This window comes from Anabrus simplex, chromosome 1 (assembly GCF_040414725.1).
Source record: "Anabrus simplex isolate iqAnaSimp1 chromosome 1, ASM4041472v1, whole genome shotgun sequence".
In the NCBI taxonomy this organism is placed as follows: Eukaryota; Metazoa; Arthropoda; class Insecta; order Orthoptera; family Tettigoniidae; genus Anabrus; species Anabrus simplex.
The window spans coordinates 737,030,843-737,175,021 of NC_090265.1; positions in this window are offsets into that span (position 1 = coordinate 737,030,843).

Genomic DNA, 144,179 nt, shown 5'->3' on the forward strand with positions numbered 1-144,179 from the left:
TCACCACTTAAATATTGCCTTTTTGCTAACGATTTGATAATCTTCTGCCCAGGGAAATCATGACGATGACGACTCAACTCCTATTACAAGAATCAATTGTAAATATTCAAAAATGGACTAAAACCACAGGTTTCACATTTCCCAAAAAACAAAATTAAACATGTCATCCCTAACCTTGAATTATATATGGAAGACCGTAAAGTTGAAACAGTTAAAACTATTAAATTTCTAGGATTTTTCTTCGATAACAAGCTCACCTGGATCCCATACCTTAAAAATGTTAAAGACGAGTGTCAAATAAGAATGAATATCATAAAAATTATCTCAGGAAAAACTAGAGAGCAGAATACAAAAGTCTTAATGAACACATACAAAGACACAATCCGAGCCACACTGGATTATGGCAGTATAGTATATTTCTCTGCCAGACCATCTACTCTGAACATCCTTGATTCCATCCAATCCTCAGCTCTTCGAACTGCCCTAGGAGTCCATCGCACCAGCCCCATAGGTAGCATAGAGATGGAAGCCAAGGAACCGCCACTTGAAATCAGACGAAAAAAGCTGAGTTTGACATACAAGTAACCACTACTTAAAGTCTCTCATATATTCAAAGAGACATAATGGAAAACTAACCGGATCACAGACCCAACCCTTTTAACATCAGAATATACAGTCTTCTCAAAGAACTAAAACTCAACCGTCCACCTAATTTACTTCCACACAACTCCCTAGATACCCCTCCATGGAAAGCTAATTTGCCTCCAACCAACTGGGAACTGAACAACAATCTTAAAGCTCAAGCTGACACAGCGAAATCCCAACAGTCATTTCATGAAATTTGTAATAGATACTCATCATATAGTGCAATTTAAACTGATGGATCAAAATTCAATGAGAGAAATGGTTGTGCGGTGAAATATACAGTAAGCTATACAGATTGCCAGATATGTTCACAGTTTTACAGGTGAACTGAATGTTCTTAATCAGGCCATGATTCATATTTCAAAAGCAACAAAAACCATCAACAACACACCTCCTTGTTAAATAAATTCAAATGCTGTACCACAAGATCAAGATTGCAGGAAAAATGATATTTTTATGTGGATACCATCTCACAGAGGAATATCAGGCAACGAATCAGCTGATCAAGCAGAAAAAGAGTCTGCTAGTTTTCCAATCAACGACCGTCAAATTGCCACGCCACATTCTGATATCATCCCTTATATCAAAATCAAACTATACGAATAATGGCTTAAACTTCCACTAGCAACCTCCAAACAATTAAAATGATATCTACGAGGATATATCCTCTCCAAAAACTGACCAGACATGAACAAGTCTTAATCTCCCGACTAAGGATAGGACACTCGAAGATCACCTACAATTATCTCCTAGAAAAGGAACAATCTCCCACCTGCAGTAAATGTAACTGCTCTCTCACTGTCAAGCATATCATCTCAGAATGTCTACTACCTCCACCCTGCTACCATAACACAACACAATACATGACATGTACACGCAGATACCTACCTTACTTATCTATCTTCATAAATTGCCCTGGAGGGACTGCAACGAATTAAAAGAGTTCGGAGCTGGACCCGTGCGTAGACAAAAGGGGAGCGAAAGGACAGAAAGGCAAGAACCCGTAACCCCACGAATAAAATAATGGATGAAAAGAAAATGGGGTTTATTACCACACACGTAATATTAAAGTGAAAGCAAAAATCGGAAGCTGCATTAAGAATTACTTACATAACGGCAGGAAAATTTGTACATCAAGTAGTACCCTGTTCAACGACATAGTAAGTTTTGTGTTACACGGCGACAGTGCATAAGATCGCAATATTCACTTCCGTACGACCACATAAAAGTAAAAACTCGTTTCAGAAAAATAGTGTGACGTGGAACACGACATCGAAGGAATCAGAAAATGGAACAACCAAATGGATAATGTAATAGTACAAACGCGGACCGCGCACATATCAACAATTAGCATACCCGTGCTCCAAACGAGCGTCCACTCGATGCTACCGCATCACAACAACAATGCAAAAGCACAGCCTCCCAAAGGAGCAGAAGCAAGTAAATAGAAGATGTTGCCACAGTTACAAAACAAAAACTAAGCGCCGACAATGGAGCAGATAACGGTCTAGAAATATAAAAAGGCAAACCACACATGGCCCAAACCGGCCGACTAAAACGAAAACAGAAAAGATAAAAAAAGAACAATCACAATTAAGGTCACGAGATACGGAGAGGACTATAAACCGTACACAGGCAGACAGCACAGGCACGCACACACACACGTATGAACAAGGACAGACCCAATATAAAATCGACCGAGACCAGACCGGCGTGTCAAGGCTCCCGACGTATACCTTCGCACAGGATGGCGACGGATACCATGGACTCACGAGCTTGGTTCGAACACCACAGATACAATGATGAACCGCCGCAAAAATATGCAAGGCTGATCCAAATATAATCGTAGTGATCATAACTTTTGTCGACCCACTCCCGGGGACATCCAAATTGCCTCACGTGGACAAACACGGATTAAAACCCGCAGCGTCAAATCATACAATATACCAATGCTCAGCCATGATTCAAAACGATGTGGAAACAGAAGCGAATGGTCTCAAAACCCACAAACACACAGGGCCAAACAAACAGATAGGTAAATACCACTCTTCGCTCTCACGCGTATGCACACAAACAAAGAAAGAACCATTTAAAACACACACAAAATTAATAAACTAAGAGCCTGCAAAGACAAGTGATAAAAGACTACGGGACTTTAACCTATCGTTTTCCACAAAAGCCTGGTAGAATGGGTACTTGTTACCCCTGCTAAACTTCAGTCTTTTTATGTTAAAGAAAGTTTTCGGTCGGGCATAAGAACCGTTCTTGTAACTATGGCACGTGAAATGAAATAACTGGGAGCAGCACATCTGGAATCTCGAAATATTTACGTCAATCAAAGTAATGACTCCCAGCAGAGAGCAGAGAGCAGACAGCAGAGAGCAAGAAGGACATTCCAGGAATAATTAATGAACAAGGGGAGTGTGTATGTGAGGATCTTCAAAAGGCAGAAGTATTCAATCAGCAGTATGTAAAGATTGTTGGTTACAAGGATAATGTCGAGATAGAGGAAGAGACTAAGGCCAAAGAAGTAATAAAATTTACATATGATAACAATGACATTTACAATAAGATACAAAAGTTGAAAACTAGAAAAGCGGCTGGAATTGATCAGATTTCTGGGGATATACTAAAGACAATGGGTTGGGATATAGTACCATATCTGAAGTACTTATTTGATTATTGTTTGGCCGAAGGAGCTATACCAGATGAATGGAGAGTTGCTATAGTAGCCCCTGTGTATAAAGGAAAGGGTGATAGACATAAAGCTGAAAACTACAGGCCAGTAAGTTTGACATGCATTGTATGTAAGCTTTGGGAAGGCATTCTTTCTGATTATATTAGACATGTTTGTGAAATTAATAACTGGTTCGATAGAAGGCAATTCGGTTTTAGGAAAGGTTATTCCACTGAAGCTCAACTTGTAGGATTCCAGCAAGATATAGCAGATATCTTGGATTCTGGAGGTCAAATGGACTGTATCGCGATTGACATGTCTAAAGCATTTGATAGGGTGGATCATGGGAGACTACTGGCAAAAATGAGTGCAATTGGACTAGACAAAAGAGTGACTGAATGGGTTGCTATATTTCTAGAAAATAGATCTCAGAGAGTCAGGGTAGGTGAAGCTTTGTCTGACCCTGTAATAGTTGAGAGGGGAGTTCCTCAGGGCAGTGTTATCGGACCTTTATGTTTTCTTATATATATAAATGATATGAGTAAAGGAGTGAAATCGGAGGTAAGGCTTTTTGTGGATGATGTTATTCACTATAGAGTGATAAATAAGTTACAAGATTGTGAGCAACTGCAACGTGACCTCGAAAATATTGTGAGATGGACAGCAGGCAATGGTATGTTGATAAACGGGGCTAAAAGTCAGGTTGTGAGTTTCACAAATAGGAAAAGTCCTCTCAGTTTTAATTACTGCGTTGATGGGGTGAAAGTTCCTTTTGGGGATCATTGTAAGTATCTAGGTGTTAATATAAGGAAAGATCTTCACTGGGGTAATCACATAAATGGGATTGTAAATAAAGGGTACCGATCTCTGCACATGGTTATGAGGGTGTTTAGGGGTTGTAGTAAGGATGTAAAGGAGAGTGCATATAAGTCTCTGGTAAGACCCCAACTAGAGTATGGTTCCAGTGTATGGGACCCTCACCAGGATTACCTGATTCAAGAACTGGAAAAAATCCAAAGAAAAGCAGCTCGATTTGTTCTGGGTGATTTCCGACAAAAGAGTAGCGTTACTAAAATGTTGCAATGTTTGGGTTGGGAAGAATTGAGAGAAAGAAGTAGAGCTGCTCGACTAAGTGGTATGTTCCGAGCTGTCAGCGGAGAGATGGCGTGGATTGACATTAGTAGACGAATAGGTTTGAATGGCGTCTATAAAAGTAGGAAAGATCACAATATGAAGATAAAGTTGGAATTCAAGAGGACAAACTGGGGCAAATATTCATTTATAGGAAGGGGAGTTAGGGATTGGAATAACTTACCAAGGGAGATGTTCAATAAATTTCCAATTTCTTTGAAATCATTTCGGAAAAGGCTAGGAAAGCAACAGATAGGGAATCTGCCACCTGGGCGACTGCCCTAAATGCAGATCAGTATTGATTGATTGATTGATTGATTGATTGATTGATTGATTGATTGATCGATTGATTGATTGATTGATTGATTGATTGATTGATTGATTGATTGATTGATTGATTGATTGATTGATTGATTGATTGATTGATTGATTGATTGATTGATTGATTGATTGATTGATTGATTGATTGATTGATTGATTGATTGATTGATTGATTGATTGATTGATTGATTGATTGATTGATTGAGCTGAGCGTTGAAGCAAGTGAATCCACGATAATAGCAATTCGTATATCAAGAAGCACATTTTAGATCCCAGTTTGTTCATCATTTTCGATCCCTCCATTGTTGGTATCACGAGCAGACAAACTTAACACTCGGAGAGCGAGAGACAGATTGTGTGTCAACACAGATGGCCAGAGCACCATCTTCAATTCGAAACTATAAGTTTCTCGTCACATCCAGGTAATGTTATCGCTAATGGCGACAACGACAGTCAGGGAGAAGTAGGAATAAAGGAAGTGCATCACCAAGACAGGCTTGGTTCGGCACAAATGTCAACTGCAACACCATTGGCGCCAACAACATAACATACTTAAGGAAAGTTTGCCGAAATTCGGAAAAATGTATATTTTTACGATAATTTTCTACCTTGCTTAACATGTCAACATTTAAATATAATAGCTCTAGTCGACTCTTACTAGAACAAATAATGATTTAGAAAAAAGAATGGTTCAGATCGGTTAAGGTCTTCCGCTCGCGCAACAGTCGTCAAAAATCTAACAAATCTCGCGCTCGTCGTAACTCGCTCGGGACAAAGACTCTGACGCTCAGCCCACCTACCACTCTCGCCACCACGCCGTGCCATTGTTGTGTCAGTCTGCACTTATCCCTCATGTTTGATGTGTGTTTCATTCGTCTTCCAGTTACTATTGTGGCATTTGCATCTACTGTACTTCGATGTTTGTTTTGTGTTATGACTTTTTTGTGTAACTTTGTGACTTATCGGTGGTATACTATGGCTGTACCTCAGAAACTCATCACGAGACAGATATTTGATTGCCCTCTATTTGCTGCACCTAAAGACTTTTCATCAAACAAGCTAAAGTTGTTATCCTTCTAGTAAAGGTAGCGTAAGCGACCAAGATATTGGTCTTCATCATCAGTTTCAACAATATTTACATTTGAATACGAGCACGAGGGTTTCAATGAAATTCAGATTCATCATCCAGAGTTAAATGGCTGTCACGCGATCTCCTTTCCAATGATTTAATACGTTTCTTTGTTTCAGACACGTCCAACCCTCCAATTTTTCCTATTCCGTGTGCTCGTAATAAGTAGGGGGCGGATTTCTATGACCTAAAAATGTATGAAATATGTATGCGTTTATGACCTAAAAACATAAAAATATGACCTATGAAATTCAAAATATAACTTAATGAATAGCATCTACGTTACATAGAAACACTTTTGTTGCGATTCCTACAGGCTACAATTAATTTAGAGTTTAACCCAAAATCAAGTTAAATGATGAATATTTCATGAACTCGTTAAGGTTACACTGCATACTCCTAGGCAAGGACGGACTCTGTGGAAGACATAAACACTACAGTTACTTTCACTGTTCAATATTCAATCAGTTTTAATTTATACACAAAGCATATGTTATTTGAATGAAACTTTCATATCTGATCTAGTCGCCATTATCAGAATTGTTGCAGTTTATGACCACATGCATCTTAAGATTGTTGAATGAGAATCCCTTCCTGTTGTCGCTGAGTATCGTCTTGTAGAGAGAAAACTTCTTCCGTCATCACATGATGTAACGGGAGCGTACTTGAATAGAGTTAAATCACTTGGAGAAAATACCTGGAAATCTGCAGATGAAGGGTTTCCACAAAGAATGTCCCTTATTCCACGCAGGTACGCAAGTCCGCTATTTTTTTTCCATTATATTTTCTAACTAGCGAATGTACCCGTGCTTCGCTACGGTATTCTACATTGTATTCGAATATCGAAGTAAATAGTGTACATGCAGTAAATAAGATTGTTTTAAAATTGCATGTCTCTTAGCGTTATCCGAGAAAGAGCATGGGGAGGTCCCCGTACGTTGTTTCCAATGTAAAGTGTTTGTTACGGATTTGAGATATAACGGCAGGCTCACTTGCCTACTGCCATTCACAGTCGAGTTGGGAAGTTTACATTATAATTGCAGGCCCCATTGCCTACTACGCGGACAGAATCGATTTGGGGAGTTTTCGTTAAAATGGCAGCCCCCCTTTCCTACTTCCAGACAGATTACAGTTGAGGAGTTTCTATTATAATGGTAGGCAATTACCCTACTATCACTCGAAATTGAGTTGTGCAGTTATCATTATAATGCCAGGCCCATTTTCCTACTGCCAGCCAGCTTACTGCCAGTCACACCAAGTTGGTGAGTTTCCATCAAAATAGCAGGCCACTATGCCTAATGCCAGTAACATTTTAGATGAGGACATTTCTTTATAATGGCGGGCACCCTTGCCTACTGGCAAACACAATCGTGTAGAGGAGTTTTAAACAAAACTGCATGCTCAGTTGCCTTCTGCAAGTGAAATCGAGAAGGGAACTATTCATTCCAATTGTAGGCCTTCCTTACTAATGACAGTTACACAGGAGTTGGAGAAGGAACCCTTTCCTACTGCCAGTCAAGTGTCAAGTCGGTGTGGGGAGTACTGATTACAATAGCAGACCCACCCTTTCTTGATCGCTAAAAATCGACATCAGTGAATATATATAGATCGACATACGAAAGTATATGCGTGTTTACAATATTGAAGACCTTCATTTACAGATTAACTACTACTAAACGTACGTCGTATCGACAAAGGATTATACCATAAGACACGCCGGATTTAGTGGCCTAAATGGCTGGTCCTATGATATGTCATCTATTCTTGGGTCAGACTGAGTTAGAAACGTGGAACAGGGTAAAGGTTTTGTAAGATTATCTCACATTACATTACTTCTCGGATAATTATGTGACAGCTACACACGTAGCATTTGGCTCACATATGGCTACTGGGTGGGCCAATTTTCGTGAAGAGATTGATGATTCTGTATTTCATATAAGTAACTGAAAGTATGAATTATGCATGTGAAAATTCCAAATTGACTTAACATCGATTAATAGAGAAAAATCAAACGCAAAAGGGATACAGATACGGCAAAAAGTCATAAGACCAAGGTTGTAGATCATTCCAAATTGAGCGGAGATTGTGCAATCCGTTATGTGATAGGAATTTCCGAAGGTCTGCACCATCATTAAAATTGCCTGCATATTTCGATATTCTTCGGGGATAAAAAGTGAAAAATTTAATGATCTAGGATGTTTTCCATTCGTTACAGGCTAAAACGTATAATTTGTCAAATTTCAATTATCTTCTTTTTCTTGTGGCAGATTATGCCGCAATGTGGATTTTGGGCGAGGCGGGTAAAAATTAGGACTTTCAGGAAACTAAACCAAAAATTATGGAGATGGTCATTATTACCCCTTAAACGGAAAGCTGTACGAAAATTTCGCCAAATTAGTCAGTGTAGAGGCACACAGTCGTTAGGATTTGATTTATATAGATAAGGAATCTGCTCCATGTAAAACACCTTTTGGGCTATGTCCGCTGGACTTAACTTGCAAAAGTGACCATTCATGATATCTCCCTTATTAATCCTCCTGACGAAAAAATGCACATGAACAAAAAAAAAGGTTTAGATGTGGAATTCCATCACGTTTGGTCGATTTCCAGTCAGGTTGGTCTTGTTCTGTATATATTGTGGAAGAATAAAATCACCATATGTATTCCATATAAACCGCCAGTCCATTCCGGAACATGAAATGTTATTTACGTTTAAAACCTACCTTTGGACAGATGGATGCTAAATATAAATTTTGGTTCGAATATCTTCAGTAGTTTTCAAGTTGTAAGGAATACGCTTTACACGCACCCGCTCGTGAGTTACGTCCGATGGGACTTGTACAGAAAAACGGTCCGTTAATGATATCTCCCTTATTAATCCTCGTATCGAAATGATGCACATGAGAAAAAAGGTTTAGAAATTAATTTCTACCAAGGTAGGTAGATTTCCATTAAGTTTGGTTGTGTATATTTTGTGGAAGTGCAAAATCACTGTTTCGGTTTCGTATAAACCCCTAGTCAGTTCAGGGATTTAGAAACAATATTTGCCCTAAAACCTATCAAGGACAGGTGTATTCTAAATATGAGTCTTGGTGGAAATACATCCAGTAGTTTGTTGCACTCGCGTACATACGGCGTGATTAAGGAAGAAATAATACAGTTAAGAAAGTTGAAAGTAACAGAAAATGGATTATAACTGAGGACAGCCGGATAACGACAAATATGTAAATGCCAAGTAAATGTATTGGAAAATCAAATGCCCCTCAATAAATGATGCTAGTGTGAGTTATGGATATAATAAAGCGGTAACAGAGGAGAAATTTAGGTCCAGTGATTCTTAGGTAAACAAATAATAAGAAGATGACTAATGATGTTATTACTTAATCTATTCGAGGGCGGTTATAACGTCCAACGATATTCCGCCAATATCCCGCAGATAGGCCGATTGACGCCTCTCTTGCCTTCTACCCAAGGAACAACCACGAATTTAAAAGCATGATGAGGAAAATGGCAATACGTTACTTCCCTGCTGGCATGCAGTCAAGAGACGTTGCCATGGTAACCTGTAGGTTCGTTGTCGGTCTGTTGGTCACTCAATGCAGAGCATGATACCAGCGGAAAATTGTAAATTTCTCCGTCATGTGAAGAGTAAGGTAAATTATGAACATAACGAAAGTTGTTTATAATGAGACGTTTCACGTACGGTAAACGAAGTTTACAGAAAATCAATCGTATAAGAGAAAATGGAGGAAAACCATTCTGGTTTTCCTATAAATCCCCCGTCTATTCAAAGATTTTAAAATAATATGCATATCGAAACCTTCCCCGGGATGAGTATACTCTAAATGTGAAGTTTGGTTGAGATCTATCCAGCCGTTTCGACATGATAGTGGGAAAACCATTCTGGTTTTCCTATAAACCCCCCGTGTATTCGAAGATTTTAAAACGATATGCATATCGAAACCTTCCCCGGGATGAGGATACTCTAAATATGAAGTTTGGTTGAGATCTATCCAGCCGTTTCGACGTGATGGTGGAACAGACAAACAGACAAACAGACAGACAAACAAACAGACACGAAACGTAAAAACCACCGATTCGGTCTTGAGTTGACCTAAAACGGATAAATATCTGAAAAATTGGCAAAACAAAAGAAATTACAGACAGCGGACCCCCTACAATTTTATTTATATAGATTTCTACACACCCTAGATGCTATTGTTCCTTTCGCATGCTTTAATTCCTGTTCAATACACTTTACAACATCCAGTGCATCGCTTAGTTCTGCACCTGAAACTTCCAGTTGCGTGATTGCTCCAGATAAAGAAATAAAATTGGACTTTATGTAAGCCAGGTCCGCTTTTAATGTAGTGCTTGAAAATAAATCTTGAGTGGTTTTTATGGAGGACGATTCTGCAGGATCAAAAGACTTCACGATCTTCTCCATGACATCTAAGTTGTTGCAACAGTACACTGCGGCATCAAGCCAAGTCCCCCATCACACTATAACTGGCTTGGGAGGTAGGGGTAGTGAGGGTGCTTCTCCTTGAAATTTCTGAACGTGAAGTGGAGCTTTGAGAAACACTTTCTTACAGTTCGATATTAACTTATCAACTTCAGGGTAGCTACTTCTAACTTCTTCAGCTGCCCTATGCAAGGAATGTGCAAGACATGTCACATGTATCATTTTCGGGTATAGCATTTTAAGTCCCTTGGCTGCCTTCACCACATAGGGTGCAGCGTCAGTTACAAATAAAAAATGTGCTCTCTCTTTGCCCCGTTTGGCCACAACAGATTCATTGAATTGTCGAAGAGAACTGCAATGGTGGAATGGTTTGTCTTCTCTAGCACTTCACATGTCAGGAGGAACGTATCTCCAGGCCGGTATTCCTTCAGCGTGCCAACGATCACATTTGCTACATATCTTCCATCCACATCCGTGGTCTCGTCTATTGAAACCCATATCTTACTGTCTCCCACGCCATGCCTTATTATATCCAACATCTCTTCATAACAAGGGGTCAGATAGTCCTTCCTGAGAGTAGATTCGTTGGGAACAGGATGCCTTGTATAATTTTCAAGAAACTGTCTGAAGCTTCGGCTGTTAATTTCTTTAAAGGAATATTAGACGAAACCATCATCTTGAAGAGATCTTGTGAAAATTGTGAACACTGTGAACTTGATATCAGGTTTCGAATAGCAGACGTCGCCTATTTTCGAGTGCAGAATATCTAGTTAAACAATTCTTATGTTTTACAGTATTACAGTGTTGTTGCACAGAGAAGCATTTTTCGGCAGTAACTTTTACCTCACACAATTTACAGAATAATATCACTCCATCCGTACTGAATATGTTTTCACCGAACTCGCGAACAAAACTTCGCACAAATTGAGACTTTCGTTTTAGGCATATTGAAAGGAACTGAATGACTGAAACTATCATGATCCAGTGTGTTACGTACCTGCAGCGCGGTATCAGAAAATGTATGAACCAGAGGAATGGCATGCTAAAGAGGAAAGTTTTCTAACTCCCCAGCTATTTCCCGCCAATATTCAGTCAGGCTTTTATACTCGGTATGCAGCAGTAATCCCATCTATCGGAGCTGAGTGGCAACATTAGAGACAAAGAACATCATAACAATGGCCAAAGTAATGTTATTGTTGATCAGTGTTATGCGCTTTTGATATTGTAGGCTTTCACATTTAGTTTTCTCCCGACTCTGAAATACCAAGCTTTTCATAATCGGCAAGGTAAAACTGAATAAAACATAAATGATTGGAAATTGTATTCTCTATAACTTTTGTTATATAGTACTTTTCGAATTTCGATAGGACCAATAACATAGGTATTTAAAAATTATATTTTAGGCGCCTTCCCCTAAACTACAATTTCATTCAGGGTGAATAAAATTGTTTATAACTTAGACTGTAGTTTCTTATTCTCCGACTCTATATATCGGTTTACATTAAATTTTATCAGCCCATTTTCCTGTGGCTCGGCGTTGATATGGACTTAGCAACAAAAATACAAATTAATGAATATTGAATTTTCACGACCGCATTGTAATCGAAACCGACTTTCAACCTATTAGGTCGTGTTACGTACATTTAGTACGTGTTGAAGAGATGTTAAGTACAGAACAAAAATGGCCAACCAGACACCAGTGGGACCCGAACCCACAACCTCCCGATTTCGCGTCGGTTGCTCTATCAATTGAGCTATGGTGGCCTAGGCCATCTTTGTTCTGTTGGAAAGGATCTGAGCTACAGGTCTGGTACTACTACCATCACACTGTAGAGTGCATTTAAGTTGCACGTACTAAATGTACGCAACACGACCTAATAGGTTGAAAGTCGGTTTCGATTGAAAATACAAATTCATGAATATCTCTGTTAACATAGCCGGTACGGTAAAAAAGTATCAGGCATAAATGATTGGAAATTTAATTCTATTTAACTTTAGTGATATACTATTTGGTCCGCCTCTGTGGTGTAGTGGTTAGTGTGATTAGCTGCCACCCCCGGAGGCCCGGGTTCGATTCCCGGCTCTGCCACGAAATTTGAAAAGTGGTACGAGGGCTGGAACGGGGTCCACTCAGCCTCGGGAGGTCAACTGAGTAGAGGTGGGTTCGATTCCCACCTCAGCCATCCTGGAAGTGGTTTTCCGTGGTTTCCCACTTCTCCTCCAGGCGAATGCCGGGATGGTACCTAACTTAAGGCCACGGCCGCTTCCTTCCCTCTTCATTCCCTCTTCCTTGCCTATCCCTTCCAATCTTCCCATCCCTCCACAAGGCCCCTGTTCAGCATAGCAGGTGAGGCCGCCTGGGCGAGGTACTGGTCATTCTCCCCAGTTGTATCCCCCGACCAAGAGTCTGAAGCTCCAGGACACTGCCCTCGAGGCGGTAGAGGTGGGATCCCTCGCTGAGTCCGAGGGAAAAGCCGAACCTGGAGGGTAAACAGATGATGATGATGATGATGATGATATACTATTTGTCCGCCTCTGTGGTGTAGTGGTTAGTGTGATTAGCTGCCACCCCCGGAGGCCCGGGTTCGATTCCCGGCTCTGCCACGAAATTTGAAAAGTGGTACGAGGGCTGGAACGGGGTCCACTCAGCCTCGGGAGGTCAACTGAGTAGAGGTGGGTTAGATTCCCACCTCAGCCATCCTGGAAGTGGTTTTCCGTGGTTTCCCACTTCTCCTCCAGGCAAATGCCAGGATGGTACCTAACTTAAGGCCACGGCCGCTTCCTTCCCTCTTCCTTGTCTATCCCTTCCAATCTTCCCATCCCCCACCAAGGCCCCTGTTCAGTATAGCAGGTGAGGCCGCCTGGGCGAGGTACTGATCATTCTCCCCAGTTGTATCCCCCGATCCGATGTCTGAAGCTCCAGGACACTGCCCTTGAGGCTAAGCCAACCCTGGACAATAAACAGATTAAGAAAGAAAGATATACTATTTATCGATAGAACCACTAATAATATAAATATTTGTAAATTTTACTCAGCGTAAATAAAATAATTTATAGCCTAGATTGTAGCGGCTCACCCCCAACTTCACATACCAATTTTCATTAAATAATCTTCAGCCGTTTTCTCGTGATGCGTGTACATACATACATACAGACAGACAGAAATTACGGATAAGTAAAAAGTGCATGTCCTCGTTACTGTGGACATGACCGGTAGAGAAATACCATTCCTTTCAAATTCTGAGCAATGTACAGACAAAACTCTTATTTTACTTATATAGATGTTCCTTTGAGTGTTATCGTGTTGCTTGTTAATGCCTTACCCACTCTATCATTTAGTCTGTATATAATTGGTAGGTGATGTGACTCTCCCCATTCCTTAGCCTTCATGCTTCATGCCTTCATGCCACCATGCCACCATCCATTCAAAATATATAGGTCTACCGTACTACAAAGCTCTGACAACTTTTCTTTTCTCCATTCTTATTACAGCCCTTACCCTGACTCATTCTCTTTTGTAGATAAACTTCTTCTCCCTCTTTGTCGTACAACCGCTTCTGATCCACAGCCCTCGCATTGAACTCCCCCATTATTAGAATACCTACATCCATAAAAATATTTTGAATTCTATTCATTTCTAATGCCAACTCATCAAATAAATCCTTTTTCGCAAATAGAGAGGCGTCATGAGGGCTGTAGACAAAACCGATACATATATCTCGCTCACTCTCATCGTACATCCTTATTTTAACCCAAATCATCTTCTACATTTCTGATTCAATATGGTCTATTCTAGCTTGCAAATTGTCCCTAACCATAACCACTATCCCACCCGGGTATCTGCCCCTGTCAATTCGTCTTTCTTTTGCCTTATAGTAAACCGTAATCTCTTCTACTTCTACCTTACTTTTCGGTGGAATCCAAGTTTCCACACATGCGAGGATATGCAAGCTTCGTAACAACTCTAAGATTCATTCTGTAACTTACTTCTAAGGCCTTCAATATTGATGCACCCTACTGTTATCACTAGTTATTTCTTCCGTCCCTGCCCCCTCACTCTGGCTGCCCGTCTTGGACCTCGTAATCTTAGTGACACCCAGTTCGTCAGAGTTCCCATCCAGTGTATTCACACATTCCCTATCGAGACCACCTTCGTTTAAGTTACCTTTTCTGTTCCAGAAGTCCTTCAGACTCACACGTCTGCGTTTCGGTATTGCGTCTCTCGCGGAGTTAGCACTCAGCTGCCGCTGTAGGTCACCAGGACTGCACTCACTACTGGTCGTTTCTGCGTCAGCTTCTTCCTCTCTCTGTAGTTTTCGACTCACTTCATGGTCGCCGCTCACTGCTCCGCATTCTGCTGATCTCAGCTGCCCGGTGCGTTCACCTTTCTCATCGGCCATGGTACTCTCTGTGTTGTACATATTATTTAACTGCTCAACACCCCTTCCCCCCCATGTTCTAGTCCACTTGCCGTCACCTACCACTAATTCGTTGCCCCTTATGTAGGCAGTTAATTCTGTACGCCTAGCTTTCCCCGGATGGAACTGTAGCATTTTCTGGTTCCTACAGGCTTGTTTCTCCAGCTCCTGTTTGATCCATAATTTTTCACCTTTCAATCGGCTTGTATTGTACAAAGTCTTCTTCACTAATAGGGATGATACTAGCCTCACTTTCACTGGTCTCTTGCCTTTTGCCTTCCCCATTCTCTGAAAATCGTCTATGTCGGCTTCCCTGCAGCTGATCTTCAACCTCTCGTTTATTAGCTCCAGCACTTTAGGTACCAGACGCAGATGGACTAAGCCGCATGTTTTCTAGTGATGTTGAGACCAGTGAACAGGATGATAGTTATTCTCCTCCCATGTCCATAACTTTTTTTTTTTTTTTTTGCTATTTGCTTTACGTCGCACCGACACAGATATGTCTTATGGCGACGATGGGATAGGAAAAGCCTAGGAAGTGGAAGAAAGCGGCCGTGGCCTTAATTAAGGAACAGCCCCGGCATTTGCCTGGTGTGAAAATGGGGAACCACGGAAAACCATCTTCAGGGCTGCCGACAGTGGGGCTCGAACACACTATCTCCCATAACTTGTAATGTTAGTGCTATTTCGACTGATGCCCCTATGTTATTTCGTGATATCGAGAAATAACGACGAGAATATCCAGTACTGGCTCCCATAATGGAAACCCTTTCTTCAGGGGAACATGTTGTCCCTTGTGTGTTGAGGAACGGTTCTTTGTGCTGCCCTACTATCCACGATCAGAAGATGAAAGTACTTGTTCCAGCTGTTCTTGTGCCATTGATCTTCAAATACTATCATGAGACCCCATCAGGGGGGCATTTAGGCATCTTTAAAACCCGGGAGAAAATCAGAGAAATGTTTATTTGGAGGCGTATGAATTGCGAAATCAGAGAAATTGTTAGACCATGTAAATCTTGCTTGCTTAGTAAGCCCACCTTGTCTACTAAGCTAGGGCTATTGCCATCTCATCAAGCATCTCGCCCTATGGAGGGTTTGTATATAGAATACGTCTGACCTTCCCCTCAATCGAAGGGGAACGGGAATGAGTTCATCCTTGTATGTGTAGACGGCTTCACTAGATTTTTATGGTTATTTCCGACTAAGCTGGCTACCCCCCAGTCTACCATGTCTTGTCTTAATACTATGTTTGATTCCTTTGGTCCTTGTCAATATATAGTTTCTGATAATGCATCTAACTTATTCTGAAAATTCTGTTTTGATTTGTCCATATTCCGTGTAACTACTTACACTTATTACCCTCAACCATCTCTGGCTGAGCGGGTCAATTGTAATCTTCGAACTGCTTTGTTAGCTTTTCATCATGAAGATCATTCCTGCATTGGTTATCTTTTGCTCTGAATTCTGGCGTTCATGAGTCCCACAAGTTCATTCCTGCCTCTCTCATGTTTAGGTTTGTTCCCAACACATTACTGTCTAACCTTTGGTCTCTCAGTGAGATATTGCCAAAGACAATAGATCCCGATAATATTAGGGACCTGTGGAAGAAGGCTAAAAGTAACCTTAAGGCTTCTCACGAGAAGTTTATAGAGAGATATGATCGTAGACGGAGGCCAACCAATTTAAAGGTCGGAGATCAGGTTATGGTTAAAAATTTCCTACCTGCAGGCAAGTTTGCCCCCAGATTTCATGGGCCATGTATTATTTTGGATTTCTTAACACCGGTCACACTTTTGGTGAGCAACCCAGCCACTGAAAAGATATTTAGAGTTCACCTTTCTCACATTACACCTGCATGAAATCTTTGTTTTTCAGTATAAGCTGCTAAGTCGTGGCAATAAGAAAACCATTATATTTCTTTCTTTGACAGCTCAGTGACTTAAAATGCACTAGTTAAATTATTTTTAAGGGGTATGGGAAGCCCTCCTGCCCCGCCCATATCCATCTAGGGTATTACTTTGTTGCTGAATGTATTCCTGTACAAACCTTCCCCTCTCATACGGTTTATTTTCTCCCATTGCCTGGCTGCCATTACCTTCCCCCGCCTCCAAAACCAAGCCAAGCCAAGCCATTCACACACTCATCTTCGAATGTCTGAAGCTGCAGCCTAAAGATTAAACAAACTCTCGCTCTTCATAAAAACCATCTCTGTCGCCAAGTAAATTACTGTTTCAGTGCCTTCTCTATCTTCTGCGGCCGAGTTACAACATCTAGCGACTGATGCTGGCGTGGGGTAAGGGCCCACGCCGCTCTGGTCCAGTCTCCTTCATGACGGCGTACTTGAGCACCTTCCTTATCGGCAAGGTCTGAGATGCGGTAACACTGCCGCCTACTCCACCATGAAGCAGTGCCTCAATATCTGATCTGTGGCGACCATCACCATAGCTACCCCTCTCATGGTAGCAGGAGAGATATATCTGAGGGTACTGGGGGGATGCGGGGAACCCACCTGGGTATCGGCAGCAGCGGCCGCTCTTGCCGTCAAACTTGAACTGTACATCCCTATTATCTACGGATTCAGGAAGACTTCAAGACTTGTTTTCAACATAAGTACTTACAAATGAACTTTCATCAAGAAATTTTCTGTCGGTAAAATTTCAACTCCAAATTTTCTACAATAAATTTTCTAAACAATATCACCCGAGGAAGAAATTTTGGGGAGTCTGTACCGGAAGGTACACTCGGCCAGCTCATTTAAATGAAGCGCCTTGGAGAATGCCATCTAATATCTAAAACTCGCAACAACTAATGCAAGAAATTTAAACAATTCTCTACAGATGTCTCTACTGTAACCTATGTTATGCCCTCTGGTGTAAAGATTGGCGATGAAATTTGAAAAGTAATTTTGTATTCCAAGATTTCCTAAACTGAATTGATTATTGTTAGGTTTTGGTATGTTAAAATTTACAACACTTCGATCTCTTCCCGCCAACTTAAGATGTTGGCTAATAGAAAATTTTGTGTATTTATTTTTCATACAATCAAAGGTTTCTGGAATTTATTTAATTACCCAATAAGAGCTTTCTGGAACTTCCCTCTAGGGTATAAAAGCTGGCACATTTTCGGACCAGGTTGTCCTATTGATCGTTCCAGTCTACAGAGTGTGTGTTTATAAAGGAGACAGAGGCCCCTCGTCCATCTTCGGGAAGTCCGCCAGCTCAAGGTAAGTGATAGTCATTGAAAGCTTGCTTGAGAGGAATGTTTCCAATCTTTAACAAAGTAGCTTTAATTTTCTAAAATGTAACATCCAAAATTGAAATGTAAAATTCAAACAAGTAAAAAACAAAACTCCCGTGTTCCCTATCAACTTGATTTTGAGGTGACAACGATTTTGTAACATATTTCAGTTTGTAATCTTTATAACTTAAATATTCTCTCCGTCTTGTCACCTCAGTAGTATAGGCTTAGCCTCTGTAACGTCGGGCCATAAGCCCAAATACGGTTTTAAGCTTTTCGTTTCCATTTTCAAGGAGTGCAAGTGTCCACCTCCTTGCCATTTTGATTTTTGGGCCAGTAATTTAACTTCTTATTTTTCACAAAGGCCCGGTAGAATGGGTACCCGATACCCCTGTTAAACTCTATTTCATTCCTGTTATGTAAAGTTGTTAGACTGTCGAGCATATAAGACTGAATACTGCTTTAATTGGTAAAATGAAGGTTGTGCCTTTGGTAGGCCTGGACGTTTCTGGAAATAGTTTCTCAAGTGTAAATTTTACTAATGGAGTAAAGGAAATTGGAAAATCCGTCTCATTGATTATTGAGTGAATGGAGCAGTAGCGCTGAAGTAATATTTGTAAATTGGTAGCTTTAGGCTCAGATTGTTAATTGGTAATTTGTTAATTATTCTAACGAGCTAGTTCTGTACCTAAATTGTTACTTTCTGAGCAAAATGTAAAGTTTAATATCTAAAAAGGAAAAAAGATAGCAAAGAAAGAAATATCCTGTAATAGAAACAGACTTTAAACGTATTAGGTCGTGTTACGTACATGTAGTACGTGTTGAAGAGATGTTTTTATTATTTTTGCTACTTGATTTACGTCGCACCGACACAGATAGGTCTTATGGCAACGACGGGACAAGGAAGGGCTAGGAGTGGGAAGGAAGCGGCCCTGGCCTTACTTGAGGTACAGCCCCAGCATTTGCCTGGTGTGAAAATGGGAAACCACGGAAAACCATCTTCAGGGCTGCCGACAGTGGGGTTCGAACCTGCTCTAATTTTAAAGTTTTAAATTAATTTTCTGATTGTCTTATATCGACCCATTCATGCCCGCACCTTCTTTCACCTCACTGATCCACACAAACACGGTAAAATAAATATTAAGGAAAATGCATTACCTATCATGCAGTCATTTGGAGGCGTGATCTTAGAGCACAATGTTACCTTATGGGAGGCACGTCATCGCTTTCCGATATTTGATGCGAAGAATTAGCTGATACCCACTCCGAATGTGACTCGGAATCTGTTAGTTCATTCTCAATAACCTCAAAGTCAGATCAGTCACTTTTACCATCCAACAAATTTCGCCATACTTCATCACTAATTTTCCGTGATGAGGATGTCATATTTAGACATACACTGTACTAAAAATGTAAATAAACAATCAAATAACAACATGTATAAAGAAGTAAGTAGGCCTAACTTGCACCGAATGGAAAACTACGAAATAGAAGGAAATAAGATAGCAAAGTAAAACACGTGAAGGTTTGTTTACAAACAGCAATGGCGCACAATCTGCCATTAAGACCAAGTCCTCAGCATGGCCCAAACTGCTTACATTTTCACCTACCTGAATCCCTCCCTGCCACTTTATACCTTTCAGCAGATGATCCATGTAAACTATGAACAACAAAGGTGAACCCCCGTAAGTAGGCCTACTCTGAACCAAGAACTCATTCTACAGACAATTCTCACTGCAATCCAATTTTCAACATAAATGCCTTTGATTGTTTTTAATAATCTATACTTAATCATACAGTCCCCCAATAAGGCGAACATCTTTCCCTCGGTACCCTCTCATGTCCTTTCTCTAGATCAACGAAACATAAACGTAACTGCTTATTCCTCCCGTAGCATTTTCCAGTTGCCTGGCGCATACTGCACATCCGATCCTGACAGCACCTGTGTGGTCTGAAAGCACACTGGTTTGAAATATTGTTATAAATTATATTCGGAATAGAACGAGAAATCACACAATTTTCTTTGCTACTAACACAACACTACGACCTCAAATAAAGGAACTATTTAACACTGCACAAGACAAGAAGAGAGTCATGCACTATCTGTATAGGACACACTCCATTGTGAAGGCTCTGCACAAGGTTTAGAAACCGCTCTGTTTCATTTCGTGCTCCATTTTACACCGACTTGCTAATTAGCGCAGCAGCGCTCTGACAGCTGAATTAATGAAATTGCACTTCACGTCTAATTATTGTTACTTGATTCGATCACGGCGGATGATTTCGAGCAGAGACGTGAGGTTTCGAACAATCCTTTATCTTACCAGCTTTCCAGTATCGACAAATCAAAATCAAAAATCATTTTCACCGATTAAGTGGAATATCTCTACCAAGAGTATACTTAAATATATCAGATTATTTAAAAAAAAACCACCCTTCCCTTTACGAAAATCAAGTCACCATAAATATGTCTCCCGATCATGACCATTTTCAAATTTTAGATGGCAACCAGCCATAAGACAAAGCGTGCACGCTTGCTATGCTTACATTCTGTGGTCATCCATCCATACGTTAGGCCTACATCACAACCTGCACGTTTGCTAGGTAACATTGTCTGGCCATCCATACCTTACATCACAACCTGCACGGTTCCTAGGTAACATTGTCTGACCATCCATCCATACCTTACATCACAACCTACACGGTTGCTAGGTAACATTATCTGACTATCCATCCATACCTTACATCACAACCTGCACGGTTGTTAGGTAACATTGTCTGACTATCCATCCATACCTTACATCACAGCCTGCACAGTTGCTAGGTAACTTTGTCTGGCCATCCATCCTCACCGTACATCACAACCTGCATGGTTGCTAGGTAACATTATCTGACCATCCGTCCCTATCTTAAATCACAACCTGCACGGTTGCTAGGTAACATTGTGTGCCCAGCCATTCATACCTTACGTCACAGCCAGCACGGTTGCTAGGTAACATTGTATGGCCATCCATACCTTACATCACAACCTGCACGGTTGCTAGGTAACATTGTGTGGCCATCCATCCATACCTTACGTCACAGGCAGCACGGTTGCTAGGTAACATTGTGTGGCCATCCATCGATACCTTACATCACAGCCAGCACGGTTGCTAGGTAACATTGTGTGGCCATCCATACCTTACATCACAACCTGCACGGTTGTTAGGTAACATTGTGTGGCCATCCATGCCTTACATGACAGCCTGCACGGTTGCTAGGTAACATTGTGTGGCCATCCATACCTTACATCACAGCCTGCACGGTTGCTAGGTAACATTGTGTGGCCATCCATACCTTACATCACAGCCTGCACGGTTGCTAGGTAACATTGTGTGGCCATCCATACCTTACATCACAGCCTGCACGGTTGCTAGGTAACATTGTGTGGCCATCTATACCTTACATCACAGCCTGCACGGTTGCTAGGTAACATTGTGTGGCCATCCATACCTTACATCACAGCCAGCACGGTTGCTAGGTAACATTGTGTGGCCATCCATACCTTACATCACAGCCTGCACGGTTGCTAGGTAACATTGTCTGACCACCCATCCATACCTTACATCACAGCCAGCACGGTTGCTAGGTAACATTGTGTGCCAACCATCCATACCTTACGTCACAGCCGGCACTGTTGTTAGGTAACATTGTGTGCCAGCCATCCATACCTTACGTCACAGCCGGCACTGTTGTTAGGTAACATTGTGTGCCAGCCATCCATACCTTACGTCACAGCCGGCACTGTTGTTAGGTAACATTGTGTGCCAGCCATCACTGTTGTTAGGTAACATTGTGTGGCCATCCATACCTTACATCACAACCTGCACGGTTGCTAGGTAACAGTGTGTGGCCAGCCATCCATACCTTACGTCTCAGCCAGCACGGTTGCTAGGTAACATTGTGTGGTCATCCATCCACACCTTACATCACAGCAGCACTGTTGTTAGGTAACATTGTGTGGCTACCCATACCTTACGTCAGAGCCTGCACGGTTGCTAGGTAACATTGTGTGCCAGCCATCCATACCTTACGTCACAGCCTGCACGGTTGCTAGGTAACATTGTGTGCCAGCCATCCATACCTTACGTCTCAGCCAGCACGGTTGCTAGGTAACATTGTGTGGCCATCCATCCATACCTTACGTCACAGCCAGCACGGTTGCTAGGTAACATTGTGTGGCCATCCATACCTTACATCACAACCTGCACGGTTGCTAGGTAACATTGCGTTGCCAGCTACCCATACCTTACGTCACAGCCTGCACGGTTGCTAGGTAACATTGTGTGCCAGCCATCCATACCTTACGTCACAGCCAGCACGGTTGCTAGGTAACATTGTGTGGCCATCCATACCTTACATCACAACCTGCACGGTTGCTAGGTAACATTGTGTTGCCAGCTATCCATACCTTACGTCACAGCCGGCACGGTTGCTAGGTAACATTGTGTGGCCATCCATACCTTACGTCACAGCCAGCACGGTTGCTAGGTAACATTGTGTGGCCATCCATCCATACCTTACGTCACAGCCGGCACGATTCCCATGGTTACACTTCCGTCACACAATTTGTCGCGTTACGTTATACAAATGTTCGGATAACCCCCGACCATCAGACATATTTATGTCAAAATACAGAGAATTCAATATCACAGATTTTATAAGCTTCATTGGTTTGAGTAAAGCATTCGGCTGCGTCCAATGGCAGAGAATGTAGACGATATTTCTCGAGATGTGTGTATCACTTATAGTGATATTATCCACGAATATTTGAGCTCGTCTGGTGCATAAGCAAGTCTAGGTCATGGGGAGATGGTTTAACCCGCAGTCGAGACGCAGTCGAGACGCAGTCTACTCCTGCTGAGTAACACCAAAGGGTCTACTCAAGGTTTAACATCTCTATCCGACGGAATAGGCACATGAGCATTGTTAAGATATTTGGAATTCAATCCAAGTTTTTGGCACGCAATATAGTTGTTTAAGACCACCTCTCCTACACTGCCGGCCAACATTCTGATAGTGAAGTTTGTTTTCGACCAACGTGACTCGAACCGCCATCATAGCCACCAATGGGCCAAACTGATGGAACATCTTAAAGCTTTTCAACGGTGAAAGATCTTGAGGACAGTTCTCACTCGTCAGACCAGAATGTATTACTTTATATTTGTAAGAAGTTTTCGCGAATACATCTATATATATAAAATAACTTGTCCTGACTGACTGACTGACTGACTGACTGACTGACTGACTGACTGACTGACTGACTGACTGACTGACTGACTGACTGACTGACTGATTCATCATCGCCGAGCCAAAACTACTGGACATAAAGAAGTGAAATTTTGGGCATAGATTCATATTAAGATGTAGGTGCTGGCTAAGAGGGGATTTTTGGATATTCCTTTGCTAAAGGGGTGAAAAGGGGGTTGAAAATTTAAAATGAGTGTATCTATATCTCAAAACTTTAAAAGTTTACAGACGTAAAAATTGGTATTTAGAATCTTCTTTAAAAATAAGGAAACGCGTATTTTTTTGTTTGCAGAAAATCCCAATAGGAGGGGTGAAAAACGGTGAAAAAGGGGTTGACTGCCTTTAATCAGGATACCGGTACTTATATCTCAGAAACTGAAGATATTACAGACTTGAAAATTGGTACTTTTGATCTCTTTTAAAAATAAAGAAACACGTATTTGTTTTTGGAAATTACAATTAATGGGAGGGTGAAAAGGGAGGGAGAATTTTTAAAATTAGTGCATCTATATCTCAATACTTTTAAAGTTTACAGATGTAAAAATTAGTATTTAAAATCTTCATTAAAAATAAAGAAGCACGTATTTTTTTGTTTTCGGAAAATCCCAATAGGAGGGGTGAAAAGGGGCGAAAAATGGGTTGAATGCCTTTAATGAGAATACTTATATCTCGGAAACTGAAGATAGTACAGACCTGAAAATTGGTACTTTTATCACTTTTAAAAATAAAGAAACACGTATTTTTTGTTTTTGGAATATCCAATTAATGGAAGGGTAAAAAGGGGGGTGAATTTTTAAAATGAGTGCATCTATATCTCAAAACTTTTAAAGTTTACAGATGTAAAAATTGGTATTTAGAATCTTCAGTAAAAATAAAGAAACACGTATGTTTTTGTTTTCGGAAAATCCCAATAGGAGGGGTGAAAAGTGGTGAAAAATGAGTTGAATGCCTTTAATGAGGATACTTATATCTCAGAAACTGAAGTTATTACAGACCTGAAAATTGGTGTTTGGGATCTCCTTTAAAAATAAAGAAACACGAATATTTTTGTTTTTTGAAAATCCAATTACTGGGGGGGGGAAAGGGGGTGAATTTTTAAAATGAGAGTATCTATATCTCAAAACTTTTAAAGTTTATAGATGTGGAAATTGGTATTTAGAATCTCCTTTAAAAATAAAGAAACATTCTCATTTTTGTTTTCTGAAAATTCCAATAGGAAGGGTGGAAAAGGGTGAAAATGGGTTGAATGCCTTTAATGAGGCTACTTATATTTCAGAACCTGAAGATATTACAGACCTGAAAATTGGTATTTGGGATCTACTTTAAAAATAAAGCAGGGATTTTTTCGTTTTCGGAAAATCCACATAATGGGGTTGAAAAGGGGGTGAATATTTTAAATGAGAGTGTCTATATCTTAAAACTTTAAAAGTTTACAGATGTAAAAATTGGTATTTAGAATCTACTTTAAAAAAAATTAACACGTATTCTTTGTTTTTGGAAAATCCAATTAATGGCGGTTAAACTGGAGTGACAAATTGGGGTGAATTTTTCGAAAAACTATATCTTCAGAATATCTGAGAAAAGTATAATGTTACAGACGTAAACAGTGGGTATTTGTAATTTCCTATAAATGTATAGAAACGTAGGTGATTTGTTTTTGGAAACTCCCCTTAAGGGGAAATAAAAAGAGGTGAAATGTTAAAATGTGAATTTCTGCAGTATATATCAAAAAACTTAACATGTTACACAAGTGAAAATGGTATTTTTTATCTCTATTAAAAATAAAGAGACATGTATTTTTAGTTTTCGGAAATACCACTTGGGTGGAGGGGGGGGGGTAAAAGTGACTGAAAATGGTGTTGATTTCTTTTAATTAGGCTACTGATATCTCAAAAATGAAGATGTTACAGACGTGAAATTTGATATTTGGAATCTGCTTTAAAAGTAAAGAAACACGTATTTTCGAAAAATCCAATGAAGACGGGGGTGAAAGAATTGAAAAGTTAATTGACTTAATTGTATGAGAATACATACATCTAATAAATATAAAGTTGTTACAGACGTGAAAATTAGTATTTGGATTTCCTTTAAAAACGCGTTTAGGGTGGGAACCATCTTGCGGGGCGGGAGTGAAAAGGAGTTGAATTCCTTTCGCGAGGACACATAAATGATAAACTGAAATAGTTAGAGTCGTGATAATTGGTATTTAGAAGATCCTTGACTATTCAAGAAACAAGTAATTTTTTGCCGGAAAATTCACTTGGGGGGGGGGGGGGAGTTTGAAAGGAAATGAAAGAAAGTTAATAATTTTTATGGGTATACACATATTTCAAAACTGTAGGTAATAGACGTGAACATTTGTGTTTGGAATCTCCTTTAAACATAAAGAAACACGCCTTCTTTTAATTTTTCTTTCGGGGGGGGGGGGGTAAATAAACTTAACGGCGGTGGGGTGTAGAAGGAGGTGAGACCAATTGATTTTACTGTTCATAATGTACTTTTAAGGAGCCTCCGTTTCTCAGGCGGCAGCGCGCCGGCTTCTCACAGCTGGGTTCCGTGGTTCAAATCCCGATCACTCCATGTGACATTCGTGCTGGAAAAATCAGAGGCGGGACAGGTTTTTCTCCGGATACTCCGGTTTACCCTGTCATCATTCATTCCAGCAATACTGTCCAATATTTAATTTCATTTGTCATTCATCGCCCATTGCCCCAGAGGAGTGCTTCGGCAGCCAGCACAATTCCTACTGTCGCCGCAGGATGGGGCTTCATTCATTCCATTCCTGACCCTGTCGAATGACTGGAAACAGGCTGTAGATTTTCGATGTACTTATTCTGATCATAAACCGATCATTTTTAATCTTTCCTGGGTTCGATTTCAACAGCCATCTTTTCCTTCGGAGGACGTTCTTAGATTACAGTAGAATCTCCTGGCATATAAAAAAAATTTAAACACATTTGAAATAAACGATAGGAATGAGATTGCCCGTCAAATTGTTCACCTCTATAATAAGGTCAATAATGCACGGAAGTATGTCATTCGCATAGCCAGAAATCCCGCACACTTGCCTACGCGCGACAATGGTGCTGGTCACATCGTCAACAATGACAATGGCAGCAGATGCAATTTACCGCCAAGTAGCGGTCTTGCATCTTGCTGTGGGGTCCAGAACATCTAATAATAATAATAATAATAATAATAATAATAATAATAATAATAATAATAATAATAATAATAATAATAATAATAATAATAATAATAATAATAATAATAATGTTCTTGCCCGTCGTCAAATTGTGCGCACCGCGCTGGAAACGGGTCCTGGCCTGGTAATGACTACGAATACAGTCCAGCCGCGGGTTCAGTAGCGCCAAGGCACTCAAGACGACACCACGCCTGATCTCCTTCAGGATTTGATCCATACTAAAAATGCTTATAGAAAAAGATGGCAAAGATTTAGGGACCCAACTAACCGCGAGGAATACCTAGAGCTACCCCGGGAAGTACAAAATCGATTGCTGCAAAGAAGGATTGAAAAATGTGAGGAACTTTGTCGTAATCTCTCAGAAAACGAGTCAAGTCACGAATTTCAGAGGATTATATATATAAAAAGTTAAGCATTCAATTATAAATTTCAGTATAATACCGTAGCGAAGCACGGGTAACTTGCTAGTCTATATATATAAAATAACTTGTCCTGACCGACTGACTGATTCATCATCGCCGAGCCAAAACTACTGGACATAAAGAAATGAAATTTCGGGGATACATTCATATTAAGATTTAGGTGCTCGCTAAGAGAGGATTTTTGGATATTCCGTCGCTAAGGGGGTGAAAAGGGGGGGGTGAAATTTTAAAATGAGTGTATCTATATCTCAAAACTTTAAAAGTTTACGGATGTAAAAGTTGGTATTTAGAATCTTCTTTGAAAATAAGGAAATACGTATTTTTTGTATTCAGAAAATCCCAATAGGAGGGGTGAAAAAGGGTGAAAAAAGGGTTGAATGCCTTTAATCAGGATAGCGGTACTTATATCTCAGAAACTGAACATATTACAGACCTGAGAATTTGTACTTTTGATCTCTTTTAAAAATAAAGAAACACATATTTTTTTATTTTTGGAAAATCCAATTAATGGCGGGATGAAAAGTGGGGTGAATTTTTAAAATGAGTGTATCTATATCTCAAAACATTGAAAGTTTACAGATGTAAAAAATTGGTATTTAGAATCTTCATTAAAAAAAAGAAACATGTACTTTTTGTTTTCGGAAAATCCCAATAAGGGGTGAAAACGGGTGAAAAAGGGGTTGAATGCCTTTAATGAGGATACTTATATCTCAGAAACTGAAGATATTACAGACTTGAAAATTGGTTGGGATCTCCTTTAAAAAGAAACACGTATATTTTGTTTTTTTGGAAAATCCAAATAATGGGGGGTGAAAAGGGGCTGAATTTTTAAAATGAGTGTATCTATATCTCAAAACTTTTAAAGTTTATAGATGAAAAAATTGGTATTTAGAATCTCCTTTAAAAATAAAGAAACACGTTTTTTTTTTTTTGGAAAATCCCAAGAGGAAGGGTGGAAGAGGATGAAAAATGGGTTGAATGCCTTTAATGAGGCTACTTATATTTCAGAACCTTAAGATATTACAGACCTGGAAATTGGTATTTGGGATCTACTTTAAAAATAAAGTAATAATAATAATGTTATTTGCTTTACGTCTCACTAACTACTTTTACGGTCTTCGGAGACGCCGAGGTGCCGGAATTTAGTCCCGCAGGAGTTCTTTTACGTGCCAGTAAATCTACCGACACGAGGCTGTCGTATTTGAGCACCTTCAAATACCACCGGACTGAGCCAGGAACGAACCTGCCAAGTTGGGGTTAGAAGGCCAGCGCCTTAACCGTCTGAGCCACTCAGCCCGGCCAAAAAAAAAAAAAAAAAAAAAAAAAGAAACAGGTATTTGTCGTTTTTGGAAAATCCAAATAAGGGGGGGTGAAAAGGGGTGTGAATTTTAAAATGAGTGTATCTACGTCTTAAAACTTGAAAAGTTTACAGTTGTAAAAATTGGTATTTATAATCCCCTTTAAAAATAAAGAAACATGTATTTTTTGTTTTCGGAAAATCCCAATAGGAGAGGTGAAAAAGGGGTTGAATGCCTTTAATGAGGATACTTATATCTCAGAAACTGAAGATATTACAGGCTTGAAAATTGGTATTTGGGATCTCTTTTAAAAATAAAGAAACATTTTCTTTGCTTTTGGAAAATCCAAATGGTGGGGGTGAAAAGGGGGTGGATTTTTAAAATGAGTGTATCTATATCTCAAAACTTTAAAAGTTTGCACATGTAAAACTTAATATTTAGAATCTCCTTTAAAAATAAAGGAACACGTATTCTTTTGTTTTCTGTAAATCCCAATAGGAGGGGTGTAAAAGGGTGAATAATGGATTGAATGCCTTTAATGAGGATACATATATACCAGAAACTGAAGATATTACAGAACTGAAATTTTGTATATGGGATCTCCTTTAAAAATAACATGTACTTCTTTTTTGGAAAATCCAATTAATGGCGGTTAAACAGGAGTGACAAATTGGGGTGAATTTTTGAAAGAGTATATCTACAGAATACCTGAGAAAGTAAAATGTTACAGACGTAAAAAGTGGTATTTGGAATCTCCTATAAATGTAAAGAAACATAGGTGATTTGTTCTTGGAAACTCCACTTAAGAACTAAAAAGGGGGTGAAATTTTAAAATGAGAATTTTTACAGTATATCTCAAAAAACTTAGCATGTTACAGAAGGGAAAAATGGTATTTTTTATCTCTATCAAAAATCAAGAAACGTGCATTTTTATTTTTCGGAAATACCAATTGTTTGGTGGGGGGTACAAAATATCAGTTTTGGTTTTTGGTGTTGAATTCTTATAATTAGGCTACTGATATCTCAAAAATTAAGATGTTATAGACGTGAAATTTGATATTTAGAATCTGCTTTAAAAGTAAAGAAACACGTATTCTCGGAAAATCCAATGAAGGGGGGGGGGGTTGAAAGAAAGGTGAAAGAATTGAAAAATTAATTGAATTGTATGAGAATACTTACATCTAATAAACACTAAAATTGTTACAGATGTGAAACTTGCTATTTGGATCTCCTTTAAAAACAAAGAAAAACGCGTTTTGGGGGGGGGGGGGGGAAATCATCTTGGGCGGCGGGAGTGAAAAGGGGTTGAATTCCTTTCATGAGGACACATAAAACAAAAACTGAAGAAGTTTAGAGTCGTGATAATTGGTATTTAGAAGATCCTTTACTATTAAAGAAACAAGTATTTTTGCCGGATAATTCACTTAAGTGGGGAGGGGGGCGGAGGAGTGTGAAAGGAAGTGAAATAAAATTATTTTTATGGGGATACTTATATCTCAAAACTGAAGGTAATATACGTGAACATTGGTGTTTGGAATCTCCTTTAAACATAAAGGAACACGCCTTCTTTTAATTTTTTTTTGGGGGGGGCGTTAATAAACTTAACGGTGGTGGGGTGTAAAAGGATTGATTTGATTGAGTTCATTTACTGTTCATAATGTACTTATAAGGAGTCTTCGTTGCTCAGGCGGCAGTGCGCTGGCCTCTCACAGCTGGGTTCCGTGGTTCAAATCTCGGTCACTCCATGTGACATTCGTGCTGGACAAAACGGGGGGCGGGACAGATTTTTCTCCGGATACTCCGGTTTTCCCTATCATCATTCATTCCAGCAACACTGTCCAATATCATTTCATTCATTTGTCATTCAATATCCATTGCCCCAGCGGAGTGCGACAGGCTTCGGCAGCCGACACAATTCCTATTGTCGTCGCTAGATGGGGGCTTTATTCATTCCATTCCTGACCCTGTCGAATGACTGGAAAAAGGCTGTAGATTTTCGATGTACTTATTCTGATCATAAACCGATCATTTTTAATCTTTCCTGGGTTCGTTTCCAAGAGCCATCTTTTTCTTCGGAGAATGTTCTTAGATTACAGTAGATTCTCCTGGCATATAATTAAAAATTTAAACACATTTGAAATAAACGATAGGAATGAGATTGACCGTCCCATTGTTCACCTCTATAATAAGGTCTTAATGCACGGAAGTATGTCATTCGTATTGCCAGAAATTCCGCACACTTGCCTACGCGTAACAATGGTGCTGGTCACATTGTCAACAATGACAATGGCAGCAGATGTAATTTACTGCCAAGTAGCGGTCTTGCATCTTGCTATTGGGGTACAGAACATCTATAATAATTGTACCGGGCGGTACACCTCTACTCTGTTTATTTAAAAGTTGCGCCAGTTGAAACTCCTCTTCTGGAGGAAGTCTGAACCTTATCTACACTATTAATCTACTAATTTCTCAGAAGATGTCACTACCTGGAAATTTTTGAGTTTGTGAACTGTGTCATTTTTGATGTGTTTTTGTTTCGCTTGAAGTAAGAAGTGTGAACTTTCTCTTCTAGAGGACACTACTGAAGATCAACAATAGTGCGACCTAGTGCGGAGTCAAAGAACTATTTTGTTGGAGAAATTTTTATTTCAAGAGTTTGTTCTTGGTTAAATTTCTTTCTGTCATTGTTTAAGTTGGCTGTATACCCCTCTTTTTCCCCTTATTTTGGATCTAGCCAATCCCGAATTTCTTTAATTAATTTTCCACCAATAATGTGTTTCTTTTTCCTCTATGTAGGGGTTTCTTTTCCCTAGCCAATAAAATTTTTGCGGGAGGGTGTTTTCTTTCCCCTAACGCCTAGAATCTTCCGTGAGAGGATATAAACTGCTGATTTTGGGGTCTCCAGGCCACTTCTGTTCCATCTTTCAGTGTATTAAGTACATAGCAGGAGGCGGGGAGCGCCTCTTTCCTCGGCAGCGGTCAACAATAAGGTAATGGCCGATTAATAAATTCTTTCTTTTCTTGCTCAGCAGTTTAACTTTCGGGGCGGGTTCTAAGCGTTCAACCATGTAACCTTTTCCTAAAATGTAACAACAACTGGTATCTATTCTATTTTAAAACGACATATCGGGATAGAGAGTGCTTAACCCTCTCGAGCTCCCACTCACATCGTCTTAAGGTGAACTTATTTTCTCAACCAATTCTTCCGTAATGTAATGTAAATTGCTATTAAGTCACCTCTGTAGTATGGGATTAGCCCTTGTAATAACGGCCTAGTGCCAAAGTAGGTTTTAAAAAATCAAAGTGTATCAGGAGTGCGGTTAGCCTCCTCTCAAATTGTTATTTTAGAGGTCATGTAATCAACCTCCTTTTCATGTAATAGACCTCAGTAGGTTGGGTATTTTACCCCTGTGAATACGTCCTTAGAGGACAGCTTGAAGGTAGAGTTTGGTGTGGCCTTTGAGAGGCTTACATTTTAAGAGCGGTTCGCTCTTTTGAAAATGGAGTGTCATATGCCTCGTGGAGGCTTTTCTGTGTAATTCGGAGCCAGGGGCTCCTAGGGATGAATGGGGTTTTCTGCCCCTCTGTTAAAACTTGTGTTTGTGGTAAAATTGAGCTGATCGCTGAAGTCAGGGCGTGAAGCCCAAAACCTGTAAATATTGTAACTCCCCTTGTTTTGCTACATTGTACCTGCCATGTCTGTTATTGCCTTGTTTTTGAAAAGAAAATATAACCTTGTTAAATTTTAAATTAATTTTACATGCACTATAATTTCGTAGCTTGAAACCCATTCACACCCGCACCTTCTTTTACGCATAACTACCGCTAAAACACGGTAACAAGTGGTAGCAGAGCGTGGTTGAATGGGTCTCAATTTAGCCCCTTTTGACGGCTAAACATTGCTTTGATTCGAACTCTAACAATTGTCTCAGTTGCTGGAATTTTTTGAGTTTTTCAAAATTGTTCTGTCATCATGCCCGGCCCTCGCGATGTTCTCCTCCTTAACTATTTGCGCAAAGAGGAGTTGATATACGAGTTAACTATCAGAAATGTGCAATCTGGAGGCACGGTTGCAATCGACACCAACAAGCTTAGAGAGTCCCTTGATTTGCCCATTTCCATCCCCAATTTGGGAGAGAAAGAAATTGATGATTCTCTTTCCACGATCGTCGAGAATATTACTGGGCTAGCATCTGTAGTCAGCTTTTTTGATGAAAACGATCCGTCTCCTAATCAAATTAAGCGTGTGCAAGGCAGGCTGTATCACTTTGCAAATAGAGTTAATGATCTGTTGTCTCTAAAGGTGAATGACGTTCAGAGGAAGGACGCTAATACGCTCCTTGAAACTATTTCTGAATTGTCTAATAAGGTTACTCAATTGCTAACCGGCGAAGTTCCTCCCAAAACTGATCAACCCGCCACAGTGAACGTAGGTAGTGATGAAGAGCCTCCTCAGGGAGAAGTCAATAGGATAACCGTTGCTGCTCAAACTATCTCTGCCCCATCGAACAACGAATCTGAACGCCGTGCGTCATTGGGTAACATCCGCTCTGAATTAACTTCTTTGCCATTGAAACCTTTAACGACTATGTCACCTGGGTTCAGTAGCTTGCCTCATCCATTGGCAATGTTGCTTAGAGGTATCTCTAAGTTTTCCGTCAACACCACCAGTGATGTAATTTCATTTTTAAGATTTCTAGTGGAATTTCAGGATCATGCTCTTGTTTTTTCTCTTTCGCCATGTCAAATTTTGCAAATTATCTATCCGTATGCTATTGGTATTCTCTCTGATAAAATCGTAAGAGCCATTGCCGAGCAATCATCTATTGAGGATTTCCATGCCCATTTGCTAGCTAACTTCATCCCGGCTAGGGCCAGGTCCTCCCTGATTCAGAAGTACTATTACCGTGTACAGCGCTTGGATGAAAACTTGGCTGATTTCATACAAGATATCAAATTCTACACTAGGGTGTTTGCTCTGCACTTTCCTGAAGATCAGATTGTGCAGGCTATTGTAGAAGGTATTTCACCATCCTACAGGTCATATTTGTGTTTCGCGGCGTGTCCGCAAACCTTCTCTGAACTTGAAGCATTGGCCGTCTCAGCGGAAGGAGTTAGATACGCCGATTCTTTGCGTGTCGCGAAAGAACCCCCGCCTTCCTTTAGTAACACTCGGCCTCCACCTCGCCGACCAGTCAATCTCCGTAAATGTTATGCTTGCGGGGCGCCTGACCATCTGCGCAACAAGTGTCCACTGATCAAGCCAAGTGGGACTAGGAATGGAGCTGGTTCATCACAAGGCTGCTTTAAATGTGGGGCTTTCTCACATATCGCCAAGAATTGCCCAAACTCAAATAGCACCCCCTCCTGCTCTGGTGCAAATTCCACCCATGCCAATAATAAAAAGTGACTAGCGGCTTCGGCTGAGTCGACTAATTCTGCTTTCCAAGGCTCAGCCCCGGGCAAAAGGGTCGAGAATTCAGGGAATGAGCAATCTTCAAATTCTTTTTTTGAATGCCCCAGAGAGTGTCTTAGGATTGCGGCGGATACCCCCGCACCTGTTCCTTTTCTTAGGATTGAGTTGAATAACGAGCCTATAACAGCTCTCTTAGATTCAGGCAGCGTTTGTTCCATTATTTCGGCTGATTGGTATTCTAAATTGAAATCTGTTTGTAAACTCCCTGACTATGACTCATCTCCTGTTAAATATGTTTCGGCTAATTCATCTCCATTAGAAATTCTAGGTTCCTTACATGTCAAAATTCGTGTTTTTAAATTTACATGGAAAATCAAATTGTTTGTGGCCAAGCATTTGTCTTGCCCCATCATACTGGGAGCGGACTTCATGTCTCACACTGGTCTGGTGCTCGATCTTCAGAGTAAGTCGTGCACATTCAAATTTGCCTCTAATTGTAAAATCCCTCTATTAAAGTGTAATTCTGCATCATGTTCATCTATTTCGCCTACCCAGGATGAGATGTTGTTAGACCTTAGACATCTACCTGAGGAGCAGGCTGATAGTATTCGCAAATTGTGTCAGTCGTTTCCCGAGGTGTTCTCTGATACTCTTGGTGTTACTGACCTTATTGAATACAAAATTGAGGTCACGGATTCGATTCCTGTTCGCTTTCCACCGTATAGGCTATCTCCACCTAAAATGAAGGCTCTGAAAGAAATCATCGATCAGATGTTGAAGGACGGTATTATTAGGCCCTCTAAGTCAGCGTATTCTTCGCCTATTTTTCTAGTACCGAAACCTCAAGGAGGTTTCAGGCCTGTCATTGATTACAGGGCTCTCAATCGGAAGGTGGTGTTACAATCTGTGCCCCTTCCCGACCTTCATTCTTGTTTTTCATGGTTTCGTAAGGCCAAGTTCTTCACCATCTTGGACTTAAATCAGGCCTATAATCAAATTCCCCTTGCCGAAGAGTCTAAACACCTTACAGCGTTTGCCACGGACTGGAATTTATACGAATACAACCGCGTGCCTTTCGGGCTCCCCACGGGGGCAGCTGTACTCACTAGGCTACTAGATAGGGTCTTTTCCGACATCAAATTTGAGTACTTATATCACTACTTGGATGATGTCGTCGTATTTTCCGAAACCTTTGAAGAACATCTAGATCATCTGCGAGAAGTTCTCAATCGCCTTCGTAAGGCTGGGTTAACTGTTAAGTTGTCCAAGGTTGCCTTTGCTAAGCCCTCTATGTCATTCCTAGGGCATATTGTGTCACCTGATGGTGTAGCAGTCGATCATTCTAGAACACAGGCCATCCGTGATTTTAAACCTCCCAAGGACATTAAAGGTATCGCCAGGTTCATTGGCATGGTGAATTTCTTCAGGAAGTTCATTCCTAACTTCGCTAATAGAGCGGCGCCCTTAAACCTTCTTCGTAGGAAAGGCATCAAATTCGAGTGGGGACCTTCTCAACAAGCCGCTTTCGAAGATCTTAAATTAGCTCTCTGTAATGCCCCTGTACTTGCTATGCCGGATTTCTCGAAGAAATTCATCGTCCAAACCGACGCGTCGTCGTCGGCGGTAGCTGCAGTCCTTCTTCAAGAGACTGAACTAGGGAGGCGCCCCATCGCCTATGCGTCTAGGACATTGTCAGCTCAAGAAGCAAAGTACTCCATATATGAGCTTGAAGGTTTGGCAGTCTTATTCGCCTTAGAAAAGTTCCGTCTCTATCTGGAACACGTCAAATTCGACTTGGAGACAGATAATCAAGCCTTAAGCTGGGTCTTAGGTAGGCCGCGTCGTACTGGTCGTATAGCCCGTTGGGCCATCCGTATTTCTGCCTTTCAATTCGATGTACGACATATCAGAGGTACTGAAAATGTTGTTGCTGATGGACTCAGCCGTATGTTTTCTAACGACGTCGAGACCCATGAACCTGTCGACAGTTCATCACCTTCCGAGTCCATACTATCTGAGGTTAATGCCATCCTAACAGATGCTCCCATGCTCTTTAGAGATATTGAGAAGTACCAACGTGAAGATCCGACGCTGGCTCCGATAATGGAAACCCTTTCTTCTGGGGAACATGTTGTCCCTTATGTTCTGAGGAATGGTGTTCTATGTTGCCCTTCGAGGCATGATAAGTTGATGAAAGTTGTTGTTCCAGCGGTTCTTGTACCTATGATCTTCAAATACTATCATGAGACCCCCATTGGGGGGGCACCTGGGTATCTTTAAAACTCGTGAAAAAATTCGTGAAATGTTCATTTGGAAAGGTATGGACGGTGAAATCCGTGAACTTGTAAAAGCTTGTAAATCTTGTTTGCTTAGTAAACCCACCATGTCCACCAAGGTAGGCCTGTTGTCTTCGCATCAAGCGTCGCGCCCCATGGAACGCCTGTATATCGATTATGTAGGACCCTTCCCCCAGTCAAAGGGTAATGCTAACAAGTTCATCTTTGTGTGCGTAGATGGCTTTACTAGATTTTCTTGGTTATTTCCGACTAAGCTGGCTACCGCTCAGTCCACCATTACTTGCCTAAATTCTATTTTTGCTTCTTTTGGTCCGTGCCAATATATGGTATCTGATAATGCTAAGGCTTTTACATCTAATTTATTTCGTAAATTCTGTTTTGACTTATCAATCTCTCATGTAACTACTTCTGCTTATTACCCTCAACCATCTCTGGCTGAACGGGTTAACCGTAATCTCAGGTCCGCACTTATTGCCTATCATCATGAAGATCCTTCCAGGTGGGACACGTCCCTGCATTGGATAGTTTTTGCTTTGAATTCGGCGGTTCATGAATCTCACAAATTTACTCCAGCTTCTTTGATGTTTAAGTTCGTTCCCAACACGCCGCTCTCTAACCTCTGGTCTCTGAATGACATTCTGCCCGAGACAATAGATCCGGACAACATTAAAGATCTTTGGAAGAAGGCTAAAGCTAATCTTAAAGTATCTCATGAAAAGGTTAGGGAAAGGTATGATCGTGGACGGAGACCCACCACTTTGAAGGTAGGTGACCAGGTTATGGTCAAAAATTTTGTTCCCGCGGGCAAGCTTGCCCCCAGATTTCATGGGCCTTGTATCATCCTCGATTTTCTTACGCCGGTTACCTTATTGTTAAGTAATCCAGCCACCGAGAGGATATTTAGGGTTCACCTGTCCCAGGTGAAACCGGTGTAATTTCTGTGTTAACTTGCTTCATAGTATTTTGAAAGGATATGAAGGTTATATTTTTTTTGAGTTTCACTTTTAAGGCATTCTGCCCCTTCTGTAATATTTTGGTTTTAGATGTAAGCCTTATGTAAAACCTGCCCCGACCCGTTAAACTGCCATCCTGTTCTTGCCACGGCCATTACCACGCTCCCGTCTCCTGCTCCACCTTACACTGTGGCTTCATAATAGTAAATGCCATGGATATCTACACGCCGCTGGCCCCTCAACCTCTCCACAAGCCTGTACCCTCAAAGAAGATGATAGTCCAACACAATTCTGCCGCCTAGCTTTAATGTTTCAGCGCCCCCGCAGCCGCGCAGCGCCGTACAGCGACTGGGGAGGGGGATGGGCCCCCTCCTCTCCAGCGAGGACGACATGTGCACGGCGAGCCGGAACTCTCCTCCCGGCCAAGGCTGATGTGCGGCGCACGACCTGCTACATGCCCGCAGCCTGTATCTGTTCACCGCGGGCGCGGCGTACTTCAACACCTCTGCTCCCCTCATAGTGCGGGCGAGCGGTATCTCAGGGTACTTGAGGGGTCCGAGCGGCCTCCGTTGGACGCAAGCTGCAACGGCCGGTCTGGCCATCCGACTCAATCTACATCAACTACATGGACAATCACCATAAGCAATAACTACACTTGGGAATTCAACAACAATAATTGGTGGACATTGCCAAATTTTTCATCACTTTCAAGTATTAAAAGTTTATCTTCAGAAATTCAAATTCTAAAAACAGAAAGACTTTACTTCACCTGCAACAACAAATTGTGAAACTGAATCACACAACATTCTGAAAATCTTGTAAACTATTTTCATATTCACTTTATAACTTGGAACTTGTTTCAAACTGATTTCATGTGTCACCCCTGGAGGAACTTTTGGGGGGGGGAGGTCTGTACCGGGCGGTACACCTCTACTCTGTTTATTTAAAAGTTGCGCCAGTTGAAACTCCTCTTCTGGAGGAAGTCTGAACCTTATCTACACTATTAATCTACTAATTTCTCAGAAGATGTCACTACCTGGAAATTTTTGAGTTTGTGAACTGTGTCATTTTTGATGTGTTTTTGTTTCGCTTGAAGTAAGAAGTGTGAACTTTCTCTTCTAGAGGACACTACTGAAGATCAACAATAGTGCGACCTAGTGCGGAGTCAAAGAACTATTTTGTTGGAGAAATTTTTATTTCAAGAGTTTGTTCTTGGTTAAATTTCTTTCTGTCATTGTTTAAGTTGGCTGTATACCCCTCTTTTTCCCCTTATTTTGGATCTAGCCAATCCCGAATTTCTTTAATTAATTTTCCACCAATAATGTGTTTCTTTTTCCTCTATGTAGGGGTTTCTTTTCCCTAGCCAATAAAATTTTTGCGGGAGGGTGTTTTCTTTCCCCTAACGCCTAGAATCTTCCGTGAGAGGATATAAACTGCTGATTTTGGGGTCTCCAGGCCACTTCTGTTCCATCTTTCAGTGTATTAAGTACATAGCAGGAGGCGGGGAGCGCCTCTTTCCTCGGCAGCGGTCAACAATAAGGTAATGGCCGATTAATAAATTCTTTCTTTTCTTGCTCAGCAGTTTAACTTTCGGGGCGGGTTCTAAGCGTTCAACCATGTAACCTTTTCCTAAAATGTAAAAACAACTGGTATCTATTCTATTTTAAAACGACATATCGGGATAGAGAGTGCTTAACCCTCTCGAGCTCCCACTCACATCGTCTTAAGGTGAACTTATTTTCTCAACCAATTCTTCCGTAATGTAATGTAAATTGCTATTAAGTCACCTCTGTAGTATGGGATTAGCCCTTGTAATAACGGCCTAGTGCCAAAGTAGGTTTTAAAAAATCAAAGTGTATCAGGAGTGCGGTTAGCCTCCTCTCAAATTGTTATTTTAGAGGTCATGTAATCAACCTCCTTTTCATGTAATAGACCTCAGTAGGTTGGGTATTTTACCCCTGTGAATACGTCCTTAGAGGACAGCTTGAAGGTAGAGTTTGGTGTGGCCTTTGAGAGGCTTACATTTTAAGAGCGGTTCGCTCTTTTGAAAATGGAGTGTCATATGCCTCGTGGAGGCTTTTCTGTGTAATTCGGAGCCAGGGGCTCCTAGGGATGAATGGGGTTTTCTGCCCCTCTGTTAAAACTTGTGTTTGTGGTAAAATTGAGCTGATCGCTGAAGTCAGGGCGTGAAGCCCAAAACCTGTAAATATTGTAACTCCCCTTGTTTTGCTACATTGTACCTGCCATGTCTGTTATTGCCTTGTTTTTGAAAAGAAAATATAACCTTGTTAAATTTTAAATTAATTTTACATGCACTATAATTTCGTAGCTTGAAACCCATTCACACCCGCACCTTCTTTTACGCATAACTACCGCTAAAACACGGTAACAATAATAATAATAATAATAATAATAATAATAATAATAATAATAATAATAATAATAATAATAATAAGAGTCAAGACAGACAAAAATTCGGCATTACAACACAGTCATAAAACCAACAGTCCTTTACGCAAGTGAAACATTGTCACTTAACAGTAAACAAGAATTAGAAGAAATAAAAAAGCAAGAGAGGAAGATCATCAGGAAAATCCTAGGAGCAAGATATACCCAAGATGGTTACAGGCTACAATCAATCAAAACAACAGAAAAAGTTTCAAACATTGAAATTGACGTTAAGAAGAGACGAATGAAATTCTTAGGACACCTCACAAGATTACCAGAAAATCGACTGTCAAAAAGAATATTAAATTATGTTAGCTCACTTAAGAATTCAACACCTTGGGTGGACGAATTTCGAAAGGACCTCAAAAACGCAAACATATGTGCAACAGACAGTTTAGAAAGAGACACCTTCAGACACAAAGTCAACAAATGGGAAGTTACATCAGAGCAACCAAAGCAAAAACAGTGCAGACCGAAATGGTCGGAAGAACGCAAACAAGCCTTCTCAGAGAGAACTCAAAGAAAGCTTGATTGAGTTGTTTGCTTAACGTCTTCCATTATTGGGAGAATACGCTAATAATAATAATAATAATAATAATAATAATAATAATAATAATAATAATAATAATAATATTCTGGACCGTCGTCAAATGTGCGGACCGTGCTGGAAACGGGTCCTGGACGGGTAATGACTAAGAATGCAGTCCGGCCGCGGGTTCAGTACCGCCAAAGCACCCAAGACGACACCACGCTGGATCTCCTGAAGGATTTGATCCATATTAAAAATGCTTATAGGAAAAATGGCAAAGATTTAGGGACCCAACTGACCGGGTGGAGTACCTGGACCTAGCCCGGGAAGTGCGAAATCGATTGCTGTAAAGAAAGATTGAAAAATTGGAGGAAACTTGCCGTAATCTATTAGAAAACGAGTCAGGTCGCGAATTTTGGCGGATTCTCTCAGAAAAAGAGTCAGATAGCGAATTCGGCGGATTATATATAAAACGTTAAGCAATCAATTATAAATTTCAGTATAATACCGTAGCGAAGCACGGGTATCTTGCTAGTATTGTATAATAGAAATATTCTTAAGAGAACTTGGAAGTGTGATAGGTACAAAAATATCAGTTTTCGTTTTTGAGCTTTAAAAACTCTCAAATATTTCCTGAAGAATTTGGTGTATCAATTATTATGCTGAAGTTATATATGCGGCAATAAAATTAGGTTTATACATATCTCTGCATTGAAATGTCTGCACACGGTAGCTGAGGCCATATTATTATTATTATTATTGTTATGCATGCTGAATGTCATTCGATACCAGCTACCAGTCAAACATTCTTTTTGTATGTTCTGTAAGTCGTACTTTTTTTAAACTTCGTGTACCATTTTCTCATAAACTACCACATCACTGTATTTGAAACTTGGCACTCTCTTAGACAATATACAGATCTGCTTGTGGAAGTACATTTAATCTGATATCTTGATTAGTTCATGGAAACCAGCTTGAAGAGAACTGGAAATTTTACAGAAATATATAAAGAAATCTCAATTCCTGTAAACAATAGGACAATAATTTTATTTCATAAGCTCAAAAGAGGTTTAAATATTATGCATGCAAAGTTTCTTGGGTCTGGTATGAGTATTTCTTCAAAAAAGGTGCATCAGTTGAGGGAATTTTTAACAATATTTTCAAAAATATTATTTATATAACGCTCTTTCTGACATAAAATATAAAACATGGAAGCTTCATATTCTTACGAAATAATGATGAATGTATTCTGAATATATCTAAAGAACATTCAAGGAAATATCTCTTTCAGTTTCTGAGATATGTAATTAAACATCGGAACTTACGTTTTTTTATCGTTTCACACTTCCCTGTTCCCTTAAGAGAATATTTTATTGTGGTTTTGCCGAAAAGCGCAGACCCAGGTCGGCTCTAAATTCTAAAATATAACTAAATAATATCTGTGAAGTATATGTCAGTGATGGGGCGATTGACCATGCGGTTAGGGGCACGCAGCTTTGAGCTTGCATCCGGAAGATAGTGGGTTCGAATCCCACTGTCGGCAGTCATGAAAATGGCTTTCCGTGGTTTCCCACTTTCACACCGGGCAAATGCTGCGGGGTAGTACCTTAACTAAAGCCACGCCGCTTCCTTCCCACTCCTCACCCATTCCTATCCCATCGTCGCCATAAGAACTATCTGTGTCGGTGCGACGTAAGGAAAATTGTAAAAAAAAGAAAGTGACGAAGAGAATTATTTTTGAAAGATCGGAAATGTTCAGGCCTAGAAATCTTTCAACATTCACGGAAGGAAACCGCGTTGTTCAATAGCATGCAACTTTATTATTAGAATAGCTGGCGAATCCTCTGTTCTCAGAACTGAGCGAAATAAAAGCTGTGTCGCGCTGAGTGGCTCAGTCGGTTGAAGCGCACGCCTTCTTGTCAGGTTCGATCCTGGCTCAGTCCGATGGTATTTGAAGGTGCATCGTGTCGATAGATTTACTGGCACGTAAAACATCTACTGCGGAACTTAATTCCGGCACCTCGGCGTCTCCTAAAAAAGTAAAACTAGCCAGTGGGACGTAAAGCCATTATTATGATTCTTCTTCTTCTTCTTCTTCTTCTTCTTCCTCTTCTTCCTTCTTCTTCTGCTTCTTCTTGTTATTATTATTATTATTATTATTATTATCATTATTATGATTATTATTATTATTTATTTCCGACTCATTGGCTGAATGGTCAGCGTTGAGGCTTAGGTTCAGAGGGTCCCGGGTTCGATTCCTGGCCTGGTCGGTGATTTTAATCGCGTCTGATTAATTATTCTGGCTCGGGAAATGGGTGTTTGTGTTTATCCCTACATTTCCATCTTCATATGCAAACATAACACAATACCGACCGCCAAAGAAACACGCAATAGTGATTTCATCCCTCCATCTAAGGCGCGTCAAGAAGGGCTTCCGGCCGTAAAACAGGGTCAAATCCACATGTGCGACGCAGTTCTCAGCCGCGACCCCACAGATGTGGGAAAAGCGGTAGAAGAAGACGATTATTATTTATAACAACTCTGTAGCAGATGTCATTGGCCAGTTTAGTGGGAAGTATATTTTTGACGTATGGCTGGAGGTCGTCTGAAATTAGAGTATTAAATGTGTGACGCGAATTTTACCTAGCAACCATTCAGCGACATAGTATCAAAGAGGGGCGTAAGAGTACAGATGGTCGATGTAATGTTGCAGGCTGTGATGTGAAGTACTGATACTGAGCGACATATTATCAAAGAGGAGCGTTAGAGTACAGATAGTCGGTGTGATGTTGCAGGCTGTGATGTGAAGTACTGTTGGATGGCCATGACTGAGCGACATATTATCAAAGAGGGGCGTTAGAGTACAGATGATCGATGTGATGTTGCAGGCTGTGATGTGAAGTATTCATGGTTCCAAGCAGGTCTCATCTTATCACACTTTCGAGAACTGATTATTTCATTCGTTGTAATTTCGAAGGTGAGTCATTTCCCCTTTCGATCCACTGAATCCTACACTAAATCCTCCGTTCTCAATACTGAACGAAATAGAGCTGTGTTTGACATGTCATTGACCACATAACTGGGACCAGTCACGAGCGAGACATCGGGAAGTGCGGACGTGTGAATGAGCTGAGGTGCGCAATATGGGAATAACGCTACAGCAATACAGGCTGAGAATTGGAAGATGGCATGGTGCAAGGCAGTGTTGGAAGGAAGGTGGAGTTGAGAGAGGAAGAGAAATTAGTGTTTATAAAGGACTGTTGGAGATTATGTTGTGTGCGACGGTTATTGCGACGCTGCTGGTGGTAGGAGGTATAGAAAAGAACCCGGGTCCTAACCAGGGACCGTTCGGCTGGGAGGAGCTTGAAGGGATCAAGAGAGTGGTGAAGGAAGCAAGCAAAGGAGAAGAAATTAAGGAAATGATGCAGGAACACCAGGCAACCCAAATGAAGGAGATGAAGGACTTAAAAAGTTTTATAAAAGAAGAAATTGGAGGTGTAAATGACAAGTTAGCGGAGATAGAAGATGAGGTAGGGAGCTTGAAAAAGAAGGTGGTGGTACTGGAAGAGGAATTAACAGCAATGAAGAGAGAAGTGAGGTTAGCGAGGAACGAATCAGCAAGAAAAAATGTGTTTGTGTATGGTGTACCTGAGGAAGGAACAGAATCAAAAGTGGAATTAGTATTGAAAGTGGTGGACATAGTTTCGAACAAAATGAAGATAAACTTTTCTGAAGTTGATATAGATGATATTTATAGAGTGGGAAGGAACAAAGGACATAGGCCGGTGAAGTTAAGATTAATATCAACCCTGATGGAAGGAGGGTGTGCAAGAAAAAAGGAAGGAATATTGTAAATTGAGAAGTGAATATAAGGAGGTATTGAATGAGAAGAAAAGAGGATGGAAGGAGGCGGAAGCTGAAAAAATAAATACATATTGTAGAGAGAAGAAATTTGAGAGGATTTGGGAGTCAGTAAACAAGATCAGAAGAACGAAACCGGAGGGGAAGGAGGATAAAATAGGAGAAAACGAGTGGGTTGGGCATTTTAAAAGGCTTTTAGAAGGGGAGAGGAAATTGGGTAGAGAAATAGACAAGTCACAAATTGGAAGGGAACTGGAAGTAGGTATTACAATATTGGATGGGGAGATAACAAGGCAGGAGGTAATTACAGTATTAAAAATGCTAGACCCAAGGCTGCAGGAGGTGTGAATGGTATTTCCAATAGTGTATGGAAAGAGGTAGGGGCAAATGAACCGATGTTGAGAGGGATTGTGAAATTCTTTAATAGGTTGCTGGAAACGGGGAAATTTCCTAGAGAATGGAGGAAGGGGGTTTTATGCCCTATTTATAAAAATAAAGGAGCTAGTAGTGATCCAAACAACTATAGAGGAATTGCACTCCTAGACTCGCTGTCAAAGGTGTACACAGGGGTTTTGGCGAATAGGATAACAAATTGGGCGGAACAGTACGGTAGGATATCTGAGTTCCAAAATGGATTTAGGAAAGGACGTAATACAGTTGATAATGTTTGGATTCTGGACACTTTGATTACAAAGTATGTGAGGATAGCAGGGCGTAAATTATTTATAGCAGCGATTGACTTAGAAAAAGCCTTTGATACGGTCAGTAGGGAGGCGCTATTTTCGAGATTAGGGGAGGGTGGAATGTCGAAAAAAATGAGGGTGGCAATTGAAACTATTTATGAGGAAGTGTTTGTGATGATTAAATTGCAGGATGGAAGGTTGAGTATGTGTTTTGAATCGAAAAGCGGGGTGAGACAGGGATGTAAGCTATCCCCGATATTATTTATATTATTTATAAATAATATTTTAGAGGTTCATGGTGGAGACGCATGGCAATGCCCTTGGGTAGGGAAAATGGAGGTTCCGGGGTTGCTATTCGCGGATGACCTATTAATTTTGGCTTTGACGGCAAGTATGTTGCAAAAAGGGTTGGACAAGGTAGTTAAATATACTAGGAAATGGTCTCTCAGAGTAAATGTAAGAAAGACTCAGATAATGGTGTGTAGGAAAAGGGGTGGGAGAAAGAATAAGGAAGTCTGGAGGCTGGAGCAGGAAGAAATTAAACCAGAGGGAAAAATTGAGTACCTAGGTGTAATAATTAGTAAGAATGCTCCTTGGAAAAATCAGTGTAAGAAGGCAAAACTTAAAGGAAGAGGAGCGCTTGCGGTAGTAGGGGTATTAGAAAAGAAATTTCCAGACGTTAAATACAAAATTCAGAAAACGGTGTTTAAATCACTGGTAATGGGCAAAGTGCTATTTGGGGTTGAAGTATGGGGAATGGAGGAGGACAGGAGTGAACTAAACCAGGTGGTGGCGAAATTTAGCAAGATTATGATGGACCTACCGAATTGTACAGCCAATGCCGGGGCCAGATTAGTCTGTAAAAAATCGATAGAGGTTGAAATAGCTAAGAGGGTGTTCAAGTACTGGATTAGATTGGAGGAAGGGAAGGGTGGAGCGTTAGTACAAGAAACGTTTAGTTTTCAGAAAGGTATGACGAATGAAGGTTACTGGGTGAATAAGTGCAAAAAATGGTTACAAAAGATTGGATTGGGGATATATGGAGAGGTCTGGGGGATGATAGGAATAAATGGGTATGGGAAAGGATAAAGGGAAGACTACTAGATATTGAAAGACAGAGCTTAATAGGGGAATGTAGAGAGAGAGTCTCTTTATCAGTATTAAATAAATTGGTGGAAGTAATAAACCCGAAAACGGAGTTTGAGGGTAGAAGGAATAAGAGAGGTTTGTATTGGTGGATATTGGGTGTTCCGAGGAATAGGGGATGGGTAGGTAGTGAGAATAGGGATAGATGTGTGTTATGTGGACAGAAGTGGGAGGACCTGCATATTTTTAAACAATGCCGACCTTTGGCGGAGATAAAGATCAAACTACTAAGTAAGAAGGAGCTGCATACGGTAGGGGAAAGCTATAAGATAACATCTTGGTTATGTAGAGAGTGGGAGAAAGGAACGAATATAGCGAAATTCTTAAATGTGACCAGAGCTATATTTATAAAGAAATTGAGGGAGTAACAGTGGTTGTGCAGATAATGTGGTTCTTGCCGAGGGAGAAAGGGGGAAGGCATTCTGCTCAGAGGAATGGTTATCCGCCCTGAGCGAATGCGGGAAGGGTATCATGGTAATAATGATATCAGAAGAGGGGGCTGTAGTGTTAGGGGAAAGGGGGTGAGGACCTTGCCCTGTGGAAAGGTGATCCGCCTGGGGCAAAAGGAAAGCCTGAGAAAATTAGGTAACCGTTGAGAAAAGGGGAGGTTGAGTAGGTTTGAGGGTAGTGTAAAGCTTAGGTGGAAGTAATAATAATAATAATAATAATAATAATAATAATAATAATAATAATAATAAATAAAACAAAACAAAGCGAGTTGACTGAGTGAACTAATGGACTTGGAATGGTGTACTGTCTGTTGGTGTGTAAATGAGGAGTGAAAAAAAAATGGATTGTTTAAGTGTATTTGTGTGAGGAGGGAGTATAAAGAAGGTATATGTGATAGAATTGAGATAGATTAAGTGGGAAAGTAGTTAAGGAGAAAATGTTGGCAGTATGGAAATTATGAAAGTAGGTCATATGAAAAAAAAGTTAAATGGTGTAGATGCCTTGATGAGGGGTGTAAAATTTAGGGATTCTTGATGGGATAAGTCTAACAGTTTGATGTAATTGAGGTGTTGTAGACTGAGAAGACGGAGTGAATGGAATGGAAACTGTTTGTTTGTGTGTAAGTGAAATGTTAAAAAAAAGTCAAATTGTTTTAAGTGCGATGATGAGGGATGTAAAATGATTGTTAGTTGATGTTTAAGCCTGAAGCTTAATAAGGTGAGACGGTTTGATATGTGAAGTGTGGTGCGGTAGATGGAGACGACTTCGAATGATAAAACTTTGTCTGTGTGAGAAAAAAAACAGTGTTAATTGTTTTAGGTGCGTTGATGAGGGATGTTAAATGGTTGTTAGCTGATGTTTAAGTCTTAAGTTTTATAAGGTGAGATGTAGAGAGCGGGAGTAGTACGTGAGAGGTGAGGGTGACGTATCAAGGGAAGAGGGAGGGGTGGGGACTTGACCCCACTCCAAAGAAGTTAGACTTGAGCATGTCTGCACGGAAAGGAAAAGGATAGGGAAGGTAGTGTGCTGACAATGGACAAGAGTATGTGTGACGTACATAGCGGAAGTGTGTTGCAGGCCACCTGTTGGGTCTGGTTTCAGCCAGGGTGGCTTGTAACACATGATAAGGAAAGGAACACAGTGTTTGTCAGCGAGGGTCGGTGAGATACGATACCAGTTCTCACGTGGCAAGGCTGGTGGCTGCTGTAGACGGGTTGGTGGGCGTGTGTTCCATACCAGGGCTGTTGCAGCGACCAGTCTAATTAATTTTTTTAGGTGGTAGTCAGGGGTTGGGCTTAGGGTAGTTAGTAGTGCGGTATCGTCCTGCATGTGTGCTGGCTATCCGCGTACGTGTGGGATGATACTGAGTAGATGTAGAGGTAGTTAATGTAGTTAAGTAGTTTTAAGAGAGATGTAGTTGCTATTATTGCTTGTTTTCCTTTGTTTCGCTCTGTCTGTCTTTATTGCCTGTAAGCCGATGGTGTACACTAGGGTGGGCAATAAAGATATGTATGTATGTATGTATGTATGTATGTATGTATGTATGTATGTACATAACTGGGACGTATAAACATTCATTTTGACAAAAATGTGTCTCATCTGTAATTAACGGTACAAATTTCCTTCAATCTTTCTAAAAGGATTCGTTAGATTCAAATAAATTTCTCTTTATCAATGTAAGTTACATTTATTGAAAGACATATTAATGATCTACCCAGAGGGAAGTTTGACCCATTTTTTGTCTATCCGGTTCTCGATACAGAATTGTCGTAGTGAGTATTGTCTCTTCCCAAGTTCACACTCAGAGTCTAAATTAATGCTCGTTTTACTGTCGTGATATCCAAAATTTTATTTTAATCTAGTTTAATATACTTTAGATTAAAATTTCTTTTCGCGGGTCGCCTCTGGAGAGGCCTGGTGCAGGTCTTTGGATTTGATTCCTATAGGCGACTTGCGCGTCATGATGAGGATGACATGATGATGAAGACGACACATATACCCAGTCCCCGTGCCAGGGTAATTAACCAATTATGGTTAAAATTCCCGACCCTGCCGGGAATCGAACCGGGGACCCCTGTGACCAAAGGCCATCACGCTAACCATTTAGCCATGCAGCCGGACAATCTTAATGTTAAAAATATGCCAGGGAATTTGCTTACTTTTGGTATTAAGAAATGTATTAGTGACACAACTAGCGATCTATCCGCCTGTAGTCGACAAAGTGATATCCAAGATATGCAGAATGAATCAGCACACAGAATATTAAAATTTCATTCTTGGAGAAATCTTCCTCGTGAATAGTCGAGATTTTCTTCTAAAGACGCAGAGCAAAGTTTTCTGTGAAGCGTAAAGGATTTCACCTTATTTCTTGACTTGGCATAAGCCCAAAAGCCTATATCATGCCTACAAGTACGGGTCGTGAAAGCATCAAATAATGTTGTTTTAACGTCCGTCCTATATGCTAGTTCTTGACAGACACCACCGTGTCGGAATTACGTCCCCCAGCAGTTCGTAAACGTGGCAGACACGGAGTCGTTACCTTTAAAACACTGTTTACTCTACACTGTGATAAAAGTGTACGTGTTTTGTCTGAGGGTTGTAGCATTGCTCTGTGTGTTGTGCTGTACGTTTTGGTTATTGCTTTCTCACTGTCGTGAAGGTATTCTCACAAAATCAGGTTGGCGGGGGTAACAAACCGAATAAATCGTAATTACATTCTTACTCGAATGATTCACCGGACAATTCGAGGCCGTTATACCAATATACAGTACTCAGAAGGTAGCGTGCTCGCCTTTGGTCGCACAAACGACCTGCACCTGGCGAGCCGAACATGTTCTAAGACACTCTCGGCACTAAAAGCCATACGCCATTTCATTTCACTCAGAAGGTATTCCTGAACAATCTCGGAAAGTTTGTAGGTGGAGTTCGTGCTCAACCTGCACACGTTCTTAGCAGATACAGTTTTCTCATCGAACGGCAGGCCCTCAAGATAGTTTTCCGTGGTTTCCCATTTTCACATCAGGCAAATGCTGTACCTTAATTAAGGCCACGACCGCTTCCTTCCCACTCCTAGGCCTTTGCTCTCCCATCGTCGCCATAAGACCTATCTGAGTTGGTGCGAGGTAAAGCAAATTGAAAAAAGTATTAATTGTTAGAAACGTAAAATGCAATACGCTATACAGCGCCTCCACCTCTCTGGGATACAGAGTAGTAGTACTTCCACCACCACAATTCGAGACATCTCGAACCAGATATACCCAGAATAATACTTGATGGCGAGGCTGATCCTGATCTTGCGACAAGTTTGAAGCCATGGCGACACTACAGAGTACGATGCGCAACTATTTTCTCACTTGCAGTATGTCTCCTCGTATGTAGAGCACTCCAATAACTCTACAGACTAATCTCTTAGCAAATATCGAGAAGAGAACAACTCATAAATGTCCAATTCCTCATTTGCTAGACAGATATGAATGGGTTCTTTAACATTAGCGGCGATTGGGGATTAAGAGTGCGGGGGCAAAAAATATACAGGCAACAAACAGTACCCGGGTTTGTGGGATATAGCGGACGGGGGTGGGGGTGGGGGTGGGGGTGGAGGTGGAGGATTATATACATCAAAACTGAAGAAACAAGCTCTTTTTTTCCTATCTTTTCATTCCCCTCTCTGAAGGGGAGGGGCGGGTCACCTTGAAGGTTAAGCCTTCAGCCTGGCCAGGAGTTTCGGCTGGTTGGAGAAGGAACGATAGTGTGAGGAGGAGGGTAATTCGAAGTAAGGAATGAGGAGGTGTGTGCGTGGATATTATTTAAGGGGATGTGTGCAAGGATTGAAAATTCAGAGGAGAGTACGAGGGTGGGTATTGAAAAGGTGAAGTGCAAAGTTGTGATAGAAAGAGGAGAAGTTTATAAGGGATGTGAGCAGTAGGCGAAGAATTTCTGGTGGGGGGAGGAGGTGGGGAAAGTAATTGGGTGGGGGTGGATGAAACCCTAGCTCGTTGATGAAACCGCATATTGGGAGTAAGTGGAGGAGGAGGGGCAGGTCAGGGACGCCGACGAGGTGATGTAGGTTGGGTCAAATGTTGGGGAGGTGAGCGGGAGGGTTCTACTCGATGGTGGCGACCGTGGAGATAGATTCCATGAACAATGAGGAGTTGATTGTCTGCAGACGTCGGAAGTTGGAGGCGCACAAGATATGTGGGTCCATCGGCGTTGTGGATCCTGAACGCCCGCCGCACGGGGATCCCTGCCAGGCGAAGTTCGTGGACGATGACCTCAGTTGAGAGATTCGGATCCACGCCGCAAACAACACAGCTGTAGTTCGTATGCTGGTCTGTCGGCGGTGATGGTGGAGAGGTGGGCACGCTGTATCTTGAACGGCCGCATTTTCCTCAGCAGGCGGCTGGTTTGTTGCATGTTGTTGAGTAAGGGAGGGTGGAATGGGGAGAGGAAACGTCATAAGTAGGGAGGAATGGGACATAACGGTAGTAGTTAGAGTAATAGTAGAGGAAGCATGGACAGAAGTGTTGGTGGTGGTTGTGATGGTTGAAGTGGTGGTGGTGACGGGGGTTGTAGGAAGAGAGCGATGTCAGGGGAGACGAGAGTCCTTGGGTAGCATGGGTATGGCGAGGGGCTCAAAAGCGTCATCAAAATATGAACGGCAACGTTCCACACGATGCGTGGAGAGGTCGAGGTACACACCGTCTTGGAGCAGTTGTTGTACGGCATCTTCTGTTGGAACTTGAACGAGGATCCGACGAGTGGGAAGACATTTGTCCTGCACCCGAGATACGTTGGTAATCGGGAAGCAGTTATTGCGAAAGTTGTGGAAAAGTTCTTCATCCGAGTAAGTGAGCACGACATCGTGAAGTATGCAGTTGGGCATGATGGTGATGGGAAGGCGTCAGCCGATATGCTTTTTTAATTCTATTAATAATCTTGACCGTAGTGGCCGGTATTTGATCCGTATTGACTTGATAACAACAAATATGTAGGTGGATGGTCCGCCCAGTCATAATAAATATTAATTATTTATATTGATTTAAGGCGGACCATCCACCTACGTAATTGATGCTTTTTTTTAACGCGGCGGGATGTAGAAGTAAAGATGCGGCGTCACCAGGCCGAACAAAAAGAAGAAGTGGTGTTAAATACGGAGGACTCCACATTAGAGACTGTGGTAAGATCAGCGATCGTTGCGAGGAGTTTTGTATGAACAAGCTACAAAATGGTGAGTTTTTTGATGCTCTCTGGGCGAAAATCGACAGAGAGGTAAAAGTTGAGAGTTTACCAATTTAAGGCGGTAATAATAGTTTTTATTAAATATTTTGATCCAGTACTACTCTACGCAATAAAACTTTCACGAAAGGAAGAATATTACGCATTTATTACAATTAAATAGAAGTATGGTGTGATTATACAATTAAAATAATTTAGTATTTGAGTACACACTAACAAACTAACAGACACTACTAGTTAAGAAGTTAAGAACTAGAAGTTATGAACGAAAGGACCACGCTCGGGACAGCTCGATACGTCTGCATGGCTTTGAATCAAACTACGAATATTTCTATGCCGCCTTCCAGTGACCTCAGGAAATGTGTGATAACGCGCCCGAGTACAGACGAACGCGAGGAAGTAGTGATGAAGGCGCTTCGCAGCTGTGTTAAACAGGAACTACAAACATGTTTGTTTGTTTATTAGTTTGGAGGCAGCACCATTACATTTAGTAATCAGTCAGCACTCGTGAGGCGCGTAGTCAAGTGCTGTGGCGTGTGATCGTGTGCTCTCTTCATTTCGAGTGTGATCATTTTACATTCATTTGGGTTACTTTCCCGATTTCCGCGAGAACACAAAGTAATATCGTAAGGATTTAAACCTTCCATTCCTTCTCTCTATTAAAATGTTATAATACATCATTGACTGAAATCGATTTGATTCCATAGTATTTGCTCTTCGTTTCGTATTGTTTTTAGCAGTTGAGTTTAAGGGGGCGTGGCATGTTCTGAAGTCTGTAAAGTGTGACAGAAAATTGTGTGTATAGTTAAGGAATATTCATGGGTACAGAAGCATAGGACAATGAGTGCGACCACTGCTACCTCCTAACAGCCAAAGGAAAGAGGACTTACGGGGTTGCGTGACTTACTTCTATTTCTTCACATGCATTGAAATCAGAATTAGAAATCAGATGTGAACGCTGTTGGTAACAACAGTAACTTCGTCAACTCGAATCTGAAGAGCGAGGAAATTCGCACAGTTCATGCGAATATGGGCATTAGGTTGTTCATATGAGGCATGAACATGAAAGCAATTGTATTCATAGTGCCGGTATTCTGTCGTCCTCTCTGGTGTAGTGGTTAGTGTGATTAGCTGCCATCACCGGAGGCCGGGTTCGATTCCTGGCTCTGCTACGAAATTTGAGACGGGGTCTACTCGGGAGGTCAAATGAGTGGAGGGGGTTCCATTCCCTCCTCAGCCATCCTGAAAGTGGTCTTCCGTGGATTCCCACTTCTCCTCCAGGCAAATGTCGGAATGGTACGGTACCTAACTTAAGATCCCGGCCGATTTCTTCCTTCTTTCTTCCAATATTTCCATCCCCCCACAAGGCCCCTGTTGAACATAGCAGGTGAGACCGCCCGGGAGGGGTATTGTTCCTCTTTCCCATGTTTTATCACTGACCCAAAGTCTCACACTCCTGAACACTGTCCTTGAGTCGGTAGAGATGGGATCCCTCGCTGAGTCGGAGCGAAAAACCAACCCTGCAGAGAAAACGGATTAAGAAAGAAAGAAAGAAAGAAAGAAAGAAGGAAGGAAGGAAAGAAATAATGTAGTGATTACAAGTCATGAGTAATTCAATTACTTGTCAACTCTGGTTAACCAATTTGTATAGCGCCACAGCAAGTAGTGGAGACTTTGCACGTGCTGTAAAGGTAGCAGGGGTGTGTGTATATATATATATATCCACAAATCCACGTGCTTTTTGACAGCTGTCATCCGCCATCTTTAAACTACAGAGCACCGTGCTGCCCTCTTTATCGCAGTAGCAGCAAATTCGTCACCTGTCATCCGCAGTGCTGGCATCTTAATGGGCCTAAACCTCAGTGCTACCAACTTAACCTCACTAGCGCGAGATTTGAATCGGTAAACAAATCCACGTGCTTTTTGACATATATATATATATGTATATATTTGTTTACTTGCCAAGGTCATGAACACTGAGTTATGATTCATCCGCTTGACATGCGCATTCTTCAGTCTGACAGTCTCTTCAGTGTCAGTAGTATAATACAGGGATTCGGCGGCCACCTACTCCTCCGGCTCTCGGGAGAGGCCTCCGCCTCCCGCGGGAAATTTGAATTTTGACGCGAGATTTGAATTTGTAAACAAAGCCACGTGCTTTTTGACAGCTGTCATCGACAACAACGCATCGCTAACCTCACTGCTGCCATCTTGACGGGCCTAAACCTCAGTGGTACCAACTTAACCTAACTAGCGCGAGATTTGAATCGGTAAACAAAGCCACGTGCTTTTTGACAGCCACGTGCTTTTTGACAGACAACAACGCATCGCTAACCTCAGTACTGCCATCTTGACGGGCCTAAACCTCAGTGCTACCAACTTAACCTCACTAGTGCGAGATTTGAATTTGTAAACAAATCCACGTGCTTTTTGACAGCTGTCATCCGCCATCTTTAAAGTACAGAGCACCGTGCTGCCCTCTTTATCGCAGTAGCAGCAAATTCGTCACATGTCATCCGCAGTGCTGGCATCTTAATGGGCCTAAACCTCAGTGCTACCAACTTAACCTCACTAGCGCGAGATTTGAATCGGTAAACAAATCCACGTGCTTTTTAACAGCGGTCATCCGCCATCTTCAATCTATAGAACACAGTGCTGCCCTCTTTAGCTACTTACCTTTGAAATGTGGTGGCGGATAATTTGAAAAATGCTTTTTGACAGCAGCCATCTTTGAGCACCGTGCTGCCCTCTTTAGCTAGATTCCTTTGAAATGTGGTGGCAGACAATTCCACGTGACAGCAGCCATCTTTGAGCACCGTGTTGCCCTCTTTGTGGTGGCTGCAGATTCCACGTGCTCTTGTTTGGAAACAAATTCACGTGCTTTTTTCTGACAGCTGTCATCCGCCATCTTGCATCACAAACCTCAGTGCTGCACTCTTTAGCTAGATACCTTTGAAATGTGGTGGCGGCAATTTGAAAAATTCTACATTCTCTTGTTTGGAAACAAACCTATGCGCTTTTTTGACAGCTGTCAACCGCCATCTTTAATCCAGAGAGAACAGTGCTGCACTCTTTAGTTGAAATGTGTTGACAGCAAATTCAACGTGCTCTTGTTTGGAAACAAATCAACGTGCTCTTTGACAGCTGTCATCCGCCATCTTTAATCAACAGAGCATCGTGCTGCACTCTTTAGTTGAAATGTGGTGGCGGCAAATTCCACGTGCTCTTGTTTGGAAACAAATTCTACGTGATCTTCAGCTGTCATCCACCATCTTTAATCAAGAGAGCACCGTGCTGCCCTCTTTTTGATGGCGGATACTTTGAAAAATTCTTTTTGACAAGCAGCCTACTTTAATCCAGAGAGAACAGTGCTGCCCTCTTTAGCTACTTACCTTTGAGGCGGTTAATTTGAAAAATTCTATTTGACAAGCTGCCATCTTTAAACAAAAGAGCATCGTGCTGCTATGTTGCGGGTAATTTTTACGTCACAGCTGTCATCCACCATCTTGCATTGCTAAACTTTGTGCTGCCCTCTTTAGCTACTTACCTTTGAGGCGGACTATTTGAAAAATCTATTTGACAAGCTGTCACCCGCCATCTTGCATCGCAAACCTCAGTGCTGCACTCTTTAGTTGAAATGTGGTAGCGGATAATTTGAAAAAATTCTTTTTTGACAAGCAGCCATCTTTAAACTACAGAACACCGTGCTGCTATCTTTATCGTAGTAGCGAGCAATTTAAAATCTAGATGCTTTTTTCTAAGAGCTGTCATCCGCCATCTTCAATCTAGAGAGCACCGTGCTGCCCTCTTTGTGGTGGTGGTAAATTCCACGTGCTTTACAAACCCACGTGCTTTTTTGACAGCTGTTATCCGCCATATTTAATCAAGATAGCGCAGTGCCGCACTCTATGTTGTAGCGGATGATTTGAAAGATTCTTTTTGACAAACAGCCATCTTTATTCAACACACTTACAGCTATCTTGCATCGCTTACCTCGGTGCTGCACTCTTTAGTTGAAATGTGGCGGCGGTAAATTCGAACAAGTTTAATCATACATCGGGGGAGCTAGAGTAAGCACGTGCTGCAGTGATGACGTCATCATGCATGTTTAGACTTGTCCGTTTTCTTAAGAGTAAGTCGGTGTAAAGGAATGTGGTGGCGGTAAATTCGAACAAGTTTAAACATGCATCGGGAAAGCTAGACTAAGCACGTGCTGCAGTGATGACATCATTGTGCATGTTTAGACCTGATCGTTTTTCTTATGTGTAAGTCGGTGTAAAGCAATGCAATAAGTACAACATTTTTGAATGCGATCAAATATTTATTTAAAATGTACTACAACAGTGTTCGTTTTTGCTGCTGACAAGGTTGGTATGCTTCTTAACAACGTATGCTTCTGAAATGCCTCCTGCAACATTCAAATTAAACAGAACATTTAGAAATATATTATACTAAGTATGTTATGCTTTACAGAGAAGATCATATACTTCTTACCTTGTTGTTATTCCTTTTCGGAATCATCATCATCATGAGGTACTAGAGAAAGTTCATTCATACACTGTGTACAGTGTTCAATCCTCGGATTTGGTCCATCCCAATCATCATCATCATTTTCTCCTCGATGCTTGTAATATCGTTGACAAGTTCTGCATAAAGCTACTTCGATTGACATCTTACTGTGTAGAGGAATGATGCCCCAAAATTGATGTACGTAAGAGGCAGCGTACGTAGATAAAAATCCCGGTGGTAAGTATTGAATAAGATGTTTTGGCATCGAAGATCTTAATAGCCTCACTCACTCGTGTAAGATAAATAAGATGTTGCGTATGAGCATGCACATTTGCAGTTGTGTTCCATAGCGTACGATGTCGAAGCACACACTAATGAAAATGATAAAGAGCTATTCTTATTTATAGTCTCATAAAAATATTCGTTAGCGGATGGTAAGTTATATCACTCATATGAATAATAAGACAATAGGCTGCTGTGTTAGCAGGAATGTTTTCAGATGTTTCAAATTCTAAACGAATATCAACTGGAGATTCTTTTATAGATTCTTCATGATAAGAGCAGTCTATAACTACAATCGGTGCTTTATTTTTAAATTCTTGAGGTGTAAATAGCGGACGATCTTCTTTCTGATAATACGATGATTGAAATTTACAAAACATGTCATAGAGCATCCCAAACTTATTTTTCTCAAAGTTAATGTCTATGTTTTCGTAGGGATACGTAATTCCGTTGTGATATAGTCTAACGTGTCTTAATTTACAGTGATCAAACAGTGAGCTATCTTTTTCGTGATTGAATTTACGATTAGTTTGAAATCCAAAAATAATGTACAAGGGCTTCTTAGTAAAACGTGATGTATTAACAGCCCAGCTATGCTTGTTTGTAGGTGGTAAAACAGGATATTCATGCAGCTCCCAACTTCTAAAACGTATAGATAATGGTGTATCATTTTCTACAATCTTGAGCAATCGAAGTTTTTCACGATCAGATAAGGTTACATGTGGAATCCTCCACAGTATACGATGTAGTGTTATTTCCGATTCTACTGGTGTTTCTACTGCTTTAAGAGAATTGTAATCACTTCGATCACGGATTAGAATAAGCTCTTGTTTTGCGTTGATTATAATGCGTGTAAAGACTTCTGCGAATCCAAAAATATGTTTCAGTGATAACATACCCGTAAAAGTTCCATCCTCATTAATCATCCAGTTGTTAGTAGCTTTTGGACACCATCCAGCCATCCGCAAAAGATTACTTTCTTCAGCACAGAAAGAAGGGTAGAGTTTCATTGCACTTGTAATACCAACATTCTTCGTTCGACCTATTTCAACATTATTTACTTCATATCGCGCTTCAGAAAAGAGAAAAGCTAGAGCACGGTTGTTTAGTTGTGAAGTGCTTGGTCCACTTCCACCCGACTTTTCTAGTCGTCCTTCAATATAGAGGTAGCTTTCATGTGTTAAGGTGTATACATCTTGCTGATTAATAATAAAAAGAATTTCATCATTGTTATTTAATCCAAACGTAAAAAGTGATATTAATGAAGCTCACTTCGTACTACACCTTCACGAATTTCTACTGTATTCGTAATGTCTAGCATTTCTTCCATTCTGTTGTAGTAGTGTATATCCTAAATCTTGGAGTATCTGCTTATGGGTATCTGTTAACTCGATGAGTCTCTGCACACATGTAGTATGTCTTCGGAATGTACACCGTGTTTTATAGATGGTTTTCATACTGGTTTAAGATGTAGTTTGTAAGCTACGTACGCGTGCTGATCTAAATGAATAAGCTGATTATGTTTATTTACAAGTCTAAGAGTAATGTTGCTAATGTGTTTTACAGACACAGGATGATAAAGAACTACTGCTGGTTTCTCACAAATAGTATATCCACGTTCCTCTGTAACAATAAAGTCGTGCAGGACGTGCGAAGGTTGTAGATTACTATTCAAGTCTGTAATAATATTACAATCAATGTTCACATTATAATCATCGAAGAGTTTTATAGGTTGATCAGACTCGTAACGTACGTTCGGTAGGAGCTCCCTCGATGAAAATCCAAGCAGTGGTCCAATCGAATCAGGATGTGATTTGAAGTCAATCTTAAATGATGATTCAATAACACATTTATGTGTAATGTTTATTATAGTGATTGAGAACTGGTAATTATGATTACTAAAACTATATTCCCCAAACTGATCAAATAACGTACTTTCAATATAGTCGTGAATATCGTCTACTGTAGAACTACCTGAGGGTAGTATTAGCATATACTCATCGTAATAGAACTTGTTTACACCATCACGCACATTATAGATTTTATTGTAGCTTTCAAACGATACTAGTCCAAGACTATGCGGCTGATAGCCAAGTTCGATTGGTGGATTAAAATAGACGGTTGTTTCAGATCTTCTCCACGTACAGCAAACGTTCTTTCACTGTTCGTCATCACGTAGACACTAATGCACTTTCTCTACTGTCTGGGTTTGATATAAGAACATAAGACATAATCGTCCGCATATGCGTGTATTAAAGTTTTGCACACGGTTTTTATTGTAAACAATGTCTGCACTGCTTCCGAAATAACGCATGAGCTCAAAATGAGGAGGTAAGTCTCCATAGCTATCAAAATACCATACTTTAGATTTACGTTTTACATAAGCAACGTAATGAGTTCCAGGTCCACGACTGTCGTCCAAGTTAATTACGGCACTTTCACGTTCACGTGGGTGCATGTACACTCCTCGAAAATAATGAATTCCTAGTTGTTTAGCAAACGTAAAAACTTCATCATGCGTTAGAGCTCGATGTGGCAGTGCATTCAGTAGACGTTTTTTGGAGAAATGTAGATACCAAGCCCTTTATTGTATGGCGCTAGCTTCATGTTCACACCTTTGCCTCGTAACGCAATTGCCTCCATCGTCTTGTTATGACGTTCACTCTTTTTCAACTGTTGTTTCGCTTCTTGTACAGCTTTGACAGTTCTCGCTACAGCACTAGCACCACCTAGCAATGACCCTAAAGCTGCTAAGCCAGCAAACAGCGCAGGAAGAAATCCTCCTCGTTTTGGTACAGGAATAATTCGTGCACGTTTACTAAATATTGCTCTGCACTTTGGAGAAATTCTCGCTCTTGCTGCGCGTAACGCCTTAGTAATAGCTAGACGAGGATTGTATTCCCCTCGAATAGCTTTTTGCGCAGCCTTTATAACATCTTTCCATCCAACAGTTTTTACTTTCTTCTTCTTCTTCATGTCGTTTGGATATCGTTGTTTCACCATGCCGTACCCGACTTTACTAGTCAAGAGCAAATCATAAACTAACCGTTGCCTCTTGTTTCGTTTAATATATATATTACTATTACGTACTTTATGATTCAGTTGCCATGAAGATTATAAAGCAGCAAGACACGCTACCTGTTACCGACATTGTACCACATCTCTTACCTAGTTCTAGTACAAGTACATGAAAACGTCATGGAACGTTGTTTCCTTTTACTGTTCGATGTATTATATCAGGTCCGTCGGGATGCGGGAAAACAAATCTTTTACTCACACTTATTACTTCTGTAAAAGGTGTACGTTTCGAGAATATTTACGTTTTCGCAAAGTCACTCTATCAACCGCTATATACTATTGTACAAACTGTAATGCACGATCTAGTTAAAGATGGAATAAGATATTTTAAATTTAATTCGCATGAGCAAGTACCATCACCAGACGATGTGCTTCCTAATTCTCAACTGATCTTTGATGATGTTGCAACAGAACAGCAAAACGATATTCGTGCATTCTTTAGTATGGGTCGGCATAAATATGTTGATTGCATCTATTTGTGCCAAACCTATTCTCGTGTGCCTAAGCGACAACGCAAATGTTATTGTGCTTTTTCGGCAAGATGAGCGCAACATGCGACATGTGTATAACCATCATGTTAACACTGATATGACATTCGATGACTTTAAACGTATGTGTGCTAAATGTTGGTCATTACACCGTTACTGCTTTTTAGTTATTGATAAAGAAAGTGATGTACAGCATGGACGATATCGCATGGGTTTCGATCATTTTATATGCATTAACACAGAATTACAGTAACTACTTGATTAAAAACCATCATCATGTTAACATCTAGCAAGGAGATCACAAAACATATAATCCAAGCTCGAAACAATATTCGACGGAAATTTACAGAGCTTACACGTATTCAAGCAGACACGGATTTATTTTTAAAAACACAACTAAGTACACCACTCAAAGAAATTTTAATTCTAGTTCATTACCGCAGTCTACTTCAAGTCTTGCTTCTATGCAAACATCATATCATAAAGAGAAGCATGAAGAAGAAGAAGAAAAGCATAAACAAGATAAGGAAGAGAAGAAGCAGGATGTAGATCAAGAAGAGGAAGATAAGGAAGAAGAAGAACTTAATGATACATCACCATCTAAGCGTGTTAAGTTTTTAACTACAGATGTTATTGCTGAAACACCTACTACATCGACGCAAAATCTACCATCTCTGTCTGAGGTTATGATTACACCAGAGTATCGCAATCAGTTTAGAACTTTTATTCAAGATACCTATGGATCTCTCTTTGCACCTTATATAGAAAAACGTTTTGCAGGACAAACTGACACTACCTATGGTATTCGCTACGAAGATGACTGTTTCTGGATAGGAAATTCAAATGTTAAGATTAATAACAACAAACTCATTGTGTTACCTATAAACCTACGAAAGGACTCTTAGAACTTCTTTTTTCACGAATACCTGACAAGGATATAATTTTACAAGATGATCTTAAAAAATATAAAGCAATACTTTTTGCTACTGACGCAACACGACGTAATTACAAGAGAACAGAAGCTGTAAATGCGAATAAGATTTCAAGTATCGTGAGTTTATTTCTAAGCTGTTTCCGACTGCACGTAGTCTTGATGTTATCTACAAGCCTTTGTTGCCGTATGTGGATGTAAGATACTGGAATGACCCAAACTTACTCGTTGAACGATTACAACTTTTAAGAGCATCGCAAGAGGCTGGTCACACTGGTCACGGATCAGAAATTCTAGAAATAGAAATAGAACTACGTTATGCCGGCATTATTTTGTAATGGCTCGTCAAGAGAAGATCTCACCTGTAAAGGTAAACATCGCACATGAGTTACATAAACCAGCACGTCGCACCTACTGTCGCAGGCGCGTTATTACACGAGGAAAAGATGATCTCTGGCAAGCAGACTTTGTAGAAATGATTCCATATGCCTCTAGTAATAAGGGGTATAAGTATCTACTTATTGTCATCGATGTGTACTCGAAGTTTGCTTTTGCACAACCCGTGCGTTCTAAAACAGCAGCTCAAGTTAAAGAAGCATTTAAACATATTGATGAAGAATCGAAACGCTGCCCAAGGATTCTTCAAACTGATCAAGGTAAAGAGTTTTACAACAAGGATTTTTCTTCTTACCTCAAGTTACTTGGCATTCAACACTACTCTACGTTCAGCAATCTCAAGGCAAGTGTTGTAGAACGCTTTAATCGTACACTCAAAACAATGATGTGGCGAGAATTTACAGCACAAGGTTCATAGCGTTGAATTGATCTGCTACCTAGACTTTTATCTACCTACAACGATACACCTCATCGCACTATCGGAACAAAGCCACGTCTTGTTACAAAGAATACACCTCGTATAAATGCTATTCATCTTGTAATTAAAACAGCTGATCCACGTCGCCATCGCTTTAAAGAAGGTGATTTTGTTCGCATCAGCAAACACAAGTCTATCTTTGCAAAAGGATGCACACCTAACTAGAGCACTGAAATTTTTCAAATCAGAAGTGTTAAGCTTACTAATCCAGTTACGTATTTACTTCGCGATCTCAGAGGACAGCCTATTGAAGGAGGATTCTACATCGAAGAACTGCAGAAAACAAAATATCCTGATCACTATTTAGTTGAACGTGTTATTCGACGTCGTGGCAATAAACTGTATGTTAAATGGCTTGATTTTAATAACAGCTTTAATTCATGGATTAATAAAGAGGATGTACTTTAAATCTTATGTGTGTTTTCTTTTAATCCTCTACGTTTCCTTTCTTCTAAGTCACTAGGACATGCTGTAGGATTAAACAACACCTGTAATATGTTTTGACAATTCATATTTATTTTAGAATATATATATATATATATACATTTTCATCCTTTGTTTATTTTACGGTCTTTGTCACTCAGTTTTCGTTTTATTGCACCAACAACGACAAGTGCTGCTATCTTCTGAGCAGCTAAAGCACTAGGTAATAACACACACACGCAGCATAACTTTACGAAGCAGATTTCAACAGCTACACGATATACTCTATGCGGGCAGCATGTAACTACGTGTCAGGCGAACGTGTTCTAGGGCCGCAGGGGAGATGAAGCATGAAGAAAAGAAGATCAATCATTTTATTGATGAGTCCACGACCAACATGCTTCCTCATCTTTTTCCCAGCACGTTTCTTCACCTTTTCCTTGTTTACTTTCTCCACAGCCATGATAAATGTTTATAAGCGAAGACAACTCGTTAGTTTTAGGTCCGTGATACAGTTTAATTAGTTGACATATACGGCACTGTCTCACAGAAGGCCTTCTACCTAAACTCACGTGTTCATGATGTAAACTACACGTTTGAACCTCTGACAAAACAGGATCTTGAGTCCACTCACGAGGCACCTTATCCCAAATCTTCTTTACAGCATTCGCAGCTACATTAACCAAAAATGCCTTCAGTAAAAGTGTTTAGTTTCTTTTTGCATGCATAATACGATCGCTTTTTCAACCGCGTTACACTTAGTATATGTTAGAAATGACATGATGTCTTTATTCTACAAATGTTTCTTTTACACTGAGGTTATTTCGACACTGCAGTTTACATATGTTTTTCACTTCCCGGCATGCACTGCAACACAACCAATCAAAGAGCATGCATACATGTTGTAAAGACTGTTTACTTGTTTCTCTACTATGCTCTTCCGGAAGAGTTTTAAATGATGGGCACCCCAATTCATGCATGTCGATAATTTCACACGATGATGGTAGAAAATCACGCAACCATTCTTTCTTTTCACAACCCTTTAAAAGAACAAGATCTGCTCTTGACAAATGTGCATTCATCATTAAAGGTAGAAAACGATAAGGTATTCCTTTTTCTTCCCACTTCAAACCTAAATTGTTTTCAATCCACTGAGTCTGCTTTTTATCTTCATCTGTTTGCAAACAGTAAGGGAACGGTGGGCTAAATACTAAACTAACAAGTTTTGGTGCCCACAACACACTGCAATCTAACACAGCTACCTCTTTAAACACAAATTTGTTTGCGTTTACTTTAAAGCCTTGCACATCAACTATTAATGTTTTCGTCATGTTTGCACTCCACTCTCTATCACTGTTTCTCGAAGACTAAAGCTTTTAGTCAACGAACGGGTTTAAACATGCGCACCTACAATAACGTCATCGCTGCAGCACATGCAAACTCTTGTTTTTATGATGCATACTTATTGCATTCCTTTACACCGAGTTACTCTTAAGAAAACGGACAAGTCTAAACATGTATGATGACGTCATCACTGCAGCACGTGCTTACTCTAGCTCCCCCGATGTATGATTACACTTGTTCGAATTTACCGCCACCACGTTTCAACTAAAGAGTGTAGCACCGAGGTAAGCGATGTAAGATAGCGGTAACAGTGTTGAATAAAGATGGCTGTTTGTCAAAAAGAATTTTTCAAATTATCCGCTACTACATAGAGTGCGGCACTGCGCTATCTTGATTAAAGATGGCGGATGACAGCTGTCAAAAACACGTGGGTTTGTAAAGCACGTGGAATTTACCACCACCATAAAGAGGGCAGCACGGTGCTGTTAGAAAAAAGCATCTAGATTTTAAATTGCTCGCTACTACGATAAAGACAGCAGCACGGTGTTCTGTAGTTTAAAGATGCCCGCTTGTCAATACAGAATATTTTCAAATTATCCGCTACTACATTTCAGCTAAAGAGTGCAGCACTGTGGTTTGCGATGCAAGATGGCGGGTGACAGCTTGTCAAATAGATTTTTTCAAATAGTCCGCCTCAAAGGTAAGTAGCTAAAGAGGGCAGCACTAAGGTTAGCAATGCAAGATGGTGGATGACAGCTGTGACGTAAAAATTACCCGCAACATAGCAGCACGATGCTCTTTTCTTTATTTTTTTTTTGCTAGGGGCTTTACGTCGCACCGACACAGATAGGTCTTATGGCGACGATGGCATAGGAAAGGCCTAGGAGTTGGAAGGAAGCGGCCGTGGCCTTAATTAAGGTACAGCCCCAGCATTTGCCTGGTGTGAAAATGGGAAACCACGGAAAACCATCTTCAGGGCTGCCGATAGTGGGATTCGAACCTACTATCTCCCGGATGCAAGCTCACAGCCGCGCGCCTCTACACGCACGGCCAACTCGCCCGGTCTCTTTTGTTTAAAGATGGCAGCTTGTCAAATAGAATTTTTCAAATTAACCGCCTCAAAGGTAAGTAGCTAAAGAGGGCAGCACTGTTCTCTCTGGATTAAAGATGGCTGCTTGTCAAAAAGAATTTTTCAAATTATCCGCCATCAAAAAGAGGGCAGCACGGTGCTCTCTTGATTAAAGATGGTGAATGACAGCTGAAGATCACGTAGAATTTGTTTCCAAACAAGAGCACGTGGAATTTGCCGCCACCACATTTCAACTAAAGAGTGCAGCACGATGCTCTGTTGATTAAAGATGGCGGATGACAGCTGTCAAGGAGCACGTTGATTTGTTTCCAAACAAGAGCACGTTGAATTTGCTGTCAACACATTTCAACTAAAGAGTGCAGCACTGTTCTCTCTGGATTAAAGATGGTGGTTGACAGCCGTCAAAAAAGCGCATAGGTTTGTTTCCAAACAAAAGAATGTAGAATTTTTCAAACCGGCGCCACCACATTTCAAAGGTATCTAGCTAAAGAGTGCAGCACTGAGGTTTGTGATGCAAGATGGCGGATGACAGCTGCCAGAAAAAAAGCACGTGAGTTTGTTTCCAAACAAGAGCACGTGGAATTTACCGCCACCACAAAGAGGGCAGCATGGTGCTCAAAGATGGTTGCTGTCACGTGGAATTGCCTGCCACCACATTTCAAAGGTATCTAGCTAAAGAGGGCAGCACGGTGCTCAAAGATGGCTGCTGTCAAAAAACATTTTTCAAATTATCCGCCACCACATTTCAAAGGTAAGTAGCTAAAGAGGACAGCACTGTGTTCTATAGATTAAAGATGGCGGATGACAGCTGTCAAAAAAGCACGTGGATTTGTTTACCGATTCAAACCTGGCGCTAGTGAGGTTAAGTTGGTAGCACTAAGGTTTATACCCGCCAAGATGGCAGCACTGCCGATGACAGGTGACGAATTCGCAGCTACTGCGATAAAGAGGGCAGCACAGTGCTCTGTAGTTTAAAGATGGCGGATGACAGCTGTCAAAAAGCACGTGGATTTGTTTACAAATTCAAATCTCGCGCTAGTGAGGTTAAGTTTCTACTACTGAGGTTTAGGCCCGTCAAGATGGCAGTACTGAGGTTAGCGATGCGTTGTTGTCTGTCAAGAAGCACGTGGCTGTCAAAAAACACGTGGATTTGTTTACCAATTCAAATCTCGCGCTTGTGAGTTTAAGTTGGTACCACTGATGTTTAGGCCTGTCAAGATGGCAGTACTGAGGTTAGCGATGCGTTGTTGTCTGTCAAAAAGCACGTGGCTGTCAAAAAGCACGTGGCTTTGTTTACCGATTCAAATCTCGCGCTAGTTAGGTTAAGTTGGTACCACTGAGGTTTAGGCCCGTCAAGATGGCAGCAGTGAGGTTAGCGATGCGTTGTTGTCGATGACAGCTGTCAAAAAGCACGTGGCTTTGTTTACAAATTTAAATCTCGCGCCAAAATTCAAATTTCCCGCGGGAGGCGGAGGCCTCTCCCGAGAGCCGGAAGAGAAGGTGGCTGCCGAATCCCTGTATTATACTACTGACACTGAAGAGACTGTCAGACTGAAGAATGCGCACGTCAAGCGGATGAATCATAACTCAGTGTTCATGACCTTGGCAAGTAAACAAATATATATATATATATATATACACACACCCCTGCTACCTTTACAGCACGTGCAAAGTCTCCACTACTTGCTGTGGCGCTATACAAATTGGTTAACCAGAGTTGACAAGTAATTGAATTACTCGTGACTTGTAATCACTACATTATTTCTTTCCTTCCTTCTTTCTTTCTTTCTTTCTTTCTTTCTTTCTTTCTTTCTTTCTTTCTTAATCCGTTTTCTCTGCAGGGTTGGTTTTTCGCTCCGACTCAGCGAGGGATCCCATCTCTACCGACTCAAGGACAGTGTTCAGGAGTGTGAGACTTTGGGTCAGTGATAAAACTGGGAAAGAGGAACAATACCCCTCCCGGGCGGTCTCACCTGCTAAGTTCAACAGGGGCCTTGTGGGGGGATGGAAATATTGGAAGAAAGAAGGAAGAAAGCGGCCATGGTCTTAAGTTACGTACCGTACCATTCCGATATTTGCCTGGAGGAGAAGTGGGAATCCACGGAAGACCACTTTCAGGATGGCTGAGGTGGGAATGGAACCCCCCTCCACTCATTTGACCTCCCGAGTAGACCCCGTCTCAAATTTCGTAGCAGAGCCAGGAATCGAACCCGGCCTCCGGTGATGGCAGCTAATCACACTAACCACTACACCAGAGAGGACGACAGAATACCGGCACTATGAATACAATTGCTTTCATGTTCATGCCTCATATGAACAACCTAATGCCCATATTCGCATGAACTGTGCGAATTTCCTCGCTCTTCAGATTCGAGTTGACGAAGTTACTGTTGTTACCAACAGCGTTCACATCTGATTTCTAATTCTGATTTCAATGCATGTGAAGAAATAGAAGTAAGTCACGCAACCCCGTAAGTCCTCTTTCCTTTGGCTGTTAGGAGGTAGCAGTGGTCGCACTCATTGTCCTATGCTTCTGTACCCATGAATATTCCTTAACTATACACACAATTTTCTGTCACACTTTACAGACTTCAGAACATGCCACGCCCCCTTAAACTCAACTGCTAAAAACAATACGAAACGAAGAGCATATACTATGGAATCAAATCGATTTCAGTCAATGATGTATTATAACATTTTAATAGAGAGAAGGAATGGAAGGTTTAAATCCTTACGATATTACTTTGTGTTCTCGCGGAAATCAGGAAAGTAACCCAAATGAATGTAAAATGATCACACTCGAAATGAAGAGAGCACACGATCACACGCCACAGCACTTGACTACGCGCCTCACGAGTGCTGACTGATTACTAAATGTAATGGTGCTGCCTCCAAACTAATAAACAAACAAACAAACATGTTTGTAGTTCCTGTTTAACACAGCTGCGAAGCGCCTTCATCACTACTTCCTCGCGTTCGTCTGTACTCGGGCGCGTTATCACACATTTCCTGAGGTCACTGGAAAGCGGCATAGAAATATTCGTAGTTTGATTCAAAGCCATGCAGACGTATCGAGCTGTCCCGAGCTTGGTCCTTTCGTTCTTAACTTCAGGTCTTGGTCTGTATCAGTACGAGCTCATCATTCTTGCCTTTTTTTTTTTGGCTTGTTGCCTTACGTCGTACCGACACAGATAGGTCTTATCGCGACGATGGGATAGGAAAGGCCTAGGAGCGGAAAGGAAGTGGCCGTGGCCCTAATTAATGTACAACCCCTAACATTTGCCTGGTGTGGAAACGAAATATCGTGGAAAACTACTTTCAGGGCCGCCGACAGTGGGGTTCGAACCTACTATCTCCCGAATGCACGGCCAAGTCGCTCGGTTTTATGATTAGTGTTCAAATGTTAGGAATCTGCTAAATATGAAGTAAGCGTTGCACAGCAGAGTAAGTGTACGAAATAATAGGCTCAGCGACGTAGCTAGAGATGTGTTGCATTACACCACCTTGCACACTTTGTTGAACTAGCGCGGAGAGAGAGGAGCACCTAACTTCCAACCATTTAAAGGTATAAACAGAATTTTAAAAGAAATTATTCTACATTTCATCCAAGTGTGAAGCGATAGAATATGAATGTTCTTTGATAAACGAAACGTGTGATTATTTGTTTAATAGTGTGTTATTTTTACTGGTATTTTATAGCTTTACAGTCCCGTGCGAATTAATCTGAACGCGGCAATAAATTACACATTTTATCATTTATTTACATAATACACACCTTTAATACCTTCCAATAGCTAATATGTCCTCCTTTGTGTTTTATAAGTTCTTTCACATGATTTGTCATTGATTGCACAAGCTGTGAGCACAGTTTTTCAGCTCATCGTCATCATGTGTTCATTCCTCGAGAACACCATTATCGCTGAGCAGTAGCGACGCTAAGAAGCTCGGGGCCCCACCGCAAAAAGTGAAAATGGGCCCCTCGTTTACTGATAAGGAAAGGTACAAGATTATTTCGAAGTACAAGGTTGTATATTATTACAATGCACAGTATCGATAATAATAATAATAAGAAGAAGAATATACAAAAATTAGTTTTCAAATCCGAAGGGATTAAAATAATACACATATATGACTCTCTCTCTCTCTCAATAAATGCGTATCCCAATTATAGTACCAAAACACGCTGACCGTCACGACAAAAAGAAATAATCTCGATCCTAGGACCAAATAATTTACAACTCAACCGTCCATCGTAGGCCTACTCACTGCCGAGAGTTAAAAACAGGCTCGAAACTTCAGTATTTAGTGTTTAGATAAACAGGATGCCTTTGTTATCGCATCTTCGCTTTCAGTTGGGTTCTCAGAACTGGCTAATTACTTCAAAAGCCTTGTTGATAGTTGTGAGTGGCAGCAAGGGATGGTTATTGACAGAACAGGTTGGGAAACCGACATTTTTTGAGAATAACCTCTGTACTCCTACTGACGAAAGAAACTCTGCACTACGACGGCCTTTGAACGACTGAATTAAGAAACAGTCGTGCACCACCAGTGTACTGGGATGACTTGGCCATTTAATACACAGATATTTATGTACACTTTGCTAATAATGAGATGCCAACCAAACAGCGCTGATGCGCCTTGACCTACCAAACGACCGCTGTTCAGCCGCGTGGTCAGCGCGACCAATTCTCTCGGCCGTTATTCACCGGGGTCACTGTCTCCCCGTCACAGAACTCTTCAATTGTAATGACGTGGGCTGAATGACCCGCAGCCAGCCCTCAGATCAGGGTAAAAATCGGCCGATAAATACAAAATTATGATAGAACACAACGAAGGTGCTTGTGTGGTGCGCGCTTGCATTATAAGGACACTGATACAAATAAACTATGTTGAAGTACACAACAAAATCTTACATTAAAATACAGAACAATACGATCAAGGTCAACCGTTTTACAGCGAATGGAATGTCCAGTTTATGATATAAAAACGAACTTTCGAGGCTGCTTAGAAAATAGATTCAAGAGATCTCTTGGTTCTACAATAATGTCTCTGAATGTTTATTTACTTTCTTGTTCATTTCGTTTTATTTATTTTTTGTAATATTGCCATGGGGGAGGGGAGTTCTTACTCCCAGTAACACCCTTTCCCCCTTGACTAAGCCCATGTAAAAGGAATTCTATTTCTAGAACAGTTTCAGCGATAACATTCGATAAAAATGGTACTAGCCGGCGTTTGTCACTTTGCTAACATAATAGATCTAGCGAAGCTACAGGCTACAGTTAAACTATGACTCTAACATCCATAACTCGAATTTTCGATATCTCGAAGGAATTGTCGGTTTCCCGATGGAATCTTATATATTTTACATGTTATGTAATTTTTATAACTCGAAGTTCTATTTCCCGAATTCCAAAATCTCAAGCCCAGATGTAAAAGTTGTTTTCCGTAATTCGAAGTTACGCAGATGCGTACCTACTCGTTTGTCACTCATGAAACTAATTTCTGTGGAAGGAACCTGGACTTAAGTCTTCTCCTTTCAGAAGAATGAGAATTCACTAAATTTTAGAGTGTATTGTTCCGCTAGCTGCACACCATAGCAAACTGACAGTATTACAAAGAGGACGATAACAAAATAATATTACAATGAAGCCTCGATATCTCGAATCACCTCGGGAGCAAATATGTTTCGACATATCGAAATTTCGAGATACAGAGAATACCACTTTTGAGCACGATATATATCTACGGGCTTATACTGAATACATTATTTTTAACATTATTTAAAATATACAAACAAACTCTATTTACGGCATCATTTTAATTGTAACCCTTATTATAGTATCATTTTAGCAGTAAAACAAGAAACATACCTCCGTTAACACGTTTGGAAAAGATCCGTTACTCTCATCTGTACTTTTACTGTTACCCTTCTTTTGTCCGGCTCCATGGCTAAATGGCTAGCGGGGTGGCCTTTGGTCACAGGCATCCCGTGTTCGATTCCAGGCAGGGTCGGGAATTTTAACCATAATTGGTTCATTTCTCTGGCACGGGGTGTATGTGTCGTCTTCATCATCATTTCATCCTCATCACGCCTACGGGAGTCAAATCAAAAGACCTGCATCTGGCGAGCTGAACTTGTCCTCGGACACTCCCGGCACTAAAAGCCATACGCTATTTCATTTTTTAATCCTTCTTTTCTTTTACATACTTTTCAACGACATTTACTGCTGTGGAAACACTGTCATTTACATTCGACTGACTCTGTATGTATGATGGAGGAATAGCCACTGCACTTAACGCGTTGTCTGCTGATGGTGCAGTTCTTACTCGGCAGGAGGGTTTGCTCGGCAATTGTAACGTAAGAGTCCACATTTATGTTAGCCTCAAAATCAGCTTCGCAGTTAATATGCTGCTGATACTCCGGCTGTTCTTCAGGAACAAGTGTGTCTTCCTCCTCTTCGTGTTCTGAAGCTCCTGAGTCACCTTTTAAACATCCCGCTTGCGGAAACAGTCTACAATAGTTTCTCGCTTCACATCAGCCCAAGATCTACTGCAGTATATTAATGTCCATCAATGACTCCTCGGAAGCAGACAAGGACGAGCTGACTGTCGTAGGGGAAGCACGTACGTGCCTCTCGCTGCGCTCTCTCTCTCCTTTCACCGAGAACTTCGAGAGAATACACTACCTGTCCCAGCCGGTTACCGCCTCTCGGTACCTAGGGTTAGATAGGGAATCTGTAGGCCAGGGACCCGCTTAACAACGGATCATCCCGCGTCTACTAGCTCGAATTCGTATGTCCCAACAGCTACACACACGGAACCAGGCTTGTACTTCAGAAAAGAGCAATGTCACGCTTCGGAAAGAGCAATTTGTTGGCAAGCCTGGAACCACACAGACAAAACTCCGAGAACTTCTAGAAATGACGGAGAGTGAGGAGCTGTCGTTATTACGGCACTCTGACCACTCTACGGCCGTCAGTACATCAGCGGAGGGCATAGCGCAGTTATCACAGCGCCGCCCCCCGCCAAATACCCCAACTGGCAATATATTGTTTAATAATAATATATTGCACTTGTCTGCAGAGTGGAATGCTACAAGCGCGCATAGCTTGTCGCTACCAGTCCTCGCTCGGGTCAATGACCCGGCCGAGCGGGAGCTGGAGGTGACTCAGCGCCTAGCGTGCTCCGAGAGCAGGAAACGAAATGTGCAGGAGCTGGGAGCAGACTTTACCCCTGACTCCCAGCAAATAAACCTGACGGGAAACGTTTACCTGACGGGGCAAGCTGTGCGTAACTATGCGTGCGCCACCACCACCACTACTACATACACCACGACATCTCCGATTACCACCCCGTCAGTACAAGCCAGCTCGCACATACCAGTGCAGCCGCTCCCCAATCGGCCGGCCAGCCACAGGGCTGACCCCCGAAATAAGAGCAGGCGAAGCCTGGAAGCGGAGCTGGAGTGCGTGACGCTGTGCTCGGGCGACCGGGAACCGGGGCTAGCCCCTGATGTGCCGGAACCCGAACACGGGAAGGAACAGTCGTATGGCTCCACTGAGCTAGCGGCTGAGGAGGAACACGAAAACAAAATGGAGGCTACTCCTCCCCCCAACACGAACCGAACCCTCGAACCCAACCCAGTGGTCAGCCAGTCGGACGCCGGGAAAGCGGGACCCAGTTCCGCAAACCCGAGCGCGAAGACAACAGCGCACAAGGGAAGGAATAAGAGGGGGAAACGGACTCGGCAGATGGCGCCAACTACAGTCCAACCCCCACCCGGGCGAGCCGGAAACTCGGACTCGGAGTCGGACGAGGCCCCACTGGTGATCGACCTTTCAGGCGCATCCCGGGAGGCCGAATCTGAGAGCTCCGAGGGAGAGGGACCCAGCCAGCACGGGGTGACCGAACCCGAGGTCCCAGCCACCCAGCCGGGAAACCAGGGTGACGGCTTCAGGGAGGCAAAAGGGAGGAAGAGGGGGAAGGGAAAGGGGAAAGGAAAAGTAACCCAGCCCCTGAGCCGCAAGGCCCAGGCAGGCGGGAGAAATAAGCCAAGTACCCGAGTCGATAGTAGCACCGAAACATCTATCGGCTCAACCCAACCCCAGCACTCCACACACAAGAGGCAGACTCGTCAGAGCCCACCTCCACCACCACAACAAAAGAAACAGATCACCCGTAAGGGGTCAACCCCCCCGCCCCTTACGGTATACACCACCAACACCAAGACACTCGAAACGGAGCTCCTCAAAAAGCTGCCGCATGAAGAGAGAAAATATTATTTCTCTAGGCCGAGAGTAGACGCACATATAGCGATTCGGCTGCACATGACGAGCTTTGAGAGCTACGAAACCGCTATCGAGGTGCTAAAACGGCTGAATATTACATTTGTAAGAATATTGCCCAATAGCACTATGAAGCGGTTCGTAGTGAGGACCCCCGTTAACGGAAGTAATGCGGACGAAATCCAGCTTGCATTGAAAGCTCAGGATATCCCCGCATTCTCCGTTGTGCGGATGCGGGCAGGGAATAGGCCAGCCAAGGGCAACCTATTCCTAGTTGCAGTGGCGGACACCCCAGACGCGGACAATCTGCGGAAAATGCGGATGCTCGCGAACATGCTGGTGTCGGTCGAGCCATACCGCCCCCCAGCCACTGGCCCCCAATGTGGAGTGTGTCAGAGGCATGGTCATCCAGGGGCGGCGTGCCGACTGGAGCCCAGATGCCGCAGATGCGCCGCCTCCCACTTGTCCCGCGACTGCCCCCACGGCAACGACCCCGCGTACTCTAAGTGCGCTAACTGCGGGGGAAAACACGCGGCCAACTTTAAAGACTGTCCTAGCCGCAAGGACTACGAAGCCGCCCATCAAGGCAAAGGGCCAAAGGGTAATAAGCGTGGCAACCCTAAGGCCCAAGCAGGCCCCTCAGGCACAGGCGCTTCACGCAAGAAGAACCCAGGCCCATCAGGTACAAAGGACCCTTCAGGTCTCGCAGGCCCGTCAGGCACAAAGGGCCAAAAGCAAGGTCCTTCAGACAACCAGCGCCCATCAGGCGGAGGCATTTTAAATTTCAAGCCCGTACGGACGGTAGGCAAGCAAAACCACGGGCCCTCAGCCCAACCAGCCCCCACCACCGTCCGAGCTAAGACCTCAAGTAAGAACAACAAGAAGGCCCAGCCCCAGGAAACCAAACAAAGGCAGGTTAAGTCCACGCCAGCACTTCCCGAGCTACTAGAAGGCCCACCCCAGGCCAGCTCCACCCCCCGCAGAGAACCTGCCGATAGTCAGCCGGCATCCGCACCACCACCCCCCTCGCCCTCACCTCTCACCACACCAATCTCACCAACACAGATACAGGCACAACAGCCAGCGGGGAACATGGCAGTAAAGGCGTTCAGGGAAAGGATAGAAGAAATCCTGAAAACCTTCTTTCCGAACCTGAACCTGTCGGTAGCCATAACCACTGGGGTTATGATGGCCAACATGCTCCCCTACCCCTGGCTAAGGGACCTGGCTAATGCAATCTCCGAACTCCTAACCCCGGATGGCTGAACAACCCCACGAAGATAATAATAATAATAATAATAATAATAATAACAATAACACGCAGGAGCTTCGAGTTCTAATATGGAACTGCCAGGGCGTCAGATCTAGGAAATATGAACTCGAAGCCTTCCTAGCCGCGAACTCAATACACGTAGCTCTCCTAACAGAGACCTTCCTCCCTCCGGGGAGGAAGTTCACTATAAGAGGCTACAAAATGCACAGAAGCGATAAGGCTAACAAAGTTGGAGGAGTGGCAGTCCTGGTAAGGAAGGACATCAAGCACATGGAGGTAGACATACCAGAGCTGGTCACGCTAGAGGCATGTGGAATAGCCCTACCAGTGCAAGGAACACTCATAAATGTAATAGCAGCATACTCCAGACCGACAAGCCTCAACACTCAAGACATAGAAACAGTACTAGGGCTAAATCGAAACACAGTGCTAGGAGGCGACTTAAACTCGAAACACGCCACCTGGGGATGCCTGAAACCAAACCCAGCGGGCACAAGGCTGTATGACCACATGCTAACCCAGGACTATGTGGTAACGGCCCCCAGTGAGCCCACGTTCCTAGCACCGAACGATCACGTATCCGACATACTTGACATAGCCCTATTGCGACATATTCCTCAAAGGCATAGCATTAAGGTAGTGAACGACCTGGGGTCGAGGCACCAACCAGTGATATTTACACTAGATGCGAACCCAGAGGAATATGAGAAAAACCCCAGACGCCGGCTCAACTATAAAGCAGCCAACTGGGGCAAATTCGAACGCAAGCTAGACACACTCCTACAGGGAAGCGAAGGCATGCAAATAGACAGCACAGCCCAAATTGACGAAACAGTCAAAACCCTCGTAGAAGCAATTCAAACAGCCACAACTGCGAGCATACCGCTAAGCAAACACAGAGAAACACCTCTTTTCGAGATTCCAGCGCACATAAAAGAGTTAATACGCAGACGCAACAGCCACAGGCGTAACTGGGCTCGACATCACAGAGACGAAGACCGCGAGATGAAAAACGAACTAAACACGGAAATACAAAAGCAACTACTCGAATACAGGTCGGAAAAGTGGAACAACCACCTCAAACTTTTCGACACCAACACCAGGCCAGTGTGGAACTTAGCGAGACACTTCACGCGAGAACCACACAACATCCCTACCATCAAGGGACCTAACGGCCCGGTATACGAGAACCGTGACAAAGCCGAAATCATAGCGGACTCCATAGAGGCGGCTTTCACCCCAAACGAAATACCATCTGACCCAGCCTTCATCAGGCAAACTGAGGCAAAGGTAGCAGAATTCCTTGAAAACGCACCTAAGCCGGAGGTTAAGAGGACAAATATACACGAAATTAAGTGGATTATAGGTCATCTTAACTCCAAGAAGGCGCCAGGCCCAGACGAGATCCAGAACATAATAATTAAGAAATTAACTCACAAAGCCCTAACACTACTTACCAGCATCTTCAACGCAATGTTCAGACTACAATACTACCCTGAACAATGGAAAAGGGCTAGGATCCTCGTATTTGGAAAACCAGGCAAAGACAAGTCAGACCCCAACAACTACAGACCCATCAGCCTTCTGGACGCCCTCAGTAAAGTATTCGAGAAAATACTACTGAAAAGGTTAATAGGGCATATCAAGGAAAAAGGTATAATTCGCAACGAGCAGTTTGGCTTTAGGAACGCACATTCTGCCCCACAACTGCTCACTCGATTCATAGAACAAGCCACCATAGGTCTCAACAAACGAAGAGACACAGGAACGGTTTTCCTTGATATCCAGAAAGCATTTGACAAAGTCTGGCACGAAGGCCTACTAGCGAAACTAATAGACCACGAATTCCACCCAGGCTATATAAGACTTATTAAATCTTATCTGGAGGGCCGAGAGTTCAAAGTAGACGTACATAACACGCTGTCAAGTACTCGCAGGATTAGAGCGGGCGTAGCCCAAGGGTCCCTTATCGGCCCAATCCTCTTCGTCCTGTATACAAACGACATGCCTACGACAGAACTCACTACCACACACCTCTACGCTGATGACACCGCTATCTCAGTTCAACATCCACAACTAGCGTGCGCTCGAAAGAGGCTCCAAGTAGCACTAAGAACTCTCGAGCCTTGGCTAACGAAATGGCGCATCAAGGTCAATGTTGACAAGTGCCAAGCAGTGCTGTTCACTAAAAAGAACAGACTCACACGCAAACCAGTCAACATAAAAGCGCTAAAGCTTTTCAACGAAGATATAGTGTGGCATGACAAAGTCAAATACCTAGGAGTAGTCCTAGACAGAAAGCTCACCATGCTACACCACATCAATGATATACAAAGAAAAGCACACATACGACTTAACCAGCTATATCCTATACTGAACAAAAAGTCCAGTATTAAAACGGAAGTAGCCATAAACATGTATAAGGCCTTAATCAGACCAATAATCATGTATGCAGCCCCAGCGTGGGGGTTCACTGCAATGACGAACCTGGATAAGCTGGAATTAATACAAAATAAATGCCTACGAGCAGCGACCAGACTCCCTTTCGACACGCCAATACGCCAACTACGCAGTATTGCGAAAGTCAGCTCAATAAGGCACCAAATACGTAAACAGACACTAAACATGTACAGAAAGTCATGGAGTAATAAGATCAACCCGTTAATAAGCGGGATCGGACGCTACGACGTTGATCTGTACAAAAAGTATCCTACACCGAAAAACATTCTGTTCAGCCACAGGGTTGGGTGGGCGAGGGGCCGATAGCCAACCCACTCCCGCCAAGCTGACACCTATATACCACATACACCCACACACTGCAGACACCTATGTAAATATGTAAATATGTTTCAGCTGTCCTAGACCCAGGGACCAGGCGAGGAAGATTGACAAAAAGTACAACTTAAGAAGACGACGGCAACGCAGCCAGACGGCCAAGGACGTGTCAATCCACCCCCGCCCCCTACAGAGACATGGGAGCGGAACACCAGCCCGCGCCCTATAAACAGCACTAATATCTATCTGTTATCTGTTATCTCTTTCCTATCTAGGTTGTAAGCTGGACATGAGAGCAGGCAAACAGCCGGCACTCCAATGAGAACTTGTATATACATATGCTATTAATAATCTTAGTTTTAGATCTGCAGTGACAAGTGTGTTCAAACAACACCGCATAGAGGGACATCGACAGGAGGAAGAAGATAGCCCCTTGCATGCAAGGCTTGGCTCTAATTCCCCCCTCTCCAAAAGGAGACTTGGCACCAGGGACTGCTGGCTGCTGGACAATGGGACGAACCTGTGGCCCAAAGCCCAGACGCTAGCAGACCCGAGCCGACCCGGCAGTGACAAGAAGGACTGATCCCCATAATAACAAAAATTGCAAGGAATTGGTTTATGTTTTGTGCATGTTACCTGTTCCTAACTAACATAACCTCTGGTCTTTTTCCAGCCCACATCCTTGCATGTGCTATCAAAAGATGTCAGGTTTTACATGTAGGCTCTTTCTTCTTTCTGCCTATGTGGTTTTTCCCTGACCCTTCAATACCATACCTTAACACTATCCAACCAATACAAACTTTGCCGTGGTAGCGAGTCTGACTCGGAAACCGGCAGATACTCCTTGTATCACTTCCCACTCTACCCAGCTATCTCTTTTCTACTTAGAAATTAATAGCATGTCGGAGGCCATGTAGATTGAGTCGATGGTCACGGCGGGGGAGCGGGCTACGGGGGCCCCCCGTATAAAAAAAAAAAAACAAAAAAAAAATCCTCGGAAGCAGTTCCTCTCCGAGTTCTCTGAGCAGCTCTATTCCTATTAGTCCATGGGCTGTAGACCACGCGCACTCCTGAAAGAGCACCTTAGAGGAGGGCAGTTGTGTAGGAAAATGAGGATTTTCCTCCCTTCACGTTGAAACTTCTCGTCAATACCACGCAACTGAGATTCGTAAATGGACTTTATCAATCGCGACTTCGGGAGTTGCTTTCGTACGTGACCGCTAATTAATTCGCACCAAGAAAACAGCGAGGCTTCACCTATTTTCCGACCACTAGAAGTTTTAGTTTTTTGGTTCCCGTCGTATTAGTTCCCAGTATCACTGTAACCCTTTCTTTACTTGTTAACTCTTCCTCACAAACCTTAGTTAATGTAGTACAAAATTCGAGTTACAGAGTATTTTTTGCTTCAAGGGAGGAAATGTTTGCTTCGAGATTCGACTATACTGCTTTTACGTCCCACTAACTACCGTACTTTCATGGTTTCGGAGATGTCAAAGTGGCGAAATTTAGCCCCGCAGGAGTTCTTTTAGGTAGCTTGGTAATAATAATAATAATAATTTATTTTGGAACTGATTGTAGGCTGATTACTTACTGCTCTGAATATCGAAGCAAAGATTGAAGTCTGGCTGGATAAAATATCGGACGAACAAGCTGTGGACTCGGAGGAAGATAGAGACGCTGATGCTGAACACCATGTCCAGTACTCTGATAACCAAAAGCAATGTTCAACCCACACAACCTATTATGTTTGGAATTCCTATACACAGTGGCTTATAGGTTCATGTTATCTTTTATTGGCAGGTCAAGAAATCAAGAAGATGGTGGCTCAAGATTTGTTATTACTTCCTCAAGAGTATGATTGTCAATTCAAACATAGTGTACAAAGCGGAAATGAAAGTAAAGAAGACAAAAGGTACGTCACACCTGAAGTTTAGGTCACAAGTAGTAAATGAACTGATACAGTCATTTTCGAGTAAGAAACGACCTGGCTATTCCCCAGCATATGGGCGTGGAAGGAAGAGAAACGGGTCTGGCAGACAAGGAACGATCGAAAATACGGTGAGATAATCAGATATCATCAGCCACCTACCTGAGTCAATAAAACACATCGTCGCTGTGCACAGTGTAGTACCAAGCAGAAGGAGAAATGCAGTAACACGAAATGTAATGTTGTGTTATATAAATCTTGCTTTGAAACTTTTCACAAATCATGCACAGTATTTTCAATTTTTTCTACAACCAAAGAAAATTAGATTTGAGAGATGTCATTATCATTTTTATTCCATAGGCCATATAGTATGTTATATTATTGTATTATATTGATGTCAATAAATTAATATGTAGAGAGCGCATTATCATAAATATTTTTAAGTGGGAAATTATTATCCCACTGCCCACACACAAATATTACCTATCTGGAACGGTCAGTGGGATAATAATTTTCCACCCTATATTTTATTAAATAAGGTGTAAATCCATAAACAAGTTGTACATCCCTAGCCATACATATATACGTATTTCATGTACAAATTAACCATAAAATATACTTTTAATACCCCCAGTCTTTTTCCCTATAAAGGATTAAGGAGGTAATGAGTGTAAGTAAAAGATTTGTCTTTCCACACCTCGATGGGCCAGATATAATACATCGAAGAGTAAAAGGAAACAACGTTCCGTGACGTATTTTTGTAGTTGTACTAGAACTAGGTAAGAGATGTGGCACGATGTCACTAACTTTATAATCTTCATGGTAACTGAATAACAAAGTAGGCAGTAGTAATATATATATATATATATATATCAAACGAAACAACAAGGAACTGTCAGTTCATAATTTGCTCTTCACGAGTAAAGTCGTGTACAGAATGGTGAAACAATTATATTCAAACGGAATGAAAAAGAAAACTAAAACTGTTGGATGGAAAGATGCTGTAAAGGCTGCACAAAAAGCTATTCGTGGGGAACACAATCCACGCAGCGAGAATTTCTTCAAAGAGCAGAGCAATGTTTTGTAAACGTGCACGAATTATTCCTGTACCAAAACGAGGAGGATTTCTTCCTGCGCTATTTGCTGAACGAGTGGCTTTAGGGTCTTCGCTGGGTAGTGCTAGTGCTGTGGCAAGTACTGCCAAGGCTGTAGAAGAAGCGAAGAAACAGTTGAAAGAGAGTGAATGTCATAACAAGACAATGGAGGCAATTGCATTATGAGGCAAAGGCGTAGACATGAAGCTAGCGCCATGCAAAAAAGGACTTGGGATATACATATCTCCAAAAAGTATACCGAATGCACTACCACATCGAGCTCTAACCCACGAAGAAGTTTTTACATTTGCTAAACAACTTAGAATTCATTATTTTCGAGGTGTGTATATGCGTGATCAACTACCAGCACGCCCACGTGAACGTGAGAGTGCTGTAATTAACTTAGACAACAGTCGCAGACCTACGTCAAACGTAAATCTAAAGTATGGTATTTTGATAGCTATTGAGACTTACCTCCTCCATTTGAGCTCATAGGTTACTTCGGAAGCAGTACAGACATTGTTTACAATGAAAACCGTGTGCAAATTTAAATTCACGCATGTGCGGACGATTATGTCTTATGTTCATATATCAGACCCAGACAGTAGACAAAGAGCATTAGTGTGCATGTGATGACTAATGGTGAAAGAACATTCGCTGTACCCGGAGAAGGACCTGAAACAACCATCTACTTTAATCCACCAATCGAACTCGGTTATCAGCCACATGGTCTTGGACTTGTGTCGTTTGAAAGCTACAATAAAATCTATAATATGCATGATGGTGTAAACAAGTTCTATTACGATGACCATCTGCTAACGCTACCATCAGGCAGTTATTCAGTAGATGATATTCATGACTACATTAAGAGTACGTTAATTGAACAGTTTACTGGATCCGTTGTGAGCAATTCGGATTGGTAGTACCTCCCTGCTGGTTAGAGAGAATCATTCTTCCTCCAGCATTTCAAAGACTGCGAGAGCTTTCCTATCGGGTGTGTCTTTGCGACAATTAAAGTCATCGGCTAATATTAGGGAGATTGATGTGTCAACATTCTGAAGTGCGTGTAAGATAGATTCTATGACGGCTTCAGTTGTAGCCGTGGGTCTCATGAAAGTACCAGTGATTGCTAACTGTTTGAATATAACGATCACAGTGTTTTCTTCGAAATGTTTACTAATTAGTTGGCCTAAGGATGCAGAAGAAAAATTTCTGTGGCTATTAATAGGTTTTGGTCCATTAAAGAGCTAAGTTTTCATTATGGATCTTAGTCCTTCAACATTCCAGAGAAGTAGTTTCAGCTCGGAATTGACAAAACCGAAAAGGCCGAAATGTTATATCCTGTGGCCAGATTTCACTTCATTATACTTACTACCCCTCAGTAACTTTCAATGGACTCGTCCACACTTTGTCACACCATTGTTATTCCTCTCCACTCCTTCAGTGAGTGACAAGCTGGCTATCCGGTCGTTTCCTTCGCACGCAACTCTCCGTTCTATTCAACCATATGCGACTCATGGCGTAGACTTCTTTATAATGCAGAAAGTGCACTGTTACCATTCATTGTTGAGTAGAGGGAGAAGGACCATTGTCTAGATGTGTATTAAGTGAAATTAAACATCATTTTAAAATATTTTCCATAAACAGAACTTGAATTTTTATTTTCAATTCCATCAGCAAAAGGCAATCTCATTATCATAATTATTATGTTAAAAAGTGTTGTCTGTGTTTAAATAGTATTATCTTACATTATTGTAACAATAAATAGTGTATTAAGTAAGCGTTTGGTGTTTTATTGATTTCCGGTCTAAAAGACTCCTGACGTTACACTCGCGGGTTAATTAGTTTTCAAATAAAATTTATTTTATTTTAATTTTTGTTTCCATTTCATTTGTTCAGAGAGGTTTATTACCTAGTTGTAGTTCCTCTTAAAAGACAAACCACCACCACACTGTCAACAGTGAAGCTTGTTAAATAAAAGGAACATGAGAACAATGACAGTAACCAAGGTTACATTCTACTGGAAATTGTATTCAGGTGAGGACATGCTGTACTTCCATAGCACATTCTAAAACATGATTATATGATAAGCAATATGTTAAAATATATCAAAGATATCTGTTATAGCTGCCTGCTGTCATTTCTTGATGGATACAGTACTTTTGCATCCATCTCTTGGCACAGGCCAGAGCAAAGTGTAGCTTACACTAAAGTCCCAGTCTCATCCATGGCTGTGACAATATGGAAGCTGCTGGGGTATGGGTGTTGCTGAGCAATGGCATTCAAAGCAGAACCAGTGCATCTGAGTGTCATGAAAAGTGCGGCTCATAGGGTCAGTTGTGCTACAATAGCACTCTCTGGCCCAGTGAGGAAAGCAATGGCAAACTACCTCACTCCTCGTCTTGCCTAGTACGCCTCATTTTGGTGCTGGCATTGGTTTTTGTGGTTTTCCTATAACTGCGTAGCCTTTGGTGGTGATGTTTGAGGATCCAACCAGCCTCTGGACTGATGACCTAACAGACACAGATATCTGTTATAACTGCAGGAGACCATGGCTTAATGTACAAAAGCACCACAGCTCATGATCCTGCTAACGGAGAACGATAAATTCAAAAATGAAGTTTCTTAGGGATATATTTTCAAAATAATTAACCGTCAGAATAATAAATTGGTCATGCTCTTGGAAGGATTTTTTCCACAGTCTCGGAACATAATGTTAATCAGGGATATTTGTTTCACCGTATTATATTGTTTTTAATGTTGCAGTATTATGTTAAGTTATTGTCATCATAATATGTGTATATACCGGTATATATATTAACACAAGTTTTCTCCGATCATCAGTTATCATAAATTATAGTTTCGTTTTTATGAGTTTCGACTTGACAGTTAACCAGAAGTCAGACGATGGTGCCAAATTGCTACGAACACAAACAGCTGATTTACGATGCACAAAACGAATGGAAATGTATAAACTGGAATATAAGTCTATAATTAATTATTCTTGGTAGCAACATACATGATTCACGTAAGGTGAACAATAGCACACAACACATTTAGAATAAGACTATGAGATAAAAATATGGCAATGCTCAAACAGATAAAACGTGAGAAAATTAAATTAAATTTCTACTCACCATGTAGAATACCTCGCATTGTTGTTAGATTCAATTTCCCGTAAAGAAGGAAATAATCCTACAAAGGGAACACATCACTCATTTCTGAGTCACTATCGGCTTTGTCATCGCCTGTTGAGGTTTCACTCTAGCCTGACCCTAAAGAGATAAAAGTCTTCAACATAATTGTCTGTGAGACTTTCTTTCTCCCAAGCTTTACTTTTTTTTTTTTTTTGCTTTACGTTGCACCGACACAGACAGGTCTTATGGCGACGATGGGAGAGGAAAGGCCTAGGAATGGGAAGGAAGCGGCCGTGGCCTTAATTAAGGTACATCCCAAGCATTTGCCTGGTGTGAAAATGGGAAACCACAGAAAACCATCTTCAGGGCTGCGGACAGTGGGATTCGAACCCACTATCTCCCAGATGCAAGCTCACAGCTGTGCACTCTTAACCGCATGGCCAACCTTCCCGGTTCTCTCAAGCTTTAATCATCTCGGATTTCGTGTGTCTCACAACGTTGCTCCAATCCTCCGCACTTATAGGCCAATGGCTTCGAAAATAAGTCTTTCAACTTCCGAAACTGTGAGGATTTGGTTATTCTCAGATACATAATCCTTCACTTAGATCCAAATCAGTTTTATGGCATTAAAATGGCAATGGTATGGTAGAAGGTGAACTACTTTATGCCCATGCCTTCTGGCTATTTCATCCACCACATTAACTGGGCATTGGGGTTGTTTTGTTACACAAGATGCATGAAGTCCCCCTTCCTCATATCATCGCGAACCGAAATATTGTGCTCCTTCAACCACTTAATCAACTCATTCTTTCTAGCTGCAATTGTTGGTGCTTTGTCAAGAATGACTCCCTAACATTACAAACAATTTTTCTGGCCTGGCTCCTTAGTGGAGTACTGCGTCCAAAGGGCTTTATTCTCTTGGGAGCTTCATCCTTAGACGTAGGCATCGACATGACAGAATATAAAATTCACACACGGGCCTAAAATTTAACTTACTATATAACTACTGAACAAAATATTAAGCTAAGCTAATATATAACCTAGATCACTATTGTACTTTGTTACACACTATTCACTACAATATAACATTCTATACTATTGAAAATACTAAACCATGCATTTATAAACTCTACATTATGAAATACGAGTATAAACGAACAACCTAGCACGAAGACCGCCAAAAGAACTGAGCAGCACAATACAACACACAGCTGATAGCACGTGGTTACAGTAAACAACAGATCGACAACACTGCTAACCGGAACTGGAGTCTAACGCGCTCTATCGGAGCGATCGGCTGCCTATGACTGGCTGTTGATAAACGTCAAGTCGAAACTTATAATAACTGAACTATAGCTCCCTATGTGAATCAGTGGTAAGGTGTATGCCTCTTGATCCCTAAATCATAGGTTGCAATTTGCAAAAGTAGTTGGAGAGTTGAAGGGCAAAATTGGCAACTGATACTCCATGGTGCACCATCGGCAAGTAAAAAATGTATGGTTATACATTTGGTGTTTGCTCAACAAAATTAAATTGCACCCGTAGATCGCCCAACCGGGTTCTGTACGGCAAAAAGAAATAATGCCTGTACATGATAGCATACGTGATGAGACTATTATTAGTCTATCAAATATGCGCAGGGTGAAATAGTTACTGCAATAGCACTAGTATTCCTATTACCAAAAACTATAATCTTTAAAGATCATGTAAAATATCAGTTAATATGAACCTTTGAACTATTTTAAGTGAGTTTATCTGTTGACTTAACATTCTACCAGTCATCTACAGATTATGATAAAAAGTGCCATGCAACTGGTGATTGTTATAAAAAAGAATTTTAAGACTGGGCCTAAAAGAATATGATACATTGCAGTTAAACCGCATTTGATATTGGCTGCCTTTCCAGGCTTTTGAAGTTTCATGAGTCTATTAAAAAGTACAACACCAATCATTTAATATATATTAACCCGCGGCAACTCACATGGCAGGAAAAAGACCACATGGTGGCTCTTTAACTCTGCAGACCGGTTACCTCCTCCACAATATCCATGGTGGTAGTATTACCTAGCAAATCTGCTGTTGCAGCAGTCCCGCAGTCAGCAGGAGTCTTGTCCGGAGTGAGGACTGTTAGACTGTGGTGCTTTAGATCACGCACGGGCTCTCACGTAACAATTGTTGTAATCTTTTGGACCATGCACGAGTGCTCGTGTGCTATAATTTGTGTTACCAAGATTAATTCAGTTGAACAAGAAAACATTGTCAGGTTGCTTGAAACTGTTGAAAAAGAGGAATTACATAATTAAGAACTAGAAAGAGAACTAGATGCACTTAAAAGGAAAACAAAAGTGATGAAGAACTGTATTCAAAGAAAGAGGCAGATGATGTAGAAGATGTTGTTGAGAATTATGACCACAACATCGACACTGAAGAATCTGCTGACTCTGAAGATGAAGAAATGAATGTGAATCAGTGCAACATTCCTCAATATACTGGAAGAGATATTACTACAGCATGGAATGTGCGCTGTGAAGCAAACTCTGGCCGCAGGTGTACCAGACAGCGTAATACTGTTATTCACCTGCCTGCCAACCAACCGAGCCAGAAATGTCACTTACCATTGGAATTGTGGATGCTCTTTTTCCCGGATGATTCACTGGACCATATTGTTCAGTACACTAATATTTGCATTGCACAGTCAAGAGAAAATTATGAGAGCTAATAGAGCTGAGATGAATTCGGTCATCGGATTGTTGTACTTAGCTGGGGTACTAAAATCTTCCGACACTAATGTGAGACATTTATAGGCAACAGACAGAATTGGTGTAGAACAATTCTGTACTACTATGAGTCAGGAGAGATTACAATTCCTTCTGCCAGCTATTCAGTTTGATTACTCAATGACCACCTTGTAGACCAATCACTAGTTGGTCATGGTTCACAAACTAAGACAGGACTACAATACCGGACACTACAAAACATTAGTCTGATTTTAAAGCACTTGCCAGATGATGGTAAATCTGAAGGTAGGATTTTCCCTTGTTGGACATTGCTGTATGTAACATTGTTAATATGAACATGCATGTCTGCGTTGCTCAGAGAATAAATGGATTCTTCAATACAATGGTAACTTTTGTAAGCACTCTGATGCTGATCTTGGTTATAATACGGTACAGGAGAAAAGGGAGGGAAGGTTCTCAATCATCAGTGATTGATTGTTAAGTGATTCAGAAAAGGAGATTTAAATGTATGATCTGCATGCATCACATGTTCTGCCCCACATGACTTTAAATTTTAACATATTCTCAGACAGGAATGCAGCAATCCCTCAATATCTTCATTTAGAGATATCCTTAAACAGCTCCTACATGTGGTCGAGTAAAAAACTGTGTATTTTTAATGTTGAAAATACTTCTCAGCAGACAATGCTACGAAAAACGTAAAATTAAGCAATTTCCTCAATTGTGCCAAAAGTTGAAGGGCTAAAGGACCTAGAAAAATTCCAAATTGTGAGTCTTGAAAAGCTCTATCAAAATAAGAAAACAAATTTGGAAAATCACTTCCGGCCTGAATGCAGTTACGAAGAAACCGCCTAAAATCGCTTGTTTCTTTAATTGTTTCCTTTTGTATTCAAATCCTACCAAATTAACTTATTTACATAATTCTTTCTATAATGTGTTCCTTAGTTCAATACACTCAAGTGGTTTTTGATTTTTAATCTGCACACTGAATGTAATTATAAGGGCTTAAGTAAAACTCTGCATTGACTCACATTAGCACTCATAGTGGTAGAAAAAGACAAACTGATGATCTAATTCGACCGGAAAACGATGATTAAGAAGAGGATTGTAATTGTAGGTATAAATAAAGAATGTACTCTCATACATTATTACATTTTATTTACCTAAAATGCATAGCTCTTATCCCTAGGATGGTTTCACTATAGAGTTGTTTGCCTGAAGGAATCACATTGGCGATTCCCTAGCCAGGTAAAGATACAAATCTTTTGGATAGCTACAGGCCAACATGTCTTACAAATTGGCTTTGTAATCTACTTGAAAAGATGGTGAACTGGCCATGGGAAAGGACTACCAGTGTAGTTTTCACTCTCATCGAACTGCCAGCAATAACCTGGTCTGACTGGAGAATGTCACTCAGGAAGCCTTTCTCTGGAAGGAACACCTAGTGGCTGTGGTTTTTGACCTGGAAAAATATTATGACACTACTTGGCAATATGGGATTACCTCCAGACTACACCAATGGGCATTTTAGGGAAAGTTGCCGATGTTTTTTGGGGACTTCATGCCCTTCCGGCTCTTTCAAGTCCGAATAGGAAATGCTTTTTCTCAATATTACTTTCCAAGAAAATGGAGTATCACAGGGATTTTTAATGAGTGTCATGCTGTCAGTAGCGAGAGTGACTGCTAGTAAAAACAGGTGGAAACATTGGCAGGAGAATATTCTGAATGAGGAGATAAATGCTGTTAGAGATAAACTCAATGGATGAAACTGGCTTTTGTGGTGAGGATAATTTGAGGCAAATGGCAGAAGAGGTTACCTCGGAGGTTACTGAACTCAGCCATGGATAGCACAAAATTTAAATTTCATATTTCCGTATTGATAGCTAAACTAATAATCTTTAAATCACTATAAGAATGATTTATCATGAACCAATATCCTCCTTATTTAATTACATTATGGTATAATGTGAATTAAAAAAAATAGATGTCACATTTGTCACATCCATACATGATTTGATCCTAATTGGATCTTCTTCAGCAGAATGCTTAAAACTGGCATATACATATCATAGTTAAAACATTTTAAATTTAAGCCAAAATGATGTTATAAATATTAAAATGTTCTTTTAACCCGTGAGGGGTCGTGTCCGGTCGTTTCAACCATTTCTGTTCATTTTGATCAATCCTTCTGTGAACACTGTTTATTACACTTCCAACCCCTCCGTACCTTTCAATGGACTCGTCCACACTTCTGTCTCACCACTGTTCTCACTCTCCACTCCTTGAGTGAGTGACAAGCCGGCCATCCCGTAGTTTCGTTCGCACGCAACTCCTCACGTTACCCAACTCCGTTCTGGTCAACCTTACGCGACTCATGCCGTAGACTTATTTATAACGTAGAGAGTGCACTGTTGTCATTCATTGTTGAGAAGAGGAAGAAGGAGCATTGTTTAGATGTGTGTTTAATAAAATTTAACATAATTTTAAAAGTATTTCCCATAAAGAGAACTTGAATTTTTATTTGCAAATTCATCAGCCAAAGGCAATCTCATTATTATAATTATGTTAAAATGGTTTTTCTGTGTTTAAATACTATTATCTTATATTATTGTAACAATAAGTAGCGTATTAAGTAAGCGTTTGATGCTTTATTGATTTCTGGTCGAAACGACTGTACACGACTCCTGAAGTTACACTCGGCCACGCGACCCCTCGCGGGTTAAAAGGTTGTAATAGAGTAAAATAATATATTATTATTGGTCCACCTTTTCAATACAAAATGAAAATTACATAGGGACTAGTTTCGACCTAGTAATAGGTCATCATCAGCCTGAAGTAAGTCAAAGATCGAAGAAAACATAAACAATGTAAACACAAGTACAGTCTCTTTAAAGGTACATACCAAGTGGGAAGTTGAGTAGAGATATATGAAAAATAATAACTCATCCAAATTGACGAAGCACTGAGCGGAATTTATGTAAAGTTCGGTGCGCCGTATATTATAAAAGACCACTGTGCACTAAATGATGCAATAAAGAAGAATAGTAGGTTGAATGCTGGCTTCTTCTTAGCTGTTGTATAATCGAAGAAATTTACGTCGTGTTTTATAAGGTATTGATAGACGTCAAAATACATGGATGTTAGAAGGCTCTTCAGTTTTTTTTGAACATGGCAATAGTTGCGTGTGGAGGCTTAGGAAACCAGAGAAGCATTATATTATGTTAAAAAATAGAGATCCTTAAAAAAGTCCCGTGCGTTGTATAAATTGTGGAAATGGAAATCGAAAAAACTTGGTTCTTAAGCGATAATGTTGTTCATTCAGAGATCGATTGAAAATAAAGAATCGTAACATAGTCTTCTCAAGATGTTCATAAACCAGAATTAATAGACGATGCGAAGTATGATGCTAGGAGAAAGCTCTTCTGCTCCTGGAATCTTGAAGGACGATGGATGTTTCACGAGGTGGAGCAACATATATGGAGTTAAATAAAGGTGGAAATAAATTCGCAGTTCAATGCGGACCATAAATTTGATTCTGAATAAAAGACAGTAAGAAAAATATTTTTTTTTTTAAATATGTCAAAAGGAAAACTCAAGCGTGATGTGATGAGCTGAAGAGAGAAACGGAGGTAGGAAAGGATCAAAGGAAATTTTGAGGAGGTGAGGGAAGAAAAATGAAGGCAGGAGAAGAATATATAATTTTTTTTTTTTTTTTTTTTTTTCATTTTCTACCTTCACGTTCAATAAAGATATTTACAAGGTCACTAACGTTTTTAAAAAACATGATGTTAAAATCTCCTTCAAAACCAACAATAATAACGCTAATGTCTTACACAACTCATCATCTATTAATAGAACTGACCCTTTTTCAAAATCTGGTGTATATAGGTTCAAATGCAACAGCTGCAATTCTTCTTATATCGGACAAACAGGAAGAAACTTTAAAATACGATACCTTGAACATGTCAATGCCCAAAAACACAATAAATTTTCTGCAGTTGGTCAGCACATGAATGATTGTAATCATAAATTTACTGACATTAAACAAGATATGACAATTCTCAAAATTATGAATAAAGGACCCCTCCTTAACATAACAGAGAATTGCTTTATAAATTTAGACCAATATTTCAATCCCAATTTTAATCTCAATGACATTTCCGAAAAATCAAACATTCTTTTTGACCTGCTAATTCAACTTTTCAGACAATCAAAATCTAATATTAAAGGTCCGATTGTTCATTCTATTTTTAGCACTTTTCTTAATCATTCTTCCATATTCCCACATCCCTCAGCCCCACCTTAAAAAAAAATCTCAGACCTTTATTTTCCTTCCTTCACCTCAAAAAAAAAATTCTCAGACCTTTATTTTCCTTCCTTCACCTCAAAAAAAAATCCTTTGATCCTTACCTACCTTCGTTTCTCTCTTCAGCTAAATAAATAAAAAAATCCTTTGATCCTTACCTACCTTCGTTTCTCTCTTCAGATAAAAAAATAAATAAAAAAAAAATTCCGTTGATCCTTACCTACCTCCGTTTCACTCTTCAGCTAAAAAAAAAAAAACCTCAGACCTTTATTTTCCTTCCTTCACCTCAAAAAAAAAAATTTCCTTTGATCCTTACCTACCTCCGTTTCTCTCTTCAGCTAAAAAATAAAATATAAAAAATAATAAAAAATAAAAAAATAAAAAAAAAAATTATATATTCTTCTCCTGCCTTCATTTTTCTTCCCTCACCTCCTCAAAATTTCCTTTGATCCTTTCCTACCTCCGTTTCTCTCTTCAGCTCATCACATCACGCTTGAGTTTTCCTTTTGACATATTTAAAAAAAAAAAAAAATCTTACTGTCTTTTATTCAGAATCAAATTTATGGTCCGCATTGAACTGCGAATTTATTTCCACCTTTATTTAACTCCATATATGTTGCTCCACCTCGTGAAACATCCATCGTCCTTCAAGATTCCAGGAGCAGAAGAGCTTTCTCCTAGCATCATACTTCGCATCGTCTATTAATTCTGGTTTATGAACATCTTGAGAAGACTATGTTACGATTCTTTATTTTCAATCGATCTCTGAATGAACAACATTATCGCTTAAGAACCAAGTTTTTTCGATTTCCATTTCCACAATTTATACAACGTACGGGACTTTTTTAAGGATCTCTATTTTTTAACATAATATAACGCTTCTCTGGTTTCCTAAGCCTCCACACGCAACTATTGCCATGTTCAAAAAAAACTGAAGAGCCTTCCAACATCCATGTATTTTGACGTCTATCAATACCTTATAAAACACAACGTAAATTTCTTCGATTATACAACAGCTAAGAAGAAGCCAGCATTCAACCTACTATTCTTCTTTATTGCATCATTTAGTGCACAGTGGTCTTTTATAATATACGGCGCACCGAACTTTACATAAATTCCGCTCAGTGCTTCGTCAATTTGGATGAGTTATTATTTTTCATATATCTCTACTCAACTTCCCACTTGGTATGTACCTTTAAAGAGACTGTACTTGTGTTTACATTGTTTATGTTTTCTTCGATCTTTGACTTACTTCAGGCTGATGATGACCTATTACTAGGTCGAAACTAGTCCCTATGTAATTTTCATTTTGTATTGAAAAGGTGGACCAATAATAATATATTATTTTACTCTATTGTAATCACAGTTCAATACGGATCTATCATTATGAAACTTATTTCTTTTAATTAAAAGGTTGTGTTAAAATATTCAGTGTGCACGGTTATCCACTTGTCATGTTTCATTAGTTAAACACATATTAACACATCATTCAACTGGGCAGAGAACGTTAGTGACAACTGTATTACTCACAAACACATGAGACTACACTTTGTCTGTTTCTTTGGCATTCAATTAACTTTAACTTTCTAATTACAGGCCATTATACCACCGAGATATATGCAATTAGGGTAATCCTTACTGGCAGCGAACCAAATCACAAAACATCAATTAATAAGCAGATACCGCCTAGTCCAATTAGCAGACTTGAGTCTAGCTTGAGCAATCGGTGTGTGCGGACGCATGGTGTAGTGTGTACCGTGAAATATGGTGGGAGTGGAACAGTACCGGGCCGCAATTGGAAGGTGGCAGTGGAAGCAGAGGAAGGAGTTCAAGAATGGTTTGGTCAAAAGAGAAGAGATGGTAAAGATAGGCGAGGCGGTGCTGGTAGCAACAGTGTTAGCTGTGCTTCTGGTCATTGGGGTGTTGGAATTAAATTCCGGCCCGAATACCAGTGGCAACTTCAGCTTGGAAGATTTGGCAGCACTGAAGGTGATAGTGAGGGAAGTCATACAGGAAACCTGCCCTTGGGACTAGGTGAAAGAAATAGAGGATATGATGAAAGAGCAGACAAAGGAGATAGGGAATATGAACAAATGGATAGAAGATAAGACAGAAGAATTGATGAACAAAACATAGTAATGAGAAAGAAAGAGAGCTGTTAAGAGGGAAAGTAAAATATCTAGAAAAGGAGGTGTTGAAGATGAAGAAGCAAGTAGAAGTGTGTAGCCAGGAGAGTAAGAAGAAATCTATATTTGTATATGGCGAGCAAGAAGATGAGAAGGAAGGCAAGGTGGACATTATTTGTAAGGTGGTAGAGATCATACAGAATAAGATGAAGATAAATTTTAGTGAAGTAGATATAGACGATGTGGAAAGAGTGGGCAAGGCTAAAGGTCACAGACGAATTAGAGTAAAGTTATTGTCTACCCTAATGGCAGAAATAGTGTTAAGAAACGTCAACAACTTACAAGGACAGAAATTATGGGTAAAGAAGGAAGTGAAATTTTAGAAACTCTGAATAGACATCTTTGGAAAGCGAGACAACAAGGGCTAAAAGCGCACATAAGAGGGCATAGGCTAGTGGTGTCAAATGGAAAATGGTTTAGAGAGTTTTCAGTGTCGACATTGAAAGCGATGAACGATCATGACAGTACGGAAGTGGAAGTGATGGCAGTGCAAGGTGGAAGGAAGGTCCCAGACCCAAATACGGATAGAATGGAGGGAAGTGAGGAGAACAACCCGGGAGCAAGCAGGCAGCGCAGTGCGGATTCAGAAGAAGAGAGTCTAGAAGTGGTGAGTGAGGGAGAGTCGCAAAAATTGTTAAGTGCAGAGTGCAATGGTCAAGAGAACAATAAAGGAGGTGAGAGGCGTGACGAACAGAAATGTAAAGCAGTTATGAATAAAGGAAGAAGTACAGTCTAAAAGACTTTTGGGGTAAAATGTACAAAGCTTTGAAGGATACTGAGGGAAAAGAATGACAAAAAATGTTTAAAAAAGGAGAAATGGAAACAGAGAGTGAGAGGACTATAGTAACAAGAAGTAAGAATATGGGAGTTAATTTGGAAGGGGGCAAGGTAAGCCATAACTAAATTGGAAAATATGAATTGTGAATATTGAAGGGCTATTAGGCAATAAAATGGTTAAAGAAGAAGTGGAAAGTTACGATATTGTGGGACTCTTGGAGACTTGGCTTGAAATAGGAAAAGAGATAACATGGGAAGGGTTTGTGGTTAAATATAAATACAAAAGAAAGGGGAGGAATAAGGGATGCACCCCACGAGGATTAGTTGTTAGAAGAAATTAGTGAATTAGTAGAGGATATTGAAACAGAGATGCAAGAAGTTATCTGGATTAGATTTAATATGGGGAGAGAAGAGGGAAGGGTTAGGAAGATAAGTTTAGCATTCAGTGCTTGGTCCTTAATGGGTTGGAGATACTGGGATTGATTTTTGCAAACAATATGATTTTGCTGACATTAACTGCAGGTGTGATGCAGAGAAGTTTAAACACAATGTTGGAATATGCAAAGAAATGGGACTTGAAAATTAACGGGAACAAATCTAAAGTGTTAGTAACGCAGAAACATAAAGGAAGAAAAAAAGAAATGATTTGGATGGTGCAGGGAGAGAGGTTGGAACAAGTAAACAAGTTGGAATATCTAGGAGTGATTGTTAACAGAAAAGGGTCATGGGAGGATCAAATCAAAAGAACGAGGAGTAAGGAGATGGCAGCCTTAGCCACAGTCAAAAATTTAGTGGCCAAATTTCCGGGAATTAGCTATAAAACTTTGAGGTTAGTCTTAAGATCGGTTGTATTTGGTAGGATAGGCCCAATGTATGAAGCGGAAGTATGGGGACTGGAGGAAAAGAGAGTATACTTAAGACAAATTATTAGTAAATTTGGTAAGGCTGTAATGGGGCTCCCTCAGTGCACAGCGAATGCAGGGGTGGTGTTAATGTGTGGGGAAGATATAGAGGTGAAGTGTGTGATAAGAGTTCGGTAGTTAAATATTGGATGAATCTGAAAAGAGGAGGAGGAGGAGGAGGGAGGGTGCTCCAGGCCGTGTACAAGCAACAAAAGAAGAGCATGTATAACGGATGCTGGGGGTGGAATTGGGGTACATGTGAGAAGAGGTTTGGAACAAGAAAAAAGCTAGAGGGCAGGGGGTGCTTTCGAGGAGAAATACAAAGGCAGAAATTGTTAGAAGAGTGTAGGCAAAGAGGATCGCTTACGGTTCACAAAAGTAATGGAAGTGACAGAGCTAAATATTAGGAACGTAGATAGGTTAAACAGAAGAGGGTGTCTATGGTGGTTGATGGGGCTATACAAGAGTAAGCAATGGTTAAAGGGTACAGACAAGACATTACATGTATTATGTGGGATTGCAAGCAATGATCTACACTTAATAGGTAACTGTAAAGATACGGAAAATGTAAGAAATTAACTGTTGAGTGCCAAAAACCGGGAATTATTAGAAAAAGGGGATGAGCAGAGAATCGTAAGGTGGATAATCAGAGAATGGGAGAACGGAGGAGATTTAAACAGGTATTTATGTGCGGTAAAGAGAATTTGTGAAATAAAGTTACAAGAGGAATGTTCATAGAAAGAAAGGCTAAAGAATTAAAGGTGCAAAGTGAAAACGAATTTGAGGAGGGTATAAGAGTGATAAGCAAGTCTTTTAGAGATAAATTTTTATATGTGTAGAGGTGATTAGTGTGGTTAAGTGTGAAATGTGAGTGCAGACTTGTTATATCTGAGTGTTAAATCTGGAGTTACAGTGAAAAGGTGGAAGGTGTATGAAGTGTAATTAAGATGGGGAAGTGGTAAGAAATTGTAATTGTGGAAGGTTTAATTGATAGTGATAGAGCATTTTATTATTTTTATGGCCAAACATGGGCATAAAATTGAACTAATAGTGGTAAGCAAGTTAAAGAATGGGAGTCATGATGGACAAGTGAACTGGAATTTATCTGGAAGTACTGTAGGTCAGTACATAAATAATATTAGGAACTGCAAAGTCAGTAGGTGATCAGGTTGGCACATGCGCTGAGGATGACGAAATTTAAAGTCAACGGATATGAAAAGCAGTGCTCTGTTAAAATAAGTGTGTGTACGAGTTAGATAGATGTAACTTATATGAGAGAGATGAAGGGGTAGGGTTAGATTTAGGTTTTATTACTTGTATTATATTTCTTTTTTATTTCTCTTTGGGTTTGTATGGGAACATGTATTTGGGCGTAAGCCTGATATGTTCAGCAAATAAATGTTCAGTACAATGTTCAATTAGCAGACTTTTAAATACTGAATCATCCAGAGAATATTATGACAAGTGGATAACAGATCGGACGTTCGAGGATCAGTCTAAAAATGCCTGAAGTCTGACTGATCGGACGTTCTAGCAAAAAATATTTTCCAAATTATTTATTAATTTTGATAATGTATAATACATGTTTTGGACAAGTGTTGGATTAAATAAGACTATACCGGTATACAACAAGTTGAACAAACCAAATATCGCCGGAAAGGATTTATGCTGATGGTGGGAAGTCGGCTAAAAGGGTCGCAGTACTTCTCCTGTCTACAAAGGCCGAGGCAAAAAGTGAAATGAAATCAAAAAAGAAAGGAAACAAGTTATTTATAACCAGCAAACCATCTGTTATTCGACAGTACAATTCATATATGGGCGGAGTCGACTGATCAGATCAAATGCTATACTGCTATTTAGATGAGCGGCGGACACTTAAGTATTGGAAAAAAGTGACATTTCACATTTTTGGAAAAGTGATAATCAATTAGTACATTTTGTATAAAGATAATACAGACTTGACTTCACACTTGCATTAGTTGAGGAACTTGCTGCCGACTGGCTTGGTGACCAAGCGGCAATTCAGCTCCCATGGACGGGCAATGAACCTCTTACTCTTTTACCAAAAGAAAAAAGAACACAACTGTACCGTCTGCAGCAGAATTAATACTAGTGAAGGTGGTAAAAGAAAAATGACCAGATACATTTGTAAACAGTGTAAGAAGGGTATACACCCTTTGTGCCTCCCTAAGCACATTTGCTAGAGCACGTCATAAACATGTGTAAATATTAGTAAATAGTTTCTTGTAGGTATCATATTTTTACGGCAAAAAGTGATTATTGAGTGTTCAGTTTATGTGAAATAGACATTAGCCTAGTAATCATTTTTTACTTAAAACATACCAAATAATAGAGATTAGAAAATTTTATGTTATAATAATAATATTGTAACTGTAATATTGTGCATGAAACTCTATTTATATATGCGGCATAGGGAACAAACCTCTCTAAAATAATGCAGTTTTTTTATAGTAAAAATATTTTTCTTAATGTATTTTGATCATGAAATATTTTTTTCATAGAAAGAAAATATTTATTTGAATTATCACTTCCTAAAATAAAAGTTGATAAAATACATCAATAAAATGCCATTCCAATTTACATAAATCAACAGAAGTTATTATAAATAATTTACTGCAAGGTAAAAAGTGCATATGGCGGTATAGGACATGAACACCGCGTATGAGGCTGGCGGTCAAAGGGTTAAGAGCATGAATGTTTTCTTAATAAGAACATTTTAATATTCATAACATCATTCTTGTTTCAATTTAAAATGTTTTTAACTATGATGTGTACACATCAATTTTTAGCATTCTGCTGAAGATGGTCCAATTAAGATCGACACATGTATAGCTGTGACAAACGCTAAATTTAATTATTTTAAATTTACATTATACCATACTATATTGAATAAGGATGATACTGTTTAATAATAAATCATTGCCATAGTAATTTAAAGACTATTAGTCAGTCATGGATGGTAAGAGAAGTAGAACAATACTCAATTTTTAATGATTTTATGATGTGAGGTGTGGAACTAAACAATGCACAGAGCTAGCTGGAAACAGAGGATTGTGGAGGCATTTAGTTAATCCGCAGAGACTTGCAGAGAGAACAGTTACAGGTTTATTTTTACTTGGTTTGTTATGTCCAACTAAGGAGCGCATTTGAACTTGTTAGAACTCATTTGTTTCTTCTTCTTCTCTTCCCTGTATCTCTTCGTCCTCTAGCTGTGTTCCGTTTTCTGTTGTTCAGTCCATCCTGTGTTTAGTCAGATGGGCTTTGCAGGAAATTTGTGTTTGTGAATTAAGATTCTGAATTTTATTCTATCTTGAATAGTTTCTTCATTAATGCAACTTGATAGATTTCATGTGACTTTTTCTCGTCCAGTTCCGATTTTTCATTTTCGTCCTAAGATTTTTCTGAGGATTTTCCTATTTTGCTTTTTGATTACCTTTATTCAAGATGTGCTACCAATTATAACAGTTCTTCACTGATTTCTTTCAGCCAATTATTGTGATTTTTCATTGATGGGGCTCAGTTTAAAATTTTCTATGTGAACCTGTTATTATCCATTCTATATTAGTGACCATAAAATTGTAATCACCATTTACTGATGATCTTTTCTGCAACTTGATAGATTTCATGTGATTTTTTCTCATCCAATTCCGATTTTTCATTTTGGTCCTAAGTTTTTTCTGAGGATTTTCCTATCTTGCTTTTTGATTACCTTTATTTGAGATTTGCTACCAATTATAAGAGTTCCAGATGCATTAAGTGCTTCTGTTTTAACTAACTCTGTTATATGGCAATTTTGTCTTTTTTGATATAGTTCTTTTACTGTACGGTACCTGGTGACTTGGTGATTAACGATTGACGGTTGAAACCTGTTTTGTGCCGCTCCACCATCTATGTTTTATTTTTCTTGGTGTGGCACTAGTCTTTTGCAATGCCTGGAGTATTGAATATAATATGTCTTTTCATAAGAAATTTGGAGTCCTCTACTGGCTGCTATTTCATGGAGTTTTCCTACAGACTGGACTGCTTCATGTCTGTTGTAAGATAGCAATGCCTTTGGCAAATGCAAGGCAATTGCCATGAAATTTGTTTTGGAGGCTCATACCTTTAGTTTAATTTTGCCATATCCTAATCACTTTTCCCAGAACTAAATGGATCAGTCATGGAGATAATCCATCTTGTCTGACTCCTGCTTTTATTTCAAATGGTTCAGAAATTTCTCTTAAAAATTTTACTTTTGATGTTGTGTCGGTCAGTGTTTGCTTCATCAATTCCCTTGTTTTCTTTCCATTCTTTAGCGTTTTTTCTCAGTATGCCAGATGTCCTGTAATATTCGTGGAGGATCAGGGCCAATTTGTTGCCACCTAATTTCAACATTTATGCATCTATTGCATCTTTATCTGGTGCTTTGTTGTCTTTCAAGTTCTGAATTATTAGTTTGAGAAATCCTATGTTTAAGCAGCAGATCTCAGATGTGACAAAAATGGAGCTTTTAAATAAAGGAAATATGAGAACAATGACAGTAACCAAGGTTACATTCTACTGGAAATTTTCAGGTGAGGACATGCTGTACTTCCATAGCACAGCTTAGAATATGATCTTATGATATGCAAAAATTAAAATGTATCATAAAAGTCTGTTATAGCTGTAGGAGATTGTGACTTACTGTAAAAAAGTAGTACTGCTCATAATTCTACTAACCGAGAATGCCATAAAATGGTTGTAAAGCCACAAACATGCACTGAAAATAGTTTTAATTAAACAATATCAAGTTAACTTACCTACAGAGTAATTACACACTAAAGTACATGTCAAAATGAAGTTTGTTACAGATATTTGTTCAAAATAATAATTAGTTGTCAGAATAATAAATCAGTCATACTCATGGAAGATGTTTACCACAGTTTTGGAACATAATGTAATGCAGGGGTAGTTGTTTCACATTGCAGCATGTAAATTTTTTTAAAATGTAACAATGTTTTGTTCAGTTAAGTGGTGGTGGTGATTATTATTTTAACACTAGAACGGCCAAACTTTCCTCATACCTACAAAGGCCGCAGGCAGTCATTTGGACCGCTGCCGCTTTCTGATATGGGAAACGTGAATGTTCAATAATTTATTTTAAAACAACATAGTTAACCATTGGGATGTACTGTATACAGGTCAATTGTTTACATTCTTTCACTCCTAATAGGTAACAATGAAGTATTTTGGCAGACTTACTATAGAATACCTTTATGAAAACTCATGATAAAAATAACAGTCTCTATTTGTTTACAAGCCTATTCAGGCAGTTAACAAGCAATTTATGCAAGTGATTACCTTACACGAACATTCTCCACAGACTACTTTGTTGCAAGACGAACATGTGTCAGAGGTTTTGTTCTGTTTACAATTGGAGTTCACTTGACATTGTCGTCACTTACGACTGACACATTGGACCTGAGTCTGAGGCTCAGGTTGAAGTGCAGGGAGTTCAATCAACCGGGATCTTGTATTCAGAAAATCTGATCTTAGTTCTTTTATTACCTCTAGAATATAATCATGTCGAGAGATTCTCTGTCCCGTAACTTCCGTGTAGACTAGCCATGAATTTATTGCTGCTAGGTCAAATACGTAGCCACCATCGGTATCCAGCCCTAGTGGTGTATTTACGCACCATTTGATCAGCTACATCCATACCATACTTAGTTCCATTATAAAATTCAGTAGTACTAGGGAGATTCTTCACTGACTTGAACGCTCGAGTGTAGAGTACTTAGCAGGAGCACATTCTTGTTCACTTTTCCTTGATATACTCTGAGAGTAGTGTGATCTTCCTTCTGAAGTACGACAGTCTCATACAGATTCATACATAATGCTTTTATTCACTCTGGGATTTCCTTCCCCACTCGATTGTTCCAACGATATTAGTTTCCTTCTCTTTCAGTCTCTCAGCCAACTTTTCCGATGTAAAGAAGTTATCCGTGGTTACGTTTCATAAGGTATTAGTCCATCAGTTTTATGACAACATTGTCAGGCAGTGACTCATTGACAGGTCGAAATTGGTCTTTCCCAAGATAAGGAAACCCATTGCACACATCAATCAATGTCTACCAGTAGCCAGAATTTTATTCCAAATGTATCTGGCTTGTTGGCCATGTACTGCGTGAACCTGCATCGAGATTTGTTGGGGAAGAGTTGTTCATCAGCTATGACATTGCTCCTAGTTTATAGCATGCATAACAATTCTCAATAAATCTATTCCAAATAGCAGACGACAAAGCAAATTTTTCTGCCTGCAAATGAGTGGATCTAGCTTTACAGAGATCAAAGCACGAATACCTTAGAATTTCCTTCAACCTGTTTCTTGCCATAGTGTTAGTGAAAACAGGGGGACACCATAAAGAAGCCCATGAACAGAAACTGGCAAATAAGTTAACCAGGGAAATAGGATTTACACAAGTAGTAGGCCTGCAAGAACCGACTCGTCTCAATAACTTGCTAGATGTATTCTTGGTTAAGCCACGGGAAATTGTTGATAAAACTGAGGTAATTGAAGGAATAGATGACCATAAGGCTGTAATAATGGATGAAGGACTGGTACCAAAAAGACTTAATAAAAGGGTCACACAAGACAAGAAATTGTACAGAAAACTAAAGTTGATGAATTTGGGACTTAACCTTAAATCACAATTCAGTTGTTGGATAAGTGAAGGGAGTAATGTGGATACACTTTGGGCTAAATTTAAAGGAATCATTTGGGAAGGAGAGAAGAGATTTGTACCCATTAAGAAGGGTAAAATGACCTCAGATCCTGTTTATTATACAAGGGAAATAAGAAAATTAAAAAGAAAATGTAGAATAGTAAACAGAAAAATCAAAGAGGGTAGGGAGAGTAGAGAAACTAGAAAACAGCTATTGAGGGAACTGAATAGAGTGAAAAAGGATGCAAAAGAGAATTACATGAATGGCATACTTCAAGCGGCTAATGACCGCAAAGGGAAATGGAAAAAGCTGTATTCATATAGTAGGAATCAAAAAGAAAAATGAATCCAAATTCCCACAATGGTGGGAGAAGGGGGTGAACACTGTTTAACAGATACTGAGAAAGCAAACCTATTTAGTAGGGAATTCAGAGATTCAGTAGGAGATTGTCAGGAGTTGGAAACCAAAACAGAAGATAGAGAGGGAGAGACACATAGGGAAACAAGAAGCTTCTCATTCACAAATAAAGATATTTTCAGAGAAATCCAACTGTTTCAGCAAGGAAAAGGAAAAGCAGCAGGAAGTGATCAAATTACTGGGGAGGTGGTACATGGTGCCTTATTTAAAATTTATCTTTGACTATGTCATAAATAATAGTGCAATACCAAAGGAATGGTTGGAATCTAAAATAATACCAATTTATAAAGGGAAGGGTGATAAAAGGAAACCTGAGAACTACAGACCCAATCAGCCTGACCAGTGTAGTTTGTAAAATACTGGAGAGTTTAATAGCAAAGTACATCAGAGGGATATGTGATGATAAGAACTGGTTCATGAGAAGCCAGTATGGATTTAGAAAGAAATTTTCTTATGAAGCACAACTGGTGGGATTTCAGCAGGACATATCCAGGAGGCCAGTTAGATTGCTTAGCAATAGATCTTTCCAAAGTCTTTGATAGAGTGGAACATGGAATATTATTAAAGAAATTGGAGGGAATAGGATTGGATGTAGGGTTATACGTAGGATAAGAACATTTCTAAATTTAAGGATTCAGAAAGTCAAAGTAGGAAATAATGTATCACAGAAAGAGAAAGTTTGGAAAGGAATTGCACAGGGTAGTATAATTAGTCCATTACTTTTCTTAATATACGCAAGTGATATAGGGAAAAATATAAAATAAGATTGCATGCAGATGACATAATTGTTTATAGGGAAATAAATAACATTGAAGATTGTGCAGAATTACAAAGGAACCTTGAGAGAATCCAACAATGGGTTGAAGAAAATAATATGAAGGTTAATGGAGGCAAATCAAGTGTTACAACATTTACAAACAGGAGCTTTAAAACTGAACTTAAATATACTTTGGATGAGGTAGTTATCCCAAAAGATGGCAAGTGCAAACACTTAGGTGTGAGATTTGAAAGTAATTTGCACTGGAAGGTTCATGTGGACAACATTGCTAGGAAAGCATACAGATTGTTACATGTCATAATGAGGCTACTTAAAGAATGCAACAAAGAATTAAAAAGAAAAGTAATGTAAGTATGGTTCATCCATTATTGGAATATGCAAACAGTGTTTGGGATCCTCACCAAGAATACTTAATAAAAGAAATAGATAGTGTGCAGAGGAAAGCAGCAAGATTTGTAACAGGGGATTTCAGGAGAAAAGTAGTGTAGGCCTATGAGAAACGTTAGAGGAACTTGGATGGGAAAATTTAGGTAAGAGAAGGAAGAAAACTAGACTTACAGGATTATATAAAGCCTATACAGGAGAAGAAGCATTGGGAGAAATCTGTGAGCGGCTACAGTTGGAAAATAATTATATCGGCAGGACTGACCACAAGTATAAAATTAGAAAGAATTTTAGCAGAAGCGATTGGGGTAAATTTTCATTCATTGGGAAGGGCGTGAAGGAGTGGAACAGTTTACCAGGGGTAGTGTTTGATCCTTTTTCAAAATCTGTACAGAGAAGATAAACAGCAACAGAGAAAATAAATGAAATGTAAGAGGACATTTGACCAGTGTAGGTTATTGTAAATAAAAAATGTGTGTGAATAAATTAATTCCATCCCCTGGTCTATGGAGATTGGATACCCAAAGTAGAGGACTGCCTGCAGACCAGGGGATGGAATTATCAGATATAGACGCAATGAGTGATGATGAGGATTTGATACCTCAACAGTGTGGTAATATGTTAGATAGCGATAGTAATTCAAGTTCTGCTAATAAATGAACAGGAGTAAGTTTTTGCCACCGAGCTATGGCACTGTACTATACTATACTATATGCACTTTACTACACAAGGAATAGGCACTAACTCGTCCACTCACGACCACAGCTAGAGCCATACTATTTAGTTATATCATACGCCCCTATAGTGCTACTTGTAAATATATCACAGGAAGCAAGCAGTGAGCAAACTCCGTATCAAGGTAATGAAGTGGTCAAATTGACTGGGTATAACGGACAATATCGGTGTTCTCTTATCATCTACGGATGTAATTTTTGGCATGAATGTACATAACCCTAAAAGATTAAAAGTCGCAAAAGCACCACCTTGTGCATAAAAAAGTAAAAGCGTGGGAATACCTTGAGATTGGCTACTGGTCAAAATGACTGCTCTGGCCGTTCTAGTGTTAAGAGGATGTACAACTAAGCAACCTTGGTCAGTTAAGGGTATCATAATATATTACTTAAGTTTTCTCAGATCATCATTAATAAATTAGCTCCCACTGTGGAGAAGTTGTACACTGCAGACATCTTGATTCTAAGATTGAGGGTCCAAATCTGCAGAGTTAATTATTGTGGGTAAATGAGGTAATCCACCTAATCAGTACAATACATACCAGTAATTCAATTTATTTTAATTCTGGTACTAGTTTTGGCCTACTGATATTATGCATCATCAGCCATAAGGTGTTAAAACACTTAAAAATCTAACTGGCCATATATACAGTATAACGAAAATAGGTAGCATAATACTTAAAAATAGTTCTCATCTAATATTCAATATACGTTAAAATAAGTCACTGTTTTGAGGATGTAACACAACACTTCAAAATTCTTATGATCTACTGGTATACTTCAATAAAAATCACTGTCTTCAAGATCTATAAATAATTTGTTGAACACATGTGTGAAATTAAAAGCAATTGGTGAAAAATTAAGATAGAATAGATTGATGTTAAATTAGATCTTAGTTGATTATAATGATCTAATATAAGACAAGCCTATTCCCACTAATGTATTTCATCTTCTCTCTTGTTTCAGGAGAATAATTCAAGAAAGCAATGTAAGTTACGTGTTTATTTGCTTACTTTACCCAGTGTTACCCAAGTCATGAACTTTTCTCAATTTGAGAAGGATTAATAAATAACTTGCACAGTATATATGTCACAGAAATTCTGTAATAATTAAAAAAACAGGAACGTGCATGTCTGTAAAGTTAAGAGTTCCTCAATAAAGTGCTACCTTAACCCATTAAAGTCACAACAAATTGACTGTAAAATGAGATTTAAGTTGCTCACCCCTAATTTGAGCATACCTGTCATAAAAACTATTGCAGACAATTCACTCAAATTTTGCATTCATGCCATTGAAGGTTATGACTTACCCATTCTTCATTCCTTGGGTGAATGCTAGCTGTGGTACAAGATTTTATTTGAAATTATTTTTAAAATAAGCGGATCTGTGTACTCTAAAAACATTGCAATTTCAGTCGGTGGGCGGACTATATATATTTTGTTAGTATTTCTGAAACACTGCTGTACCCATGAAATGGACCAATCACTACAGTATGGTTCTTTTGTGTCACCGGCCACGCGCATTTGGAAGAACCTGGCAATACACCTTCACTCTCAATTTCTTCAATATTCTGCTCACTTCAATAAGTTTCACTGTTGCTATCACTGTCCATTTTCCAAAATGTCATTATTGCCACAATCTCCATCTGAAACAATGTCAACTTGCGCTTCCAATCTCGCGAAAACGGTTCTACTGCATAACAAATAAACTGGTATTCAACAACTACAGTGTCTGCCTCCAGCTCCCCACAGTGTGTATTGTTAGAAAGGGAATATAATATACGAAGATAAGCGAGGCACTGTGTCATTGCGAGCTGAGCTCGTCATTTGATTCGTGCGCGACCACAGCTTGTCATATGGGATCTTGGTTAACAGACTGGTTGAGTGGTGAGTAATTCAGCAAAGGGAGCTTTAAATGCATGGCCCAGCATGTGTCACATGTTCTGTTCCATATGACTTTTCATTTTAAAATGTTCTTATGAGGAATGCAGCCTTCCATCAACATCCTCGTTCAGAGATATTCTTAAACAGCTTTTTAATGTGGTTGAGTATGATTTGAATATTTTATTTAAAAAATATTATTTTGGAATAGCACATTGCCCTAGACTTCACTCAGTCTACACCGTGAAGGAGCGGAAGGTTGATTCCTAAGGGCTTACGCTTCTATTACGTTTGGTGGGAAGGTTATGAAAAGTAGAACTCCATAAATATAAAGGTAGGAACTTAAACCTAATAAATACATTTTTTTCTTATAAGGTACCTAAAATACTTCATATTTAACACTTCATATTTAATATTTTAAGTACCTTATAATAAATAAATAAATATATTGATTTAAAAATATTTTAAGTACCTTATAAGAAATAAATGTATTGATTAGGTCGGAAGTTCCTATCTTTATATTTGCAATCACTAGAATTATCAATACGGATAATGAACCTAATACAGTAGATTATAATAGTGGAACTCCATCAAGGGTCTTTCTTCATCATCTGTATGGAGAAGGATGTTATAGACAAAATAAATACAACCTTTAGATGTTATAATAATTGTCCCGTTTGATAGCATAAGTTAATGGAGACAACAGTTGCCACCTTTCTCATTATAGTATTTTCCTACCCTGTCACCTCTCAAAACCACTGTGTCTTAGTTCAACATGTACCTTAAAAAACAACTAATGTAAGTCGACTTGAGAAGAAAATACGTAAGTTAAGAACTTCATGTTTTATCCATATTGACATGCATTCCGGAGAATAAGTATGGGGTTATTATCCTTTCAATACACTGCAAGTAAAATGGCCAAGAGATTTTTAGAATATTTGACAATTTAAGGGACAATTTTCAACACAAACAGAGGTCATCCTCAGCCTTATAATTCTAAGCATTTGCTAGCTGTACATTGTATGTACAATCATTAAATATTAAGCTTAAATAAAAGATTTCCCCACTCCCCCCAAACAAGAGTACAGTGATCCCCCTACTTCCCCACCTATGACCATTCACTTGCCCCCTTCCCCTCCACAAGAAGCTCAGCCATCAGTTCGGCGCTAACTTGAGCAGAGTGCCCCCAGATTGCTAACACTTTGACACTTTGGGAATAAGGACGAATGGTATGTCTCTTATAATTTTGCTTATCGTTTACCTCGAACACATCATTATCATTAATTAAAATGGCCAAAAGATTGTTAAAAAACTTGAGGCTCACTTGTTATATACATATAAAATATAAGTGTGCTATCTTGAATTGATGCATAGAGTAATGTTGTATTTGATGACCCACTTACAGGTGTTCTAGCAGTAATATGTAGTTTGAATACCTAGCACTGCAATAAGACCTCCAAGTGGGTTTTCATATAAACCCAGATCAAACACACTGTGTTTGTACTCTGGGCTACAGCAGCTGCAGTATGGGAGATGCACGCCTTGCAAGCAGCCTGCACGTGTTTGACCTGGCAAGCATCAGTCGCCAGTCTGAATCAAACATGGTGAAACAGTTAACGTTGCATCAACATATTTTTGTATGTAAAAGTTCTGGTTTCATCTTAATGGTCATGGAAATAGTCATAAATCTTGCTATTGGTTAGCAGAAAATCCTAATGGTGTTTATAAAGTCTCTCATTATGATAGAAAGATTTGTGTTTGCTGTGCTCTTAGTGCAAGACTAATAATTGGGCATAATTTCTTCAAGACAGCACTAAATGCAGAGAGGTACCAAGATAACATTTTGACACTGTTCTTCCATCAATTAATGGATGAAGAAAAATCACATGGGTAGTTTCAACATGATTCAGCCCTGTTCATACAGGAGAAGATTCCCTTCTTACAACCTTGGAAGTGTTTGCAGACAGAACGATCAATGCTAGTCTATTTCCTCCTCGTTCTCCAGATCTAACAGTGTGTGATTTTTACTTGTGGGGTAAACTGAAAGAAAGAGTGTACCACAAATCCTCGCTCATTGGAGGAACTGAAAGAAAACATTATGAATGGAATCAGAAATATTACAATTGCAAAACTCACTCGCATCAGCCAGAATAGCAAACACTCGAAAATGAGTAGGTTAATCTTCCACATTACTCTTCATCTGTGAGTCCGTAGGTGACTGAACAGCCCAATACGGGAGGCACAGATGGCAGATAGACCCAGGTGGAGCAGCCATTGTTCTCCTATTTTGTTCTTTTTCCTTCCTTCGTAGCCTCTTATCGTTCGCTATTCGTCTACGGTTTTCTTCAGTGTTCCAAATTTTAACAATTAGTACTTGTAAGTGTCTTATGAGTTCCTCACCACATTCTATATGAGCTTCCTCAGGTATACCATCAAGACCAGTGGCCTTATGTCGTCTTGCATGACTAACAACATGCTTAACTTCATCCAGTGTTGGTAAGGAGTCAAGTTCTTCTTTGTTGGGTGCTTGTTCTATTGAGTCATACATCTGTTCATCAACAGCTGATTCCTGATTCAAGAGACCTTCAAAATGCTCTTTCCACCTATTCATGATGAAGAACTGATCTTTTAGAAGTGTACTCCTGTCTACCTATTTCTACTAAAGGTGGTGAGACGATAAGCTGCTTTTGTGGCTTGGAAGAATTGTTATGAATCCTTGTCTGCTAGATATTGCAGCTCTTTTGATTTGGTTGTCCACCAGGCATTTTTGAGCACATGGATTCTTCTTCGGATGTTTGCTTTGGCCAGACAAAAGGCTTCTTTCTTTGCGAGGCAGTTTATGTCCTTTCGACATGCTTGCAAGGCTTTTCTCTTACCAGATACAATACCTGTATAACCGAGGAAGGATGACACTTCCAGCATCTTTTGTAAGGTAAGATTACATATTGGATTGTATACACGCTTAAAGCCGTGCATGTCATAAGTTCGACCGAGGCAGTTACCGTAGCGCAGAGTACAAACTCCGTGCATTCGGTCTGTATTTATATGAGGGACCCTGGTACAACATTATTCTATGCATCAATTAAAAATAGCACATTTATATTTTATATGTATATAAGAAGAGAACAAAAAGTTTTTGATGATCTTATTTTAATATGAAGACAACAGCAGTGATATTAAATAACAGTGAACTGAGCCATTTTTAAACTTAGGATTATAATTATATATTTAGCTGATAAAGGCCCATAAAAAAGGCCAAAACTAGTACTTGAAATATAATGCATAATTTTGTATATATAATGTATTGATTAGGTGATAACATCCCATCATTATATCTTGTGAGTTATAGTCTCATCAAGACGGAGAAATGAAATTGTCATATGAGATCAAAAGTTCACTGTGGGCACCTTAGGGTAGACTCCTAGAACAGAAAAATGAAATCTAGATCAGCAGCACTAATTCTTCAAGAAATAAGGATAACATGTAGCAGATCTTGAAAAGAAATTATGCAAGTGATTGATATCCTGACACCCTTGGGGTCAGAATAAAGGAAAATCAAGGAAAGGATGTGACTCACTGATGGTAGTGTGAGTCACTATCTTGGTGGACCTCAGCCCAGGAGGTCTGGCACCTCAAGGACTGAAAGTAACCATAACCACGAGGTAGCTTGAAGAGCAAGTCATGCATTCTTGTAATCACTGATCTCTTAAGTACGGTCAGTATCCAGTATTCAGCAGCCATGAAGATGGTTTTCTATGGTTTCCCAGCAAAACTAAGGCCTTGACCACTTCCTTCCTATTCCTATCCCTTTCCTGCCCCATCGTCACCACAAGACCTAACTGTGTCACTGCTACATAAAGAAACATGTAAAAAAGAAAAAGTCCTAATATTTTAATATTTATTTTGTGTTGAGAGGACAAGCAGGAGAATCAATCTAGGAATGTTGAATGGAAGAGAACAACACTGAACAATGCATCTACGAGTAGCATTGTATATCATCAGTCTGTAAAACAAAGAATGGCTGCAGTCACCACCAATTTTAATAGTGAAATAAAAGTTTGTCCTTTGCAATGAATATGTTCAGAAAATTTAGTTTATTCCTATGAAAATGTTTCTGCAAACTGAAATAAACTTCAAGAAGGAAATCACATCTGAACACTAATTATTTACACTCTTAATATTGCAGAATAACAGGAACACTCTCATTACAGTGCAAATCTAACAAATATTTATACTTAAGCATAATATTTTAAGGAAATACTAGTTAAATGATGGATAGGTAACCTGCCATGTGGGCGACAGCCCTAAGTACAGATCAGTAGTATTTGATTGATTGATTGATTGATTGATTGATTGATTGATTGATTGATTGATTGATTGATTGATTGATTGATTGATTGATTGATTGATTGATTGATTGATTGATTGATTGATTGATTGATTGATTGATTGATTGATTGATTGATTGATTGATTGATTGATTGATTGATTGATTGATTGATTGATTGATTGATTGATTGATTGATTGATTGATTGATTGATTGATTGATTGATTGATTGATTGATTGATTGATTGATTGATTGATTGATTGATTGATTGATTGATTGATTGATTGATTGATTGATTGATTGATTGATTGATTGATTGATTGATTGATTGATTGATTGATTGATTGATTGATTGATTGATTGATTGATTGATTGATTGATTGATTGATTGATTGATTGATTGATTGATTGATTGATTGATTGATTGATTGATTGATTGATTGATTGATTGATTGATTGATTGATTGATTGATTGATTGATTGATTGATTGATTGATTGATTGATTGATTGATTGATTGATTGATTGATTGATTGATTGATTGATTGATTGATTGATTGATTGATTGATTGATTGATTGATTGATTGATTGATTGATTGATTGATCACATTTCACAAAAACATAACTTTTCCTTGTATTAGTCTGTTATGTCTCTGACATGAAAAGATAGCAGTAACTGAATGATTCCTTCTTGAAGCTCCTTTACTTTTCAAACTTATGGTGAACATCTTCTGTTCTGTTTCAGGGAAAGAGAAAGAGGAAGAGGAGAAGGACGAAAGAGAGTGAGTTGAAACACATTATAGGATAAAAGCCTAAAGCGAGTTTGAAATTCAAACATTTTAAATATAAACTAACTTCTCAGTGAAAGAGTGCTAGGAATGATGATAGAATAGTACACAAAAGATGAACACATGGGCAAGAGAGAGATAATAAGGTGTACTGCATGTTCCCAGCCTGTTCCAAGATGGTTGTAGAGTATAATTGAAGGGCTGAAAACCATAGTGAGCCAAATCCACCAATCGTCGAGATTGAGTTAATGCCATCTAGCAGTTCATTTCTGAGTCAGGTATTATCTCTTCAACTGGGCTATCTCCATGTCTTCCCATTTACGTGCTACAGGGTCACAAAATATCAACCAAATAGAACTAGCCACTGGAGGTATTTCCATAGTGGGCCAAGTCCTCATGACCAATCCCTCTCTTTTTCTGAGTCACGTGATACGCGTAGTATCAGGACGAACATCTGCCATGAGGAGAAAATAAACTGTGTAACAAATTCAAAGAAAAGAAAGAGCGTTTAATTTTACAAGAGGACGTTTTGGATGTACTATGTAGGAATACATAACTGCGAGAATGATAAAGGGTACATGTATATGTGGAGTCTAACAGAAGTAGGTTCATGTATTCTGTATTACCTGAGAAATGTCAGCACAACAGCAAATCACTTAATAGCCTATTCAGACAGTTGTGGTAGGAGATTATCTGACCTTAGTTAAGGAATGTAGGGAAAATAAGCCCTTTAGTTTGAATATGGCATAGAAAGAAAATATTAACATTAAGGAGCTCTCAAAAAAGTTTGTAATTCGTAAGGAAACAGTAGATGGTGATAAGATTCAGTGGCTCAAAATTAGGTGGTTGAATTGCCAGTCTAATGAACCTCTTAAGATTAAGTTCAGGTACACCCTCAAAAAAAAAAAAAAAAAAATGGAAGAAAGCAAAATCCTCCATATTTCACCTTCTCGTACGGGCAGCCCATCCGCAAAGGTAACCATTTCAGTATTTTCACCACGGGGACTGAGCCCTGCTCAAAGAGCACCCATTAAGCTGGCAAAAGCTAAATATGATGATTTAATTGCCATGCTTCCATTCATTTCACTATTTCATAAGTTTTGAAGTATTTGCAATAATGTGATGTAGCAACGGCAAAATTAAGTACCTAACAATGACATGTGGAGTTGGTCCACTGGGATATTATCAAAATTTATACTTTCTGTTTGGAGTCAATTTGGGCCAAATCCACTCCAGTAAAAAATTACGGTATTTATTTAATTATTTTTATTCAAATGCCAGGTAATCTTTGTATTTGGTTTGTAGTAATTAATTCATCTATTAACTATAATATGGAAATGTTGTAGTTTCTGTAATCTTTGTCTGTGAATTATAGCAGTGACTAAACTTTAACCTTAATTTGTTCCAATTTTTAAAAAATGGCACATGCCCCATTATGGTTCTCAGCCCTTCAACTCAGACTTGGCCTTCTTCACCTCAATAGGGATTTCATGGCGAATGAGGTTAACTGTTCGTACCAGCAATGTTTTTGTTGTCTTGGAGCTTCTTAGCAAGTTGGAGGGATGTGAAGAATCTGTCTGTCATCATGTTTCTCCCTTGGTTTAGAAACAACTCCACGAGGCAAAGTACAATGTACTCTCCCATTGGCTGCTTATCCAGATGCGAGTCGACCTTACCATGGTATGGAAAAGGATTGCAGATGTATTTTGACTACACGTTCAGCAATCCAGAATTTGAGTCCATATTTGTTGGGTTTGATTGTCATGAACTAGATAAATCTGCACCTGGTTTTGCTGGGAAGTAACTGTTCATCAACTGTTATATTTTCAGTTAGACAATAACAGGACAGACAATTTTCCAAAAATGTGTTCCAGATTTCAGAGAAAAGAGCAAACTTGTTAGCTGGCATTCGCTCAGCTCGAGCTGATTCCTCATCGCAATGGATGAAGCTGAGAAGCTCTCAAAATCTATCTCTTGGCATTGTGTCGAACACAGAATACCCCGGGTATACATGATAGCAGTCACAGCCTCCATCTCCTCGAGTGACATGCTCAAGTCTGTTTTCTTGAGTTCTTTCTGAATGATTGATAGTGTGTGTTTTTTTGTTATTACACAATGCATCGATTCATCAAAGACTTGATGAAAGACACTAATTGACAGAGTTTTCAACTCGGTGGTAAGTATATGTTGCAGGATCTACCCGCTCTTTCAGGATGTTAACTGCAGCCAAGCCTTCCTGATGAAGAGTTTGAATGCCATTTGGTTCCATCTCGAGTGACCATCTTCACTGATAAAACACCAAACTGAGATTGAGACATTTGAAGTGAGTCAGAGGCAGATTAGCACTTCCATCTGCTCCTGTGTCATCCCTCTGTCTCATTATGATCTTCATCCTGACTAGTCTCACTTGTCACTAGCAAAACATTGTCATCTGAATCGGATAGTTCACTTTCAGATTTTCTTGTATACAAGATACCTCTTCAGTAAAGAGACAATCATAACACACTTTCTAAATGATGGTTCTGAGCTCTTCAATTCATACTTGGCCTTCTTCACCTCAATAGGGATTTCATAGCGAATGAGGTTGATTGTTCGTACCAGCAATTTTGTTGTTGTCTTGGAGCTTCTTAGCAAGTTGGAGCGATGTGAAGGATCTGTCTGTCATCGTGTTTCTCTTCAGTAAAATGTTCCTTCTTGATGGCCATAAGAACAGTTTCTTGGGCTCACTCTGGTGTTTTCATGGGAACTCCCTCTCAGAATGGTGCTGCTAGCTTCAGGTTCCATCACCAGGTGCCTAGAATATCCCTTACTGCGTGAAACCCTCCAATCGTATTATTGACTAGGTAATTACATTGCAGTACTTGTAGGCCTGGTGGGAATATTTGGGACTCTTCAACATCTTGAGCCTTGGCCTGGGTAAGGGATCTCTTCTCGGCCAAAGCTTGCTTTTTCTTTACGTCCTGCTGTTGCTTATGCTGCCACTCTGTTAGCGAAACAGCTGCATCATCTTGACGAGAAGTGGGTGGTGGACGAATCTCCCAATCCCCGCTGCCATGTAGCTGTCGAACTGTGGTATCTGGCAGTCCCACAGTCGATGTTCCTTTACCTATTTGGAGGACCCGTAGCATCCTTTCTAGTTCCTGGTTCCGTCATTCTATTGGATTGGCTCTTAGGTTGTAGATAGAGGTGGTCCATTGCACCAAACCCCAGTCAGTCATCATTTGCTGCCACTTCCTTGACATGAACTGACTCCCGTTGTCTGACAGAATGCACCTTGGATAACCGTAGCGGCTGAATACCTCATCTTGTAGAAGACTGGTGATGCATCTCCTCATGGCTTCTGGTACTGGAAATGCTTCAGACCATCTTGTGAAGAGGTCTGTGATTACTAGGATTCCTGTTTTACCCCGTGGTGTTCTAGGGTAAGGACCCATCAAGTACAGGGCTATGACCTACCAAGGGTGTTGCGCCGCCTTCCTCGCTGACTGGAATCTACCTTCCTATTGCCTGCCTTGATGCAGGCGCAGCTGTAGCACCCCTTCACATAGTCCAGGATGTCTTTCCGCATGTTGACCAGAAGAATCTTCGTCGGATAGACTAATATGTCTCTTCATCTCCTGGATGTCCGGCTTCAGTGTTGTCGTGGAACTACTCAAGGATGTCCGTCGTGTGCTGTCTAGGGATCACCACCACTGCAGGCGTGTCAGAGAGGTGCGATCTGTACATCAAGAGTCCTCCGTCAACATGGAAGTTCTTGTAGCAAATCTTGAATTCCCTCAGGACGAGTCGACTATCGGTGTTCTGCCTCCTAATCCACTGCGTTATGGTCCTACAGGGCTTGTCTTGTTCTTGGCATTGTTTAATTACTTCCAGAGCAAGTTCCTTCTTGATGGCCATAAGAACAGTTTCCTAGGGCTCACTCTGGTGTTTTTGTGGGAACTCCCTCTCGAAATGGTGCTCCTAGCTTCAGCATCCATCACCAGGTGCCTAGAAGATGCCTTATCTTCAAGATACATTAACTGGAGATCTCCCAGGTCTACGTCGCCTTCCGCATCCTTGAGAGTCCCAAGATTTCCATCATGCCAGGCGACCCTCAGACGTCTGTCTTTTCCTGAAAAGACTTCATGAACTGCATAGTCTACAATTACCTTGTATTTTACCAAAATGTCAAGGCCTAACATGATGTCAGGTATCAGGTTGTGAATCACTGAGACGATAGTTAGGTTAGTCCATCGCGGATGGAATTGGATACCCCGTCTGCTGCTCCCACTATCCTTTCGAGATGGTGAGACTTCATAAGTGGTAGTAATCTGGCAACAGTCCCAGAAATTATACAGGTGTCAAAATGACACTTTCTGCTGTCCAGGGTATACCATTTCAAAAATCTGTAAAAATGTACAGTAAATATTTTGCTGAGTGAGATACATCACAGTAAACAGGACAAAAACTATGGAATTTCAGAGATCTGAACAGAAACAATGTAGGCGTGTGCACATTATTACAGAAAAATTGAAGGTGTGTGTCATTTTGACCCCGTCTGCTGTTTTAGTGTTAACTTGTTAGCAATTTGATCCCTTCCCTCTAAATACATTCCACAATTTCAGGTCTAATTTAATCTATTCTTGTTGCTTTATGACTATAATGTCTGGCTCCATGGCTAAATGGTTAGCATGCTGGCCTTTGGTCACAGGGGTCCCGGGTTCAATTCCCGGCAGGGTCAGGAATTTTAATCATCATTGGTTAATTTCACTGGCACGGGGACAGGGTTTATGTGTCATCTTCATCATCATTTCATCCTCATCATGATGTGCCGGTCGCCTATGGGAGTCAAATAAAAAGACCTGCACCTGGTGAGCCGAACATGTCCTCGGACACTCCCGGCACTAGAAGCCATATGCCATTTCATTTCAATGACTATAGTATATTTATCGTCCTTTCCACTTCCTAAAGCACAATTTTGTTACCATCATTGTTCTCCCACTAAATTCTGCTTTTCAAAACTTCAACAGATTAGAAATTTACCTGATTTTTCAAAACATTGTTTATTTCCATTTTTGCCATTATTAGAGGATATTTTGTTAGGGATTAAAATAATGTGAATAGATGTTTCATGAATACAAAGTAAACTCCTCAGTTGACTTATAGGTAGACTAGCATTTCTAAGGTTTAAAATATCAACTTGGAAATAACTGATTATTTTATGCCCCACTAACTCTTCCGAAAGTATCACAAAATATTTTAGATTGTGGTTACTATTCCCAGATTCAAATTATAGCTATAACTCTTTGCAATCTCATTGTTGTTGAGTCATCAGTCCACAGACTGCTTTGATGCCACTCACCATGCCACCCTGTCTTGTGCTAATCTTTTCATTCCTACGTAACTACCGCATCCTATATCTACTCTAATCTGCTTGTCATATTCATTCCTTGGTCTACCACAATCATTATTGCTACCTACACTTCCCTCAACAACCAACAGAATAAGTTCTGGGTGTGTTAAGATACGCCCTATCATATGACCTCTTCTTCTCATCAAATTCAGCCAAATATATCTCCTCTCACCAGTTCGATTCAGTATCTCTTTATTTGTGATTCAATCTATCCATCTCACATTCAGCATTCTTCTGTAACACCACATTTCAAAAGGTTCTATTCTCTTTCTTTCTGAGCTAGTTATCGTCCATGTTTCACTTCAATATCAAAGTCTTCAAAAACATCTTTCTAATTCCTTTATCAAAGTTTGAAGTTAGTAAATTTATTTTCTTAAGAAAGGCCTTCTTTGTTTGTGCTAGTCTGCATTTTATGTCCTCCTTACTTGTGCCATGGTTAGCTATTTTACTACCCGAGTAAGTATGTTCATCTACTTCCTTTAATACTTCATTCCATAATCTGATATTTCCTGCATAACCTCACTTTGTTTGACTACACTGCAATCCCATATTCTGTAAAAAGTACTGGTAATAATAAAAATTCTTGATGTGTGTGAGAAAATATCTTTTGAAACTGGAAGTATTATTATGTTAGGAGATCTGTTTATAAATGCATGTATTAATAATGAAGTAAAACTTTTTTCTTTTTCCAATTCTTGTTCTACATGATATGGCAGTATTTTTTTTCTCTTATCTTTTAGAAACGTCAGCGGAACGAGGAGGAGGACGGAAATCCGTCAAAGAAAAGAGGTAAGTGCGTTTTCTACATCTATGAAACATGGAGCAGGGATTTCAAAGTCATTTGAGTAGTAAATCAAGTCAGAGAAAGAGACAGGAATGAGAAAGGCAGGTCAATATGGGAAGAGAAATAGTAGACGAGGACAAATATGGAAACACAAAAGAACAAGGACAAACTCAACATCTTCATACACTGCCGTCAACAAATAGATAGGCTCTCCCCTCACCAATCCCATCTTTTCTCAGCCCTTGACGAGTTTGTTCCTACCTCCCAGCTTCATCAAGAAGACAGGCTTCAACACTCATTTATTAGAAGATTCATGCTCGAGGTTCTAGTGCGGCCATTCCCAAACTGGGGGGCTGCGACGATAGTCCAAGGGGTCCACAATAAAACTGTAAGTTGTATTTGAAAAGTGAATTTTTATTGTACACATACAATTCATACATTATACTAAACTTAGGAACTATGTTTTCGCAGCATATGTAACTCTTATTTGGCTGATAGCAGTGGAAAAAGAAGAAATAATACAAGGCAGTATAAGTGATATAATAATTGTGAAACACTTGGAATTGCTAGTATCTGCACTCAGACCATAATTTTTGCCTTTGGTTGAGAATATCTCATGGATCAGAAAGGCATGTTTAGCTTCAGAAAATTGCGTGAAATTATCTCAACTCCATGTTTCTCATCGACTCTTTGGTCCATAACGTCCCCTATACCCTACAATTTCTAGAAAGGGAACACTGCGTTTAATGCCATTCATGACAACTTACCTTTACTGCTCTCATACAATTGAAAATGAAGTAAAGGAACAGAGCTATGTAGAGGCTGATCGGTTCGAGTGGCTACATATGTAAAATGCTTGGTCTTAAAACAGCATCATCTGTCTCACTGATCTGACAACCGCAACATGTCTTTATGTAAATTAAGTGAAATTAAACTACCAATTTCAAAGAAAGTAAATATCTATGCATCTGTACATTGCTCAGAATGTGAAAAGAATGCTATTTCTGTATCGGTCATGTCCACAGTAACAAGTAACCTTTTACTTTTCCATAATTTCTGTCTGTCTGTCTGTCTGTCTGTCTGTCTGTCTGTCTGTCTGTCTGTCTGTCTGTCTGTCTGTCTGTCTGTCTGTCTGTCTGTCTGTCTGTCTGTCTGTCTGTCTGTACATGCAACACCAGAGAACGGCTGGGGAGAAATTAATAAAAATCTGTATGTAAAGTAGAGGGATGAATCACTACAATGTAGGCTATAAATAATTTGATTCACCCTGAGTGAAATGGTAGTTCAGGGGAAGGCCTAAAATTTAATTCTCAAATATCTATATTTTTAAAGGTCCTATCGATAAATACTACATGACTGAGGTTATATAGAAGTAAATTTCTCATCATTTATATCTTATACATTTTTACCGCACTAGCTATTATAGCACAGATATTCATGAATTTGTATTTTTGTTGCTAAGTCCATATCCATGCCGAGCCACGAGAAAATGGGTTAACAGAATTTAATGAAAATCGGTATATGGAGTCGGGGAATAAGAAACTACGGTCTAAGCTATAAACAATTTTATTCACCATGGAAGAAATGGCAGTTTAGGGGAAGGCACCTAAAATTTAATTTTTAAATACCTATACTGTATTATTGGTCCTATCGAAAAGTACTACATAACAAAAGTTATAGAGAATACAATTTCCGATCATTTATGTTTTATTCAGTTTTACTGTAGTGACTATGATAAGAGTGGTATTTTAGAATTAGAAGAAAACTAAATGTGAAGGCCTACAATATCGAAAGCGCATAACATTGGTCAACAATAACATTACACAGACCATTGTTTTTTGTGATGTTCTTTGTCTTTTATGCTGCCATTTAAAGATAAAAATGTCATTGTTCCATATTAAAAATTATCACAGTTAAATTGAAATAATAAATATGGTAGTTCAACCTATTCAATACAAGTAAATAAGAGATGTAGAGATTACATTCTTATTTAATTAAAAATGGAAAAGGTATCGGTTTCGACCCCAGTCTGGGTCATCATCAGACGATTATAACTCGAAAAACAATGCATAGATGGGATTACTGCTGTGTACTAAGTATAACAGTCTGACTGAATATATGCGGGAAATAGCTGGGGAATTGGTAAACTTTCTTCTTTAGCATGCTATTCCTCTGGTTCTTATATTTTCTGATACTGCCGGTACATAACACACTGGTTCATCATAGTGTTCCAGCTATTCGATCCCTACTCTGACGTACTGTTTTGAATGAGCACTGTGCACACTTAAGGCAGAGGCTCACTTAGCAGCAGCAGCAGCAGTAGTAGTAGTAGTAGTAGTAGCAGTAGTAGTATCTGGTCTAGAATTACAATTTAGGCCTATTACAAAATTATAGCACCATAATTCATTAAATAAGTCAAAATTCAACCCTGAAAAGAGCCGTTTCTTATGAAAAGCTGTTTCCTATTCACCTCTATTAAATTCTAGATTCATTTTATTCCAAATTAGCAGTGACGAGGGGGTTTCTCTTCTGACTTGGAGGAAAAATTTGCCTCCCAGTCGGATAGATTTTTCCGTCGCCAGTGTAGGGAATTGAGATATTCCAACTCATCGGGTACTCCTATGAAACAGATTAGTAAAAGGGCATAGTTAATGCCCTGGGACTCTCCACTATTCGACCCCCCACCCCACGCTGAAAAAAGACAAAGAGTGTTCACGGATCGTGGCAGTCTGCGGCTTAGTCATTCCAACTCTGGAACTTTGGACTGTTAGATGGGAAGCATAGTACTGCAAGAAATCAGCTTCATTTTCCGTATCAAATCCTATTTACACCTTTACACTTTTGACACTTATATTTGCATTTTAGGAAATTAATTAATTACACACAGTACATGTTTCGTTCTTTTTTAGAACATGTTCTGCTCTTTACATAGCTTAGGTGAATTACTAAGTGTTTATCTTTTTGAGTACATTATAATAAGGTACCTTGTTCTTAAATACTATGTAAATATAAATTGAATTAAAAAGATTTAAAAACAATGTGGCGATTAAATGGGTTATTGAAATGACACAGAATTCTAGTAGAATTCAGTGTAGAAATCTGTAGCAAAGCGCAGGTACATCAGTTAGATAGCCCTAAAATCAAACATGGTATCATTACAAAATTCTATATTTTGTTTACTGAATAATGCAAACTAGAATTTAGTAAAAGTCTAGTTTCCAATGAGCATTGTAATAATTGTTCGTAAAGCTGCTAAATGAAGTCGTTGATTTTACTATTCCACTTGGCAAGAAGAAAGTTAGTTTTTGTGGAATTTTATGCAGATCTTTTAAAAGTGATTTGAAATGCACATCATATCACCCATTTTTACTGGAACTCAGGACTGAAATGTGGACAGCTACTGGTCAGCGAACTGCAAGTTGTTGCCATAGGCAGCTGATGTCGTGAAGTCATCACCATAGCACCACGCTCCATATCCCACTTTGATACCACAGTTCCAGTCCCTCGTTGACACGTCCCACGTTGACTCAAGATTCAGCTTGTGTAGGGGCAGGCAAATATGATAATTACGAGAAATAAGCACTTGTCAGGATTTCATGCATCACTGTGTAGTGTAGCGAACACAAGAAAGTTCAACTGACTATGATTGCTTAGTAGTATCCTATTCAAAATAACTCATATTTGCACTTCATAAAAGTATGCATGGTATTTTGTTATGTGCACGTGTTCACTGTTGTTAACACAGGCAGCAAAATTACGAAAGCTCATTTATTGCAATAACTGTTCAGAGGGAAATCACAGTTCTAATATAATCATTGGTATGACACATGAAGAAAAGGTCAATTTACAACAGTAGAAGTGTTCTAAACTCATGAATGTTTATGAAGAAGAAATCATCTAATGCGGCACTGTCTTGTTACCTGCAACAAATGTTTTAATGCTGTTTAGAGTTAATCACGCTTTTATTAAATACAAATCTTTAAGCACTTTTATTGCATTAATTGCTTTAAAAGAATAAGTATTTATGTATTTCACTGGAAAATTGTGTTAATATGCACACGCTTTTAAATTACAAATGTTTCAATTTTAAAATAAATCTGGTGTGAGTACAAGTTTTACACTCTCGCTTTCAACTGTGTTTAAAGTTCAAATACATTATTCCACAATTTAAGTTAGTGTCACACATTCCCAAAATACACCTAATAGTTTGTGAATACTAAGTTCGTATTTTAATTTTTGAAAAATTTCTAAGTCAAAAAGTAGCATTTTGAATACAAGTCTTTAAGGCAGTGTTCTTACCAGTGATCCTCACACACAGCAGCTATGTTCGAACCTCGGTGTAGTCACCTGCATACAACATCATGTTGTTCCTTCAGCTGTGAGTTATGAACTGATTTTTACTTGGTGAATCAATGTTCTTTTATACCATTCTGCCGAGTCTGAATCAAACTCCTCATGGCAGAATTGATCTCCTTTGAGGTGGAAATACTTGTAAATCCCTGGGTCGATTTACTTGAAATTTTGATATGTTTGATTTTAAATGATGGGCTACAGAAAGATGTATTCCATTATTTGATAGCTTATCTGGATCAAAATAACATAAAAATATGTTCCATTGCTTTCCATGCAATCACACGCTGTACATGTGATTGGCATGTCACAGCAAGGTCAGTTCCTTGCGTGGAACTTGTGACTTAGTTGCTAGCTCTCTCAACACAAGTTCCAGCTGTGACTTTGTTTACATCGCAGTACCTCGCGCTGAATTAAATTATGTTCCAGACTGCTGGCGGTTCTTGGTACATTATTGGTAATCTTCTCTTCGTGGGTTTATAGTTCATAGTTATGCCATCTTCCATACTCCCCATTGTCTTTGATGGGACCTAAGATCTTCCTCAAAATTTTCCTTTCCTTGGCCTCCAGTTTCTCAATCAGGCCTTTTTTGTTGATGGCAAGACATTCTGAAGCGTATAAGACCTCTGGATGAATGACAATACAGTAAATGCTTTGAAAGGTATGGACCTTTCCTTGTAGATGCCCTTGGTTAAATGGTACGCCATTTCCATTTTGTTCATCAGTAATGTAATGACAAGTTTGGTGTTATCAGTTCTCGCAGATACTTGATCTTATCTACTCATCTCTGGGTGTCAGTTTGACATTAGTTAAGAGAATTGTAGGCCTGCCTTCACTGCTTACATTTTAAGCTGAAAAACCTGTTCCATGGCCACGTTTAAGGAACTGGAAAAAATTGCAATATCATCTGCAAAGGCTAGGCAATCAACATCAACATTTTAGCTTTTGCATCCTAGCTTGATTCTGTTCTGAACTCCTTGATTATTCAGTTCTTTGTGCCACTCCTGGATGACCTTTCAGAGGACACAGTTGAAGAGTAGAGGTGATAGTCCCTCCTTGCCTAATTTCTGTCTAGATCTTGAAGGCGTCTGAACATTCATATTAATTATATGAATTTTAACAAATAATTGTAATGCTATACATGATACTGTATAGGCTTTTAGGCTTATGCCTTGTCAGCAAAATAAGGTGAAATTCTTTACGTTTTGCAGAGAACTGTGCTCTGCATCATCAGAAGAAAATCTTGACTGTGCACAAAGAGGCTTCTTAAACAATGACTTTTTGAAATTTAGATGTTATAATAGAAGTGGAAATGGTACGTTCATTCATCACCAGATGGCTCCCTGGATGTGGCACAGAGCTAGCGATTGAAGCAGAAGCTGACAGAACCATCACAATCAGTTTAAGAGGGTCACATAACAGTGTACGCAACATATGACATTGACAGGTGTATGACATTGACACAAGCCGGGAATGAAATATCCGGCGATGAGGAACGTATGAATTTGGAAAACACCGAGATGAAATAATAATGAAGGGAAAGGGAAAGGAACTACCTACGTAAATCCTTAATGGCAGGCAACCAGGTATTACTTTATAGCCAGTGTCACTGTTGAAATTGTTAGGATTTCTACATATTTCCACAGCTTCCCGTGTAATCCTGGACCTGTAGTGTCTAGTGAGGGTAAGAGCTCCAGCATCTTGGAACGTGACAACATGACCTGACGATAGAGTATGCTCAGCTATTGCCGATTTGTCTGGCTGGTTAAGATGAATATTACGTTCATGTTCCTTGATACGAGTACCAATGGACCACCATGTTTAGCCAATGTATACCTTACTGCAAGTACAGGGAATTTCGTATACCCCAGGATGTAAAAGTGGAGACAATTTGTCCTTGGTTTTACTCAGACTGTGATCAATTTTAGTGGCGGTGCCAAACATGGTTTTTATATTGCGTTTGCAGAGGACCTTGGCAATTCGATATGTGGTGTTGTGAATGTAAGGCAAGTAGGCAGTTGCCTTCACTTCTTCCTTCTGAGAGTTTTGCTTGGTCAGTCCTCTGGGATGCAGGGCTCTATGAATCTGCAAATCGCTGTAACCATTACCCTTCAACATGACTTTGAGCATGTCCATCTCCACCTGGATATTTGATGGCTCACAAAATCGTCTCGCCCTCTTGGCGTTGTTTTTGTAAGCCTACCCACACAAATCGTTATCTTCATGCAGATTCTCGCCACCATCCAGTACAAAAACAAGACATTCTCACGACACTCACCAAGAGGGCGAGACGAATTTGTGAACCATCCAATATCCAGGTGTAGATGGACTTGCTCAAACTCACGTTCAAGGGTAATGGTTACAGTGATTTGCCGACTCAGCCAGTTATACCTTCTTTCCTCCATAAGCCCCATTAATATTGATAGCTCTCCATCGAATTCCATTTCGTTCACCAAGTTATTTCCAAGGAGTCCCTCGCCTGTCAAGTGGGTTTGGGACTCCATTACTCCCAGAGGTCCGAGGCTTGCTTAAAATGTTCTGAGCTCGGTAAATTCATGAAGCAGGATGCTACGCTCCTTGCACATAGTCCAAGTGAGGATCTCTCCTCTAATGCGTTAGGGACCAACAGTGGATTGTATAGTCCAAGCCATCTGAGCACAAAGAGGGCCATGACTCAGAATATGACCGACATCTGACATGCCCACTCCCATTCCATAGCAACTGGTATCCCGACTCTCAGGACCAGTTACTAGGCCACTCAGCCTTTGCCCATGGTTCACTACAGTAACCCACACCATGAAGGCAAGGCTTTTAATTTTTCAATAATGTTCTTAAAACTGTTATTTTAATAAAAATGCTTGTTGATTAAAGTAAATATTTAAGATAATTCCTTACTTTATACATTTGTTTCACCTGATATCTACTTCATTTAAAGAACGGTCTTGTACAATGACACAATGTGACTTCATGTAATGTATAGCATAGGTAATTATATGCACTCTTTGTACTTGCAACCTTGAAAGATAGGTTTACAAACATTGAATTTGCTGGCACTAACTTTACTACAACCACGGGCCTCCATTGATTATGTACCCCACATTTTGCAGCTCTTCTTTTTCTTTGTCATTTCTTAATTTCTGGATTAAACTTGATTCACAGTTGCGGAAAAAATCATAAATATAAACTGTCGTTACTTTGGCTATAATTAAGAAATGGTAAAGAGTTGGTGGCAACTGAAAGGTTTTATTGTTAACACCGTTTGTGTGTTTGTTTCAGCTGTGGAGGATCATAATAGGACGACTTCACAGTAAGTATCATATACTTTTATTTATAATATATGTAGTAAAAAGGTAATAACTTAGTGTTGGAGTGCATCTTGGTCATAACTAGTGATGGGCAATCTAAGACTGGGTCTCGAAATTTCTCGAGACTAGTGCAAACTCTGTTTCTCGCAAGAAATTTTGAGAGATCTCACGAATGTTGTCACAGCATTGTGAGGCAAGCAGTGTGTCATAGACCTACAGGTAGACAGAGCTGAATATTGTATATGCTGAATATGCGAATAGTCAACCACGGGCTTTCTCCATTCCGTAAATACACGTCAAAAAGCTACTAGGGTGTTCATTTCTATTGAGATGTATTTTGACGCAGTTGACTATAACATAATTATAAAGGATTTGCATTCTGGCATTGTATGCAGCGATATGTACACAAATTAGCACAGAAACTGATGGCTACTGTAGGCATACATCATTATCACCCATAATTCATCAGATCCCACATTCAGTATCCATTTGAGCAGTGCTTGTGTTTACCGGCATTATGGTGACGAAGGAAAATATTCTTTATAGTGTTATTAAGTAGGTACTATGGTATATGACGGTACAACGAGAAACTTTAAGATGATGTCCAAAACGCAACTAGGTCAGATGTGGGATTACTTAGACGAGATATCACATAACACAGCCCGCTGTGTTGTTTATTCAAAAGAAGACATCAACAGAAATACTTCTGGGATGATCTGGCTCTTACAAACACATATCATTGAAGGGGAATCTCATCTCAGAGAACACGTCTGGCATGCTCTGCATCACAGGAAACTATGCTGTCGACAACTATTGTGAGGTATCCATTTCGGCATACATGCTTAACAAATTTTCGTCTAAGATGTCCACCGCAAATAACTTGCGAACCATTTTAGATACTGATATCCTGTTTACCCTTTTGTTAATGGTATTAAGGGTCTCATGCTTGAACATGCAGTACTTTTCCAGGTTTACACTCGTAGTTACTGCATAGGTAATTATATAATTAAAATTCTCACAACATTCTCAAGGTCTGTGACGTCAGTCTCGAGTGAGACACATCACTGTGATGTCTGAAGTTGTGTACTTGTATGAAAATCTTAACTACTGTACTGCAACTAGATTAAAAAGGTCCTCTTGGTCAGTAGTGAATGCAGTTTGAGCTGAAAGACCAAACATAACCTTTCAGTCAACTTCATACATCTGATGTCTTAATATCTGTGAAGACAAGCTCAAACCTCTATGCTGGGACATATCTTGCAAGGCAAGAAGAAAACAAGGCAACCGAGTACATGGTATTGAAAGATATTTAATTAGTAGCCTAGAGGAAACAGGTTCTATTTTGCCCATATGCACTGATTGAGCTTAGAACCCAGCCATTTAAGACTAATAATTAGCCCTCCTTCTTCTCTTATCTCCTTTAACTGTGTAAAATTCACATTCCAATCATTTGGCTGATTCAGCTATAAGGAAGATGTATTATAACACCCTAATTAGTGATGGATATGGGTACCGCAATATGTAAGGGAGGTGAGTGCCTTGATCGGCGTTACATAAAGGGAGAATAATAATCATGAACAACTTATAAAATATAACCCGTACATATGGTATCAATCATCATCAACATGGGTTAAATCAGTACGTTACAATAATTTTTATCAGCCTTAACAAAGACAATGCATCGACTATTAAGGGTATGTCACCTGAATATGATTCATATATGGTTCAAGTGCATGATAAATTGCAATACAGATATAGAGTACTTCCTCAGTGGCACCAGCTAGTCAGATGTCTCTCATGTACAGATTGGTAGGTTCCACGACTGTTTAAAATCACCTAAACTAAAGACAGACAGGCATCTCATGCAATGAATAAGACTACACTAATATAAAGATTGGAAAGGATTATAACCATTTATCATTAAAAGAGTAAATATAGATGACTGGTTTATTTATATTATTCAAAATGTGAAGGAGATACAATCATCACATTTAATTATTATGAGGCTATCCTGGCAATAGTAACGTTCTTCCTACTTTCAGTCACAAAATATAACAATAGACAGTTTGAAACACAACAACTGATAGATATCAAATCTCGTAGTATGACATTTTATTATTATTAATTGGTATTCTGTTAGTTCACCTGTTCATACTTTATCCAATTAAATATTTCATTTACAGTGACAATGACACCACTAAGACAAGTGTGTTTACAAAATAAAATGGGAATAGTCTGCGACTGGTTTGGTGGAAGAGATCCATTCACCGTCTCCTGTATACTGTAGTCCGGCGATAAGTCTCACAATTAAGTAGTCTAACTTTCCATTCAGTAGAGAAAATTACATTAAAATATATAAAATGTGGCAGTAACACGAAGAATTTCATTGAATGTGAAAAGGATTTCCCATTACCGAGATGCCATTCTTATGGACCCTGTAACCGCCAAAAATATAAATCATCTCAAAGATGCACAACATAAATAAGAAATCATACAACCATGAAACCAATAAACCCGCATATCAAAGATATGCGTGCTGAATGCAATCAACCTAATGGCTTGTCCTAGAATGGACAAAATGGCATTCCAAAAATAAATCACATTTTACTCCATAGCCACATATCAAATCTCATGTCACCTCAGGATCAGTTGTAATTGACTACACTACCATGCATTATTCTACTCATATAATAATTACCATGATCTCGGGATCAGGAAGCAAGACATGTAACGTGTGAAATAGACTAGGGCGAAACTCCTATTTTATTTTATTCCATATGGTTCATATCGAAGACTCAGTATCTATGCCAGACAGCTCGGAACATACCACTCATTTACAAGTTATAAGAATCATTGTGAAATCCGTATTGAAGGTAATTTACATAAAATAGTATAAAATAGTACTCTAAAAACCCTTCACATTACAAGATAACATTCCACCATAGTTAAAGAGCTGACAGGGTGATATTTTACAACTTGCACCACAGCATAATTCCCCCTCTTTGACGAACAAGCTAACGTCAGAATGTCATAAAAACTGCAAAGCACACAGGAATAGAGTACAACTTAAGAAAATGGCCCAATGACACCATAACAAATTCATCATTTTGTCACTAATTTTAAACTTCAATAAAAGTTTTTAATTACAACTGTGACAAAAAAGTCACTTCTAAAGTTGCAAGCTAAAAACCCTGGAACCTGTATTAATTTCCTTTGAAATAAGAACTAACACAAAAACGCAGTAAATGATTGAATATTATTCCAAAATTTCATTGCGTTGGAATGTGTTTCCTCATTAAGTCTTATAAAATATTTTAACTTGGAGCATTACTCATCATGGCCATTTTGTACCATTTAGTTTAATTAAGTCATATCCTACATTTGACTATGGCCTTGGCTATCAATATGTTATTTCTTCTCTTATCCAATCTAGTTCCTCACATAATGCCCACATATTAAGTGAAATTCTTAAATGTTCCTATCAGTTCTTTTAATAGTCATACCTGGTTCAATTTTGAGGTGATGATATGGCTGATGATGCACTTTAAAATATGTACCATTTCATATTTTAATGAGGATTAAACCTTGATTTTACGACTGATTGTACTGAATAGGTGGAAGAAAAATAAAATTTATACTATTTTATGTACATACCACTTAGTCAAGCAGCTCATCCCTCTCTTCCAAGTCTTCACATCCCAAACTTTGCAACATTTTTGTAACTCTACTCTTTTGTTGGAAATCATCCAGAACTGCTTTTCTTTGTATTTTTTCCAGTTCCCGAATAAAGTAGGCCTAATCCTGGAGAGGGTCCCATACACTGGAACCTTTCTCTAGTTGGGGTCTTACCAGAGACTTATATGCCCTGTCCTTTATATCCTTACTACAACCCTTAAATAACCTCATAACCATGTGCAGAGATCTGTACCCTTTAATTACAATACCATTTATGTGATTACCCCCAAGAAGATCTTTCCTTTTATTAACACCTAGCTTCTTACAATGATCCCCATAAGGAACTTTCACCCTATCAATGCAGTTTTTTCCTATATGTGAAACTCACAACCTGACTTTTAACCCCGTTTATCATCATACCATTACCTACTGTCCATCTCACAACACTATCGGGGTCATTTTTCAGTTGCTCATAATCTTGTAACTTATTTATTACACTGTACAGAATAATATGATCAACAAAAAACCTTATATCTAATTCCACTTCTTTGCTCATATCATTTATATATATATATATATATATAAGAAAACATAAAGATCCAATAATACTGCCTTCAGAAATTCTCCTCTTAATTATTAGAGGGTCAAATAAAACTTCGTCTACTCTAATTTTCTGAGGCTATTTTCTAGAAATATAGCTGCCCATTCAGTCACTTGAGTGTCTAGTCCAATTGCACTCATTGCCAACAGTGTCCCATTTCCATTTGACTTCTTGAATACAAGATATCTGCTATATCTTGCTGGAATCCTACAAGTTAACCTTCAGTGGAATAACCTTTCCTAAAACCAAACTGCCTTCTATCGAACCAGTTATGAATATTTCAAACGTGTCTAATGCAATCAGAAAGAATGTTTCTAAAAGCTTGTCAAACTGACTGGCCTGTAATTTTCAGCTTTATGTCTATACCCTTTCCTTCATACACGGGGCTACTATAGCAACTCTCTATACATTTGGTATAGCTCCTTCATGCAAACAATAATCAAATGAGTACTTCAGATATGGTACTATACCCAACCCATTGTCTTCAGTACATCCCCCCCAAAATTTATCAATTCCAGCTGCTTTTGTAGATTTCAATCTTATTGTAAATGTCGTTTTAATAGGTAAACTTTAATACTTCTTTAGTATTAGTCACCTCCTCTATCTGGACATTATCCTCATAATCTACAATCTTTACATACTGCTGACTGAATACTTATGCCTTTTGAAGATCCTTGCATACACACTCCCATTGTTCATTAATGATTCCTGGAATGTCCTTCTTGGAAACATTTTCTGCCTTAAAGTACCTATAACCTCATAACCATGTGCAGAGATCTGTACCCTTTATTTACAATCACATTTATGTGATTACCCCAAATAAGATCTTTCTTTATATTAACACCTAGGTACTTACAATGATCCCCAAAATGAACTTACGCAGTAATGAAAACTGAGTTCTGCACTCACTGAAATAAAAGAAGAAGGGGCAAACACACCAAATTACAGCACTGTACGGGCATTGCTGGATACAGGCTCGCAGAGATCCTATCTATTGGAGAAAACTGCCATGGAAATGGGGTATATTCCATCAAAGACTGAAAAAATTGAACACAAGCTTTTTGGGGGTTCTTCAATCGGTGCAAACGATCATAACCTGTATGAGACAGCTATTGTCAACCTACGTCATTCAATTTCTCAAAACATTAAGGTGCTGGGACAAAAGGTAATTTGTGGTACAATCCCATGTTTAAAAGTGGTATGAGATCAGAGAAAAGAAAATTTGGCTCTCTGATTATGGTCCAGAGCCATCGGAGATTGAGTTACTCATTGGTGCAGGCAACGTGGGAAGTTTATTGACCGGGGAAACAATCAAGTTGAGGTCTGGTTTGGTTGCTGTTAGGACCACATTTGGTTGGACAGTGATGGCACAGCTCTGGAAGACAACTGAGAACTCTAACACAGTGTCTATGATGAACTCTCTGTTTGTGAGAACGGCTTCTTTGGGTGAACTATGGAACTTGGAAAGCAAAGGAATTTGTGATCCGACCGAAACGTTGTCGAAGAAGGAAATTGAAATGGCAACATTGAAACATTTCCAAGAAAATATTAAGATAAATGAGGAAGGACGATATGAAGTCACGCTTCCATGGAAAGAAGATCAGCAGCTATTGTCAGACAACAAGAATGTTGCATTAAAAAGACTGGTTTCTGCAACACACCGCTTAATCAAGGAAGAAAATTTTGAGAAGTACCAGCAGGTGCTCAATGACTGGCAAGATGAAGGGATAATTGAAGAAGTTGTCCAAGAAAGCTCTCAGGATGCTGGGTACTTTTTACCGCACCGAGGAGTTTTAAAGGAAGGATCAACTACAGCAGTGAGGCCGGTGTTTGATGGTTCATGTAAATCGAAAGGAGGACTTTCACTCAACAACTGTCTGGAGAAGGGACCTAATCTATTAGAAGTAATTACATCTATTTTGAACCGGTTCTGTTTAAACAGGATTGGCGTGATCTCAGACATAAAGAAGGCCTTTCTTCAAATCGCAGTCGCTGAAAGTGTCGAACCTTTTCAAAATTCCTGTCGTAGGAGAATTTTGCTGAGGAAACTCTTAAAATATACCGCCACAAACGGGTTGTTTTGGAGTTAACTGCAATCCATTTCTGCTTGGAGTGTTATTGGATCTTCATTTAAAAAACAATTCATGCTTCTGTGAAACCGCAGATAAACTGAGAACATCTCTGTATGTGGACAATTGCGTCACTTCCGTGAACACAGAAGAAGAACTTAAACAATTTGTGGATGAGTCGAAGGAGCTACTGTTGCAAGGAAAATCTGACCTTAGAGGGTGGGAGTACACCAGGTTGACTCTGGAGGATGAAGTACCTAAAGTGACACCTGTTTTGGGTTTGTTGTGGGACCCCGTAGCTGATGTTTTGTCATGTAAAATGGTGAAGTTGAATGACTCTGATGTTCTCACAAGGAGGAGAGTTTTGTCAATGACTCGAAGTATTTTTGACCCAGTTGGTTTTACTTGTCCGGTTTCCACTGTACCTAAGGTTTTACTACAGGAAAGTTGGAGAGAGAAAGTAAGTTGGGATAGTCCGTTAAGTGAAAACACCCGAATCAAATTCAATAAGTGGTTGAATGAGTTGTCCTCTGTTGCTGAAATTAAAGTGCCTAGAAGATTTTCGAGTTGTGAGGACAAATCATCATGGAGTATGCATGTATTTTGTGATGCCAGTCAAGTGGCTTAAGCAGCCATTATTTTCTTAAGATCTTTCAATGGAAAAGAGTTTGAAGTGCAACTGGTCGCAGCAAAATCAAGGGTAGCCCCCTTAAAGAAAATAACGATACTGAGACTGGAGTTATTAGCCTGCACTATAGGCTCATGTCTTGCATTTTCTGTGAAGGAAAGTTTGAATCTGACGGACATCCCCGAGTACTATTGGAGTGACTTTTCTTCTGTGTTATGTCGGATAAGAAGATAGGAAGTTTAGGGAGTGTTCGTCACTAACAGAGTGAAAGAAATTAGATTATTATCTAATCCTAAGCGTTGGTTTCATCTACCAAACACACACAACCCAGCAGACCTACCTTTGAGAGGTTGCTCTACTTTGAAGCTGATTTCTTCTCGTTGGTGGGAGGGACCTGCTTAGTTAAAGTTGGAAGAGAACAGTTGGCCATCGCACGTTGTAGAAATTAATGAAGAGGAGGTCAATGAAAGAAAAAAAGGCCTTGTTACGACTAGTATGCTTGTCTCCCAGGAAAAGCAGTGGCATTTAAGATTCTTTTCTCAGTATTCAAGAATCGTCAGAATGGTGGCCTGGATGCTGCTGTTCATCAACAATGCGAGAAAGGACGTAGAGCAGAATGTTGCTTCTGAATTGGATTGTTTTGAAATTTCAATGGCGGAGAGACGACTGTTGAAAATTGTTCAAGAAGAGAACTTTACTGAAAGGGACAACCAACAAACACTGTGCCTTTTCAAAGACCAGCTGGGCCTCATCAGGGTTAAGACAAAAATCACCAACAGAAACGATGAATACGATTTCTGTACACCTGTTTTATTGCCATCAAATCACCCTCTGACTGGGGTGATAATCAGAGAACACCATTTGAGAGCTTCTCATGCTGGTGTTCAGATTCTACTCGCCATACTGCGAGAGCACTACTGGATGCCAAAGGGAAGAAGAACAATTTACAAAGTCATCAGGAAATGTATACAATGTAGAAGATTCGAAATGAAAAAATCAGTTCCCAAAATGCCAGCCCTTCCAGAAAATCGTGTGAGAGATGCAGGTGTATTTGAAGTGGTAGGAGTCGACCTTGCTGGAGCACTATTTCTAAAATCCAAAGACAAGGCTTGGATTGTGATTTTTACATGTGCAGTTGTTAGAGCAGTCCATTTTGAACTAGTAATGACTTTGTCAACTACAGGGTTTTTACTAGCTCTTAGGCGCTTCATAGCCCGACGGGGCAGGCCTCGTGTGATTTATAGTGACAATGGGACAAACTTTGCTGGGGCTAACAAATTGTTCGACAACACTGATTGGAAAAAAATAGGTGCGGAAACACCGGTTACTAGAATCGAGTGGAAGTTTAGTCCTCCTTCAGCACCTGGGTGGGGTGGATTCTGGGAGCGCATTGTGCAAATGGTCAAGAAACTATTAAGGCGTGTTTTAGGCAAGGCTGTCTTGACATATGAGGAACTGTTGACTGTTTTTGCTGATTGTGAATCCGTAATTAACTCCAGACCTCTCACCTACATTTCAGAAAGTCGGGATGAATTGGTACCTCTAACTCCATCAATGTTTCTTCAGGACATTCCTGTGGTTGGTACTCCAGATTTAGACAAACTAGATCAGGTCAGTCTCTCAAGAAGGTTTCAGTACTTTCAACAGCTGAGGAATGATCTGAGGAGAAGATTCCGACTGGAATATCTGGGTAGCCTTCTGTGCTCTCCATCGGGCAAGGAGCCTGATCGGCATTGGAAGGTAGGAGATGTGGTCATCATTGGTAGTGATGACAAGAGAAGAATCGATTGGCCTCTGCGGAGAGTCACAGCTATATTTCCAGGTAAAGACAAAGAGATCAGGGTAGTTCGGGTGAAGACATCGTCAGGAGAACTTATCCGTCCTACGAGGCACCTTTATCCATTGAAAGTTGAAGGTGGGAGTGAGGAGATAGCCTTACGCAGTGATATGGTTCCTGAGACAGCCAGTCTCGGCAGCCAAAACTTCACCAGGACTGGAAGAAGAGTTAAAATACGAAGCGTGTTTTTAAGTAAGGTCCGTTTTGTTGTAGACACTAGTAGTTTGCGTGCATATCGCAATGAGCACGTGCATCGTGTACCGCCATGCCTCGGGAACAACTGTGCTCAGTTTCAGCTCTGTAGCTAACCTGTACGGTTCTGTTCTGTGCTTTCAAAATGTTTGACAATCAACTCGCCCGCCGCGTGTGAGGTTCGGTCAGTAATACGGTTTTTGTCAGCATGGAACCCGTCTGCTACAGAAATTCATCGACAGATTTGCGAAGTGTACGGTGATACTGTTATGAGAGAAAGCAAAGTGCGCAATTGGGTACGACAATTCAAAGATGGCCATGACAACGTCCATGATGAGGACCACTCCGGTCGCCCTTCTTTGATTACAGATGATTTGGTGGCTTCAGTTGATGCAAAGATTCGTGAGAACAGGCGCTTCAAAATAACAGGTCTCTCAAACGAATTTCCTGACGTGTTGAGATCAGTGCTTTACAACATTGTTTCTGAACACCTAAAGTTTAGGAAACTGTGCTCCCGTTTGGTCCCGAAACTCCTAACGAAGGACCAAAAATCAAAGGTTTGAGTGTGCAATGAAGTTCTTGATGCGTTATGACGAAGAAGGTGACGGCTTCTTGAGTCAGATTGTAACTGGAGACGAAACATGGGTTTTGCATATCACACCTGAATCGAAGCAACAGAGCATGGAATGGAGACACACACACTCGCCTGTAAAGGTGAAGGCCAAACAGACTCTGTCCCAGCGCAAAATCAAGGCGTCGGTGTTTTGGTATAGGCATGGTGTTTTGTTGGTCGACTTCATTCAACGAGGAACCACTATCAATGCAGAAGCATACTGCCAAACTCTGAGAAAGCTACGCAGAGCAATTCAAAACAAAAGACGCGGCATGCTGCCAAAGGGAATTGTCCTTCTCCATGACAATGCAAGACCTCACACTGCAGGTCAGACCCGCAATTTATTGGACAGTTTTGGCTGGGAAGGTTTAGACCACCCACCCTACAGTCCTGATCTTGCGCTGAGCGATTACCATCTGTTCCTCCACCTCAAACATCACCTCAGTGGCTACCATTACAATGATGACGACGACGTGAAAACGGCAGTGAACTCTTGGTTATCGGAGCAGGTGGTAAGTTTCTATGAAGAGGGTATTTTAAAATTGGTTACGAGGTATGATAAGTGTTTGAACAAACTTGGCAACTATGTCAAAAAATAGAGTAAAGTATGTACTTTCTGAAAATAAATTTACTTTTTTGAAATAACCTTTCGTTGTGTACTTATTCTCAAACGGACCTTACTTAAAAAACACACCTCGTACCTTCTCACTTCTGTCTGTAAACATTGGGTTTTGACTGGTATCAAAAGGTGGGAGTATGTCATGTTTACACTATGAGTGTTTGGCTGTTGTTATGGTGATCTTTGGAGAGAAAAATAAACAAGTATGGCTGACTGACTGTAATGCGTGAAATTGTATTTTCGTAATATAGTATTTCCTTTATAGCAGTTGTGAGTTTTTATTATGTGATCAACTGGTTATACCTATACTGGGTAGGCATAGGTCCCTAACAATTAGGGCATAATTTTTTCAAGACAACACTAAATGCACAGAGGTACAAAGATAACATTTTGACACCGTTCTTCCATCAATTAATGGATGAAGAAAAATTGTATATGTGGTTTCAACAAGATTCAGCTCTGCTCATACAGGAGAAGATTCCCTTCTTACAACTTTGGAAGTATTTGCAGACAGAACGATCAATGCTGGTCTATTTCCGCCTCGTTCTCCAGATCTAAGTGTGTGATTTTTCACTTGTGGGGTAAACTGAAAGGAAGAGTGTACCACAAATCCTCGCACATTGGAGTAACTGAAAGAAAACATTATGAATGGAATCAGAAATATTATAATTGCAGAACTCGCTCGCATCAGCCAGAATAGCAAACACTCGAAAATGAGTAGGTTAATCTTCCACATTACTCTTCATCTGTGAGTCCGTAGGTGACTGAACAGCCCAATACGGGAGGCACAGATGGTGGATAGACCCAGGTGGAGGAGCCATTGTTCTCCTATTTTTTCTTTTTCCTTCCTTCGTAGCCTCTTATCGTTCGCTTTTCGTCTACAGTTTTCTTCAAAAGTAGTGTGCCACGATGAACTAAAGATCTCCAGGATGAACGGGTGACGGCTAAGGTCTCCTAGTTGTTAACATCAGTGTGGCACATCTTCATGTTAGCCTTAAGTACATCCTTAAATCGCTTTCCCTTGACCTCCCAAACAATGCTTACCCACTGTTACCTAGGAGTAAAACACTTGCTCGGGAATGCGATTATCAGGCAAACGTATTACATGCCCTGTCCAATGTACCTTATGTCTTAAAACCACGGCTTCTATACTGGTGCTCTGTGCCTCTTCAATATGCCGACATTTGTGCGTCTATCCTGCCAGGTTATATGCAGAATTCTCCTTAAATGTCACTGGTGATATTGTCCCAACTTTTTAATATGATGCCTGTAGCATGTCCAGGATTCAGATCCATATAGTAAGCTGGAAACTACAACTGAATTGTATACGAGGATCTTTGTTACACCTTTGACATCATGACTGTCAAATTCTCAGGATCGTAGTTTGGCAAAGGATGCTCCAGCATGGTTACTTCTAAATTGGATTTCTGAATCTATATTTAGGTTTGATGAAAGGATTCTGTCAAAGTAAGGAAAGGAGTTTACTACTTGAAGGCTCGCTCCATCGATGGAGACATTGATCTGTATAACTGTGGAAGGATTACACTTCCAGCATCTTTTGTAAGTTAAGATTACATATTGGATTGTATAGACGCTTAAACCAGGGAAGCCACGCACGTCATAACTTCAACTGAGGTAGTTGCCATAGCGCAGTGTACAAACTCCGTGCATTCGGTCTGTATTCATATGAGGGACCCTGTATAACATCATTCTATGCATCAATTCAAAATAGCACGTTTATATTTTATATGTATATAACAAGGGAACAAATAGATTTTGATGATCTTATTTTAATATGAAAATGTGTCTGAAGACAACAGCAGTGATATTAAATAACAGTGAACTGAGCCATTTTTAAACTTAGGATTATAATTATATATTTAGCTGATAAAGGCCCATAAAAAAGGCCAAAACTAGTACTTGAAATATAATGCATAATTTTGTATATATAATGTATTGATTAGGTGATAACATCCCATCATTATATCTTGTGAGTTATAGTCTCATCAAGATGGAGAAATGAAATTAATGTCATATGAGATCAAAAGTTCACTGTGGGCACCTTAGGGTAGACTCGTAGAACAGAAAAATGAAATCTAGATCAGCAGCACAAATTCTTCAAGAAATAAGGATAACATGTAGCAGATCTTGAAAAGAAATTATGCAAGTGATTGATATCCTGACACCCTTGGGGTCAGAATAAAGGAAAATCAAGGAAAGGATGTGACTCACTGATGGTAGTGTGAGTCACTATCTTGGTGGACCTCAGCCCAGGAGGTCTGGCACCTCAAGGACTGAAAGTATCCAGTAACCACGAGATAGCATGAAGAGCAAGTCATGCACTCTTGTAATCACTGATCTCTTAAGTACGGTCAGTATCCAGTATTCAGCAGCCATGAAGATGGTTTTCCATGGTTTCCCAGCAAATCACATTTTACAAAAACATAACTTTTCTTTGTATTAGTCTGTTATGTCTCCGATATGAAAAGATAGCAGTAACTGAATGTTTCCTTCTTGAAGCTCCTTTACTTTTCAAACTTATGGTGAACATCTTCTGTTCTGTTTCAGGGAAAGAGAAAGAGGAAGAGGAGAAGGACGAAAGAGAGTGAGTTGAAACACATTATAGGATAAAAACCTAAAGCGAGTTTGAAATTCAAACATTTTAAATATAAACTAACTTCTCAGTGAAAGAGCGCTAGGAATGATGATAGAACAGTACACAAAAGATGAACACATGGGCAAGAGAGAGATAAGGTGTACTGCATGTTCCCAGCCTGTTCCAAGATGGTTGTAGAGTATAATTGAAGGGCTGAAAACCATAGTGGGCCAAATCCACCAATCGTCAAGATTGAGTTAATGCCATCCAGCAGTTCATTTCTGAGTCAGGTATTATCTCTTCAACTGGGCTGTCTCCATGTCTTCCCATTTATGTGCTACAGGGTCACAAAAAATCAACCAAATAGAACTAGCCACTGAAGGTATTTCCATAGTGGGCCAAGTCCTCATGACCAATCCCTCTCTTTTTCTGAGTCACGTGATACGCGTAGTATCAGGACAAACATCCGGCATGAGGAGAATATAAACTGTGATACAAATTCAAAGAAAAGAAAGAGCGTTTAATTTTACAAGAGGACGTTTTGGGTGTACTATGTAGGAATACATAACTGCCAGAATGATAAAGGGTACATGTATATGTGGAGTCTAACAGAAGTAGGTTCATGTATTCTGTATTACCTGAGAAATGTCAGCACAACAGCAAATCACTTAATAGCCTATTCAGACAGTTGTGGTAGGAGATTATCTGACCTTAGTTAAGGAATGTAGGGAAAATAAGCCCTTTAGTTTGAATATGGCATAGAAAGAAAGTATTAACATTAGGAGCTCTCAAAAAAGTTTGTGATTCGTAAGGAAACAGTAGATGGTGATAAGATTCAGTGGCTCAAAATTAGGTGGTTGAATTGCCAGTCTAATGAACCTCTTAAGATTAAGTTCATGTACACCCTCAAAAAAAAAATGGAAGAAAGCAAAATCCTTCATATTTCACCTTCTCGTACGGGCAGCCCATCCGCAAAGGTAACCATTTCAGTATTTTCACCACGGGGACTGAGCCCTGCTCAAAGAGCACCCATTAAGCTGGCAAAAGCTAAATGATGATGATGATTGAATTGCCATGCTTCCATTCATTTCACTATTTCATAAGTTTTGAAGTATTTGCAATAATGTGATGTAGCAACGGCAAAATTAAGTACCTAACAATGACATGTGGAGTTGGTCCACTGGGATATTATCAAACTTTATACTTTCTGTTTGGAGTCAATTTGGGCCAAATCCACTCCAGTGAAAAATTACGGCATTTATTTAATTATTTGTATTCAAATGCCAGATAATCTTTGTATTTGGTTTGTAGTAATTAATTTATCTATGAACTATAATATGGAACTGTTGTAGTTTCTGTAATCTTTGTCTGTGAATTATAGCAGTGACTAAACTTTAACCTTAATTTGTTCCAATTTTTAAAAAATGGCACATGCCCCATTATGGTTCTCAGCCCTTCAACTCAGAATTGGCCTTCTTCACCTCAATAGGGATTTCATGGCGAATGAGGTTAACTGTTCGTACCAGCAATGTTTTTGTTGACTTGGAGCTTCTTAGCAAGTTGAAGGGATGTGAAGAATCTGTCTGTCATCATTTTTCTCCCTGATTTAGAAACAACTCCACGAGGCAAAGTACAATGTACTCTCCTGTTGGCTGCTTATCCAGATGCGAGTCGACCTTACCAAGGTATGGAAAAGGATTGCGGATGTATTTTGACTACACGTGCAGCAATCCAGAATTTGAGTCCATATTTGTCAGACTTGCTTATCATGAACTGGGTAAATCTGCACCTGCTTTTGCTGGGAAGTAACTGCTCATCAACTGTTATATTTTCAGTTAGACAATAACAGGAAAGACAATTTTCCAAAAATGTGTCCCAGATTTCAGAGAAAAGAGCAAACTTGTTAGCTGGCATACGCTCAGTTAGAGCTGATTCCTCATTGAAATGGATGAATCTGAGAAGCTCTCGAAATCTAACTCTTGGCATCGTGTCGAACACAGAACACCCCGGGTATACATGATAGCAGTCACAGCCTCCATCTCCTCGAGTGACACGCTCAAGTTTGTTTTCTTGAGTTCTTTCTGAACGATTGATTCTGTATGTTGTTTTGTTATTACACAATGCATCGATTCATCAAAGACTTGACAAAAGACACTAATTGACAGAGTTTTCAACTCGGTGGTAAGTATATGTTGAGGGATCTACCCACTCTTTCAGGATGTTAACTGCAGCCCAGCCTTCCTGATGAAGAGTTCGAATGCCACTTGGTTCCATCTCGAGTGACCATCTTCACTGATAAAATACCAAACTGAGATTGAGACATTTGAGGTGAGTCAGAGGCAGATTAGCACTTCCATCTGCTCCTGTGTCATCCCTCTGTCTCGTTATGATCTTCGTCCTCACTAGTCTCGCTTGTCACCAGCAAAACATTGTCATCTGAATCGGATAGTTCACTTTCAGATTTTCTAGCATACAAGATACCTCTTCAGTAAAGAAATAATCATAACACACTTTATAAATGATGGTTCTCAGCCCTTCAATAATTCAGACTTGGCCTTCTTCACCTCAATAGGGATTTCATGGTGAATGAGGTCGATTGTTCGTACCAACAATTTTGTTGTTGTCTTGGAGTGTCTTAACAAGTTGGAGCGATGTGAAGGATCTTTTTGTCATCATGTTTCTCTTCAGTAAAAAGTTCCTTGTTGATGGCCATAAGAACAGGTTTCTTGGGCTCACTCTGGTGTTTTTGAGGGAACTCCCTCTTGAAATGGTGCTCCTAGTTTCAGGTTCCATCACCAGGTGCCTAGAAGATGCCTTATCTTGAAGATACATTAATTGGATATCTCCCAGGTCTACGTCGACTTCCGCATCCTTGCGAGTCCCGAGATTTCCATCGTGCCAGGCAACCCTCAGACGTCTGTCTTTTCCTGAAAAGACTTCATGAGCTGCATAGTCTACGATCACCTTGTATTTTACCAAAACATCAAGGCCTAATATGATGTCAGTTATCAGTTTGCGCAGATGGATTAGGTTACCCCGTCCGCTGCTCCCACTATCCTTCGGAGATGGTGAGACTTCATAGCTGACAGTAATCTGGCAACAGTCCCAGAAATTATACAGGTGTCAAAATGACACTTTCTGCTGTCCAGGATATGCCATTTCAAAAATCTGTAAAAATGTAAATGTTTTGCTGGGTGAGATACATCAAAGTATACAAGACAAAAACTATGAAATTTCAAGAGATCTGAACAGAAACAATGTAGGCGTGTGCACATTATTACAGAAAAATTGAAGGTGTGTGTCATTTTGACCCCGTCTGCTGTTTTAGTGTTAACTTGTTAGCTATTTGATCCCTTCCCTCTAAATACATTCCACAATTTCAGGTCTAATTTAATCTATTTTTGTTGCTTTATGACTATAATGTCCGGCTCCATGGCCAAATGGTTAGCGTGCTGGCCTTTGGTCACAGGGGTCCCAGGTTCAATTCCCGGCAGGGTTAGGAATTTTAATCATCATTGGTTAATTTCACTAGCACGGGGGCTGGGTGTATGTGTCATCTTCATCATCATTTCATCCTCATCATGATGCGCCGGTCACCTACGGGAGTCAATTCAAAAGACCTGCACCTGGCGAGCCGAACATGTCCTCGGACACTCCCGGCATTAGAAGCCGTATGCCATTCCATTTCAATGACTACAATACATTTATCGTCCTTTCCACTTCCTAAAGCACAATTTTGTTACCATCATTGTTCTCCCACTAAATTCTGCTGTTCAAAACTTCAACAGATCTAGAAATTTACCTGATTTTTCAAAACGTTGCTTATTTCCATTTTTGCCATTATTAGAGGATGTTTTGTTAGGGATTAAAATAATGTGAATAGATGTTTAATGATTACAAAAAAACTCCTCAGATGACTTATAGGTAGACCAGCATTTCTAAGGTTTAAAATATCAACTTGGAAATAACTGATTATTTTATGCCCCCCTAATGTTTTCAAAAGTATCACAAAATATTTTAGATTGTGGTTACTATTCCCAGATTCAAATTATAGCTATAACTCTTTGCAATCTCATTGTTGTTGAGTCATCAGCCCACAGACTGCTTTGATGCCATTCACCATGCCACCATGTCCTGTGATAATCTTTTCATTCCTACATAACTACTACATCTTATACCTGCTCTAATCTGCTTGTCATATTAATTCCTTGGTCTACCACAATCATTATTGCTACCTACACTTCCCTCAACAACCAACAGAATAAGTTCTGGGTGTGTTAAGATACACCCTATCATACGAACTCTTCTTCTCATCAAATTCAGCCAAATATATCTCCTCTCACCAGTTCGAATCAGTATCTCTTTATTTGTGATTCAATCTATCCATCTCACTTTTAGCATTCTTCTGTAACACCACATTTCAAAAGGTTCTATTCTCTTTCTTTCTGAGCTAGTTATCGTCCATGTTTCACTTCCATATCAAAGTCTTCAAAAACACTTTCTAATTCCTTTACCTATCAAAGTTTGAAGTTAGTAAATTTATTTTCTTAAGAAAGGCCTTCTCTGTTTGTGCTAGTCTGCATTTTATGTCCTCCTTACTTGTGCCATGGTTAGCTACTTTACTACCCAAGCAACGATGTTCATCTACTTCCTTTAAGACTTCATTCCCTAATCTGATATTTCCTGCATAACCTCACTTTGTTTGACTGCACTGCAATCCCATATTCTGTAAAATGTACTGGTAATAATAAAAATTCTTGATGTGTGTGAGAAAATATCTTTTGAAACTGGAAGTATTATAATGTTACAAGATCTGTTTATAAATGCATGTATTAATAATGAAGTAAAACTTTTTTCTTTTTCCAATTCTTGTTCTACATGATATGGCAGTAATTTTTTTTCTCTTATCTTTTAGAAACATCAGCAGGGGGAGGAAGGAGTAAATCCATCGAAGAGAAGAGGTAAGTGTGTTTACTATATCTATGAAACATGGAGCAGGGATTTCAAAGTCATTTGAGTAGTAAATCAAGTCAGAGAAAGAGACAGGAATGAGAAAGTCTGGTCAATGTGGGAAGAGAAATACCAGTAGTAGATGAGGACAAACATTGAAACACAAAAGAACAAGGACAAACTCAACATCTTCATACACTGCCATCAACAAATAAATAGGCTCTCCCCTCACCAATCCCATCTTTTCTCAGCCCTTGACGAGTTTGTTCCTACCTCCCAGCTTCATCAAGAAGACAGGCTTCAACACTCATTTATTAGAAGATTCATGCTCGAGGTTCTAGTGCGGCCATTCCCAAACTGGGGGGCTGCGACGATAGTCCAAGGGGTCCACAATAAAACTGTAAGTTGTATTTGAAAAGTGAATTTTTATTGTACACATACAATTCATACATTATACTAAACTTAGGAACTATGTTTTCGCAGCATATGTAACTCTTATTTGGCTGATAGCAGTGGAAAAAGAAGAAATAATACAAGGCAGTATAAGTGATATAATAATTGTGAAACACTTGGAATTGCTAGTATCTGCACTCAGACCATAATTTTTGCCTTTGGTTGAGAATATCTCATGGATCAGAAAGGCATGTTTAGCTTCAGAAAATTGCGTGAAATTATCTCAACTCAATGTTTCTCATCGACTCTTTGGTCCATAACGTCCCCTATACCCTACAATTTCTAGAAAGGGAACACTGCGTTTAATGCCTTTCATGACAACTTACCTTTACTGCTCTCACACAATTGAAAATGAAGTAAAGGAACAGAGCTATATAGAGGCTGATCGGTTCGAGTGTCTACATTTGTAAAATGCTTGGTCTTAAAACAGCATCATATGTCTCATTGATCCGACAACTGCAATGAGTCTTTATGTAAATGAAGTTAAATTAAACTTCCAATTTCAAAGAAAGTAAATATCTATAAATATAAAATAACAGTTTTGTCTGTACATTGCTCAGAATGTGAAAAGAATGCTATTTCTGTATTGGTCATGTCCACAGTAACAAGTAACCTTTTACTTTCCATAATGTCTGTCTGTCTGTCTGTCTGTCTGTCGGGGTATGAGCCACTACAATGTAGGCTATAAATAATTTTATTCACCCTGAGTGAAATGGTAGTTCAGTGGAAGGCCTAAAATTTAATTCTCAAATATTTATATTATTAACCCGTTTGGTGGGCGATGCGGCGAGATCCACGGCTACAAGTTGCTTGGTTGGCGGGGAATGCCGATATATCGGCCGATTCAAATTTTTTTTTTTCTCAGTTGCCTGCCTGCAGAGGTTTATTTCCTTTTCAGCAGCGTATTCTGGATCAGTCTGCCCTCTGATGTGAATTTTTTCAACTACAGTATGTTCTCCCAATACCAATGTGTCGTCCATGAGTTACAACATAAAGAACGCAGCTGAGTCCGGACAAGAACGACCTAAGGCCTAATAACTCCGCGCTGAAGCTTTAGCTCAACGCCTAATAGTCCGTTGGATGTAATAATATTGCTGTATAAGGGATTTCTAGAGATTACGACACTGAACAGACCTCTCTGATGACATCTTAGAACTGTGACCTGATTTATTATCCCCAGTCTTCAGTTCTTCCTTCACGACTTGAGTGTGTGTTTATCGCGAGTTACACAATATTTTATTATTATCGTACACATCCGTAACACAGTCATATTTCATGATTTCCGTCCAAACTGCTGAGACCAGGTTTCTATTTGATCCTTTTTCTTACAATTTTTTCTGCTAAAATCTATAACGAATTACCGGCCCCCACTGTTAGAGGAAGATGATTTACTGGTCATGATAAACGAAATGTTGGAATTTAGTGGGGAGAATTGTGATATTAGTGAAGTAAGTTCTGCCGAAGAGGAATTTGTAAGTGACAGGAAATTACCTGGAATAAGTACTGTAAGCTGGAATATTACAGGGTTTGGGCATAGCTGATGCGAATGTTCAGCAGTCGCAAAAGAGACAACACGTGTTCGATTCCAGTTCAAGTAGCGATCATGACAGTGACAGTTGTGACGATAATAGTGATTACAATCCAACCATTGCAAGTTCTTCGTCACTTATACTGAAAATGAACAAAGAAATTCCCGCTTTGATCCAAATTTTCAACGTGATGTAAAGAGAGTGTTTTTAGTGAAAACAAAACTGAGCAAAATATTTTAATTACTTTTTTATGATGAGATATGCCAGAACATAGCTGAACAGACAAAAGAAGACGAGCAGGAAATCGCACATAAAACCCATTTTAGTAAGACGAAAGGAAGGAATCGAGATCAAGACCATGTCCGGACAAATAAGGACGAAATATAGCTTCTTATGGCCATACTGTTGCCGGAGGGGATTGTAGAGAAACCTAAATTAGGACACTATTTCTTGCAATCGCTTGTTTAATATTAAGCTCTGCAAGATCTTTGTCCACTTGTTTGGTCCAGGGGAATTCAGTAACTTTGCCTTTGTTAGCAACCTTGAAGATCTTATGGGATAATCTATTAGGATCCGTTCTGTATAGGTGTCCATAGAAAGTCAGACGTTTTCTCCTGATGGCATCTATGAGGTTTTCTTGATGCTGGTAGAGATTGTTGGGTTTGTACAATCGCTTTCCATGTGGTAGGATCCTTGGCCCTATTATTCTTCTCAGGAATTTCTGTTCTGCACTTACAGGGGTCTCAGTGGGGTCTTTTTAGATAGGGATAGGCATTCTGCTGCTTAGAGGACTGATAGTCTGACTACTTCATTATAGTGTCTCAGTTTTACATTCTTTGATAAATGCTTTGAGGCATACAGTTTTCTGCAGGCATGGTAGGCCTTGTCTAATTTGATTCT